The following is a 144179-nucleotide window of genomic DNA, read 5'->3' as shown; positions in this document are numbered from 1 at the left end:
AGATACGGGCTGCTACGTTGGGGTCCGTTGCGCTGGCGGGAGGGTTCCGTCTGAGGGAGGTGGTGAGCTGGCCGGCGGTGATCTTGCTCCAGCTCCTGTGGGGAACCTGTTGCGGGTGGTGGTGGGTTGTGGTTCTCCTGAAGCTGAAGTGGACGCAGCTGTGGTCAGTCCACGGGAGTCCGGTGGAGTGGCTGAAGGAGATGTACTTGCTGGAGGAGAAGACTGGGTCAAGTGTGTGGCCGGCGTAGTGGGTGGGGGTGTTGACCAGTTGCTTGAGTCCGAGGTTGGCGAAGTTGTCCAGCAGGGTGGTGGTGTTGCTGTCATTGTTGTTCTCCAGGTGGAAGTTGAGGTCCCCTAGGAGGATGTAGTCTGAGGAGGCGAGGGCGTGCGGGCTGATGAAGTCTGCGATGTCTCCACTGAATTGTGTGCGTGGTCCTGGGGGTCTGTAGATGAGGGTGCCTCTGAGGGTGGTCTTTGGGTCGGTGTGTATCTGGAAGTGGAGCATGACTCATTTAATCAACATATAAGCAAAGACTGGATTCTAATCCTACTAAAACTTCACAACATACCAGATTTTAAAACAGTTATCTGTCAGCAAATACATCATGTTACCAAATGATTCTCTCACACTGATCCCAAATACACACTAACTCACAGTGTGATTCTAGACAAGCACCACTATCCCTATGAGTTTACCAAAACTCATTCACTACAGTGCAAGTGGTAAGGGAACTGCACACAATCTACATATTTCACGACTGCAATTTACTGTCAATGCCTAACTCATTTAATGAAAGCATAAGCCATAACTGTCTTCTAATGCTACTAAAACTTGTCAACCTGACTGGTTTTAAAACAGTTATCTGTCAGCAAATACACGATGTTACCAAATGCTTCTCTCACAGTGGTTCCCAAATGCACACACACTCACTGTGTGATTCTAGACAAACAACACTATCCCTTGCACTATATCAAAACACATTTCTTCATCTAGAAGTAGTACTACATTTTAGTATAGAAACATAACATAACTCATTTCACAAATTCATAAACAATGACTGGTTTCTAATTCTACCAAAATATAAAAACTGCACAGTTATCTGTCTACAAACACATGAAAAACACAAATGCCAATCACAGAATGGTTTCTACATGCACACACATTGTAGAGAAAAAAAGTACTCCCTACTTTAGCAGGAAAAATACATTAGTCTGATTAAAATCAAAATAGTCTACATACATCCCCTCACAATTAAATAACTCATCTTTCAAGTTCTTTTGTAGATTAAGGAGTATATCAATCACTCACCATATTTTCTTTTACAGAATCTCTGCACTGTGCACCTCTCAGCAAAAGCAAAGAATGAAAAAGTTTCCCTTTCATTTTCCACACATATACATGTAAACATCAAATCACAATCCTTCGCACATAAACTCAAAAGCAAACACACATTTCTATTGGTTAAACATTTCAACCCTTTCCAACTGAAATACATTTCAACCCTTCCCCCAATCTGCCTTCTGCCTGTTACCATATAAACAGGTCATGGAACACTGCACTGAGCTCACAGGTCACAAGTTCAGCACACAATGTTCCTACACAAGACAGGAAGTGTGCTTGACTTTTCAACATATCAGCTTATCATATATAATGTTCCTTACAATCTGTTTTTGTTAACCAATAACAATCATACCTTTAAAAAACAAAAATATACACCCTACCTTTCAGTGTAGAAAGTTGTTATACAACCAATGATTTCTTGTCGTTTTTCAAAAAACGTTGCCGTGGATCCGCGCACCCACCGCGAGAGAATCCGTGCATCCAACGAGATAGGATGCGCGCAACGTGCGCGCATTTCGCCACTTTTTTTTTTTAAAAAGGGGGGCCACAGGGGGTCCTTCTGGGACTCTGTAAGCAGATCTAGAGGGTCAGAGTATTTCCACTCTGCCCCCTTTATATCTTTTACGCACTTATTCCCCTTCCATCTTCAGCCTCGCTTCTACAGAAGCAGAAAATAGCCGCCAACAGTTCCTGGTTTCGAATGTAGCGAGACGCTCGACAGCCAATTAGCATTCAGCGCGCGATCGGGAGGGTGTGCGCTCCGTTCGGGGAGGGTGCGCTTACGGTGCGAGTACGGTCCGCGGATCCTCCGCGGCCATAGATGTCACTAACTTTTTTACCCTCATTTTCTCAGGAACTACTGAACATATTCACACCAAATATGCAAAAGGTACGAGTCCGAACTGAGGACTACCTCTTTGCCAACTTTGGTGTCATTCCGTTCAGCGGTTCGGGCTGTAGCTGCGACAACAGATCCTATGGGAAATTGCATGGGGAAAACGTCTTTTGGGACCCCCCTTTTTCTCGGCCCCCGCTTCATGGATCACCGCAAAACTTTCAGGGTAGGAGCGGGGCGGAGCTGGCCAAAAGTTTGGAGAATTTCGCGGAGATTCGTCGATCAGCGCCAAAGATATTCCCAATAGAATGTTGCGGATTTCCTATGGAAAATAGGTCCTAACTATAACTATCTACTGGCGACCGCCAGTAGATAATACATATATACATATGTATATATATGAAAGCCAAAGTCCTGGAACAATCCTTAATAGGATCCAACAAGCAGGTACGGACCACGACGTGGAGAGTAAATTCTTTTATTGAGTTTGCAGGTTAAAGTGCGTAGTGCATAACAATCTCACGCAAGTGCTCAGCCTGACGCGTTTCGACTACACACTGAAGAAATCTAAGTTTAAAGTAACATTATAGTTAGCTATAGTAATATGATCTTCCCTTATGTTAAAACAGCCCAGAAGTACACTGAAAAACCCAAATGCTAGAGTGACATTATAGTTAGGTATTGTAATAAGATCTGAGCTTATGATAAAGAAAAAAAACTACCAACTCACTGAAAGAAACAAAGGCTAAAGTGGGTTATTCCTATGTAAGGTTGTACGATATTAACTTTACATTAACAAAACCTTAGAAAATCACGGAATAAAACCCTGAAATACAGCAGTTATATGTAAATGGCCTAGGAATAACTTCTGCTATGATGCACTTTTTATGACCTCACATATTACATCACTGATGACATCTGAAATCTATGGCAGTACAAGTTATACTCATGTCAGTTAGGTATTACTGGTGAATATCAGTGTTTTTTATTTTTAAACATAATGGTTTTTATTATTAGAAGACATACTCATAATTCCACTTTAACCTTTGTGTTTGTTTAGTGAATATACATATTACTGTTGTTTAATTCTTGCTATATACTGTTTGGGTGTGCTATTCTATCACTGACTGAGTATTCATTGGGTTCACATGCTTGGTAATTTTAGTAATTCATTTCCTGTTTCAAGTCATGGCAACAATTCAGAACATCAAGAGTTGGGAGACTAAATGTAGATCTTTGCCCCTCCTTCGAGGTACCATGTTCCCTAGCTATAGATATTTAATTTATTTAATTTTGAAAGTTTTGTATAGCGCGAACAAGACCCTTACGGGTATCAGAGCGCATTACAGGGCAGATATAGGTAACATACAGTGCGCTTTACAGGTCCTATATAGGTAGAATATACATGCATAGAAATAAAAATACTATAGGTCAAATAAATAGATTAGTGGTAGCTATTACAAAATGGCAGGTTACTAAAGGAATGTATGGAACAGTTCAAGTAAATTTAGCCAAGAGAATCCATTTCACTTCTTTTTTGAATGATGCCGTGGATGGGTTCAGTCTTGTTTCTGGGGGCAGGGCATTCCAGATCCTAGGAGACATTCCTGAGAAGGTACGGTTATATGTTTTCTTCTTGGTAAAACGTGGAGGTTTCAGTAAAAGATTGTGCGAGCTTCTAGTGCTTCTGTTCCCACCTGAGAGGATCAATTTCTCTGCAAAGTATCTTGGGGTTTTGTGATGTAATGCCTTGTGTGTCATACAGGCAATTTTCATGTGGATTCTGGCCTCAAAAGGAAGCCAGTTGAGTGCACAAAGGTCAGGGGAGCTATGACTGTTTTTTTGGAGCCTGTGATGAGTCTCGCTGCTGCATTAATTGACGCTCTAAAAGAGGGGCTATCGATGCTCTGGGCAGGCCGCAGAGAGTGACACTCCTGTATTCCACTTTGGGGGTTATAAGAGGCTGAACTGCCTATTTAAAGTAATTTGCGGGTATGAAGGGTTTCAGACTTCTTAAGGTGTTCATGTGAAAATTTGCTCCTTTAGTTGCAGCGCTGATGTGCTTCTTCATATTTAGCTTATAGTCAAGAGTAATTCCTAGTGATTTAGCAGAATCAATGATGAGGGGTTGACCATCGAGTGCTGTTAGATGCTTCATCCATTCTCGGATGATGGTTGATTGGTTGGGTGGGGCGATTAAGAGGAATTCTGTTTTTAGGGTGTTCAGTTTTAAGTGGTTATTGGCCAGCCAGGTCTGCGTTTTTTGTAGCGTTGAGTTGAGGGACTTGATGTCTTCAAGAGAGTGGACCTTGATATAGAGTTGCGTGTCGTCTGCGTACATGTGGTAGTGGATATTTGCGGAGTTGAGAAGATTGGTGAGTGGTTGCATAAACAGATTGAAGAGTGTCGGGGAGAGGGAGGAACCCTGGGGCACTCCTAAAATGACTGGGCTGGGATTGGATAAGGATCGATTGATCTTGAGTCTTTGTGTTCGGTTTTGTAGGAAAGAAGTAAACCAGTTTAAAACCGTTCCAAATAGACCCATTCTATGTTGCAGGAGGTCTAGAAGGTTGTCATGTTTGACGGTGTCGAAAGCTGAGGATAGGTCAAGCAAGATGAGTAGGCAGGCTTTGCTCTGATCCAATATTTTTAGTGCGTCATTAATTATGGGTGTCATGGCTGATTCGGTACTGTGTCCTGATTGGAATTGATCGAGCAGGTTGAAGTGGTCTATGTGGTTGCTGAGCTGCATGTGCACACATTTTTCGAGTAGTTTGGCCAGGGTGGGGATGTTGGATATTGGGCAATAGTTGTTCAAGTCTAATGGGTCCGCTGAAGGTTTCTTTAAGATGGGGGAAACCTGACCAGCTTTGAGGATGTCTGGAATCATTCCTTGCATCTGGGAAGTGTTTATGATCCTGGTCCATAGGGGAACTAGCATTGGAATGAAGTCTTATAAGTAGCATTCTGGGAGTGGGTCTGTGAAGTGGTTGGAGGGGTTCAAAGCCGTGAGTGTCGTTAGGATATTTTCTTCGCTGTAGAAGTTGAAGTTGGAGGCGTTGTTTTTGAGGTCTAGCTTAGCGCTACCACTGGGCTGTGTCCCGAACGGAGTCAGTGAGGAGATTGTGGGTGAGTCGGAATGAGATAGAGGCACATTAAGTAGGTCTCTCTTTGTATTTTCTGTTTTTTTGTGAAAAAGGAAGCAAATTCCTCACAATTGGGGAGTGTTTCTGGATTAATGTGGGGGGAGTGGAAGACACCATTTGATTGTGATTTAATTATTTTGAATAGTGTTTTGGGACGATTTTTGGCTTGATCTAATTGTTATCAAAATAGAGATGAGAGGGACTCCTTGTACCAACCAGGGGAATAGGGCACTACTATCAAGTAGAAAGAAAATTCCCTTGGTGGAATATTGAGTTTAAGGATTGAATTATTGTATTCCGGACACAAACTAAAGCCCATGTGTTAGAACATGCACAATATTAAATTAAACCATAACAGTTTTAAAATGAATAAAAGAATATTTTATTAAAACAACAATTTAAAAAAAAATGTCATAAATCATCTGTAATCCTATCACAAATACATATATCGACAACATAAATAAATCACATTCACTTGGTGGTGACCTATTTCATTAAAGAATTAATACAAAGTAATAATACAGGATTATGCTTTTGGAAAATACCACAACAGTAACACCTATGCCTAGCTTCTATGCTTACACATACAATTAACAGAGAGACAAAAACAGACAGTTTATTCTGTCATTGGATAACACATCCGTTTTTTAAAATTTCAGAAGCTCTTCTTAAGTACAATCTATCCATTATGTATCTGTTAGATACAGCGTCGACGTGTTTCGATGGTGTTATCTAATAATCCATCTTTATCAAGACCCAAAATAACGTCTCTCTTGCTGTAGGCACTGGTTGGTTGCCTTTGTGAATCACTCCTGTTAATAGATACAGTATGTCAGTTTACATTAATGGCGAAGAACATCAGCTATCAAACTTAGCCAATCTCTATTATGGTCTGCTTTCAGTTATATATGTATAATACACTGCCTCCATATAGCTAAAGATAGATTTGATTTTATTTTGTTTGATTATTTCATCATATCGAATGACAACATATGTATTTGTTTTATTCTCCCCTAGTGCAATTATATCTCCATACATTCTTCACTGATATCCTATTATGTTCTATAAAATGGGCTACAGGTAATGAATAGCTCATATTTTTTTATATATCAAACCTCATATCCTAATCAAAAAATGAAAACAAAGGATTACCTTATATCATGTCATAAGGTCCACAATTCTGTTAATTTTATGAATTTGTCCTTATCATTTGGTCAATTGGATCTGAAAAGGTAATTGTTGATATATCAGCGTTTCTCTCCCTACATATTGATATTTCTCACATACAATAAATTCTAATGAAATGACCTGATCCTTACCTCAATAAAAACATTAGTAGTCGCCATAAGTTAAAAGCCCAATTATTCGTCTTCGTACCCAATCATGCGGTTACAACCTAACGGTAAAGGGCAATTATTAGTCCTAGTTATTTTTACTAGTTTAATATAACATTTTTGATATATTTTAGAATATTACAAAGAGGAGATTTTCGTAATTCAACCTAATTTGTCTCAAAAAGTTTTGACTGGTTCGAATGTTAAATCGTTACACCAGCTCACATTAGGTTATAAATGCATGTGGATTTTTTTCTTTATTCCTGTATCTTCCTCCATTTATCTACATGCTTATGTCTAAATCTGTACATGAGATACTGTCATCAGTCTAGTTTTATTACCAAAGGTATTAGTTATTATTTAGGAACATACAAATAAGAATGAAAAATGCCTATCATGTCATTAAAAAGACAATTGACTTGCCGTTGTTGTTTATCCCTTGTATATTTTATGAATGATGGATTTCCCTCAAAACCAGATGTATACAGCTTCTTTGGTCGCCGACTGCCTGGGAGGACAACAAAATCGAAAAACCCACCCATCATTAGTAATTACTGTTGGGGGTAGAGTTATAGCTTAAAACGAGACCCGTATTAGAAAAAGCTTCCCTACGATCCATACCGTATAAAAGTTCCTGCGTGGAAGAAAGAAAGTTCCTCACGTCCACCGGATCGTCCGATACAAAAGTGCCCTCTCCTTACCTGTTTAAATATACCTAGGTCCATCACCTGATAGGCCAATTCTTGGATTGATTAACTCTTCTCAGCTGTGCGTTGCATTTCATGCGCGCCAAACCCATTGACCCAGGAAGTATTTTGGTCCATACCTCAAAAACGGCAATGGGCGTCTTCCCTACGGAAAACTGGAAACACTACAACTCGACCACGGAATTGTTTTAGGTCCGTATGTCTAGATCAGCCACGAAGGCATTACGCGTACTGCCTACAATGAACCGGAAGCACTTGGGCTTCTAATCTAGGTAATCCTTTGCTCTACCATGAGTGCCCCGGAAGTTAACACTCAAAGACAAAAAATCAAATTTTTCTCTTTCCATCGCAGTAATAAAGAAACAATAACGATCTTATATAATAATTGGTCCAGAACTTATTTTGTTATATTCATTCCTTTATAGCTCTTAGGATTTCTTTTAATAAATATTATATTTTGCAGCAGTGTACTTCATTTTTGCCTCAAACTTAATTTACAAGGGAGGTCCATATATGTATTTATAATACAGGGCACCTCTCACTGAAAAGTTAATTAATCTTTCTTTTAATGTTCTTAGTTAACTTGTTGTTATTAATTTACCACAGGTTTCATCCAGACTTCCCCGATGTTCATGCCCTTATCTATAGTGTTTAAGTAACACTTACCCTACCATCAGTGCCCCGGACGTTGACACTCCAAAACAAAAGATCTACTCTTTCCGTCGCTGGGATAAAGAAACTATAACAATCTTTACGTAATAGTTGAAACAGTACTTATTTTGTTATGTTCATTCCTTTATATCTCCTAGGATTTCTTTTGATAGATATTATATTTTTACTGCAGTATACTTCGTTTTTGCCTCAAACTTAATTAGAACAGGGAGGGTTACAGATACCTATTTATTATACAGGACACCTCTCACAGAAAAAATTGATTAATTTTTCTTTTAATGTTCTCAGTTAACTAATTGTTATTAGTTTGCCACAAGTTACATCCAGTCTTCCCGGATGTTCATGTCCTTATCTATAGTGATTAGGTAACACATATACCATTGCTCCCTCATTTTTCTAATTGCATCCAGATTGCCTCCTCTCCTACTTACGGTTACTTTCTCCAATATAAACCACTTGAACTGATTCCATTGATGGCTTTCTTTGGAGTAGTGGCCTGTCATAGGTGCGTTTTCCTTCCTATTTTTCAATGCTGACCTATGTTTCAGAAGTCTAATACGCAATTCCCTGCTTGTCTCGCCCACATAGCCTAGGCCAAACGGGCAGATAAGTAGGTATATTATGTTTTGACAGTTGTTTAATGTCTTAGCAACCAGAGTTTTTCCATTGAATTTAAGGTTCTTTGCCTAAATGCAATTCGGACAAATAGAACAAGTGCAACATGTGTAATTTCCTATAGCTCTTTGATTTTTCAAGGTGGTTTGGATATTACTGTCCGTTTTTTTATAAGTTTCACCAAGGCATTTCTTATGGTTTTATTACTCCTAAATGAAAAGAGAGGTTTGGATAATGGTGTCAGCAGTCCATTATTCAGAATCTTCCAATTACGATTTATTATGTTTTTAATTTTATTGCTCAAGCCTGAGTATTGACTAACAAAGACAATTTTATCCAGGGTTTTATTCTTTTTCTCTTTATTGATATTAAGAAGATGGTCCCTGTCATAGAACCTTGCACGCTTAAAAGAATGCCTGATTAGTCTTTTAGGATAACCTCTATCTTTTAATTTCTTTTCCATTACTTCAGCATGATGGTTAAAGTCAGTAAGACTTGTACAATTACGATGCAACCTTAAAAACTCTCCAAAGGGAATATTATCCTTTTGCGATTTGGGATGATTACTGTCGCATTTTAAAAGAGTATTATTGTCAGTTGGTTTTGAGACAAGCTCCACCTGTAGCTGGCCTTGCATATCTTTTAATTTTATGTCCAAAAAGTCAACACTCGTGTCACTAAAGCTGGCTGTGAATCTCAAATTTTCATCACCCATATTGAGCCATTCTAAGAACTGCATCAGTTGATCACTGGCACCGTTCCAGATGAAAATATTATGTTATGTTATGTTAAATTGATTTATTATGCGCACAGCTACTCCAGCGAAGGAGCGTCCCGGCGCACAGACAAGGAGGAACACAACACAACAGAAACAGGGACGCCTAAAATAGACAACTAAAACAGAAAGGTCTTGATAGCTCTTCGGAAAGAAAGCAGATCGTCTAACTGACGGATTTCAACTGGGAGGGTGTTCCAAATTAGTGCAGCTTTCACGCTGAAGGAACGACCCCCCATCCGACAGAGTCTAAATCTATAAACCGGTGCCAGTGAGAGGCATTTTCAAAAAACGGTGCCATCTCGTTGTAAATGTGTTTATGTTTGAAATGACTCACATAGAGGCAGGCCAGACTAGGGGCACAGGTCGCCCCCATGCTGGTCCCTTTAGTTTGTTTATGAAGTTCGTCTTTAAATAGAAAGATGTTGTTCTTCAAGACCATCCTGATGCAACTCAAAATAAACTGAGAGTGACCACCATTCAAATTCTCTTCCTCCAAAATAGACGACATCACTTGTATAGTATCATCTTGGGGGATGTTTGTATATAATGCTTCGATATCCAGGGTGACCAGAAGCTGGGTCACCCTGTCGAAGCTCAGTCCTTCAAAGATCGAAATGGTGTGGGCTGTGTCTTTCAAATAAGATTTTTGTTTTTGGACAATTGGTCTTAGGAAAAAATCAGCATACTTACTAAGTGGCTCCAAGAGTGAGCCCACACTGCTCACTATTCGTCTCATTGGTGGATTAACTAGGTCTTTGTGTATTTTTGAAAAACCATAAATTTCGGGTATAACGGGACTATTATTGAAGAGAAACTTGTATTCATTCTCACATATCCAATCTTCCTCTCTACCTATATATTTTTTTTTTAATTCTTTTTATTAGCATTTTCAACAACAAGACAAACACAACGCACTGCAGCATAAGTATAAAATGAGAATGACAGCACAGCTCCCCACCAAAACAACAGTAGCAATATTGCACCAAGGTGCCATCTCGTCATGTCACAGTAAGTCCCGCACGGTCCTCCCACCCTCGCCCACATCCAGTCCGCATTGTTCCCACAGCACAGTCGATGACCCCGGCACTTCAGCATGCAACTGGTCTCCGGCTCCCCCCCGGCCCCCAGCAATATGAAGCACTTCTTCACAGCTCTCGAATCGTAGTGTGAGTCAACCAGTGTATGAATGGTTCCCATATGTCCTTTGGCCGCGAGCGTGCTGGTAAGAGCTCCCCGTATAGCGCGAGTTGCGTCTGGCAGTGTACCACGCTTTTAATCCACTCCCTTATGTGAGGCGATGTGCCAGCTCCCCAGTGCAGCGCAACCTGTCGTTTGGCGAGCAGGATTAGCAGTGCCGGCAGTTTTCGGTGTTTAGGCTTGACCATGTGTAGAATCCCTAGCAATGTAGTCTGTGGAGTGCAGGGGATTTGCAGGTCAGTAATTGTATTCACCAGCTCCACCACCCTTACCCAGAATGAGGCCAATGCGGGACATTCCCACGCCATATGTAAAAACGTGGCTCCCCGCGCGTCGCAGCGCCAGCAGTTGTCTGCGTCTCGCAAGCCCATGCGATGTAACCGACTAGGCGTGCTGTAGACCATGTGTATGTATTTAAAATGTATCAGTCGGAGACGATAATTAGGGGAAAGGGTCTCAAGCTGTCTACAGCACATATCCCAGTGGTCATCAGAGAGTACGGTGCCCAATTCCGCATCCCATAGGCAGCGCGCCGCCGGAACCACAATCGGACTAGCGCTTTGCGTGCAACTGTATAATCGGGACACAAGTTTACGTTCCGATTCCACTTTGAGGACATTCTCTAGGGCCAGTAAGTCCGGTGGCGGCGCCGGAAATGTGGGAAATAGCTTCTGACATGTGTGCCTCAGCTGATAGTAGAGCAATGTGTCAAGCATCGTTGGTGTCTCTGAGTCACACAATTGCTCCAAAGTGATGAAAGTGTCCCCCGGGAAGAGGTCCCCCCCGTCCGAAGGCCGCGTGATGTCGCACGTTCCCCAGTTTTCATGTGCTGCAGCGGGGGCCACATGGGGTTCCCACGCAGTGGCACCGATCCGGCATAGAGATGGTCCAGTTTTGCTCGTCGACGGAGCCCATCCCAGGCCCACTTAAGTGCGTGTACAGTATCAATGTCTGTACATCTCCTCTTGTGCGGTGCATATAGGGCCGTGCTGAGCGGCAGCGGGGCAGCCCTATCCATCTCTATGGCCACATGTGGCTGGAAGGGCGTAGGGTGCACCCAATAGTGCAAGAACTGTGTTTGTGCGCGGTAAGCATATAGCGTGAAATCCGGCGCCGCCAGACCACCCTGCCTCTGCGGGAGAGTGAGGGTCTCCCAGGCCACTCTCGGCTGCCCGCCACCCCACGCCAATTCTATCATCCGCGAGCGCACTTGGTTCAGGAAATGCGCAGTCAGAGGCATCGGGATATTAACGAATAAATACAGAAGCTTAGGTAGGATCACCATTTTTGCCACCGCTATGCGCCCTGCCAGTGAAAGGGGCAAGTGTTTCCAGCGGCCAACCTTGTCCTCTATCCACGCAAGGGCACGCCCATAGTTTTCCGTCCACAGCTCCTGCATGTCTGTACTGATCCATATCCCCAGATATCTCACAGGGCCAGTCGCCCATTTCAACGGGCAGTCCGGAGTGAATCGGGACGTTCCAGTCGTCAGGGGCAAAATGACCGACTTCTCCCAGTTTATAGTCACCCCGGACAGTCGGCCATAGGTCAGCAACTCTCCTGTCATGGGGGAGAGATTTACATGAGGATCGACCATATATAGTGTTATGTCGTCCGCGTACATAGAAACGGTCAGAGCTCGGGAAGAGAACCCAATGCCTCTAGCCGCATGATGCTGCCTAATACGGGCCGCCAATGGCTCGGTAGCAATCGCAAACAGCAGGGGCGACAGGGGGCAGCCCTGCCTAGTGCCCCTGCTAATGGCAAAGGGTTCAGATATAAGTCCGTTCACTCGTACTCGGGCAGTGATGGTAGTGTAGAGTAGTTTAATATAACGAATAAAGGCCTCACTCACCCCCATGCGCTGAAGTAACGGAAACAGGAAACCCCACTCCAAAGAGTCGAACGCTTTCGTGGCGTCCAGTAGCACCACTGCGGCCTTCACGTGCGGGGCCAAATAGTACAATACCCCAAAGAGGGTTCGAAGGTTATGAGATGTGGAGCTGCCCGGCACAAAGCCTGATTGATCTGGGCGTATCATGAGGGGCAGTACTGGCTGTAGTCGCGACGCGAGCATTTTGGCGAAGATTTTCGCATCAGTGTTGATTAGGGATAATGGCCTATATGAGTCGCACTTCTGGGCATCTTTATCCGGCTTTAAAAGTGCGATTACGACGGCCTCTCTCATTGACGCTGGGAGCATACCCGCCTCAACCGACTCCGCATAGACGGCCAGCAGCCTGGGGGCCAGGAGGTTAGCGTACTCCTTATAGAACTGCGCCGGCAGGCCATCCGGCCCTGGCGCCTTTCCGGTCGCCAAGGAGCCTACGGCGTCCTTTACATCCTCCACTTCAAAGGGTCGATCAAAATACCCCTTTTGGTGCGCAGTGAACCAGATCAGCTGCACCGTGTCTAGGTAATTAGACAAGTCCTCCAGTGGGGGACCTCCCTTTGATCGGTACAAGTCTTTATAAAATGTCCTAAATGTGTCCAGAATTTCCAGAGGAGTGTAGACAGGTTGACCATGCGCCGTCTCGATTGATGAGATGTAAGAGGAAGCCCTTTGCGAACGTAACAGATTGGCGAGCGTTTTGCCCGGGCGATCTCCCTCACCATAGCGGCGGGCCGATACATGTTTAGTTAGAAATTTGAGTTCCCTATTCGCCTCAGTTTGGTACGCCGTAAGGGTAGTGCGCGTATCCGCCAGCGTTGCCGCCGAGGGGTCAGAGCAGTACTGCACCTCCAGGGCATGTAGGCGATCCTCCAGCCCCTTTAGTGTGCTTCGTATGGTCTTCAGCACTCTGACTTGTCCCGCAATGCAATGGCCTCTTATAACCACCTTGAAGGCGTCCCACAGGGTGCCCGCAGATGATACCGAGTTCGTGTTAAGATCGAAATAGTCGAGGATGTGCTGATGTATTTCTTCTCGAAATACCTGATCCAACAAGGCCTGCGGCGGCAATCGCCATGCGAAGGGAGTGACGTATGGCTGGGGGACTCGCAGCAGCAGCTCAACAGGGGAATGGTCGGAGAGGGTGCGCGCTCTGTGTGAAACTTCTGTTACCCAGGCATGGACATGCGGGGCCAGCAGCCAAAAATCTAGTCTGGACCAGGCCTTCCTGTGTGGGGTGAAGCAAGTGCCCTCTCGCGACGCGGGGTGCAGTATTCGCCACGAGTCCAGCAAATTGTAGTCTTCCATAAGACCCCGGAGAGTGTCCGCCGCATGTGGGTGATGCGTGCGAGCGGCCCCTTCTCTATCTAGTTCCAACGAAAGGACCACATTAAAATCTCCGCCCCAAATATACGCCCCCACGCCCATGGATTGCGCCTTAAGCCACACTTGCCGGAAGAACCCTGGGTCATCAGAGTTGGGGCCATAAGTGTTGATGAGTATAACCTGCTGGTTAAATAATTTCCCCAACAGTACCATGTATCTCCCCTCGGTGTCTGCGTGCGCCCTCAGTGTCTGCCAGGGCAGGCCCCTCCGAATCAAAATGGCCACTCCCCGGGCATAGCTGGAATAGCCGGAAGTGTGCACCTCGCCCCATCTGGTATGCCTAAGCCGCTCCCCGGCTCCCTGCAATAGGTGGGTCTCCTGTAGGAAACAAATGTCTATATGGTGTCTGGCCAAGTGTGCCTGAGTCAGTCGGACCTTGCAGTGGTCATTTAGACCGCGAATATTCCATGTAAGGCAGCGCAGCGCGGTCAGAGATGTGTATGTGTATGTGCCCTACGCAGCGGTGTGTCTGGTCGCGGCACAAGAGGTGGGGCGTGCGGTGAAAGCCGTAGCGGATAATATCTAGTTTCCAATGACCATGCAGGCATGAGGGACCAACGCCGCTCCATCAGTAAATCGTAGAAACGAATGCTGCAGTATATCGACACAAACCAACAAAAAACATACCCTCCCACCTCCCACTCCAACCCCCCAATCAGGTTGAGATTCAGCGCCCCCCCTCAAACAAACCCAACAAAGACTTTCCTGTGACGGTAGCATGGGAATCATCCCGGTGAGGGCGTGGGGTCCCCGGCACACTCCCCCGTCTGTAAGTGACAGGGTGGCCGAACATTTCCGCCTTCTACATTTCACAATCAGTCTAGGGCCATCAGGACATGCCCCGCGTAGCATCCACCATAATCGTAGCTCACGGCCACAAAAGCGACATCAGTGTCCGTCCCACGGCCAGTACGGCGTATGCTGAACCTAGAACCCGCAGGGCGGCAGGCAGCACTGTGATCAGCCATAGTTCTTGGATCCGCACACTTAACTACTCAATATTGCTCAGCTGGCCAGACGGGGGGGTTCCCCGGCCATCGCTCAGCTCCCGATGGGATCGTTCAGTCTGTCGTGCAAATTTTAGCGCCTCCTTCGCCTCCGTGAAAATCACCGGCTTCCCTTTGATTTGAACCCTTAGCTTGGTGGGGTACATCATGGCATACTTGGCCCCCACTTTTTGGAAGATCTTTTTGGCTGGCAGGAACTCACGCCGTGCAGTCTGCACAGCCTGCGTAAAGTCAGGGTATAAGGAGATAGCCATGTTTTGGAAGGTTAATTCGCCTTTTTCACGGGATAACCTCAAGATCGTGTCTCTGTCTCTGTAATTCAGAACTCGGGCCAGAATCGGGCGAGGCGGCGCTCCCGGCACTGGGCGCGGGCCCAGCGTCCGATCAGAAACATGGCCGACAGGTCAGCTCCAAACAACTCACGAAACATACCCTCCACAAAGTGTTCCATATTACTAATATTGGTGGATTCCGCAATTCCAATAATGCGTATGTTATTTCTACGGGAGCGGGCTTCCAAATCCTCGTTGCGCCCACGTATTACTTCCAGTACCTTATCCATGCGCAACAATTGTTCTCGAGTGTCGCTGTGCCCCTCCTCGCATTCCGCAATCCGCGTCTCCGCTGCCGCCAGTCGCTCCTCGTGTTGATCAACTCTGTGGGACATGCCGTCAATACGTTGTGCCATGGAGTCCAATTTAGTGTCTATGTCTTTGAGGCAGCCCTTGAGGTCGCGGAACATGCTCCTGACGTCGTCTTCTGGCGTGGGCTCCAGCTGTGTCTCAGGGACCACTGTCTGAGACATGCGGGTCCTCTCAGCGCTCCGGGCTGCGCGCCGTTCAAAATGCAGTTTCAGCTGCTTTGCATCCGACTTCCCCATGACGGTTTAGGGGAGACACCTCTGGGGGGTACCAATTGGCCACCAATTGGCCACGTCGGTGGGTCGCCCTTGCTCTGGTCAATGTGGCTGGCACGTGGCCGATCTCTCGCCCCGCCCCACAGCCCCTCGCCGTGTAGATAATCTCGTGCAAGCCCCTCAAGCCCAGCGAGTCACCAGAACGTGCTATCTGTAGGCCTATGGTGGCGTCCTCGCCGCAGCGCCAGCGCAGTATCAGGATAGGCACTCTGGGCTGGGCAATCTAATCTGGCAACGCATTCAACGCGCAGTAGCACCAGTTCGCAATCGTCCGTTTCACAGGCTATGAGCAGTTGCAGCCAGATAATCAGGCGCTGTAGATATGCAGGTCTGTGCACTCCTCCAGGCATCCGCAGTCGTCGCCCCCCATGATGGCGTGCATTGCAGCAAGTACAGATCGTCAGGGCGCTCTCCCTCACTCTCAGGGCCTCTGCAGCACGCAGCGCACTTCACCATGCGCCTCACCTTCGTCAACGCCGGCCTGCAGGCTGACGGCCAGTCGGATGATCTGCATCAGCAGCCCCGCCACACACGGCGAGCCAGTCTCGCTCCCGCGCCCCGTCTGGGCTGCGCAGCTCCGCGCATCGGGTCGCAGGCCCGCGACCGGGGACTCAAGTATCTCCTCTGCCCGCCCAGCGAGGCGTGCGCAGGCCGCCAACGCAGCGAGGGCCCCAGCGTCCGATCGCCGCCGCCGATTTCAGTCGCGGTGGCCGCCTCCGGTGCCGCGGCGTGTAGGCATTCCCCTCTGCAGATTTATTTTGTAGATACGAAGACTTTAGGCGGATTGGTGTCCGGATTGTGTGTTCGGCCGGCGGAGCCCCTTTACTCGGCGGCCATCTTGCGGCTCGGCTCGGCCACGCCCCCCTCTCTACCTATATTTAGGAGTTGTGCTACTTCCTTCTTAAGAACATCAATCACAGAATAAGGGACACGTGTATAATGATCTGTCGCATTTAATAGAGACCTCATCCTATTTTCATAATCCAAAGTGTCTAAAATAACAACCCCACCGCCCTTGTCGGCGGGTTTAATAGTAATTAGGTCACATTCTTGCAATGATTTAAGGGCTTTTCTCTGGTTAGGTAAAAGATTATTTATTTATTTATTTATATTCTTGTATAGCGCAGGAACTCAACCCCCGAGAGGGTATCTCCACGCTTATGATTACCAGAGAGCCAAGATCTTATATTAATCAAAGAGATAGAGGGGGAGGAACCTAACAGGCGACAAATAGGAACGTTTTCAAAGACTTTTTAAAGAATTGAAAATTAGTAATATTTTTGAGAGCAGGGGACTGTGAGTTCCAAATGATAGGACCTTTGTAGGACAGGGCACGCCCTCCCTGCTTGGCTTTTTTTATCCTTGGGACCTGAAGTAGTTGCTGACTGCTAGAGCGCAGGGTACGGCTGGGTGTGTAAGATTTGAATAGCTCTTTTAAATATTTAGGTCCATAGCCAAACAGACAACTGTGAATAATACAGCAGATTTTAAATTTTACACGCTGTTTAATTGGCAGCCAGTGAAGTTTTGTCAAGAGGGGAATTGATGGAGACCTTGGCTGGGCGTTGAGGACTAGTCTCGCAGCCGTATTCTGGACCACTTGTAGTCTCTGTAGCTGTTCTTCATTTGCCGCGACCAGCAGGCCGTTACAGTAGTCGAGTCTATTTATAACCAAGGCTTGGACAAGAGTCTTCCTATAAGAATCTGATAAAAATGGGAAGACTCGTCGTAGCAGTCCAATGGTCTGAAAGCAAGAGCCTGCTACTTGGTTTGTGTGCTCTTTAAACAGAAGGGATTTGTCTAGGCGCACACCAAGATTTTTGACAGTCTGTTTAGGGGTTGGGGTTGGTCCTAAATCCGGGGGCCACCATTCCGGAGACCACAAAAGTGTGGCCTCCCCAAACAGCATTACCTCGGTCTTGCCTACGTTACACTGGAGGCGATTAACGGCCATCCAGTGAGATATTGCCCTCATTCCGTCCGCAAAGGATTTTTGTATTGCGGGCGTCAAGATTTTAAAGGGGAACAAAAGCTGAGTGTCGTCAGTATACGACACAGGAGTGAATCCATGAGATCTTACAATATCCGCCAAGGGGGCTACATACACGTTAAACAGTGTAGGGCTTAGGCATGAGCCCTGTGGTACTCCCTTGGTGAGCTCCCTTGAGATAGAATGGTGGGAGCCCAATCTTACCTCTTGTTGGCGGTCTGAAAGAAAGCTTTCCAACCAAGAAAGAGCCACACCCTCTATACCCCTCTCCCTTAGACGATCGAGAAGTATCTCATGAGACACAGTGTCGAAGGCAGTGGATAAATCTAACAGCACTAGAATCATTGAATTTCCTCCATCCAGTGACATCTTGATGTTATCAGTCACTGAAAGGAGGGCAGATTCAGTGCTGTGATTGGGCCTGAATCCAGATTGAGAGAAATCTAGGCCCTCCGTTGCCTCGATGTATTTGGACAAATGAGTGTTTACGTGTCTCTCTGTCATCTTGCTGAGAAGGGGTAGGAGGGAAATGGGTCGGAGATTGGAGAGGTCAGTCCATGGAATTGCTGCATTCTTTCGGATTGGGTTCACTACTGCTTTTTTCCATTCTGTGGGTACAGATCCTTCCCTAAGAGAATGGTTAATCAATGTTTGAATGTGGGGCCCGAACAGAGGTTGCAAGGAGGCAGTTATTTTAGCTGATAAGAAGTCATCTGGAGAACCAGATTTTATATGGCTCATAAGGGAAGTGAGGTCAGAGTCATCCACTGCTGGAAATGTCGTAAGTGTGGTTTGATTACGTGTGGGCAGAATAGAGAGGGAAGAGGGGTTATTACTATTTTGAGTGGCAGCCAATAGAATTTTATCGAATATCAAATTAATTTTATTTTCAAAGAACAGGGAGATTTCGTCGCATAGTTGTTGAGAGAAGTCATCAGGGCTTTTGCATGCAGTGGGTTTTACGAATTCCTGAAGAATTTTAAATAATTCCTTGGATCGGTTTCCCGCTTCTGCAAGTTGTTGGGAGATACAATTTTTCCGAGCAAGTTTAATGTTTTTGTGATATTTAGTCTGAGCCTCATGATGTGCTTTCTTATTTTCTTCAGTTCGTGTTTTCCTCCACTTTTTTTCCAACCTCCTACATTTTTGTTTTTCTGTTCTAAGCTCCTCAGTATACCATGTTTCCTGTTTGGTGGCAGGGTATTGTTTGTGTAATTTTAGAGGTGCTATTTTATCAATTGCTTCCCTGAGAGAATTATTAAATTTGGTTAACATGGTCTCTATGCTATCTGTCTCTATGGAAGTGGGCTGCTTCCATTCCTTTTGTAATTCCTCTACGGTGACTTTATGCCATTGTCGGCGCCAGATAGGTGGTAGGGAGTTTTTATTGGATGGCTTATCCACCTTGGGTATTAAAAATTCCACCATGAAATGGTCGGACCAAATTATTTGAACCGGGGAGAAGCATTGTATTTTGGGGAAATTGGTGAATACCAGGTCAAGAAGGTGACCACCTATGTGGGTGGGCTCGTGATTTTGCAAAGTCAGACCGAGGGAGGATAATTCAGAAACCAAGGAGATTGTTTTGGTTAAATGAGGTTTCTAGACTATTCTTAATCTCTATCTCCAACTTTTTCAAACAGCTCTACATTTTTGTCTGACTCAAATTCGGACTAAAAATGGATTTAGGTTTAAAACCTGTAACATTATGAGCTGGTTCATAGATCCTGTCTGAAAAAAAATTATTTAATCTAATTTTTCTGAAAAAAACTCCTCATATCCTTTTCTAATTCAAATGTATTCAGAGGAGCAGTTAGTGCAAAACTAAACCCTTTTTTTAAAACCTCTTGTTCATCATTTGTCACTATCCTATTAGAGAGATTGATAATAGGGATCTCTTCTACCTCCAGTATCTCTGGTTCCTGGTCTTCGGGTAATCTTGGGCTTGATAGTTTTGAAGTGGATGGTTCCTCATTTGCTCTTCCCTTGTGTAATTCCGATAGTTCCTTTGCCCTCGATTCAGGCGCCCACCTAAAAAAGGCTCATGTTCAAAATTGGCGGCTCACCTGCCTGGCTGTTCATTTATTTGTTCTTCCTAGCTACTAGAGCCGAGGATTCAGAGAAAGTAATTCTCTTGTTTCCCCATCTTGAATAAACTGGTCTTTGGTATTGTGGTTTGTCCCACCTCTGTTCCCTCTTGGTGTTATAATACTCTTTATTAAGGAATGGATACACTAATTCAGCGCTAAACTTTTCTATATCCTTTTTGAGCTTAATAGTTTTTTTGTTAATAAGGTTTTCCCGATAACCATTGGTTTCTAATTCTAACTTTTCTAATTTCTTTTTGGCGTCCTCCAGAGCTGTATTTTGTTTTAACGCTATTTCCAAATCCTCTATTTGTTTCCGCTCAATAATCATAACTTCTTGTGCAGTTTCTATAATAAGAATAAGCCAATCCCTACTGCAGCGGTTGGCTATGTGTGTCCAAACTTCAAAATATTTTTGGTTTTCAATAAAGAGGCCAGGTTCATTTCTAATACGTAATCCTATGGGTATAACTCCAACTTTTAAGTATTCTATAAAAAAATCGGCATGGAGTTCCGTCCTAATTAGTTTCTTTTTGATATTAAGGATTTTCATTATTTGCTCATGGATTCTATTATTAATCATAGATTTGCTGCCACCTCGTGGATTTTGGTTAATCAGTCTATTAAATTGATCCACGGTGAAACCGAATGTTTTAAAATTATCCATCTCTTTCACCGGGAAGGATGTTTCAATGGTGGACTGGACTAAGTCCAAATCCTCCTCTCCAACCCAAAAGGGCTGTGCTGTAAATATCAAAATAGAGATGAGAGGGACCCCTTGTACCAACCAGGGGAATAGGGTACTACTAACAAATAGGTGTCCGGAATACAATAATTCAATCCTTAAACTCAATATTCCACCAAGGGAATTTTCTTTCTACTTGATCTAATTGTTTACTGATGAAGTCCGATTTTGATCGTTTAATTCTTCTGAAATAGGCGTTTCTTGTGCTTCTCAGTAATTTGAGGTGGTAAGGGGATGGTGAGGCTCTCCATTGTCGTTTGATTGCTCTTAGTGATCTTCTGTCTTCATTTAGCCTGCCATCATACCAGGGTTGTGTGTCTTTTTCTATCGTGACTCTTTTCAATTGTAGGGGAGCTAGTTTGTCTAATAACATGTTCATGGAGTCGAAGTAGTGATTAGTCAGATCATGTACATCATTTAATCCATCCGCTACTTAGCGAGACAGGATTGACTTTTTTTAGGTTCCTCTTCCAGATTTTCGTTCTCGTGGGCTGAACAGAGAGTGGTTTAACTTCTACCTTGATATGAAAAGTGATGATGTGGTGGTGAGACCAGTCGCAGGGGAGAATTGATTCCAGCTGGATGTAGTCTGCTTTGGAGATTACAAGATCGAGGGTTGAACATTTTACATGAGTGGGGCTGTCACAAATTTGGGACATGTTCAGGTCGGATAGGAACGTTTTTAAGCTGTTGACCTCTGGGTCATCCCAGTGGAGGTTAAAATCCCCCAAAAATATCTGAATGATCTGTTGCCCAGCACTTGTGGATAGGATATCCATTACGTGTTCAATGAAGGTAGAGTTATTTCCTGGAGGATGGTAGAGCAAATTGGTTTGTTATTGTTAGTGACATCTAGACATAGGTATTCAAAAGAAGCAAGAGCCGGGGCGATTGCGTGTTTCACATTGAGGTTACTCTGATGTATGCAGGCAATACCCCCGCCTGGCCTGTCAATTCTATCTAATCTTGTGATGTGATAGTTTGATGGAACTAGTATGTCTAGGATAGGCGTGGATGATTCATTTAGTCAAGTTTCAGTTAAAATTAAGAGGTCAGGCTCGTTGGCTAGTATGAGGTCAGATATATCAGTGGCATGTCGTACTGCCGACCTACAGTTAAGTAGGATACATTTTAGCCAGACCTTGGTAGGAGAAGATTTAGTTTCAGGTAATAAGGGTACTCTCTTGAGGTTGTTTCCAACAATGCCTCTGGGTATGTGTCTTGAAACTCTAGATGCATTGGGAGGGATGGATTGGGTTAAGGACAATTTGTGTGTGTTGTCCGTTTGTGCACCATTAGGTGGTGGGGTCTGGAGATCATAAGATTGGAGTAGGGAAGTTAGATCTTTACAAGATAGGGTATTTTTTCTCCTGATCGGAGGGGATGAAGCATTGGGGTAAGGAACTGTTTTCCATCTAGGGTGCTTCTGTATCAAGGAACGTTGGAGTTGTTGATGAGATGGTTTCGCGTGTGACTTGGGGTGTTGCAGGATCATATCATGAAGGGGTTGGATGTCTTCTTTAATTTGTTGTAGAGATAGTAATATCTCATCTAGTCTGGGGTCAGGTGTGGGGGTTATCGTGTTCGTAGCCAGTGCTGTATTAAGATGAGGACGAGTTGATAATTGTGTGGTGTCCAAGAGCGAGAGGAGATCCGGACCGTTGAATGGCAGATTTTCGGTGTGGTCGCCGGTGGAAAGGTGGAGAGTTGTGCAGGGGCACGAGGGGGCAGTGGTGTGTGTTATAGGAGGGTCGGTGCGAATCTTAGCGAGGGTGGAGGGAGCGGATAGGAAATAGGAACGTGTGTTGAATGGGTGTGAGAGTGTAGGGGGTGACTGGAGCTGAGCTAGTGAAGAAGTTTGAGGGGATGAGGAGGGAAGTGGGTATGATAAGATTCGTAGTGGGATTCGTAGCAAGGGTAGAGGGAGTGGGTGGGGGTGCAGGCTGATCCGATGTAGGGGTGCAAGGTGTGAATGGCTCAAAGTTTATAATGGAATTGCGGGGGGCGGAGAGGGTGGTGGGGACAATGAGATATCTAGTAAGGCTGGAGGGAGAGGGTGGGAGCAAGGGTTGAGAGGATGTTAGGGTGTGGGCGATTGGAGCCAAATCCGTTAGTTGAATTGCTGGGGATGGAGAGGGCATTGGGGAGAGATGTGTTCTGAGGGGGGTGAGAGAGGGTGTGAGGGAAGGCTGGCAGCACAGTGATATGAGTGTGAAGAGTGATAGGCATGGTAGTGGTTATGGGGTTGCTGGGCGAGGAGTAGGACATGTGGGCACGTGTGTGATTCAATGGTGTGTCAACTGGGTCTGGGGTGGGTGTATCTTCGTTATACGATATAGAGGGATCCATTTTCGATGGTGCATTAGGTAGGGAGTCAGGCAGAGAGCTGGGGGAGTGGGTTGAAGGGGAGGTGCAATTGGGTCTTCCCGCCAGCTCTTTGATGATCGGGAAAATGTTGTCCCGAAGATTCAGGTTATGGTCTGATGCTTGCATGAGGATGATACCATTGTGATATATCGTAACAGTGGCTGCCGCTTTGAAGAATGGGGAGGGAATGATGGATAACGTAAGACCATGTGCTGAATTCTTAGTGGATGCAATTGTGAATAGGCTGAGGAAGGCTTTCCGCCATTAGGCTCGTCTTTTAGAGAAGAAGATTGTCATTTGTTATATGTCCTTTGATGTTTGAAAAGTAGGGGTCCGAGATTGGGGTTTCTGGGTTTGATTTTAATAGACTGTGTTTGAAGCCTTTGGCTGCTTTTTTATAAGGTTAGGGGGATATTTAATGGAGTAAGTGCGGAAGTCCTGTGAGCTCCATATTGTAGGTGAGGTCCCTTGATAGGATGATACTGCTGAGAAGCCAGGCCCACATGCTCACTATATAGCTTTAAGGTACGTATACATGAAGTTAAACATTATAAATTCATACTTTTCTATATATCCTTAGTTCACAATAGTTTGGTGACAATATTTTATATGACAAGGAGGAAAGTCTTCATAGTTTGGTGACAATATTTTATATGACAAGGAGGAAAGTCTTCTTAGATAATATGTTTGATTTACATGAACAACAACTAATAAATAATTGATCCCAGGCAATGGAGGATTCCAAGCTCTCCCTCAAGTGAGAATTGTCTTGTGAATAGGAGCGATAGTAGCCCTTGCAGCTCACTCCGCACATCACCAGAGCAACAGTAAGAAACAACCCAGGGAAAATGAATGAATAGGGGAAATCACAACACAGCAGTACAGTTAAGCTATAAAGAACTTTAAGGTCCAAGCCAAGTAAGTTAAAAAAAAAACGTTTGATAACACAATGCAAGTTACTCACTAGGTAAACCTGAGTTTATATGAAGTAACAGCGATACTGTAAAAATTGACAAAAATAATCAAAGAATGTGCAGATCGAATTAAATCAGCAGGATAAACGATGCTGTCATTAGAGTTCTGCTGAGCTGAAATCATATTGGCTTGAGGGCGCGAGTACATATAATGCAGCATTGGAGGCTTGCTTCCAAGAAATTAAATGGCCAATTTGAGTGCATCCAGTCACTTGGTGGTTTGAGGTTTTTGTGTCTATGAATCAAAGCAGCTCATGCTATGAAACTCGAAGGAAGTTTTTGACACTGTGGGTAAGACCCCAGAAGGTTGGTTTGAGGAAGTGGGGTCAATCCTGGGATCTGTTGTCTCATGGTCTGGAGCTCCAGGTGTTACTCTGTGGAATTGTCCAGTGGGTGATGGTACATCCTAAAGCAATATTTTGATATTCATTCAGCTGGCTTGATTCCCATCGAACCCTGGAAGGCGAACAAATCATTTGGAGAACGGATGCAAGAAAGGGTGAAAGAGTGGATAGGAGGATGTAAGGTTAAGCAGAAGTTTGAAAGGATGGACGAGTGAAAAGATGGCTTGATCAATGTGTGAATGGAATGGTGGTTGGACCAAATAGATGGCAGGATGGAAAGGTGAACGGGTGGATGAGATGGGTGAAAGGATGGATGAATGTATGTGTAAATTAATGGATAGATGGAATGGCAGAAAGGTGAAGGGATTTTTGGATAGGTGAAGGTAAGAGAGAAGAGAACTATTCTAGGAAGGATCAGACTTCTTTACTTTGCTCACTCTATGTCACTCTGTGATTCTATGTCACTCTATTTCATTAGTAAATTTAGAAGAGTCCAGCTACATATGAACACCAGATTAGTGAGCCTGTGATATCTGTGTAAAGTATCCAATGCAGTTGCATTTGATTATCTACAGTGGGTCTGCTTGTCTGATGGCTTTGAATTGCATCATTAAGAGAAGAACCAGGAACATCTGACAATGGGTCAGTCTGAGACAGATTCTGTAGACTCACCCAATGGCCATACACCAAGCAAGCCCCATTGAGGAATACTCAGTTCATAAAGATATTCTGTAGGCCCAGTAGTAAGTCAGTAAGAAATGGAAACAAAAAATACAGCAATTCCCACCCCATTGTGGGCAGAATCATGTTCCCTGAGAGACAATTTGGGACTCTGTACCTTAATGAAAGTTTGACCCAAGCTGCAATCATAAATATGTTACAAGGAGGATAGGTCCAAAGAACAAAGTTTCACAAGTCTGACCTCCTGTGGAGTGGCAGCAGAGAGATCTTTAACCAAAAGGAGGTGAATTAACAAAGAGTCTGTGGGCCCGATTCACAGAACTAACTTAAGACAAAATCCTAAACTTACTACCATTTTTGTATTCACAGAAGGCACTTACTCATTTTGGTATTCACAGAAGACACTTACTCACTTATGTATTCACAGAAGTTAGGAGTCCTAACTTTAGGACTCCTAAATGCCTTCTGTGAATACCGAAAGCCTTAAAATTAGGATTTTTCTCAGTTTAGGAGTCCTAAAGTTAGGACTCCTAACTATACTACTACTAAACAGAGAAAAATCCTAATTTTAAGGCTTTCGGTATTCACAGAAGGCATTTAGGAGTCCTAAAGTTAGGAGTCCTAACTTAACTACTACTCAATTGAGAAAAATCCTAATTTTAAGGCTTTTGGTATTCACAGAAGGCATTTAGGAGGCCTAAAGTTAGGAGTCCTAACTATACTACTACTAAACTGAGAAAAATCCTAATTTTAAGGCTTTCGGTATTCACAGAAGGCATTTAGGAGTCCTAAAGTTAGGAGTCCTAACTTTACTACTACTTAATTGAGAAACATCCTAATTTTAAGACTTTCAGTATTCACAGAAGGCATTTAGGAGTCCTAAAGTTAGGAGTCCTAACTATACTACTACTAAACTGAGAAAAATCCTAATTTTAAGACTTTCGGTATTCACAGAAGGCATTTAGGAGTCCTAAAGTTAGGACTCCTAACTTCTGTGAAAACCGAAATGAGTAAGTGCCTTCTGTGAATACCAAAATGAGTAAGTGCCTTCTGTGAATACCAAAATGGTAGTAAGTGTAGGATTCTGTCTTAAGTTAGTTCTGTGAATCAGGCCCTAGGAGTCCAGGGGGATACATTCCCATCAACTGTGCGACATGGTTTAAATTATTAATAATATACAGACTATGCTTACTAATGTGATATAGATTTCCTCAAATCAACTGAAAAAGACAGTTAAGAAAGAAAGGGGCACATTTACAAGGGCTTAGCGGCACAGGAACAACACTTTCTGAGACAATCCTGTGACTTTAAGTCCCTCACTTTATTTGCAAGGCAGGGTTAAGCCACTTAACATAGCTTAACCTTGCTTTGTAAATAAGGCAACCTTTCACGATACACTTCGCATGAAAGGGGTGGGCAATGGGAGTCGCAGTTGGCGTTCCGCCGCAACACCCATTGATTTTGACGCTGCCTTTAGGCGTAAATAGGAGGATAGGAGACAGCACCAAATTTAAGACCAGGGAAAACCTGGTCTCACCTTGGCGAAAAGAGGAGAAATGGTTCATTTATCCTGGTTTTTGCTGTTTCTATGTGCGCTGCATTGTGCAGCACACATAGAAATTACAATCGGCATTCTGGATTGTTTATGTGCAGGAAGGGACAACTTCCTGCACATACACAATCATTCCCCCGAACACAGGGCCCCTTGCACCATAGTGCAAGAGGGCCTGCATTGGCGCTAGGCAGCTACGTTTAGCGCTAGCACCAGGGGAAATGCAGGGTTGTGCCTCATTCTTGTGAATATGGTGCATCCCTGCATTTTCAGAATGGCAGAGCGTGGCATTAGCAATTTCTGCTTACCGCCAAACTTTGCCATTCTGTTGTAAATATGCCCCAAAATATTAACACACATGCTCTTTCCCAATGACTTAAAAGGTATCAGGAGAAACCCAATACGCTAATCCCTGAATGTTCAACCATGAAAGAGTGTACCATTGAATGGAGGAAGGGAACTTGATTCAAGTGATGCAAAAAATAGCTCGAGACACAGATACTCACTCATCAAAGTTGCCTTGGAAGCCATGATGCCTCAAAGCAACGTGAAATGGAGACAACACATTGAGGCTCCCACTAAGAGACAAGAAAAAAAGACAGAATTAAAACTGAAACAAGGCTTTGATCGGTATCTGCTCGTGGACAACATGTCTTACAAGTTATACGGGTGTATAGGAAAGTAACAGACAGCAGTAAATATCATGGGCCCAAGAACCTACAAGGTGGGACATGGAGTGTCCTAGGCTGATCCCAATGTTGTAAGAAGGAGTCATCAATCAAAGTTTAAACCCACAAACCTTGGAAAACATTTCATGTGCCACTAGAGACAAGCCAATGCATGGAAGGCGGGAGTGGCATCCAAAACTGAGCAGCACATGATTGCCAGTCATCTATATGCAGTGCTTAATTTGAGCAGGTGGTTTAGGGTGCTCGTCACCGGCACTTAATGGTCAACACCAGCACTTATGACAGTCTGTCACATAGTGGCGCTGTCTATCTAATTTATAGATTAGGACAACAACAGTTGTTTATTTATTCAATGTATATTACAAATGGCGAATTTCTGTCGCCCAAGTCATTCTTATAGCTTTGGCGACCTGGAATAGTCTGAATTGTCACACTTGAATTAGTGTGGTAGTTAGTAGTTATGTTGGTACTTTCATTGGCATTGCTGTTAGGATTGACAGGGGATGCAAGCTGCAGCGCCCTACAAATTAAGCACACTCATTATGTTTGGTTCTTTACTGAAGTGACTATGTATTTATTAAGAAAAAGCGCATTATTTGTATCATCTTGTAGCAGACAAAATATTATGTACAGAAGCTAACCCCCAATGGAAAGACAAAATAAATACGCAAAAAGAAAGAGTGGGAAAGATAAAAAGCTGAATGAAATACTGATAAATTATAAGAGAAAAGTAAACAAAATGTGCTAGCATAGAGTACAGTAAATTGTCAACCCACCACAGAAGCCAGTCAGTAATTGCATTCTCTGCAGTACGTGGTTGAGATCTCAAACTGGAGTAGGGGACAAAAACATCCAGCAAATTTATATTTAAAACCCCTGCCCAACTCTCCGATGCTGCTGAGTGGCGTTCAAAGAAGGACACTGCCGCCTCTTGGTTACATCCTGGGCTCTGATGTCACTCCTGCAGAGTGCACCTGAGGGCGCTGCATTGGAGTGGAGGAGAACAAATGGAGTGTGCTATTGACAGTCAACTACTCACTCCCTAGAGCTCCCGCCTGCGTTCACATAAAGGTTGAGGAGCTAGCAAGCTTTTATGCTGTGGTCTCAGAAAAATCCTCTCAGCATGATTGTTTTGGAGCAGAGGGAGAAAAGGACAAAAATGTCTTAGCTCAGCTGCCTGCTCTTTGACTAGAAAAGGGTAGATTTAATGTGGACTCAGAAGGTACAGAGGTACTGCAAGTTCTGTTCCAACCAGGTGCGGCTCCTCCTTTATGGCGGAGGAGCACCGCCCCATTACTTTCTCGCAGTGTGAGAAGCAGAAAATAAAATGGATATGAGAATAAAAGGAGAAAGCAGAAGGCAGGGGTATGTATGCCTGGTTGGGGGCGGGCGGGCGGGCAGGTCGGGGAGGAGTGGCTTCACTACTCTTAGTACCCTGACTGTTTGGATGGCCCTGGGGCGGACCAAAGCAGTCATGCGCACTCTACATTTTCTCTATATAGGCTGCATGCAGCCTACCTAGAGAAAATCAGTATTCATCAATGGGTATACCCAGTACCGTGCAGAACCTGGGGACTATTGCGTTAGACGTACAGCGATTCTGCCACAGCACACTTATCTAAATCAAAATTTCTTCTTTGAAGAAATTTTGATTTAGATAAGTGTGTTGTGGCAGAACCACTGCACTTCTACCTAGAGAAAATGGCCACCCTACAGGTGCCTGGCTGAGTTCTGTCCGGGACTCCGCACCAATCACAATGTTGCCATTGCAGCATTGCAATTGGCTTACAGGAGGGGAGGGAGCATGCCTAATCCTGTTCAGGAGCAGGAAAACGGGACCCGGCCCAGGAGCAGAGGCAGCGCAGGGCCGGTCAGGTAAGTTTTATTTTACCCCCCCCCCCCGCAGTAACCTCAGCGCGATAACCCCCTTCATGACCTTCCCACCCACGAGAATTGCGAGCCGGCACTGGCTCCAACCATTTCTTTGACTCAGACTGCTAGGGCCGCTGTGTAGCCGAAGAAGCATGGCAGTCCCCTGCATGTGTTCAAAAGTCCTTCAGTATTTTTGTCAGGCATCAAATGCACTCACGGGACAGCCAGTGTGAAGGGTCAGAAATCTATTTGCACAGTGTCCCACTTTCAATCTGATCCTGATTTTAATAGTCTGTCAGAGTGCGATCTATTCTGCTGCAAGACATCTATGTCACAAGCCTCTTAACCATTGCTCTAAATCATGGGTACTGGCAAACATTTTCCCATAGGCTAAAATATTTTGACCTGTCTGCACTGATGCCAGCAGGGTGGCGGTGGATGGTTTGGGGGCATAGGCGTTGCGGTAAGGTGGATGTTGGGAAGTTAAGCATATACATTTAATTGCTGAATTGCACAATATGAAAACGGAAAACCTGGGATGAATCCCGGCTTCCCCACTTAACCAAATTGTGTGATCCTAGACAATTTTTTTATGTCACTTTCCCTCATTTTTCTCCATTATTACATATAAAGGGACCTCAAAATACATGAGCTCAGGATGTGCTCTTTACAAAACCTTCTCCTGTGTTTGATTTAATAAACTGTGTTGTTCATACATAATAGGAACCCAGCATATAACCAACTTGCATCTAAGTTCACTATTGAACTTGCTGTCAGGGTGGGGGACAAAAATTATTTTTCTAAAATCCCAGTGCCTCTCTTGATCAAGAGACCGCTGTGAAAATCATGGGGGCTGCACGCGCCCCCCGGCCGTACTTTGAGTACCACTGCTAAAATAATTAGTGCATGTTGCTCACCATCAGGGTGCAGAATCAGTTGGGGTACTGGGGACCACGCAAGTAGTACACCTTTTATCAGAGTCAGTACTCTCACCATGATTGGTCCATGATTCTACTCCCGGCTGGTGGCAGCTGATTACAGTAATGGAGTTAGAGTAATAATATAGTTAGATGACAATTTCAGTGACAATGCAACATTTTAAACTACAGAAAACACTGACATACAGTTATAGTTATCTAAAGTAACTATAACTTGTGCCTTGAGGTAAGTTCGCTCTCCCTCCATGCACAGTCTTCCTTATCAATGATGTTATTTCAAATATTGCAGTGATATTATCATCAATGATGTCATAGAAGATGCCATGAGTGATGTAATATGTAGGGTAATTAGCAGTACATGCTGGGGGCATGACTTCGGTTACTTTGGAGCATGAGGCATGATGAGCATGTTTGGCTGTAGACCTGGCCTGTGGCTAGGCCCTGGATCCAACCCCAGTTAGCAGTCAACCCCATGTCTAACCCATTGGCACATCCCCTCGACCCAAGTAACTTTTGGCACTGGGGGCCCCATGTCCCTGGGCCTTTTTTTTCAAAGGGGACAGGGCACACAGCCCCCGAAGCCACTTCAGGCCCCGGGGACCCCATGCCTCTGGACCAAAAGATATTTGCTGGTGGGTAGTGGCCTGTCTACCCAAGCCACAAGATGTCTGGCTGACCCCATCGCCTGTGACCTTTAAGGGGAGGGTGGCGTACAGCCCCTCTCAGGGCCGGACTGGCCATAGCGGGCACCAGGCAATCCCCGGTGGGCCGCATGGGTGGGTGCCGGTTATGGGCCCCTGGGGGCCATTTTTATTACAGGGCCGTTTTTGCATAGCTGCAAAATCGGCCCTGTAACAAAATCGGCCGAAAACCGGCCCTAGCAAAGAGATCGGTGGCACCCCCAGCCCTCCGGGGGTAGGGGGTGTGGGGGGGGGCAGCTGAGCACTTTGCCAGGACCGGTTTGGGTTCCCAGTCCGGCCCTGGCCACTCTCCCCAACAAAGTAGTGGCTCCGGGAACACTATCCCATTGGGCCAAATCATATATCTTGAGGGAGGGGGCATACAATTACTCCCCGCAAGCCTTATTAGGCCTCGGAGAACCCATCCCTGGGGGCGGAACTCCTTATAAAAACAGGTGGGGTCTGTGCGACACCCCACCCGAGCCTATACAGTTCCTAGGGACCCCATCTCCCATGGCTGCACTTAACTAAGGGCCATATGTATCATTTCAAATTGAGATCGCAAATGCCGAATTTTACAGAATTTCGGCATTTGCAATCGCAATTGGGCTCAGTGGTATGTATGAAAGAAAAACTGCCTCGCAAAATAAGGAACCGCAAAATTTGCGATTCCCTATTTTGCGATTGCATTTAAGGAATCGCAAATTGCTATTCCTTAAATGCAATGTAAGAAGCACAGAAAAAGTGCAATTTAGCCGTAAGGAATCGCAAATTACCACCAACTTCAAGTTAGTGGTAATTTGCGATTTCTTTGAAAAATGCAATTTTTTGCATTTTTCAAAGTGCCATGTGGTGCACATACATGCCCTTAGGGCATGTATGTGTGCCACATGTGCACACAGGCACATTTCAGGGGTGCAGCAGGGTATCCTTTTGACACCCTGGCACCCTTGAAACAGCATTCTCAATTTGCGATTCTCTAATTGAGAATGTCTTCTCATTCATTCCTATGGGCCTCTAGGCCCATAGGAATGAATGGGGAGGTATTCCTTCATTTCGCAATTCACTATTAAGGAATATGTAGGGTTCGCAAAATTATTTGCAGATCCCACATACACAGCATTTTGCGATTCTCAAATAGCGATACGCAAAAAAACGCAAATTGAGAATCGCAAAATCAGAGTTTGATACATATGGCCCCCAATCAGGAAAGGGGGCATGTGCCTCCCCCACCTTGAGCCTAAAGTGGCCACAGGAACCCCTGTTACTTTATGTTATGTTATGTTTATTTGATTAGAACACTTATCACCTGAGAGGGTATCCAGGCGCTTATGCTTTTGTAGAGGTCTTCAGATTCTTGCTGAACTCAATAAGTGAAGATGAGGCTCTGATGTGGGAGGTTGTTTCATGCCTTTGGTATGATGTACGAGGAAAAGCAACCTCCAGTTTTGCTTTTGGGGAGGAGGGGTATGTGTGCGAGTGAGAGTGAGACAGAGGGTAGGCGTTTGGTGGGTTGGTGAAAGTGTATGCGGCTGTTCAGGTATTTTGCTCCTGTGTTGCGTAGGGCTTTGCATTTGTCTGTGAGAAATCTGAATTTGCTATGCTTGTGAATGGGGAGCCAGTGAAGCTTCCTGAGGTGTGGTGTAATGTTGGTGCAGCTTGAGAGGTCGAGTATGAGTCCTGGAGCTGCATTCTGGATGGGCTGGAGTCTGTATAGGAGTTGTTTGGGGATGCCTGCATAGAGAGTGTTGCAGTAGTCCAGCCTGCTTGTGATAAGTGCTTGTGTGAAGGTTCGTCTGGTGTTCTGAGGCAACAATTTGTAGATCTTGCGCAGTACACGTAGGATGTGGAAGCAGGAGGTGCGTTGACTTGAGCTGTCATATTGAGCTTGTCATCTAGGGTGATGCATAGATTTCTTGCATGGTCTGTGGGAGTTGGTCCTAGCTCTGATGGCCATCAGGTGGTATCCCGTTGGGGAGGTCTTGCTGCTGAAGACCAGTACTTCCATCTTGTCAGAATTGAGCTTCAGGTAGGTGGCTCATATCCAGTCAGCTAATATGGTCATGCAGTTAGTGGCGTTGGTTTTGGTGGTGCTTGTCTTGTCCGTCAGGGAGAAGATGAGTTGAGTGTCATCAGTCTAGGAGATGACAGTGATGTCTTACGATCGGACGATGTTGGCGTGTGGTGTCATGTATATGGTGAATAGAGTGGGGCTGAGATGCGACACCTGTGGGACACCGAGTATCAGTTTCTTGGTCTCCAATGTGAAGGGTGGCAGCCTGACCCTTTGTGTACTTCCTGTGAGGGAGGAACAGATCCATTTGAGAGTGGATCTTTGTATGTCAATCTCATGGAGTCTTCTACTGAGGGTGTTGTGGGAGACAGTGTTGCAGGTCACTGGGTGGTTGAGAAGGATGAGGGCTGCTATATCTTCTTTGTCCAGGATGTTTCGAATGTCATCGGTGGCCACGATGAGTGCTGTTTCGGTGCGGCGGATCTTTCTAAATCCTGATTGTGTGTTGTCTAGAAAATAGAAAATTTTGATGTGAGTTGGGAGTTGCTTGATAATGGCCTTCTAAATCACTTTGGCTGGACGGGGGAGCAGAGAGATGAGTTGGAAGTTGCTCAATTGATTCAGGTCGTTGGGGGCTTCTTGAGGACTGCGTTGATGTCTGCAAGTTTCCATTCATCTGGGAAAGTTGTAGACATGATGGAAGTGTTGATGATATGGGTCAGGTTGGTGATATTTGGCGGTGTTCTCAGGTTATAGATGTGGTAGGGGAATGCATCTGTTGGGGCCTCCTGAGTGGATGGTACGCATGAGTTCTGCTGTGTCATTTATAGAGAGGGTTGTCCATTCCGTCAGGTGGCTGTATAGATTGGTGGTTGGTATGTTAGCGATGAGTTCTGTGGGAATGAGTTGATGTGCAAAGTTGCTGTAGATGTTTGCGATTTTGCTGTGTGGGAAGTTGGATAGGTTGTCGCAGAGTTGTTGGGAGGCAGCAATGTTGAAAGTGGCTAGGGGGAGGTGAAATCCTTGATGATCAATAAGATTGCCTTGAAGCTATTAGACAACACTGTCTATTAGTGCTTTTTTCTTGGTGTCTCTAATTTTCTGGTGATAGTGTCTGGGTGCAGCCTTGTATACAGTGCTGTAGGAGGTGTCATGGCTGGCTCTACAATTCCTTTCTGCCTGTTTACAGTGTTGTTTGGTGTCTCAAAGGTCTTCTGTGTACCAGCTGGACTGCTTGTTTGATCTGCTTTTGATGAGTTTTCAAGGTTGTCTTTGGGGCAAGGCTGATCAGTGCTGAGTGGTGCTGAGCCACTCTGCCTCCATGATTTTGCTTCCGCTGAAGCTTGGAGGGTTGAACCTCGTAGCGGTTTTGACCTGAGATGTGTTGATTGGGAAGTGGATGCTGGAGTGGTTGGTCCATGTGAGCTGTGTGGTGGAGTTGTATTTGATGCTGTTACTTTGGTGAAGGTGGGGTCCAGTGTGTGTCCTGTGGTGTGTGTTGCTTCGGTGACAAGCTGGGTGAGATCAATGTTGCTCAAGCTTTCGAGGAGTGCTGTTGAGCATGGGTCATTTCTGTCTTCCCGGTGAATGTTAAGGTAAGGAAGAAGACTTTATGTTCTGGAGTTGATGGTGAGCAGAGCAGACAAAGTCAGAGATGAGGTCCATTCCGAGAGAATTTTTCGGAGCTGTGCAGCTTGAATTGTAGGTATTCCATAAATGCGGTTGGTAGTGTTTTCTGTGAATGTTGTGCATTTTATGGATTCCTTGTAGATGATAGTGAGTACTCCTCCAAACTTGTGAAGGCTGTTCTCTCGAGCAATCTGGGATTGCTGTAGCGATGTTGGGAGCTGATGAGGGGTTGAGCCAGGTCTATGTGATAAAGAGGATGTTGTGTGCATCATGCATACAAGTGGAAGTTGATGTGTGGATTTGCTATTGTGTATGGTGTAGGAAGGGAGTTTAGGTGATCTCCGGGCCTCTTTTTTTGGGTGGGGGTTGGTAACCTGGTTCACACGTGGGCACCCACCAAATAGCAAGCAGGGGGGCATAGGGAGAGCCCACGTTCCTGCGGACAGGGAAGGCAAGTCTGCTCCCACCGGGCAGGAGCTTTAAAAATGCTTCAGCCGGGTGGAAGCGGACAAATGTTTCCCTGTTTGTACTAGTGCAGGCAGGGAAGCTACTATGTCCCGGGGTGGCCTTCCAAGGGCCACAATTATTGAGCTAGCTCCTGGGGATGGGGTCACCGGAGCTTTAATAGGCTGAGGCAGGGAAAGCACTACACCCCCTCCGGAAAAGGAATATATTCTGCTGCCATCCAGGGCCTGGCACCTCCTACCTCCCCCAGAGAGAGGTATTTTAAAAGTAGCTACAATTTCCTGCAAAATGTTAAAAATATTTTTTTGGGCCCCAGGCGGAGTCCCTCTGGGATTTCACCACCAGGCCTATGGTATAAAGGTATCCCTGCCCCCTTAAGTCTTTTCAACTTTTTTTTGGCAGTCAGAACTGAGTAGTGAGTCCTAAGATGGCTGCCACCACATTCTTGTCACCGTGGTGTCAGCCATTACGATCTCAGCATGAAGTTGTGAATGTTATTTTCTACCTGCAAATTGTCTCACTTTTCAACATCAAGTTTGCCACTATAAAATTGACTCCAAGTACACTCAACCAGATGCATCTCCGAATGCAATACTTTGCTGGAAGACAACTGGCTTACCCTCTTCCTCACAGAGACATTGTTGACATTGCTCAAGCAATACCTGACGGCTACTCTATCTTCCACCTAGATCGCAATACTTGTAGAGGTGGTGGTATTGCTACTATTGATCAGTGAGCTTTCATCTGCCCAATGGGGAAATTTGAGTGGCTGGAGGCAGCGGTGGGCCTCTTTTTTTCCTTCAAGCTATCCCATAAAGCATCATTCTCAGGAGCACTGATATATTGCCCGCCCACCCGCCCGCTTATGGTGGAAAGTTCAGAGAACTACTTGAAAAGATAGCCATCCCTTTCCTGCTTCTATTTTCAAACTTTACTATTCTAGGAGACTTTAATTTTCCTACAAGGATGCATCCAACCTGCTGGAAGTGACAGAGGAAATCACTCTTGAGCAGAGGGTGGCTGTCCCTACTCATAAAGGGCCAAACTGTGCTAAATCTCGATATTCCCCACCCACCAGCAGACCCGGCAGTAAGAAAGCACCATGGTTCACCGACGAACTCAAGAGCTCCAAGAAGAACTGCCGAGCCCTCGAGAGAACCTGGCGCATAGACCCAACATCTGACAACATGACCGCCCTCAAACTCGCCACTCGAAAACACCACCAACTGATCCACGCCACCAAGAAAACCGCATTCAAGGAACGACTGGACAACAACGCACACAACAGCAAGGAACTCTTCAACATCGTTAGAGAGCTCTCCAACCCTAACGCCGGAAACAACGACATCACCCCTTCACAAGACCTCTGCAACTCCCTCGCCGCCTACTTCCACAACAAGATCGCGGACATACACAACAGCTTCAGCACACTGCCGACGAACCCCACGACCACAACGGCACCCCCCACCACCATCCTCCACGCCTGGAACCCGATCAACACCGAGGAAACGCAACGCACAATGAACTCCATCCACTCCGGATCTCCAACCGACCCCTGCCCCCACCACATCTACAACAAGGCCGACGCCGTCATCGCACCCCACCTGCGAGACATCATCAACTCCTCCTTCGACACCGCCACCTTCCCGGAGAGCTGGAAGCACGCCAAACTCAGCGCTCTATTGAAGAAACCATCAGCAGACCCCACCGACCTCAAAAACTACCGCCCCATCTCGCTCCTCCCGTTTCCGGCCAAAGTCATCGAGAAGACCGTCAACAAGCAGCTGGCCGCCTTCCTCGAGACGAACGGATCCCTCGACCCCACGCAGTCTGGCTTCCGGGCCAACCACAGCACCGAGACCGCCCTCGTCGCAGCCACCGACGACATCCGAGCCCTGCTCGACAACGGGGAGACTGCGGCCCTCATCCTCCTGGACCTCTCCGCGGCATTTGACACTGTCTGCCACCGCACCCTAGTGCAGCGCCTCAGGAACGTCGGAATCCAAGAGAAGGCGCTAGAATGGATCATCTCCTTCCTCGCCGGAAAGACACAGAGAGTCCGCCTCCCCCCGTTCAGATCAGAAGCCACCGAAGTCATCTGCGGCGTCCCTCAAGGCTCCTCGCTCAGCGCCACACTCTTCAATGCCTACATGAGCCCCCTCGCGGCCATCGCACGCCAACACAACCTCAACATCATCTCGTACGCCGACGACACCCAGCTGATCCTCTCCCTCACCAACGACCCCGCCACCGCCAGAGCCAACCTACACGAAGGGATGAAAGATGTAGCCGAGTGGATGAAGAACAGCCGCCTGAAGCTGAACGCAGATAAGACGGAAGTCCTCATCCTGGGATCTTCACCCTCCGCCTGGGACGACTCCTGGTGGCCCCCTGCCCTGGGCAGCGCACCCAAACCTACGGGCCACGCACGCAACCTGGGCTTCATCCTGGACTCCTCCCTCAACATGACCAGACAAGTCAACGCCGTCTCCTCGTCGTGCTTCAACATGCTGTGCATGCTACGTAAGATCTTCAGGTGGATCCCCACCGAGACCAGGAAGACGGTCACCCAGGCCCTCGTCACCAGCCATCTGGACTACGGCAACTCCCTCTACGCCGGAACGACCGCCAAACTCCAGAAGAGACTCCAGAGGATCCAGAACGCCTCAGCAAGACTCATCCTCGACATCCCCCAACACAGCCACATCTCTGGACACCTGAGAGACCTGCACTGGCTCCCGGTCAACAAGAGAATAACGTTCCGACTCCTCGCCCACACACACAAAGCCCTGCACAACCAAGGCCCGAGATACCTCAACAGCCGCCTCAGCTTCTACACTCCCACACGCCAGCTCCGCTCGACCAACCGCGCCCTCGCCGCCGTCCACCGCATCCGAAGAGCCACCATGGGAGGAAGATCCTTCTCCTACCTGGCCGCCAAGACATGGAACTCCCTCCCGACCCACCTCCGCCAGACGGAAGACCACCTCGCCTTCAGGAAGCTGCTCAAGACCTGGCTGTTCGAGCAGTAGTGAACCTCCCCCCCCCCTAGCGCCTTGAGACCCTCCGGGTGAGTAGCGCGCTATAGAAATGTTTTGATTGATTGATTGATTGATTTATATTCACAAAATGCATTTAGGAGTAGTAAAGTTAGGAATCCTAACTTTACTACTCCTAAATACCCTTTGTGAATACCGAAAGTAGTTAAGTTAGGATTTTGTCTCAGTTAAACTTAAGTTTTGGTTCTTAAGTTAACCACAACTTAAGTTTAACTTAAACAATATACTAACTTTACGACTTTCGGTATTCACAAAATCATTTAGGAGTAGGAAAGTTAGGATTCCTAACGTTACTACTCCTAAATGCCTTTTGTTAATACCGAAAGTCATGAAGTTAGGGTTTCGTCTCAGATTACTTTTGTGAATTGGGCCCAATATATCCATTCTTTTCTATATATGCTTAGTTCACAATATTTTATAGGACAATATATTTGTACATGATATTCTGACAAACAACTCTAAGGAGCAAAGACTTCTGATCATATGCTTCTTTTCCATACGCAACAACTAAAAAAAATGTATACCAGACACTGGACGGTTCCCAGCTCTTCTTCAAATGAGAATTTTCTTGTGAAGTGGAGTGATAGTAGCCCTTGCAGCTCACTCTGTACATCATCACACAACAGTAAGAAACAACCCAGGGACTATGAATGAAAAGAGAAAATCACAAAACAGCAGTGCAGTTAAGCTTTAAAGAACTTAAAGGTCCAAGCCAAGTAAGTTGAAAAAATAACCATTTAATAACATAAATGTGAGTCACTCCCTACGAAAAGTTGGGTTTGTATGAAGTAAAAGAGATACTGTAAAAATTGACAAAAATAATCAAAGAATTAATCATTGGCCAAGAACAGCCCAAATGCCACTTTGAATGTGCAGATCAAATTAAATCTGCAGGATGAACAATGCTGTGAACACAAGAAGGTAGTGGTGGTAATAGATGTTGCACCTCAAAGTTACTCAAAGTGTAGGCTTTAAACAGTAAAACAATCATTACATAAAGAAAAATCAGGTTGGTGCCACTTGGGGCGAAAACACCCCCCTACATAAGGTGTATATAACACAAAACACCACAGTATCTTGTCATATGTTTTCAAGGAACACCCTGGCACTCACAATATCACAGGTATCATTAGAAACAGTAATCTGTCAATCTGACCCCAAGACTAATAGATGAAGAGAGATTCCTCATGGGACAGGAAACATAACAAATGTAGTCATCTATTCCTTTAATGATTTACTTTTTGTATGTCAGCAACGTATTATGTTAAATACAAAAACACAAGGGGTAGGACATATGAATCATGCTTCTCATAATCCTAAGAAATTTCGTCCATGATGTTATGATGGTCCAGTCCTTGTTTTAAAGAACAAACAAAAGACAGCCACTGGGGGTCGCGTAACTTGTTAGCATGGAGGAGTCTTGTTTGTTATCGGAACAATGCTGTTGTTAGAGTTATGCTGGGCTGAAATATTGGCTTGAGGGCGCAAGTACATACAATGCAGCATTGGAGGCTTGCCTCCAAGAAATCAAATAGCCAATTCGAGGGCATCCAGTCACTTGACGGGTTGAGGTTTTTGTGACTATGAGCCAAAGCAGCTCAAGTTATGAAACTTGGAGGAAGCTGTTTACTCTGTGGGTAAAACCACAGAAGGTTGAAGGTTGGTTCAATGATGTGGGGTCAATCCTGGGATCAATTGTCTCAAGGTCTGGAGCTCCAGGTGAATTGTCCAACAGGTGATGGTACATCTTAAACCAAGCGACATTGAGCTGGCGTGATTCTCATCAAACCTTAGAGTTGGAAAACATAATTTGGCGAAAGGATGCATGAATGGGTGAAAGGATGGATAGAGGGATGTAAGGTTAAGTATTGGCAAAAAGATGCGAGAAAGGGTCAAAGGATGGCTAGGGGGATGTAAGGTTAAGAATTTGTGAAAGGATGCTAGAAAGGGTGAAAGGATGGATAGGGGGATGTAAGGTTAATCATTTGTGAAAGGATGCGAGAAAGGCTGAAAGGATGGATAGTGGATAGTCATAGGATGGAAGAGTGAAAGGATGACTTGATCGATGTGCGAACGGAATGGTGGTTGAATTGAATAGATCGCAGGATGGAAAGGTGAAGAGGTGGAAGGGATGGGAAAAAGAATGGATGAATAGATGTATAAATTAATGGACAGATAGAATGCCCGCGGAAGCAAGAATAATGAAAGGATTGATGGAAAGCCTGAAAGGTGAAATAATTTATGGATGGGTGGATGTAAGAGAACTATTGGAAGGATCAGGAATCTTTGCTTTGCTCATTCTATGTCATTAGAAGTTTGGTTCAAAGTCCTGGGGGGTGTATTTCGATTTTCTGGTGACTCACTTACTCATAACTGTGCCTCAGAGGAGGCAGTGAAAAGTTCAATAAGGTCAAGATCATTTTAGAAGAGTCAGTTACGTATGAACAACAAGGGCCCCATTATACATGCAGCACATTTTCCTTCATTGCTTTAAAAAGGTACGCCCGGAGCAATGAAGGCAAATACGTTGCATTATGTGGAATGTGCTGCCCCCACGGCAGCCACAAACTCGTTCTGCCCTGGGGGCAGCGCATTTATTTGAAATACGGAGCAGCTGCTTTGAAGCTGCTCCGTGTTTCATTGTGCAGGCGGCAACCCGCCTGCACTTTTAAAGGGGAATAGAGATCCCCTTGCAGGCAGGTGCAGTCAGTGAATGCATGTCTGCAAGGGGATGTTTGGGGGGTCCATAGGACCCCCCACCAGAGGGCTTCTTTCAGGAGGCGCACTGACAGTGCACCACCTTTCAGGTGCAAATTGTCCATGTCCCTCCTGAGGGCTTCATTGCCACTGCTCCCGCGTTGTTAATATGGCGAGGGCACAGAGGCAAAGGGATTCCCTCATTTGCATTGGGCACACTCCATGCAAATGAGGGAACACCACCTCGAAAATAGTGCTGGCACTTTATGTGCACCAGCACTTTTGGTATTAAAGAAGGAGCCTCACAATCATTTGCAGCCCCTTCTGCAATACCAAGTGCCCCTGGGGCATGCAAAGTTGGCGCAAATGCCAGTTGTGCCCCCGGGGCACTTTATGTAGTATGCTGCCCGATCAGTGAGCCTGCGATATCTGTGTAAAGTAACCAATCCAATTGCATTTGACGACCTACAGCTGGTCTGCACATCTGGGGACTTTGAAAGGAATCAAACAGAGAAGAACCAGGAACATCTGACAGTGGGTCAGTCTGAGACAGATTCTGCAGCCTCACTCAATGACCAGCATCAGTTTAATATTGGCCATCCACCAAGCAAGCCCTACTGATGTTAGAATTAAAAATCTTATTGTCCTTTTGCTCATACTTCATTCTGTACTTAGTTAGCATTCATGGCACCGTTTTATTAGTCGCTGCCATTTTGTTCTATGATCAAAACTAAGCTTCTGCGTCATACTGCTTACCTCAGCAGAAAACTGCCTTGATGCATCTTTAGTTTCTTCAAGGTCGAGATCCACTGCACTAATGAATGTAATCTCTATTACGGCATACCTTTGCTGTTAGATAGGCTCGTTCCTACCTTCCAGAATGGTGGGCACGGGCAGAGTAACCTTGAAGCAGAGATAGCCTGAACCCGATCTCAGGACCGTAGCTCATCCTTCTGTGCCTCCTTTGTTTGCTAGTGCCTGGACTGGAATTTTCCAGCCTGGGCGTGTTCTTAGGGAATTGGAAATGTATAATATCCGATGTTATGTTGGGGGGAGTCAATCCCTTGTCAGCAATCTCGTGAGGCTGGTCAGACTGGGCTCCGCTGCAGCGCAATACTAATAAATAACTTTGGTTTATATTCTCTACTGTCTGACCGACTCTTCATTTGTTTGGAAGGCCAAGAGGTGGTTGAGAGTGACCCTGCACGATAGAGCCTAGTACTCGCAGCTGCCCGCCTGTCTGACCGGGCGGTGCCTCGTCCAGTAGTCAGGCCTGCTGGGGTCCTGAAAGGCAAAAACCCTTGGATCTGACCGTTGAACCGAAGAGTCGGCAGTGGAGAATAGATTTGTTCGACCTGTGTGCACTAGGTGAGTTTGCTTTGGTTTTTTGTGAATATGGCACCATTTTGAGTGATCCTTGGTGTGGTCTGAGGACCACTTTTGGTTTGTGTTCGGTAGGTCTGTGGACCAATTTTGGACACAAGGTGTCTGCGGACAATTTGCCAGGCAAAATAGTGGATTTGGCTTACTTTTGAAAATGCCTGGGATTTGACCAGTTTTTGGTTTTGTGGTGTCGGCTCTGATTTGCCTTCTTGGTGTAGTCTGAGGAGAGACTTTTGGTTCTTCTTTGCTTGATACGGTCTGAGGACCGACCTTTAGACAGATATTTGTGAATTATTCGTCTGGCACGGATAGTGACCTAAGGCCATATGTATCAAGCCTTTTTCCCATTTGCAAATGGGCAGATTCTCAGAATCAGCCGTTTGCGAATTGGAAAAAGCCTTTTTGGATGTATCATCCCAAAAGGTCATCGCAAAATAGAGAATTGCAAAATTTGCGATTCTCTATTTTGTGAATGCAATTAAGGAATTGCAAATTGCGATTCCTTAAATGCAATTCTGGAAGCACCAGAAATTTGATATTTGGCCTTAAGGAATTGCAAATTACTACCAACTTCAAGTTGGTGGTAATTTGCGATTTTCTTTAAAAAAGCACTTTTTTGATTTCCCATTGGGCGTGTATGTGCGCAAAATGTGCACACATGCATATTTCAGGGGTGCAACAGGGTGTCCTTTTGGCACCCTTGCAACCCTGAAATTGCATTCTCAATTTGTGATTCTCTAATTGGTAAATTGAGAATGTCTTCCCATTCATTCCTATGGGCCTCCTAGCCCATAGGAATGAAGGGGAAGGTATTCCTTATTTGCGACTCTCAATTTGCGATTCGCAAATAAGGAATATGTATGATTCGCAAACTTTGTAGCAAATCCTACATATATTGCATTTTGCGATTCTCTAATTGCTATTCGCTAAAAATCGCAACTTGTGAATCGCAAAACTCTTTTTTGATACATATGGCCCCTACTCCCCTCTTAAGATGCCTTGTGTGAGCAAATTGTGTTGTTTGGGGTAACGTTGTTGTTCTGCTGATGCTTGATTGGAGGAGAGGCAACCTGCGCCTCCGGAAGGCACCCCAAACTTTGACATGTACGTCAAGCATGGCCTTGGCCCTATTATGTTTAGTACACTGTGGCACAAATATACAAGGGACAATGCCGAGTTGCAGTGGCTGCTAACAGGCACCTTTGATGAACAAAAACTGAATTTCCTGGAGGATAAAATATAGGCAGTCAATGTTTGATTATCTCCAGGTATGGCAAAAGGAAGCTAAGCAAAGACGAATGAGAGCAGAACAAGAGGCACGAAGAGGAAAGATGCAGACAGTAACCCAGAAAGCAGTAGCGTACGATAGAGAAAAGATAGAGAAGGGTATAGAGTGTGCTGATAGAAAGTTTAGGTTGCAATGTGATAAATCCTTTGTTGCCCGAGAAGGAGGTGATACATTTGTGGAGGATCTATGAGATACTCGACCCCCACCTCCATATGCTCCGCAGAGAATATATCCTGCTGTCCCACAGCCCCAGTCTTCTCCCTCTGGTTCTCCTGCTATTGACCTGGCTGCCTCGGCTACAGCTCCTCCTGCTTCTTCTTCGGCTTCACCTTTCGTGCCTGCAGGGACTGCAGGTCTCTCTGTTACCCCTATTGTTCCAACTTCTTTACTCTCTCCATCCCGTACACCTACAACACAGTCATTAATGACTCTGGTGCTCAAGCCTCGACTATGGTACCCTCCCCACATCTCCTCTCCCCGACCTTGTTGAGCATTAGGACACTGGTGCGTGAACTGGATGACGAGGACTGACCGACTGCAAGGGAACGAATGGTGAGGGTGTTGATTCGGTCTGATGTGGGGGATCCAGAGAAAAAGATGTTAGCTAACCAGTCTGCCCAGTGGGCCTAGAGTCTGATTTACAATGTGGAAGATGTGTGGAGCATGTTGAAAGAGTATGTCCCGTTTGTATAGCAGCATGCCCTCAAACATATGTCGGCTACTCTGATTGGGTTGTGGGAACAGTGTTTTCAATGGTGTTGCAACCCAAATTATTTATGACACCTGGGACCCTGTGTATGCTGCTGACATGGCACTAATGACGTTTTTAGTAATGTTGCAACGTTGATTGGATACTGAGGCTGGTTTTACCAGAAGACCCGACAACAGTATCCCAGTTTCTGATGAGGGAAGTACAGCCCTGTCCAGCCAAAATAATGTTTAGGAGGCTTTCCAGGTATACCGGTTGTGAGCCCCATTTCCAAGCCACTTACCTTAACTATTGGTCCCTTTACTGTAGATTTGCCCTTTCTATTGACATCCAGTTGTGGAGAAAATTTGATGGCCTTAGATTTGTTAAAGAGGTTGCACGCAACCATTTCTTGTTCCCCAGATGGTGTCTATATGACAATAGGACCCAATGTAGTGAGTTCCAAGCAGTGTTTGTCCAAAGATGAACCTCTTCCCACTGAGTTTAAAGATGTGCCAACTGCTTTATGGGCTATAGGTGATACGGATGTAGGGCTGTTGCAGATACCTCCAGTTTCTATCAGGGTCAAGGACAACGCTGTTCTCCCTCATGTTCCTCAGTACAAAATACCGCAAGCAGGGGAGCGAGCTCTATTGCAGATTATACAGGATTTGATTTAGTCAGGGGTTGTTGAAGAGATGACAACAAATGTGTGTAATAGCCCTATCCTTCCCATTCTTAAGAGGACACCCTCGGGTTCCTCTGATGATCATCCAGATGCTTTGTGATTGATTTGCGTGAAGTTAATAGAATCGTGGTCCCTCAGTTCCCAGATGTCCCCGACATCACTGGCCTTCTGACTATGATTTCTTCCTCTGCTAAATTCTTTTCGGTCATTGATTTGAAAAATGTATTATTTAGCATTCCAATCCATCCAGATAGTAGGCATCTGTTTGGATCTGCCCTTGCTGGCAGAAGCTTTAGATTCTGTCGGGCTCCTCAGGGCTATACTGAAAGTCCTAGTATATATAGTCAAGCTTTAAAAGGCCAATTGGATTCCCTCACACTCCCCCAGGTAATGTATTACTGCAGTATGTGGACGATCTCTTGATCGCTTCTGACACTGAAGACGGTTGCAAAGATGCAACGGTTAAATTGTTGCTACATGTGGCCTATCACGGACTTAAAGTGTCCCTTTTAAAATTCCAATATTATCGACAGGAGGTCACCTACTTAGGTAGGTCACCTACTGCCGAAGGAGGGAAGGAGACTAACACCTACACGCTTTAGTGCTTTTGTCAAAATTCCCATCCCTAAGACTCAGCGGGATGTGCGTGCTTTCATTGGCATTATTTCGTACTGTCGGCACTGGATCACTAACTGTTAATAACAAAACCGCTGCTGCAGCTAACCACTAACAATGTGCATGAACCCTTGCCTTGGACACCTGAATGTCATCAAGCTTTTGAGCAATTAAAGGTCGCACTTTGCTCTGCGCCTGTGCTTGGTACCCCTGACTACCAGAAGCTGTTTGTGTTGTATGTACACAAGACAGCTGGTTGTGTGCTTTCTGTCTTAACACAAGCCTTTGGAGGTAAGTAGAAGCCGGGTGCTAATTTTTCTGCTTTGCTCGACGTCGCAAGTGCCCTCACGAGCTGTTAAGAGCGATCATGGCCGTGGCTGTCTGAATCCGACAATCGGTAGGGCTCATCCGTGATACCGATCTCACAGTTATGGTACCTCATGTTGTGGATACACTTTTGCAAAAAGAACAATTGATGGAAAGAATGCAGAACAGTGTCATACGTTCACCCCAGTACAAAGATCTGAGCCTAAATCCATTGTTTTTTTGCTCACCATGCCATTCCAGTTTGCACCCAGCTCTTTGCAAATCAGTCTTGACACTGCGCCCAATGGGAACAGTCTTGCCCGAACTGCCAGGCCAGGTCCTCCCTGGACTGGAAACAAGCATCCTAGGACCGGTTTTGGGGTTTCACCCCTCGTCAGCCAGGATAGGGATAGCTTGACTCCAGTGGCATGGTGAGCACGGGACCCGCGTCTGGGCATACCTGTCCCACTCGGGGTGACAAAGGCAAAAAGAACAATTGATGGAAAGAATGCAGAACAATGTCATACATTTACCCCAGTACAGAGATCTGGACCGAAATCCATTGTTTTTTAGGTCTCGTCTAGGCAGCGCTTGCGCTGTCGCGAGAGACATGCAGTATATTATAGCATGGAAGCTTTGTTTAAGCTCCCGCCCTCTCTCCGCCCATCTTTTGCATTGGCTTAGGTCCTAAATGCAGCCTTCCCATTGAGTTTAGACTTGTTAGTCCCTCCTACTGACGGCCATCTTGTCAATTGTATCCTTCCATGGCTATCGTCCCCTTTACTGTAAACACAATTTTGTTCCATGGCTCACCCCCTCCCCTTTCACAGGCCATGACTTCTCGAAACACCTTCCACCGCCCCCTCCTCCCATTTTTGCCTTTTTGCCCGCCCGTACTCCCTTTTAAAATGCAATAGGACTCGCGTAAATGCGAATTCTATTGCATTGCAAATGCTTGTTTTTAAAGTAGTGCGTATTAACATGCGCACCATGCCTGGATTTCCCGCATTGTTTGGAGTCCTGGCGGGAGCCCACCCCGCATGTTCATGCTGTTAGGAATCCAGCGGGAGCCTACCACGCATTGCCGATGCCCCGGTGAAACCACCGCCGAGAGCCTTGAAAAACGGAAGTAAGGCGGACTGCCTGACCAATTGCGGAGCTACCCTCAGGAAGTGTTACTGAGGGTGCCCAAGTCAGCCTGGCAGAGGGCGGGAGCCTACACTGTCTCCACAAGTAGCAGCGTGAGGCCAAAGCATGTGAAGGCAGAAGAGCGGTAGATTTTACTACTAGAGGGAGGGCAGCCGCTGTCTCGGTGGGGGGGTTGGGAGCTATGCTCTCTGTCAACCAGTATGTAGAGAAGATGTGCGGCCGCTGACTCACCCGGGAAGATGAAACACTCTGCTTTTGTGTTTTTATGTATTTATAGCGCCTCAAAAGATCCGAAAGCGGTTTTGAGGCAATCAGTAGGAGTTCTGCCAAGTGCCTTCACAAAATGTGACTCGCACCAGCCAGTTTTTACACATGGGAGTCCTGTATGCAATCAATGTGACCTTTGCTTGGTGCATGTAGGTTAAAGCACGGCGGTTTTAAGTGAGGATTTTGCCGATTAGACTACGCCCTGGGAAGCTGGCTTTCTGCAGTGCAGCAAGAGCAGTGGCACTTGGGCCCAGGGGTGTGAAGGGCCCGAGTCACCCCTGTTAGTAGCATTTTTTGTTTTACCATAAAACCAGGGGATGGGGAGGCAATTCTACCGTTTATATTATGGCCCGTGGCGCCCCTTACACACGCTGGATGTAGTCCCGAGGCTCGGACACCCCTCTGGGCAGGGTGCCTGCTGACTGACAGATTTAGAGCCCAGAGTTCAGTGGAGCAGCCAGAGGGCATGGGTGAAAAGTGTTATTTTGAAAAGTGTTACATTTCAAAGAAAGATCCAACAATGGCTATAAATATTTTTTTATTCAAAGCCCAATGTGGCTTTAAATATGCTCAGAAAAGTAAAATTGTGTAATTTTGCTGCTAAACCCCATAAAGTGAGCTTTTGCAAGGACGAGGGCGCAACCTCCCCACCCACAGGGGCTAGGAGGCAAGTGCTTTACATTAACTCAAAATATCATATTTACACCCCTTCAGCCATCCTTAGCTCCGCTGTAAGTTTTTTATTTTAGGCAATTTAATGTATAGCTGTTCTTGCATTGTTATTAGACAATAAACATATTGCCAGGGTGCACAACCTTAAACAGCCTATTCTGAAAACCCTAGGGCACCCAAGTGCAAAGCACAGAAGCAACAATAACTGCATTGTCATATCTGCCCCTTCCACATCCGCCTTACAACAAACCTGCGCTCCTTCATGAACACCATCGCTCATGCTCCAACGCCAACAGATCATGTCCACATTCCACAGTTCGAAGCAAGCCCCCCGCGGCAGCTCGTGACAGCGCCCTGAGCTTTAGGGAGCGCGTGAGGCTGCAGGGAGGGAGTCACGGGTCTGCAACCTTCCCAGCTCACTGACAGCAGAGGAACGTAGACCGATGCAATTAACTCACAACTCGAAACATTCTCTTAACATCTGGTGGCCCTCAGTTTCTAAGAAGTGATTCTAATGGCAAACGTGGATGGACACGCAGTTGTTGCACAACATAGCATGTAATGAGTGCCCCCGTGTATATCCGTCCTGAGACCTATTTAAGGTTAGATGATGAGACAACATCTCCTAACGCGTGGTAATCGCTTTCCTCTGGGAGAGGGGGTGGCAACCGACACCAACTTAATGACAATACCATGAAAGAATGTGCAGCAGATATCAACTTTAGAGTATTGACACCTGAGAGTAATCTCAAACCTTCGAGTACTATCAGCTGACAACAATGTTATTATGGCAGCACCCTGGGCACGTGGACATCTAACACCATGTTAGTGAGATCACCGTGAGCAGGCAGGCCAGCTGCTACTGGCAGCTTACCGACAGACCCTTGGATTGACTCATAATATTACAACAGCCTACTGGCACTATTAAATGTAAAAATGTAAATTTGATACTTGTATAGCGCACTACTCACCCGCAAGGGTCTCAAGGCGCTTGTACGAATACCGCTGTGGAACCCATTCTGGCTTTCCCTGTGAGGAGTCCACTCCTGGGCACCCCCAAGGTGGAGGCCAGGCATCCTTAGCATTGTGGGGGCCGTTGTGGAGATTAAGCAAGCTATTGCCCAGAGTTGCAGAGTGGGACTCCGTGATTGGAATAGGCACCGAGGCAAGAATTATCAGGTCTGTGGAATTTTTGAGCCCAAGACCCACCGAGGCGGGGAATTGAACCTTGGTCCCAGGCTAGACCTCTGCATCAGGGTCTGCCACTCTAATCATTGAGCCACACTTCTCCACTATTGGCACCACAGGAGAGCAGGTGTCACAACCACTCAATAGCGTTCACATTCCCCCCCCGACCTAGAAAGTTTCAGCATGCAGTAGAGTTAAAGGGGTGTTGGGGATCAGTCTGGAAAGGGTTTAAGATACCAGTCTGCTACTAAGGTCACAGCTCCTACTTTGTTATAATAGAGTGGCCATCTTCCATGACAATGCCCAATTTAAACCTGTGCATTAGTTTTGGTTTGATAGTCCCTGGCGCTAAATATGGCATCTATATGATTGTGTCATTTTCTTCGATGTGATGAGTACATGCCCGGCCTCCTCTAGCACTGAACGTAAAGTGTGTACAGAAGTATTTTTTTCTCATGAATGGCATCAAAATGCCAATGGTAGGCACATAGAGCTTTCAGATTTCATCCAATAAAGCACGCAGGCGAGGGCGCAGCAGCTAGAACAGGCCTGTCCAGTGGAGGTCTAGGGGGCTAGATCTAAAACAGACTGTCGGGATTTCCGCATAACATAAATGTACCTACCACTAATTTGAATGGAACTCATTTAAAGGGATTAGCCTGAAATTCCGCTATGGTTCTCGCCCTGTGGTGCGCGCCATTGACCTTGAAGATGGTGGATGTTTCTCATTTATTAGAAAACGATGGGGCATATTATCAAGCAGGGCGTTTAAATTATCGCCGCTTTAGCGGCAGAAAACTGCCGCTAAAGCGGCGATAATGGGCTTGATAATATGCCGCAGAGAATTCCAATAGAAGCCCATGTTCACACCAGAACATGGGCTTCTATGGGAATTCCCAAGCTAAAGCGGCAATAATTTTAACGCAGTTTCTTGATAATATGCCCCCTATGAGGTGTAATCTCACAGAGAGACTTGCGTTGCAAAAACTTTTACTTTTGCCGTGTTTCTAAAATATGATTGTCTCAAGAGGTAGACGTCCACTGTACCCTACAAGAGAGTTCTCTTTGGTAACTGATGGTTTACAGCTCTAACTTTATCAACCTCTCAGCTATTGAGCTTGGGGCCTGTTCCGCATTCTTAGCCTCGTTCATTCTGCATGGGTGGGGCTTCTTTGCTGCCACAGTGCCAACATCCAGAAAAGTAGCATCGCTGCTTGTATCACTCCTACAGTTCACAGTTCGTCTTTTTATTTTTCTTTATAAGTATTGTTTGATAGTAACAGCTCTCCACGTTTTCTTTGGCATGGAGGTAGACCACTGCTCTCCAGCCAACTTCCGCATACTTCAATTTTAATATAGTGACTTTGCACCATTAACTCTACTTGCTGATTTGCGACCTGATTCGAGTGAATCGCTAAATATGTTCCATTTCCCAGCATGCATCTCAACTGCATTTTCGACAAGCTCTCGTGTCTGTCATGTTTCATGTTGCCAACTTTCCTGCCTCATCTAGTCTTTCTGCCGCTCATTATTTTATTTTCCCTTCTGTTTTGCCATTTATGCAGCTCGTTCCTCCAGATACCATATATGACCATATATGATGGGGAATTTCCATTTTATCTCTCACTAGTACTCTTATACTTTGCAGTTTTGTTTAATTATTGGGCCGCTGCCAGTTACTCTACCTGCACCCTTCCATAACTCGTTGCCCCTGGACATTGCTCCGGTGGTCTGTGCCCCCCGTGTCAGCATGCTGCACCGCAAACGTAACGGTTTGGTTCTAAGGTAGCCCGAAAAAAGAGCGCTGCAGCATTTACTCACATTTATCTCAGAAACATGATTTGCGTAAGCACCACCGACGCGATGAAAGCCGATAGGGCATCCTGTCGTGAGGTACAATAATTCATGCTAAGTGGTATTAAGGTCTCCTGTGTCCAACTTTCCACACACTCCCTGTCACCCATACTACCTACCTCCTCCATGTCCTTCTGCCTACACAGAGATTGGTCCATAGAAAGTGCCTTCCACGCGCACACGTAAATAATAATATTTTTTTCAAATCTTGTATTTTAAGTGATATGACCACAGAAGGCCCTGATTCTATATTAAAAACACAGCTTTGGACTATACATTTCCCCCTAAAAGGCAATATTTCTCTCCATGTGTTCCCATACCTGGAGTGTCACGCAGTTTGGTGCTCTCTTTCCCTCCTTATTAAAGAACAGTCGAGACCGATGCATTGCAAATGCTTGTTTGCTCACCATGCCGTTCGGGTTTGGACCCAGCCCTATGCAAATCAGTCTTGACCCTGGGTCCAGTGGGAACAGTCCAGCCTGAACTGCCAGGCCAGGTTCTCCCTGGATTGGAAACAAGCATCCTAGAACTGGTTTCGGGGTTTCACTCCTCATCAGCCAGGATAGATTGACTTCAGTGGCATGGAGAGCACGGGACCCACGTCTGGGCATACCCGTCCTAATCTGGGTGACAAATGCAAAAAGAACAATTGATGGAAAGAATGCAGAACAATGTCATGCATTCACCCCAGTACAGAGATCTGGGCCTAAGTCCATCATTTTTTTGCTCACCATGCCATTCCAGTTTGGACCCAGCCTAATGGAAATCAGTCTTGACCCTGTGCCCAATGGGAACAGTCCAGCCCGAACTGCCAGGCCAGGCCAGGATGCACATTTGAACAGAACAAAGACACAGCACCTCACCAGTGCACGTCTGACTGGTTATGAATTGACCCTTTTCGCGCCACACGTCACCATCAAAAGATGTGCCACCCTGAACCCAGCCACGTTACTACCCCTCCCTTCTGAAAGCGAGGAAATAGTAGTACATGATTGTGTTTTTTTGGACTGAGGAGGAGGCAATGGGAAAGGTAGACCTGACTGATGTTTCCCTATCTTAGCCCCAAGGGGAGCTATATGTCAATGGCTGTTGTTTCAAATTACTGGATGGCACAACAAATGCGGCATATGCCATAACTACCCTACACACAGTAGTCAAGACACACAAGTTCCATATCAATCGGCCCATGCTGCAGAGTTAGTTGGCCTTCTTCGTGCTTGTGAGTTGAGTGAGGGACTGACTGTCAATATTTATACTGACATTCAGTACGCCTTTGGAGTTGCCCACAATTTTGGGCGGTATTGCGTGGAGAGAGGATTCCTGACTTCACACGGTTAAAGATCCAGAATAACACATTGATACTCAGGCTTTTGTCAGCTCTGACACTTCCCAAGAAGTTAGCAATAGTGAAGTGCAGCGCCCACAAGGCAATTACTGATGATGTGGAGAGGGGACACACATTTGCAGATTAAACAGCTAAGGAGACAGCTCGGACAAAAATGAAAATAAAAAATTTGTGGCAGGACCTGCTAGATGGGTACCTGAACTTACTATGTTTGAGGATACACTGGATAGTGTCAAAGAAATACAAAGTGAGGCAACCATTGAGGAGTTAGCCATGAGGCAGGAAAGAGCAGCACGTTTAGACAAAGATGGGTGCTGGACGGATAAGTCAGGAAAGCAAAGGTGGATACTACCGGATGCCTATGTCCTCCCTGTAGTCACTATGGCACATGGGCACATGGGCCAGCTCACATTAGCACCAAGGGCATATGCAAGCTACTAGACCCCATGAGGCAGAATGATAACATCCCAAAAATGGCTGTTCATTTGGTTAAATGTTGGATGGTGTGCATGATGTACAATCCTGGAAAAGGAACTCCTACACCCCCTGGCAATTTCGCACATCCTTCTTACCCTTTTGAGGTCCTCCAGATGCACTATATTGAAATGGAGCGGGTCAACAATTCGAAATATGTGTTAGTGGTTGTTTGTGCATTCAATAAATGGGTTGAGGCATACCCCACTAAGGAGAATATGAGCTTGGCGATGCCGAAAGCCCTCCTAAAGGAGTTCTTTCCCCGCTTCGGTTTGCCTCATTTGATTTGGAGTGACAATGGCAGCCACTTCAATTCAAAAGTCATCCAATTGCTGTGTGATGGGTTACACATTAGGCAGAAGTTTCACACTGCACACCACCCCCAGTCAGCAGGCTTGGTTAAGAAATACACTGGTACTTTTAAACTGAAACTGGCAAAAATTCAGGAAAGCACAGGATTGAAGTGGCCAGGTGCTTTACTGTTAGCTCTTCTGTCAACTAGAGCTACGGCCCACTCTAGAACAGGATTGTCCCCATATGAAGTCGTGTTCGGCCGCCCAGCAAACGTTTGGGGCGTCCCGTGACCAAAACATTTTTCAGACATTGAGTAGCCTCTGTTAGTAGATTATCTTTATGAATTGGCAAAACATTTGTGTTCTATTCATCAACAGATACAAGAGACGTTACCACCGCAAACAGTGGGGCCCGGGCATACCATCAGACCTGGCGACTTTGTCCTTGTGCAGCACTTCCAGAGATGGGGGAGCCTGGAGCCTCGTTAGAAGGGGCCTCTGCAGGTACTTCTTAACACCAGGAGTGCTGTTAAAGTGACCGGTCAGAAGAACTGGACTCACAACAATCAGTGCCGCAAGGTGCCGCTACCTCTTCCCTATGACCAGTGGATGATCGATGGCATAGGTGACCATGAGACGGAGAGAGTTCCACGCTTCTTCCCTTTTTCGGATGCCCGACATGTTGGTGCAAACAGAGGAGGAGAATGATGCAGTATTTAATGAGGGGGTCCCCCCAGAAGTAAGGGCTGTTCAGGATCCTACTCCACCTGACTCACACGTGCTTGAGCCTCAGTCTCTTGGCGCCTCTGAATTTGAGCCCCTGCTCACTGAACACTCTGTGGCCGGAGTGGCTAGGTACAATTTATGTCCCTGACGGAGGGACAGTGCACCAAAGGAAAAGTCAGATTAGTAGGGATGGACTGCACAGATGAAGAATAGGGTGTATGTATCCTGTCCACGGTGCCAACGATAGCTTAGGGAAAGGGAGATTGGTGCATTGTCCAAGACACTGAACGGGATAAGCTGAGGGTGTCTTCCCGGAAGGGGCGTGCCCTATCCTGGATGATGTGGGATTTCTTCAACGGGCTCTGATCGCGCTGCCCCACCGTAGATGAACAATAGGAGTCTGCCAGCGAGGCTCAGAAGGATGCTGGAAGCTCTTTTCCCATCCTACTATTTCCTTGTCATTGACACCATTGCATTGCATTTTCCTCTTTTGATCACTATGTATCCCTTTGGCCGCCCAATTGTTGAGGAGGAACAGCTTTTTGCAGCACCACGTTTGGAGAGGGATGGGGTTTGTTGGCCCAGTTGTTCGAGAAAGAGTAAAATAGTGTTTATGCTAATTGTCCTGATTTCTCTCATAGCAATGCTTTGAATAATGTGGTTTCTAGAAGAAAAACATCCTGTGCATTCCTTGATTGGTACAACAACCTGCTCCCCCTGAACATATGTTTGTAACTTTAGCACCTCACAAAGGGCAGCAACGAAAGTCTTATAAGGATAATGAGTTTATACAAATGTTACACCAGACACATAATGTGTCTAACGTGACAAACTGTTGGGTGTGTGGATTACTTCACTCTGTGACCAATAAAATGAGAACTTATTGTCCATGCCATTGTCCTATATTAGTAGTTGTGAGGGGTGGTTTGCATTGCTTGGTATGGTACGTCCACCTCCCCCAGTTAAAACATTAGAAAGAAAGGGTATTGGTCCCCGCACCATGATACAAAACGTACGTTTCCAGCATAGAGCACCTCCTGGTGCTCCTACAGTTCAAGAGCCATTCGTGGATTGTTCTTAAGTTCTTGCATGCATGCAAACAAAGGGGTGAGAATGGAACATGGTCTTGTACGGAAATAGATGATTTCCTGGGGTTCAACACATCAGAATATTTCCTGTCCTTCCAGGCTCGTAATGTTACTGAGGCTAAGCCAAATGCCCCTGTTAGTGGTTAACACCACAGCTACTTTCTGTGTCCAGGGGAGTGGGAAGATAGAGGTAGCGGAGAGCAGGTGCAACACAACATATAAGCTGAGAGTGACAGATAGTCCACCCCTGGACCACCCCCTAATGTCTACTTCATTTGTGAATCCCAGGGTTATGTTTGGCTCCCTGAGGGATGGTCTGGTAGGTGTTATCTCTCTTACCTCTTACCCCCCGTATATATATATATATATCTCTGCCCAATTACCATAAAGACCATCGATTGCAACGTAGGAGCACATACCTGTCCCGAGTCAGGAGGGTTATTAACACAGAAGATGTAGATCAGACAGACAGCACTCTGCAGCATTTCACCGATGACATGAAAGGCATTATACCCTTTTGGGGCCCTATGTCCAATAGCCTAAATATTCGTAGACTCACTAGGGTGGTAGAAGGAGTGATAAATACAACTGCTAGTATTCTGACTAATATTACAGCTGAGCTCCAGGCTACAAGACTCGTTGCCATTCAAAACAGGATGGTGCTAGACGCCATCCTTGCTGATAGGTGTGGGGCCTGCAGCTTCATCGGAAATAGTTGCTATGTATACATACCGGACCATGCTACGAAAGTATATGCTGCTATACAGAAGCTCCATAGGCTTGCCTCTGACATACACCAGAAGTATGGCACATGGTCTCTCACGGGGTGGTTTTGGGGCCTATTTGCATCTCTGGGCTGGAAGATTATCATTTTCCTGGTTGCCATGTCTGGTATAATTTTAACATGTTGTCTGTGCATACACTGCCTTGCTACCTGTTGTGCCTGCTGTGTACAAATGTTGACACCTCACCCCCAAACACTCAGAACATGCCTCTAAGAACAAGGCCATGATGATGCAAGACATCCAGGATATTATGTGCATTGACAAGAGCATTTTTTAATATTAATGATGTATGCTAGCCTTGTAATGTGTTGATCACATACCGCATAGAGCTTTAGCTTTGCTGGTAGTCAAATAAGTTAGCAAAAGTTGCCTATGCTCGAACATTCTTCCTTCCTTTAGAATTGTAAGGCCCTTACCTGATGGCAATAATAACATTTAGCAATGAATGCTAAAAGGAGGGTCTGTTAGAAGTGAAAATGTTATTGTCCTATTGCTCATACTTCGTTCTGTATTAAGTTAGCATTCATGGCACCATTTTTTTTGTAGTTGCCATTTTGTTCTATGGTCGAAACTAAGCTTCTGCCTCATACTGCTTGCATCAGCAGAAAACTGCCTCGATGCATCTTTAGTTTCTTCAGGCCGAGTTCCACTGCACTAATGAATGTACTGTCTGTTATGGCATACCTTTGCTGTTAGATAGGCTCGTTCCCACCTTCCAGAATAGCAGGCACGGGCAGAGTAACCTTGAAGCAGAGATAGCCTGTACCCGGTCTCAGGACTGTAGCTTATCTTTCTGTGCTTCCTTTGTTTGCTAGTGCCTGGACTGGAATTTTCCATCCTGGGTGTGTTCTTAGGGAATTGGAAATGTATAATATCTGATGTTCTATTGGGGGCAGTCAGTCCCTTGGCAGCCATCTCGTGAGGCTGGTCAGACTGGGCTCCGCTGCAGCGCAATACTAATAAATAACTTTGGTTTATATTCTCTACTGTCTGACCGACTCTTCATTTGTTTGGAAGGCCGAGAGGTGGTCGCGAGTGACCCGGATGACCCTATTCGGGTAACTTCCTTCACTGAGGAATAGTCAGTTCACAAAGATATTCTGTATCTCCTGTGGCAAACCAGTAAGAAATGGAAACACAAAACCCAGCAATTCCTATCCCACTGTGGGTAATATCATGTTCCCTGAGAGACAATTTGGGTCTCTGTGCCTTAAGGAAAGTTTGACTCAAGATCCAATCATAAATATGTTACAAGTTAGAAAGGTCCACAGAACAACAGAGAGATCTGAAACCAAAAAGGGGTGAATAAACAAACAGTTTGTGAGTGGAGGGGGACACATTCTCATCAACTGTGCAACATGGTTAAAATTATTAATAATATACATTTATGATGACTTTTTAGGTCTCGCTGAGCCCTGCGTATGCGCTGGCTCGGAGAGACATTTTGGAGGTGAGTTTTCAAAGTGCTGCTGGCTGGCCTAGCGCTTGCGTTCACGCGAGCGTGCACGCGCGAACCGCTAGACTTCAGCAGCACTTTGAAAACTCGTGCTTTAGCGCGTCATCGCGATCGCGATCACTTTCACTTTCAGAGCGTTCGTCATGACTTTAGCTTTTACGGCCGCGCGGCGTTACTTTTACTGCCGCGCGGCCAATGCTTTCGCTTTTCTCTCTCCTTTCCGTTGCTCTCCCGCTTGCTGTTTCTGCCCCCCTTCTGTTTGTCTCTCCCGCTTGCTGTTTCTGCCCCCCTTCTGTTTGTCTTTCCCTGTTGTTTCTCCTTTTGCTCCCCCACTTCTGTTCCTCTGCCTTTCCCTCTACTCCACCCCCGTTTTTTTCTGTTGCAGTTTTTATGTGGCGCGACCTCAACTTGAAGGTATTGGAGCGCTTTACCTAAGCACCGGTTTAATTACGCAAGGACACATTCAATTTTGGTAGGAAGGGGGAGATTAAGTGATTTGCCCAGAATCACAGGCTGATGAGCCGACGCCGAGACTCAAATCTGTATGCCCAGTTCCAAAACCAGCTGTTCTGTCGTTACGCCACATCTTCGCTCACCTTATCTCTTCTTTCAACGCCCCACAGTCTGCTGTTTCCCTATCCTATGTAAATAAATTCCGAGACCTCGTTTCCACTGCTGTTCCTCTCTTTCCTCTTACTGTAGTTTCCCTGCTGTCCCATCCCTCCGCTCCGCCTAGCTCTGCTGTTTCTGACACCCACTCTTTGCTGCTTCTCGACCCATCCTCTCTGTTGATTTGCCCTGTCCTGCTGTTGCTCTTCCTTTTGCGCCCGTCACCTGCTCTGTCTCTCCTCTGGTGTTACCCTTTAATGTTCAATATATCTTTCACTCTTCCTCCATCTGCTGCCCCCACACTTTTCTCTTTCTCTCTCCCTTCTGTTTATATCTCTCTGCCCTGATGACTCTCCCTGCTGTTATTATTTATCGCTCCTATTAGTGTTTCAGTCTCTTCCCTCCCCCAGAATTCTCTGTCTGTTTTTGTGTTCGATTTCCTATAGTTGATTCTCACTCCTCCTCCTTGCTGTTTCTCTTTCCCATGCTGTTGTTATGTTCGCCCGGATGCTCTTTATCTTTCTTTCGTCATTCCTCCCACCCCTCCTTTCAGTGGGCTTCCTCACTCCTCATTACTAACTATTTTCCACCCGCTCCTCTGTACAGCTAGCCCACCCATTGCTAAAGTCCATCTACCTCTCCCCACTGTCCACTCATCCCTCTTTGCTTTCCACAGATTTCACTTCTATCTACCCATCTCTATATTCTTTTTTTGTGCTCAATCTGATGGTCTTGGAGCGCTTGTTTAAATGAGGTGAGCTAAAAAGCTACGACCATAAGGTAAACCTTATCTAGTGCCCCATATTTTGTCTTATTTTCCTGCTTCCTTTGGTTTAATTTTCGGCTCGCTTACTTGAACCGTAATTTGAACAGTTGTCACTTTTGGTCATCGTACGTTTCTTTTGTTGAGGACACAAATGCGCAGTGCCGGAATATGTGTGTGTAACCTTTGGACGCTATCCAAACCAAACATGGAGCCAGCACGCCAGGCAGCTTGTAATGATGTGAACCACATCTGTCTGCAATATAATGATTTCCTTGGAGGTGATAACCGACTGTCGTTGATGCAGCAGTGTTTTGCTATCACACCAGGCTGATTTTGTTGTTTTGCATTATTTCTGATGGCGACAAATGATCCGAGTATTTAATCTCCGCTGCTGACCGCCCTTCCCTTTGCCAACTATGTACGAAGAATGACCCAGCTACGTATTTGTGAATCAGTGTACCCTCTCTATCACCCCGAAACATGCTGCAGGACTTTACATCCATGTTCTTCATTTATGTTCACAGACTACCTCCCTTCAAATGTGTTCCGTAGTTCTTCAGTTATCAAATCGTGTTTTTAATAAACAGTAATTTCACGGGTGAGACAGCAGGAGAAATGAGCAGAGGTTCAGAGGCACAAGGAGCTGTAGGAAAGCAACACACTCTTGGAATTCATGGTCCGAATACACATTGACCGCTTGGTTGGGTGATGCATTTCACTATAGCCTTATAGCCCGCCGTTGCGGGCTATACCGGCTATTAAAGGCCCGCTGCAGCGTTAAAGGCCCGAGCCGAAGGCGAGGGACTTTAACAAAAGCAGCGGGACTTTAATAGCGGTATAGCCCTGCTACGAAGGGCTATAAGGCTATTAGAACATTCTGCCACTAGAGGGCAGAATGTTCTAACAAATTAAACAAAGGCTTCTCGAAGCTCGAGGAGATTTAAATCCCCTCGAGCTTCGAGAGGCTTTTGTAAAACATTGGAATGTTGCTCTGCGGGCCTTTACCGGCCCGTAGAAGCACAGAGCACTCCATTGTCTACAATGGAGTGCTCCACATTCCAATGTTCTAATACAGAGTAATGCCAGAGTGGATTCTGTTCACAGAAAGGACTTTGTCTCCATTTTCTTCATTTTTGCCAAGTGCTCCAAGGCCCCTTAAAAAGCCAACTCAGTTTAAGAACAACAAATTACTTCTTTTAAAATGGGGAGCTTCCACTTAGGTTTAGTTAAACCTGCCCCGCATTTTGGAGAGACCACAGGGTCCGAACGTAATGCAGTACATGCCTTGACATTGTTTTCAGGACCATCTCGTTCAGTAGGGTCCTCTGATTAGCTATGGATTTGCATCGCTGGCATAAGACACCGCTCTGCTGAGCACCTGCATGGTACTTGACCACACTAGGCCAGAAAACCTGTGCCCAGATCCTTAAATACGTAGATACAACTTGCTGTATCCTGTAAAAGGTCGACGCCAGGGACGTTTCAAAGTGGTTGGCTTGAGTAAAGCATAACAATAACATCTAATAGAAGCCTTTTTTATTATAGGTTTCAGCAGTGTATTAACCACAAATAAAATCAAATACATCCCTGCACTGGAATCACATATGTATATTACATCTCATGTACATCAAGCGTCTATATGTTAGGTTGATTTCGTAGGACATTGTGGCGGGCCTCACTATAAGTACAGTATGTGTATGAGTCACAGCTGCCGGGACCTAGAAGGCAAGCTCTTTTTTGTGGAAGCATATAACTTCCGCTCAATCAAAACACATATTCAGGCGCCCAACATGTCGGCAGAGCCAGCCCCTTTCTAGTGATGTTCACAATTGTCTGGCGACAGCTGCTCTTTCAAGTCAGACCATAGAAACATCATCACAATGAAAGTATATGGATCGACACGATTTGATCCTTCTATCTGTAGGTTTCAAACTTACAGGTTTAGCTGCTCTTCATCTACCAAGGAGATCTTGTGTGTCTTTTCCCTTCTCGTAGATGGTATGTGCCGGCAGGATTGACATTTTTAAACAAATTATGAATTTCCAATGTGTCTACATTCCCGTTGTGAGGCCTTGCTATTGTGTGTGGTTGACCTGTTGTCTACTAACCCTAACCAGACAACCCCGTGTCCTCCATTTGGCAGACATCTGTTTACTACCTTTCCTCGGTTTCTTTTACACTTGTGAATTCACACCATAAAAACGTGTCACCAGGTTGGTTCACCCCTCCTATAACCCTGAACTTTAACTCTTGAGAGGAAAAACGCGATGGGAGGGGTTGTGCTATCTCACACGATGAAGCCCACTTTTATGCACGGCACACTAAATTGTGGGTAATCGTCGTTGGTCATAAACTGAAATTTAGAGAGGTTGACTGCACTTTGGAACAAGCATTGCCATAGCCAATAGGTCGCGCCTTAAGGACCTTATAAGTGTTTAGCCATGCAACAGTTGATGTTGTTGCACGAAGGATATTGTGCTGCATAACTAAATACTTATAAGGTCCCAAAGGCGAGACCTATTGGCTATGCCAATGCTTGTTTGTTTTTGTTTTGCAGAGTTGTATGTAGCGCGAACTTGACCAGAATCGGGTATTGGAGAGCTTTACATAGCACCAGTTACGTTACATGAGGAAAACACATTCATTTTTTTGTTAGGCATGGGGAGATTAAGTGATTTGCCCAGAATCACAGGATGTTCAGCGTCATTGCCAAGACTCAAACCCAGTTCCCCAGATTCGTGGTCGACTGCCCTAGCTGTTAGGCCAACAAAGATTTCCTCAAATCAACAGAAAGGGACAGCTAAGAAACAACATATTAACACACAAGCTAGACCCAGACATGGTCGTCCCGGTGACTTAAAATGTTTCAGGAGAAAACCAATAAACTAATGCCTGAATCTTCACCCATGAAAGAATATTGGGCCCAATTCACAAAAGTAATTGGAGACATATTCCTAACTTCATGAATTTCGGTATTCACAAAAGGCATTTATGAGTAGTAAAGTTAGGAATCCTAACTTTACTACTCCTAAATGCATTTTGTGAATACCAAAAGTCGTAAAGTTAGGATTTTGTCTCAGTTAAACTAAAGTTTCTGTTAATTTAAGACCAAAACTTAAGTTTAACTGAGACAAAATCCTAACTTTACTACTTTCAGTATTCACAAAGGGCATTTAGGAGCAGCAAAGTTAGGATTCCTAACTTTACTACTCCTAAATACATTTTTTTAATACCGAAAGTAGTAAAGTTAGGATTTTGTCTCAGATTACTTTTGTGAATCGGGCCCGTAGTATTGAATGGGGGATAGGAGCTTGATCCAACCATGCAAAAAATAGGATTTCGAGACACAAATATTCAGTCATTTAAGTTGTCTTGGAAGCCATGATGCCTCAAAGCAATGTGGAATGGGGAGAGCATATTGAAGCTGCCACTACGAGACAAGAAAGAAAGAATTAAAACTGAAACAAATCTTTAATGAGTGTCTGCTTATGGATCTCACAAGTTAGATGGGTGTATAAGAAGGCAACAGATGGCAGTCAATATCATGGGCCCAAGAACCTACAAGGTGGGAAATGGAGTGTGCTAGGCTGATCCCAATGTTTTAAAAAAGAGTCATCAATCAAAGTTTAATCCCATAAACTCTGCAAAACTTTTTATGTGCCACCAGAGACAAGCCAACGTATGGAAGTCAGGACTGGCATCCAAAACTGAGCAGCACATGATTGAAAATGATCTATATGCAGTGCTTAATTGTGGGCCGGTGTTTTAGGGTGCTTAGCACCGGTACTTAATGGTCAACACCAGCACTTACGGCAGTCTGTCACAGTGTGGTTGTACCAGTGTGTTAGTTAGTAGTTATGTTGGTACTTTTCATTGGCAGCGCTGGCAGGGTTAACAGGGAATGAAAGCTGCAGTGCCCTCCTAACGAGGGCCTTGGCACTTATTTTTTTATATATAAATTAAGCACGCTCACTATGTTTGGTTCTTTACTGAAGTGGCAATGTATTTATTCAGAGAAAGTGCATCATTTGTAACATCTTTGTAGTGGACAAAATAATTTTTGCCAGAAGCTAACCCTCAAATTGAATCACAAAATAAATACAGAAAAAGAGAGTGCGATAGATAAAAAGATGAATACAATTCTGATGAATTATAAGAGAAAAGTAAACAAAATATGCTAGCATAGAGTACAGCAAATTGTCAACCAACCACAGGAAGCCAGAAGGCATTCTCGGCAGTACGTGGCTGAGATCTCAACCTGGAGCAGGGACAAACACATCCAGCAAATGTGTATTTAAAAATCCCGACCGACTCTCCGATGCTGCTGGGCGGCGTTCAAAGGACACTGCCGCCTCTTGCTTAGACCGTGGGCTCTGATGTCACTCCCGGCAGAGGGCGCCTGAGGGCGCTGCATCGGAGTGGAGGAGAGCAAACCTGGAGTTTGCTATAGACAGCCAACTACTCACTCCCTAGAGCTCCCACCTGCCTTCACATACGGGTTGAGGCGCTAGCAAGCTTTTACGCTGTGGTCTCTGAAAAATCCTCTCAGCACGATTGGCTTGGAGCAGAGGGAGAAAAGGAGGAAACTTCTTAGCTCAGCTGCCTGCTCTTTGGTACTTTGAAGAGCCTAGAAAGGTGTAGATCTCATGTGGACTCGAAAGGTACGGATGTACTGCAAGTTCTGATCCAAAGTCCAACCATTTCTTTGACTGCTAGTGCTGCTGTGTAGCGGAAAAAGCATAGCAGTCGCAGTCCCCAGCTTGTGTTTAAGAGTCCTTCAGTATTTTTGTCTGGCATCAAACACACTCGCAGGACAGCCTGTGTGAAGGGTCAACAGTCTATTGGCACAGTGTCCCACTATCAATCTGCTTTTATCATTCTGGCAGAGTGAGATCTTCTCTGCTGCAAGACATCTATGCCACAAATCTTGGGTACTGGCAAACATGTCAGGGCTGCACTGACGCCGGCAGAGCGGCGGGGAGGGTTTGGGGGTATGGGAAGTTGGTGGTAAAGTGGGTGTAGGGTAGTTAAGCATATACATCTAGTGGCTGAATAATGTGAAACTAGAAAACCTGGGATTCATCCTGGCTTCTCCAATTTACCAAATTTTGTGATCCTAGACAACTTTTTTATGTCACTTTCCCTCATTTTTCATCATTTTCACATGTGAGGGGACCTCGAAATACATGAATTCAGGATGTGTACAGTACAAAAGCTTCTCCTGTGTTTGATTTGATAAACTGTGTTGTTCATGTATAATAGGAACCCAGCACATAACCAACTTGCATCTTAGTTCACTATTGGCATTGCTGTCAGGGTGGGGGAAAAATTAATGGGGCATATGTACAAGCCCCTATCGCCACCACAGCCTCACTTTTACCAATGTTGTGGTGGTGATAGGGGCTTCGCCTTATTTACAAGGCAGCATTAGGCCACTTAATGTGGATTAACACTGCCTTGTAAATAATGCCGCCTTTCACGCTATGCTTAGCGTGAAAGGGGCATAAGGGGTGGGCAGTGGGTGTTGCGGTGGGCATTCCACCACAACATCTATTGTTTTTGACGCTGCCCCCTATGTACAAGGGTGGCGTACATAGGAGGCAGCGCCAAAATTAAGACCAGTTAAAACCTGTTCTTAAGTTGGCAAAACGAGGTGAAATGCATTATTTCTCCTCGTTTTTACTTTTTCCATGTGTGCTGCCTTGTGCAGCACACATGGAAAAAGTCAAATGCCATGGATTGTTTATGTACAGGAAGGTGTCCCTTTCTGTACATAAAGAATCCTTTAAAATAATGCCATTTTGTCATTTTCATGTGTGCTGCACGAAGCAGCACACATGACAGTGACAAAATGGCATTTTAGTATTGTTTATGTGCAGGAAGGGACACCTCCCTACACATAAACAATCCTCCCCTGCAGGCAGACACCCTTGCCCTCTGGTGCAAGGGTGCCTGCATTGGCACTAAGTTGCTAAACTTAGCGCCATCGCAGGGGGAAACGCAAGGCTGCACCATATTCTTGTACGTATGGTGCAGCCTTGCGTTTCTGAAGTGGCGGAGAGAGGCGTTACACCAGGAAAGCTAACGCCTCTGTCCGCCACTTCCTTGTACATATCCCCTGATGTTTCTAAATTCATGCTTTCACCATTTTAAAACTACTTCTCACTGCACTGATAATCTGATGCACAAAGGTGAAACAATTCTGGAAATACATGTTTTGAATTCTGAAGCGACTCTATCACATTTCTACACTTTTGCTGCAAGAGGTCTTCAGAAATGAAGGTGATCCTAAGGGTTGCAGGACACCCGAGTTACTCCCTTTCTTTAATTTTAACCGTCAAACAAATGCATGCCAGTTAATTTAAACTTTTTTAATAATAGTGCTGAGTCGAGTAAACAGCAGCCCAGTGCCGCTGTTGATCATGAGACCGCATGTGAAGGTCAGTGGGGCTGCAAGCGGCCCCCGGGCCGTACTTTGAGTACCACTGCTCTAAATGATTAGTGCGTGTTGCTGACGATCAGGGTGCTAGAATCCATTGGGGTAATGAGGACCGCCCAAAGTAGTACTCCTACTATCATAGCCATTACTCTTCCCATGACTGGTCCATGATTCTACTCCTGGTTGGTGGCAGCTGATTACAGTAGTGGAGCTAAAGTAATAATATAGTTAGGTGAGAATTTCAGTGTCAACGCAACATTTTAAACCAAAAAAACACTCAGATTCACCAGCTATGGTTATCTCAAGTAACTATAACTCGTGCCTTAAGGTAACTATGGCACTTTCTCCCGCCATGCACAGTCTTCTCATCAATGATGTTATTTCAAATGTTGCGGTGATATTATCAATGATGTCATTGAAGATGTCATGAGTGATGCAATGTGTGGGGTAATTAGCAGTGCATGGCTATGGAATGAGTTCAGTTACCTTAGTGCATGCGGCATGGTGATGGCTGCAGGACTTAGCCTGTGGCCAGGCCCTGGGTCCAACCCCCATGGGTAGCCCACCCGATGTCCAACCCATTGGCGCAGTCCCTCAAACCAAGTCTGATTTTTATATGGGGCAGGGCACACAGCCCTCTCCCCAAGTCACTTCAGGCCCCGGGGACCGCATGCCCCGGGTCCAAAATATATCTGTGAAGGTGGGTGGCCTGCTTTCCCGAGCCGCAGTTGGCTGGGGACCCCCATTGCCTGTGGCCTTTAAGGGAAGGGGGTGCATGGCCCTTTCTCCCTGACACAGTAGGAGCACTGAGGACCCTATCCACGGGGGCGGAAACATATATGTTCCTCTCCCCAAGCCTTATAGGCCTCTGGGACCTCAACCCCAGGGGCCGAATTCCTTAGAAAAGGGGATGGGGTTGTGAGGCAACCACCACCTGCCTTAATAAGGCCCAGGCACCCCATCCAATAGGGCTGCACTTAACTAAATTAGGAGAGGAACGCGTGCCCCACTTCCTGAGCCTAAAGTAGCCAGAGGGACCCCATGTTATTTTATTTTATGTTGATTTGTATAGCTCACTAATCACCCAAAAGGGTATCCAGGCACTTGGGCTTGTCATGTGTATAGGTCTTCAGCTTCCAGAGGAACTCAGTAAGTGAGGAGGAGGCTCTGATGTGTTGAGGGAGGTCACTCCATGTCTTGGGTACGATGTAGGAGAATAAGTAACTTTCAGTTTTGTTTTTGTGGGTGCGGGGCATGTGTGCGAGTGAGAGTGACACAGAGCATAGGTGGTTAGTGGGCTGATGAAAGTGTATGCGTTGTTCAGGTATTCTGTGACTGTGCAGGTCTTTGCATTTGTGTGTGAGAAGTCTAAATTAGCTGTGTTTGTGAATGGGGATCCAGTGAAGGTTCTCTAGGTGCGTTGTGTTGTGGGTGCAAAGTGGAAGGTTGAGTATGAGTCTTGTGGCTGCGTTTTGAATTGCCTGGAGTCTGTGTAGGAGTTGTTTGGAGATTTCGGCCTTGAGACTGTTGCTGGAGTCCAGCCTGCTGGTGACGAGTGCTTCTGTGACAGTCCATCCCATTTGAAGATCTTTAACAGCATGCATCGGATGTGGAAGCAGGAGGTGCACGCTGCGTTGACATGAGCTGTCATATTGAGCTTGTCATCTAGGATGATGCCTAGATTTCTTGCATGTTCTGTAGGTGTTGGTCCTAGCTCCGAGTGCCACTAGGTGGAATCCCATGTGGAGGTCTTGTTGCTGAAGACCAGTACTAATGTCTTGTTGGAGTTTAGCTTCAGGTCGTTGGTTTGCATCTAGCCTTCTACCATGGTCATGTAATTGGTGACGTTGGTTCTGGGGGTGTTCATCTTGTCTGTCAGGGAGAGGATGAGTGGAGTGTCATTGGTGTAGAAGATGATGGTGAGATGATGTTGGCGAGTTGTATCATGTGTATTTTGAAAAGAGTGCGGCTGAGGTACGATTTCTGTGGGACACTTCATATGATTTCTTGGTGTCCGAAGTGAAGGATGTCAGCCTGACCCCTTGGGTGCATCTCAGGAGGAAGGAACAGATCCTTTTGGAGTGGATACTTGTATGCCCATAACTTGTAGTGTGTAGATGAGAGAGTTGTGGGATACAGTGCTAAAGGCTGTGGAGAGGTTGAGCAGGATATTTGGAATGTCATCGGTGGCCATGATGAGTGCTGTTTCGGTGCTGTGGTTCTTTCAGAATACTGATTGGGTGTTGTCTAGAAGATGGTAACGTTCAAGGTGGGTTAGGAGCTGCTTGTTAATGGCCTTCTCAATCACTTTGACTGGATAGGGAGCAGGGAGATAGGTCGGAAGTTGGTCAGTTGATTCAGGTCAGCTGTGGGCTTCTTGGGGAGGGCTTTCATTTCTGCAAGTTTCCATTATTTCGGGAAAGTGGCGGACATGACAGAGGTGTTGATAATATGGGTCAGGGTGGTGATGATTGGCGATGTTCCCAGGTTTTAGATGTGGGAGGGGCATGCGTCCGCTGGGGCCCCTGAATGGATGGTCTGCATGACAGCTGCTTTTTTGTTTATGGTGAGGGTTGTCCGTTCCATAAGGTGGCTGTATCGGTTGGCGGTGGGTAGGTTAGCAATGAGTTCTTTGTTGCTAGGATGGTGTGCGAAGTTGCTCTAGATGTTTTGCGATTTTGCTGTGGAGGAAGTTTAATAGGTTTTCTCAGAGTTGTAGGGAGGCACCAATGTTGTTGACAGTGACTGAGGGAGAGGTGAACTCTTTGACGATTGATAAAATCTCATTGCAGGTGTTGGAGCTTGCTTCAACATGGTCTATTAGTGCTTTTTTCTTGGTGTCTCTAATTTGCTAGTGATAGTGTCTGAGTGATGCCTTGTATGTAGTTCTGTCGGTGGTGTCGTGGCTGGCTCTCCATTTCCTTTCTAGCTGTTCAAAGTGTCGGTTGGTGTCTCAGAGGTCTTCTGTGCACAAGCTGGCCTGCTTATTTGGTCTACTATGCTTGTTGCGATGGATGGGTCCAAGGGAGTCCACACAGTTCTTGATCCAGTTGCTGAAGTTGTTCATGTCCTTTTCAAGGTTGTCTGTGGGTTAGGCTGATCAGTCCTGAGGGTGGCAAGCCAGTCCCCTTCTGTGATTTCGCTCCAGCTGCAGCTTGGAGTGCTGAACATGATAGGGGTGTTGACTTGTGGTGTGTTGATTTGGAAGGAGATGATGGGGTGGTCGGTCAATGTGCACTGTGTGGTGGAGTTGTATATGATGCTGTCGCTTTTGGTGACAATGTGGTCCAGTGTCTGTCCTGAAGTGTGTGTTGCTTCTGTGTGGAGCTGGGTCAGTTTGAGTTTGCTCAAGCTTTCGAGGAGTGTTGTGGAGCAGGGGTCAATTCAGTCTTCCAGCAGAACGGTGAGGTCACCACGGAGAATGTAGGCTCTGGACTTGATGGTTAGCGGAGCGGAAAAAGTTAGTGATGATGTTGATAAATGTGACTTGGGGTACGGGTGGTTGGTAGATGTGGGTTACATTCAGGGCAACATTTTCAGAGATGTGCAGCTTGAAGTGCAGGTGTTCCATGAATGGGGTGGGGTAGCGTTCTTTGTGAATGTTGTGCATTTGATGGATTCCTTATATGTTAAATTGAGTGCTCCTCCAGTCTTGTGAAGGTGGTCCTGTTGAGTCATCTTGCAGCCCACTCGGATTTCTGTAGCCATGGTGGGAGCGGATGAGGGGTTGAGCCAGGTCGCTATGATGAAGAGGATGTTTTGTTTGTTGCTGCTCAGAAGGTCCCATATTTCAGTTGTCTCTTTGCTGAGTTATCATGCGATTGTAAGCACACATACGATTTGGAGTTGATGTGCCGTTTTGCTATTGTCTGTGGTGTAGGGTGGGTGTGTAGTCATTGTAGGTGCTTGTGCACCCCTGATCCCCCAGGGCCTGTTTTTTTGTTTTTTGTGGGTGTGTACCCTGGTACCCACGCAAGCACCAACCAAACAGCAAGCTGGGGGCCATGGCAAGAGTCTGTGCTCCTGTGGACAGGGAAGGCATGTAAGCTTCCTACTGGCAGGAGCTTTAAAAAATGCTCCAGTCGGGTGAAAGCACACATATGTTTTCCTGGCCACGCCAGTGCAGGCAGGAAAACAACCATGTATGGGGTTGTGCTTCTGAGGGGCACAATAATTGAGCCAGCCCATAGGGATGGGGTTCCAGGGGCTTAACAGGCTTAGGGAAGGGGAGTACTGCCCATCCCCTCCTCAAAAAGAATACTTTGTGCTGACCTACATGACCTGGCACACCCCCCAGGGGAGAAGTTTTTAAAGTTATTTAAGTGCAGCTCAAATTCACTGCAAAATTAAAAAACAATTTTTAGAGGCACCAGGCGGGGTCCCTCTGGGATCCCACCACCAGGCCTAGGGGATTAGGATATTCCTACCCTGTCCCCTTATGTCTTTATGTAACTTTCTTTTTTAGGACTCAGGACTGAGTCCCAAGTCCTAACATGGCTGCTACCACATCCTTGTTGATGTGGTGGCAGCCATTCAGATCTCAGCATGAAGGGGGGGGAAGCACTTGTGAATGGTATTTTCTACCTGTAAATTGTCTCACTTTTCAATGTCAAGTTTGCCACTATAACATCGACTCCAAGTAAAGTTAACCAGATGCATCTCAGAATGCAATATGTTGGTGGAAGACAACTGGCTTGCCCTCTTCCTCACATAGAAATTGTTAGTGCATTCCTCTGGACCTGATGTTGCTCAAGAAATGCTTAACGGCTGCTCTATTTTCCACCTAGATTGCAATACTCGTAAGGTAGTGGGATCGTTATTATTTATCATTCAGCTTTGTTCTGCTCAATGTGGAAATTTGAGGGGCTGAGTCAGCAGTGGTCCATTTTTGTTCTTCAAGCTATCCCAAAGTGCCTCATTCTCAGGAGCACTTATATACCACCTGCCCACTTATGGTGGAAAGTTCGGAGAAACACTTTCGAAGATAGCCATTCCTTTCCTGTTTACATTTTCAGACTTTGCTATTCTAGGAGACTTTAATGTGCAGGCTGTGCAGGCTGATGATCCTTCCTACAAGGATGCATCCAACATGCTGGAGGTGAGGGAGGAAATCACTCTTCAGCAGAGAGTGGTTGGGCCTATTCTGAAAGGGGGGGCACACACTAGGTTTAATCTCTAACTATGCTGAGTTATAGCTTGACACCCCTAGTGCCATTACCTGGTCAGATCAAGCTTTGGTACATTTTTCAGTTACGTTATCATCAGGTGCCTTGCAGAAAGATTCAAGCCTCTTACATGTTTTGAATTCTGAAGCGACTCTATCACATTTATACACTTTTGCTGCAATAGGTCTTCAGAAATGAAGGTGATCCTAATGGTTGCAGGACACCCGAGTTACTCCCTTTCTTTAATTTTAACCATCAAACAAATGCTTGCCAGTTAATTTAAACTTTTTTAATAATAGTGCTGAGTCGAGTAAACAGCAGCCCAGTGCCGCTGTTGATCATGAGACCGCATGTGAAGGTCAGTGGGGCTGCATGCGGCCCCTGGGCCGTACTTTGAGTACCACTGCTCTAAATGATTAGTGCATGTTGCTGACGATCAGGATGCTAGAATCCATTGGGGTAATGAGGACCGCCCAAAGTAGTACTCCTACTATCATAGTCATTACTCTTCCCATGACTGGTCCATGATTCTACTCCTGGTTGGTGGAAGCTGATTACAGTAGAGGAGCGAAAGTAATAATATAGTTAGGTGAGAATTTCAGTGTCAACGCAACATTTTAAACCAAAAAAACCACTCAGATTCACCAGCTATGGTTATCTCGAGTAACTATAACTCATGCCTCAAGGTAACTATGGCACTTGCTCCCGCCATGCACAGTCTTCTCATCAATGATGTTATTTCACATGTTGCGGTGATATTATCAATGATGTCATTGAAGATGTCATGAGTGATGCAATGTGTGGGGTAATTAGCAGTACATGGCTATGGAATGAGTTCAGTTACCTTAGAGCATGCGGCATGGTGTTGGCTGCAGGACTTAGCCTGTGACCAGGCTCTGGGTCCAACCCCCATGGGTAGCCCACCCCATGTCCAACCCATTGGCGCAGTCCCTCAAACCAAGTCTGATTTTTAAATGGGACAGGGCACACAGCCCTCTCCCCAAATCACTTCAGGCCCCAGGGACCACATGCCCCGGGGCCAAAATATATCTGTGAAGGTGGGTGGCCTGCTTTCCCGAGCCACAGTTGGCTGGGGACCCCATTGCCTGTGGCCTTTAAGGAAAGGGGGTGCATGGCCCCTCTCCCTGACACAGTAGGAGCACTGAAGACCCTATACCCTGAGGCGAAAACATATATGTTAACGGGAGGGGGTACCCAGTTCCTCTCCCCAAGCCTTATAGGCCTCTGGGACCTCAACCCCAGGGGCCGAATTCCTTAGAAAAGGGGATGGGGATGTGAGGCAACCACTACCAGCCTTAATAAGGCCCAGGCACCCCATCCAATAGGGCTGCACTTAACTAAATTAGGAGAGGAACGCGTGCCCCACTTCCTGAGCCTAAAGTAGCCAGAGGGACCCCATGTTATTTTATTTGATGTTGATTTGTATAGCTCACTAATCACCCAAAAGGGTATCCAGGCACTTGGGCTTGTGTATAGGTCTTCAGCTTCCAGAGGAACTCAGTAAGTGAGGAGGAGGCTCTGATGTGTTGAGGGAGGTCACTCCATGTCTCGGGTACGACGTAGGAGAATAAGTAACTTTCAGTTTTGCTTTTGTGGGTGCGGGGCATGTGTGCGAGTGAGAGTGACACAGAGCATAGGTGGTTAGTGGGCTGATGAAAGTGTATGCGTTGTTCTGGTATTCTGTTACTGTGCAGGTCTTTGCATTTGTGTGTGAGAAGTCTAAATTAGCTGTGTTTGTGAATGGGGATCCAGTGAAGGTTCCCTAGGTGTGTTGTGTTGTGGGTGAAAATTGGAAGGTTGAGTATGAGTCTTGTGGCTGCGTTTTGAATTGCCTGGAGTCTGTGTAGGAGTTGTTTGGAGATTTCGGCCTTGAGACTGTTGCTGGAGTCCAGCCTGCTGGTGACGAGTGCTTCTGTGACAGTCCATCCCATTTGAAGATCTTTAACAGCATGCATCGGATGTGGAAGCAGGAGGTGCACGCTGCGTTGACATGAGCTGTCATATTGAGCTTGTCATCTAGGATGATGCCTAGATTTCTTGCATGTTCTGTAGGTGTTGGTCCTAGCTCCGAGTGCCACTAGGTGGAATCCCATGTGGAGGTCTTGTTGCTGAAGACCAGTACTAATGTCTTGTTGGAGTTTAGCTTCAGGTCGTTGGTTTGCATCTAGCCTTCTACCATGGTCATGTAATTGGTGACGTTGGTTCTGGGGGTGTTCATCTTGTCTGTCAGGGAGAGGATGAGTGGAGTGTCATTGGTGTAGAAGATGATGGTGAGATGATGTTGGCGAGTTGTATCATGTGTATTTTGAAAAGAGTGCGGCTGAGGTACGATTTCTGTGGGACACTTCATATGATTTCTTGGTGTCCGAAGTGAAGGATGTCAGCCTGACCCCTTGGGTGCATCTCAGGAGGAAGGAACAGATCCTTTTGGAGTGGATACTTGTATGCCCATAACTTGTAGTGTGTAGATGAGAGAGTTGTGGGATACAGTGCTAAAGGCTGTGGAGAGGTTGAGCAGGATATTTCGAATGTCATCGGTGGCCATGATGAGGGCTGTTTCGGTGCTGTGGTTCTTTCAGAATACGGGTTGGGTGTTGTCTAGAAGATGGTAACGTTCAAGGTGGGTTAGGAGCTGCTTGTTAATGGCCTTCTCAATCACTTTGACTGGATAGGGAGCAGGGAGATAGGTTGGAAGTTGGTCAGTTGATTCAGGTCAGCTGTGGGCTTCTTGAGGAGGGCTTTCATTTCTGCAAGTTTCCATTATTTCGGGAAAGTGGCGGACATGACGGAGGTGTTGATAATATGGGTCAGGGTGGTGCTGATTGGCGATGTTCCCAGGTTTTAGATGTGGGAGGGGCATGCGTCCGCTGGGGCCCCTGAGTGGATGGTATGCATGACTGCTGCTTTTTCGTTTATGGTGAGGGTTGTCCGTTCCATCAGGTGGCTGTATCGGTTGGCGGTGGGTAGGTTAGCAATGAGTTCTTTGTTGCTGGGATGGTGTGCGAAGTTGCTGTGGATGATTTGCGATTTTGCTGTGGAGGAAGTTGAATAGGTTTTCTCAGAGTTGTAGGGAGGCACCAATGTTGTTGACAGTGGCTGAGGGAGAGGTGAAATCTTTGACGATTGATAACATCTCATTGCAGGTGTTGGAGCTTGCTTCAACATGGTCTATTAGTGCTTTTTTCTTGGTGTCTCTAATTTGCTAGTGATAGTGTCTGAGTGATGTCTTGTATGTAGTTCTGTCGGTGGTGTCGTGGCTGGCTCTCCATTTCCTTTCTAGCTGTTCAAAGTGTCGGTTGGTGTCTCAGAGGTCTTCTGTGCACAAGCTGGCCTGCTTATTTGGTCTACTATGCTTGTTGCGATGGATGGGTCCAAGGGAGTCCACACAGTTCTTGATCCAGTTGCTGAAGTTGTTGATGTCCTTTTCAAGGTTGTCTGTGGGTTAGGCTGATCAGTCCTGAGGTTGGTAAGCCAGTCCCCTTCTGTGATTTTGCTCCAGCTGCAGCTTGGAGTGCTGAACATGATAGGGGTGTTGACTTGTGGTATGTTGATTTGGAAGGAGATGATGGGGTGGTCGGTCAATGTGCACTGTGTGGTGGAGTTGTATATGATGCTGCCGCTTTTGGTGACAATGGGGTAAAGTGTGTGTCGTGTAGTGTGTGTTGCTTCTGTGGGGAGCTGGGTCAGTTTGAGGTTGCTCAAGCTTTCGAGGAGTGTTGTGGAGCAGGGGTCAATTCAGTCTTCCAGCTGAACGGTGAGGTCACCACGGAGAATGTAGGCTCTGGACTTGATGGTTAGCGGAGCGGAAAAAGTTAGTGATGATGTTGATAAATGTGACTTGGGGTACGGGTGGTTGGTAGATGTGGGTTACATTCAGGGCAACATTTTCAGAGATGTGCAGCTTGAAGTGCAGGTGTTCCATGAATGGGGTGGGGTAGCGTTCTATGTGAATGTTGTGCATTTGATGGATTCCTTGTATGTTAAACTGAGTGCTCCTCCAGTCTTGTGAAGGTGGTCCTGTTGAGTCATCTTGCAGCCCACTCGGATTTCTGTAGCGATGTTGGGAGCGGATGAGGGGTTGAGCCAGGTCTCTATGATGAAGAGGACGTTTTGTTTGTTGCTGCTCAGAAGGTCCCATATTTCAGTTGTGTCTTTGCTTAGTTATAATGCGATTGTAAGCACACATACGATTTGGAGTTGATGTGCGGTTTTGCTATTGTCTGTGGTGTAGGGTGGGAGTGTAGTCATTGTAGGTGCTTGTGCACCCCTGATCCCCCAGGGCCTGTTTTGTTGTTTTTTGTGGGTGTGTACCCTGGTACCCACGCAAGCACCAACCAAATAGCAAGCTGGGGGCCATGGCAAGAGTCTGTGCTCCTGTGGACAGGGAAGGCATGTAAGCTTCCTACTGGCAAGAGCTTTAAAAAATGCTCCAGTCGGGTGAAAGCACACATATGTTTTCCTGGCCACGCCAGTGCAGGCAGGAAAACAACTATGTACGGGGTTGTGCTTCTGAGGGGCACAATAATTGACCAGCCCATGGGGATGGGGTCCCAGGTGCTTAACAGGCTTAGGGAAGGGGAGTACAGCCCATCCCCTCCTCAAAAAGAATACTTTGTGCTGACCTACATGCCCTGGCACACCCCCAGGGGAGAAGTTTTTCAAGTTATTCAAGTGCAGCTCAAATTCACTGCAAAATTAAAAAACAATTTTTCCCACCACCAGGCCTAGGGGATTAGGATATTCCTACCCTGTCCCCTTATGTCTTTTTGTAACTTTCTTTTTTAGGACTCAGGACTGAGTCCCAAGTCCTAACATGGCTGCTACCACATCCTTGTTGATGTGGTGGCAGCCATTCAGATCTCAGCATGAAGGGGGGGGGGGGGGGAGCACTTGTGAATGGTATTTTCTACCTGTAAATTGTCTCACTTTTCAATGTCAAGTTTGCCACTATAACATCGACTCCAAGTAAAGTTAACCAGATGCATCTCAGAATGCAATATGTTGGTGGAAGACAACTGGATTGCCCTCTTCCTCACATAGAAATTGTAAGTGCAGTCCTCTGGACCTGATGTTGCTCAAGAAATGCCTAACGGCTACTCTATTTTCCACCTAGATTGCAATACTCGTAAGGTAGTGGGATCGTTATTATTTATCATTCAGCTTTGTCCTGCTCAATGTGGAAATTTGAGGGGCTGAGTCAGCAGTGGTCCATTTTTGTTCTTCAAGCTAACCCAAAGTGCCTCATTCTCAGGAGCACTTATATACCACCTGCCTGCTTATGGTGGAAAGTTCGCAGAAACACTTTCGAAGATAGCCATTCCTTTCCTGTTTACATTTTCAGACTTTGCTATTCTAGGAGACTTTAATGTGCAGGCTGGGCAGGCTGATGATCCTTCCTGCAAGGATGCATCCAACATGCTGGAGGTGATGGAGGAAATCACTCTTCAGCAGAGAGTGGTTGGGCCTATTCTGAAATGTGGGGCACACACTAGGTTTAATCTCTAACTATGCTGAGTTATAGGTTGACACCCCTAGTCCCATTACCTGGTCAGATCAAGCTTTGGTACCTTTTTCAGTTACGTTATCATCAGGTGCCTTGCAGAAAGATTCAAGCTTCTTACCCGTACACGATCATGACATGACATAAAATCACTGTGATTACATTTGGTGAAGGCTTTAGATTGCAGGGGGTTAAACCCTACAGCTGATCTGGACACCAATGTTCCCTCATGCAACACTTCCCTATCACTTAACATAGATGAACTGGCTCAGTTGAGAAAGAGCTATACAAAAAGACAACATACATCTGTTTTTTGTTTTACTCCCCCACTAAGAAAGAAAAGAGGCTATGTAAAAGGCTAGAAATGAAGTGGAGAAAGTCTTATAATGAGGAGGCTAAGAAGGTCTAAATAGGTGCTCGAAAAGTATCTCAAATAAAGATCAGACTTTCACGAATTGAATATTTAGCTAGCTAATAGATAAACCTAGGAATAAAGCCAAGGACATCCTTACGGTAGTCCAATCTTTTCTATGGCCTACTGCCAGTCAACAGAAATTTGCCACCTCTCAAGCTTTATGTGATAACCTCTCTGACTACTTCCAAAAAAGTTGTCAGATATTTATCTCTTCTTCAGAAATCAAAGGATGGGTGATTCTGTAAGTGCGGGCACAGGCAGAATGAGCATTTTAAATGGCTCGGTCTTGTTTGAATTTAAGAACGTCTCTCTAGTGGAGTCCGAACTAGCAATCCAAACAGCCACATCCAGTACCCCTTTGGATCTTTGTCCTCCTTGTGTATTAAAATTCGTGGCCTCTCTGTTAATCCAGAAATAGATCAGCTCTTTAATCAGTCACTCGATACTGGGACCTTCCCTTCTGATTGAAAAAAGCGCAAGGCCTTCCACTTCTAATAAAACTTAATGCTGATCCTGCTCAGCTGATACTTTTTAGACCAATCTCTTTGCTTCCAGTAGTAGGTAAAATGATGACAATGCTGATAAATAAACACATTTCTGTATTTTTTTTTGTTTTTTTGTTTTTTCAATGAATGATGTTCTTGATCCCTCTCAATCGGTTTTCCACTCTGAACACAGTAAGGAGACCACCCTCCTTGAGGTCTCAAAGTTTGCCAAAATCAACCCGGATCACAGTAAGTCGGTGTTGGACCTGTCAGCCTTCAGGTGGTCTTGCCCCAAACATTTTGCCATTACATATATATTTGCTGAACCGCGTTTGCTGGCCTTAGGACTGCGCACACTTTACCGCTGCTAACTAGTGCTAAAGTGCTAGTGCTCCCACCATAGAACAGGAAGAAATGGCTTACACCCGACTGGCATATTTAATTTACTTGAAAGTACCTTGTAAATTGGCACTGTTTAGGGCCTGTAAATTAAATGCTAGTAGTGATCCGAAATTATGCAGTGAGCAGTGACCCAGAAACAAACACTGGGTTGAACAGATCAGATATCGGCATCACACACACCACATTGAATGCGAGTGCGGCTAGTTCCAACCATGCCAGAGGTTTAATCAAGTGAAAGGTATTAGTTCCTTTTTTGTTGAGTCATCCATGAAGTTTGCAAAACTGGCTTTTAGATGAGATAATCCCCCACTCCGGGGATCGGTTTTTCCGTGAAGTGACGGTTTCAAAATACTAAAGTCTTTTCCGTCTGTTTTGTATTGTAGTGAATTGATACACATGGCCTAGAGGTCTAGAATGGGCGCCACTACTGGAAGGGATTTCTCATTTTAAGTGAGTGAATATTTGGATTCCAGTCGTGTAACCGTTTAGAACAACAAAAATAGGTTGCGGTCCTGAGTTTGTCTTTCGTTGTCGTGTTTTATAGATTTTTCAAAGTGGTGAAGCAGTTGACATTTTTTGAAGGCTGGAAAGAAAAATAATCTGAGGAGACTAATCATTGATAAAATAGGTAAATAGAGTATGGTTGATGTATGTGAGGTATGGTGCAAGTAAGTATGTGGATGTTACTTAATAAATATTTATTTTATTATTTTTTCAGCTCTAAGAGTGTTTTGAGTCCTGAGGAGAACCCTGTGAGATATGAAATAGGGTTCAAAATGTGTTGACTGTTGTGTTTCCAAACAAGTGTGTCTTTTGGAAGCATTTATCATGGAGGCTCACAATATGAATGTATATATGGTGTAATTAAGAAGCAACATATTGAGCCCTACTGGTACACTGTTTGGATTGTGCCCTTGCATAGGCTTTCAAAAACAAGGCGCTATAACGCCAGCTTAAAGGGCATTGTTTTAAGTTTGAATACTAAAAAGAATAGATCCAGAAATTACTGAACCAGAGCTAATATGTATATTGTACTATGTGTTCAGATGTAACGTAATGTCAAAACATTGTTGTGGGGTTTTGTGTATAATGAATGTCATGTAATACAGTTAATGTAAGTTGTGTCTCTATGTGATGTTCTGTTCTGTTACACTGAGGTTTACAAGTTCGACCAAGTAATATGAAATATCAAAGATTTAAATCAAAATAAAAAACGTATGATCATGTTGAGAGTTGATGAATTAGTATCAGTACTGGCATGCAAGCTGTTGTGTGAGTAGTGAGCCTGCAGCACTGATTGTGCCATCCACTTAAGTAGCCCTTCAAACATGTCTCAGTTTTGACAGTGCATTCTGTGTGTGCATGGCATACCTCTCCAACAGGATAACATTGGAGGTACCTTATTGCATTTAATAAGCCGTAACCTCTAACTGGGAACAGGTAGCCTGTTCATGTTTGGCGTCTTTAAATTTGTACTGAAACGTCTCTCTTATGGTGAAGTCAGAGTTTAAATTATCCTTTTTTTTAAATTGCAACTTCAAAAATGCTGCTTTCAGGAAGTTAGCATTTTCCTTTCTTAGACATTCAGTGCCTGCAGCATTGTACTAGTCCACATGACTGGGTGTAGATGACAGTTGGGCTTTGTGTATTTGTCCTAGATAGCCATACACAATAGACAGCTTAGGTGTACCTGAAAAAGCCCTCACACGCAGGATGGGAGGGCTATTCCCACTCCAATGTAAGCATAAACATGTAATGTATTGCATTTAGGAAGTGTTATAAAAAATAATTCTAACTCCTAATCATTTTTAACAAACTTTTTAAATACATATTACCACAGAATTATTACAACTGGTTTAAAATAAAAATATATAAAGAAATGAAAACAAATGCGAATAAATAAAAATAATGATAGAAAATGAATCAAAACAACAAAAAAACAAAATAGATACATTTAAAATAAGTACACTTCCATCCCTACTAACCAAAAACACAAATCCCCTGAAATAACTAATTAATGAAATGCATTTGGCAGTTTGTTGTTAAATACACAGTAATAAATTAACAATGAATTAAAATACATCAAATAAATCCTATCAGAAACTACTTAAACAATTGACATAATTAACTAATAACTTAAACGCTTAAATAACATAAAAATAAAATTCCAAAATTAAATTATAAATTAAATAACTTTCTGCCCTATTCCCCTACAAACGCAACAAACTGTTTCTAAGCTATAAATTAGGAATTAAAATAAACTCAAATAAGATATACATTACAAATCACAAATATGCTTAAACAATTAAAATAATAATCAAGCAATGAGATAGCTTACATTTTTACTTATGAAGTCCATATATAATTGCCATAAATACATTTTTATAATTTAAATAACCAAGGGCCATATGTAAGTAAAACGTGTTTTGCGATTCTCAAATTGCGATTTTTAAGGAATCGCAATTAGAGAATCGCAAAACGCAATGTAGGTAGGAATAGCAAAATATTTTGGGAATCCCACATATTCCTTATTTGCGAATCGCAAATTGAGATTCACAAATAAGGAATACCTTGCCATTCATTCCTATGGGCTAGAATGCCCATAGGAATGAATGGGAAGACATTCTCAATTTGAGATTCTCAATTAGAGAATCGCAAATTGAAAATGAAATTTCAAGGTTGCAAGGGTGTCAATAGGACACCCTTTTGCACCCCTGAAATAAACGTGTGCACATGTGGCGCACATACATGCGCTAAGGGCATGTATGTGCGCCACATGGCACTTTGAAAAATACAAAAAAGTGCATTTTCAAAGAAATCGCAAATTACCACCAACATGAAGTTGGTGGTAATTTGCGATTCCTTAAGCCAAAATCGCACAACTTGGGTGCTTCCTACATTGCATTTAAGGAATCGCAATTTGGGATTCCTTAAATGCATTTGCAAAATAATGAATCGCAAATTTTGAGATTCCTTATTTTGCGTGTGGGTTGTTGTTTGCTACATAGCACACTGCCCAAATTGCGATCACAAACACTGAAATTCTGCGAATTTCAGCATTTGCAATCGCAATTTGGCTTCCTACATATGGCCCTATATTTTTGACACAATGTTTAAGTAACACAATGTTTCTGATTGAATATTTCTGTCCTACACCCATGCTGGTATCTCCAAGGTGTGTATGTAACCATTAAAGTTGTAGGTCGCTATGTAAGTGTAGTATTTGCCTGAGTTAGCTGTTTCATTGGTTATTCTGCATGTCCCACAGCACTGTTCTTTCGATTTCCCTTTTCCCATGTCGTACTTTGCAATTTGGGACCGCGTAGGAGACAGGGCCCTACCCCTGTCTATTCCGGTATTAGCGAGCCGCGAATGGTCAATGCGGTATGTACAAGTGCTTTGTATAACGTTTTAGCTATAAATGCACTGTGTATATGATATTAACACTGTGTATACAATATGATACAGTAACTTCGTGGGTTCCATCTTAGAGCGGTGGCCATCTTATGGTTGCCCTCACATAGGCTACATATTACAAGCAAATACGGGCCTTTAGAGCACATGTGCCTTCCTTTGACTTCTCTGTGACCTGGGCAGCTTGGCTCCGCTGCCCCAGGTCAGTCCGGTCTCACGAGTTCCCCGTCCCCTGGCCACCTGTGATTAGCATCAGGGCTTGACACACCATAAAGCCTCTTCATCCCACGCGAGCCTCCAGCTAATCTCTTTCACACCTGACTGTTCCTGCTTTATGGCTTGTTTTCCAAACAGGAGATGCTCGTGTTTATTGGGGCCTGTTGATATCTGATGTGGGTTCTGAGCCTCGCTGGGTAAATAATTGTGGGCTGGCTTAACTGGAATGTGGGATGGTCATCATGACTCTGCCTTTTCGTTTGTAATGTATACATTTATATGGCCATATCATAAAACAAGGAATGTGTGCCTGAAGCATGATATTTTGTATTTAAGGAGAAGCCCGTTTCTGTAATTTTAAGCAGTCTCCTGAGAACATACACGCTGTTGTACTTCTAGGATATCTGTAATTGGTCTGCAGCCAATAAACTGATCTTTTGACTTCACCCAGAAGACTCTGTGTTTCTGTAGGTCTGAAACAGGAAGAACCCGAAGTCATAGGGTGTGTTCCCCTGCACCGCTGGGCTTAAAATTCCCAGTACTTCAGTTGGCGCCCAACGTGGGGCGATTTCAGTGGTACCGGTCCAAGCCAGAGGTTCGTGAGGAGCTTCGTGTGGAAATTCTGGAGGAAGGCCGCCACTTCATCGACCCCTGCATGTCGACGTGGTCTGAAAGTCTTTTCTGCGAGGTTCTCCGCGTCCCGACAGCTACGAAGGACTGCTGCCCTGATTAATCGCCCTGTTTTGGACCCTTGACGATTTTGGTAGAGCGAAACAATCGAGAGAGTCTTCTGGTGACGCCATTGATCATCGATATTCAGTTAAGTATAAGTAGAGCGTCTCCCAGTTTGAATTTGGTATCCTTCGGGATCATTTCGATTTGGAGCTTGCAAGTCCCAAAGCCAGAGGACTCGTGTATTCACGAGACTATCATAATTGATAATCCTTTGACGTTTGAAACTAGACTAGTGAGCGAAGATGCCTGGTTCTAGTGTATTTGGTAATTGGTTTTGTTTGAGTTGTAGAAGGGATTTCCAGTTGGAGGATTCATGTCCGGTTCCTCCAATTGGAACTCCAACTTATGAGCTTTATGTAAAACATGGCGTGGGCCCCATTGCATATAATGAAGTATGGATCCGATACACCAGAAAGGACGGTGTTTTAAAATGGCCCCAAAATGGTAGTTTCGATACAGATATCTTAGATAATTTGGAAGTGAAATTGTTTAAAAAGAAAGCCCGCCCGGCGATGTTTGATTGTTTCCGCCTATGGCGAAAGGAAGCCAAACAGAAGGAAATTAAGCTAGCGAAAAGGAATAAGAGAGAAAGAGGTATGTCAGTGATGCAAGCGGCTGTGCAATTTAAAGATAATGAGGAGGAACAAATGAATGAGCAATTGCACAGACAGCGCAAACTAGGGATTGATAAGTGTTACCCTGTTTTGTCACCCCTTGTGCAACATGAAGCAAAAGAGAATGAGAAAGATTCCCTAATGTCCCATTTGCTAAGTTCGCCACCCCCGTATGCGCAAAATGCCACAGCACCTCCACAGCTTGTAAATGTGCAGCCTCCAGTAAATATACCGCAAGTCTTCCCACAACCGCCAGCTCCTCCTCAGCTGGCTGCTATCCCTGCAGTGCAGCCCTCTCAAGGGCCGCCAGTTTTGCTACCTGTTGCCCCTGCGCTTCCTGCGACTTTGCCTAGCACGCCAGCGGCCTCCTCTGGCGCTCCATCTTGCACTACCCCGGTACCTGTAACTGAATCCGTTTTTCTTCCCTCTGTCTATCCCCCCGTTTTCGCCTCAACTTCTCCTTCAGCACGACAACGACCAGCTAATGTAGTTACTAGTTTAATGTTGCCTCTCTTTCGCCATCCAGTGCGACTCCTGGTTTACAGCGTAAGCAATTGCGTAGTCAGCTGCCTGGTCCCGACGAGAAAGAGGTGTTAGATCATCTGGCGCGTAGGTGGATTGGTTTCCCTTAACTCTATAATGTGGAATCAGTTGTTAACGTTTTTCACCAATGGGATGCCCCGAAACAGAGGTATGTCTTTGATAAAATGTGTGAATTCCTCTGTGAGGAATTGGAGGATAATGGTTCAAACCCAAACCCACAGGAATTGTGTCGAGTGCGATTTGATTTTGAAACAGGTACAATTGTGGGTCCCAATGTAGATAAAGCAGTTGCGACTTTATTGTCCCTCAGAAATGGTGATTGTCAGCAATCATTGTTCGAACAGGAATTCCCTGTGGGGAAAAAGGGAAAAGCGCGACAAAACCCTATGAGAGAAGTCCCTCCGGTATGGAAGGAAGCTGTTGCAGCTGATGCCGCTAATGGTATTGCTGCTATGCCAGCTCATTTTCAGCGTGTTTGGGTGCATGTCCCTTGGAAGCGATCTGAAGTAATAGCGCTCAAGCAGACATTGCCTGACCCCCGTAAAAACCCTACAGGATATTACAAGGAGTTATCACAAACTGCCGAATCATGTGTAATGAATCTGGCTGACATAGATATGTTATTTGGGAATGTTGTTCCACAGCCTTTATGGGGATCCATCCGTAATACGGATCATGCGGCAGAACTAGGGGGTACATGGGCTAATATCGTTGCTGCAGACGCTAGACAAGTTGGTGGAGCTGTGGTAAATATTTTAATTACCGGTACTATTTTTGATACGGAAAATTATTAAGAATAACTCAGTAAAATGAGAGGCAGAATCCGTGGTATTAGAGGTTCTAAAAGGGCTTTATTCTTTATACAATTCGAGAATTGTAGGCATCATGTTCCATCACCACGGGGGTTCAGGAAGTGAAAGGCGCTACATTATTGACAAGTAAGCAGTTTTATAGAAAATACATTACAGTGAAACAGATGTAAGAGGCGTAACAGCTGATAATACAGATAAAAGGTGCATACGTAACCAATAGAGGCGGATAGATGGGCGTAATTTAATAAACGTCATCATATGTGATGTCACAAGTGGGTGGATCCATAAGAGAATCCTGCAATGTCAGCAGAAATAGTTGGCAGAGATGCGCGTGCAGCCGCATGACGTGTGTTTGACGTGCAACTAGGGGGTGAAGGGGACTTGACATTTAGCTCTACATGTGGAGACAGAAGTCTGGGGGGTCAAGTCAACCTAATCCCGAATCATATCTAACATCCTATGTTTAAAGAACTATGTTATCCAAAAGGAAAGGTTTCTCGGGCGGAATCTATTCTATACTGACTGCTTAGTGCGTGTACAAGCGTCTAAGTGTCTACATGAGATTCGAGGGCAGAAATCTTCCATAGTAACAGGGGCCATGAATTACTTGCACGAGGACAGCAAGGCCGGGCTCTTCGCTCGGTAGCTGGAAGAATGTTTACCTAAACTACTAGACAGGAATGCATTGGATGAGGAGCGGAGCAGATAATCTTGAAGGTGAAATACAGTTTTTGGCAGGCAGACAGGCCGAAGTCAGGCACCGTTAGCCGCGCAGGGAGTAGGACAAAGTTCATGGATACAGATGCAGGCTCAGGCCGGAGTTTTCAGAGACAAGAGGCAGGAAAAGACTTGATGACAGGATTCAGGGCCTACTCGCCTGAACTGTAAAACGGGGAAAGTGAATCACATAAAGTCGGTGGCCTTTCATACTTAGGAATGGAGTATCTGACCCATTCATGGCAGATCTGAAAGAGGACATGTTGACGGTGGACGCACATGTATTTGCGTCTTCATAACTGGAACTGGAGGGAACATACATGTACTTGTAGCATATACATGGAGCCGTTGGGGTCTTCGATAGGGGACATAACTGATCACAAAATTCATATTTCCTCATTCCCTCCTTGTCCCCTACGAACCCTCAGGAGATATCAATCTTCATCAATCCGTCGATCTGTTCATACAACATCATTTGTTCTTCTTTCTTCATCCGGTATTGTGAACGAAAACTTGGATGTGGAATACACGATGTGGCACACAGGCCACAAATCGCTGGCCCACATTGTAGACATAAGCAGCAACTGAATAGTATGAGAAAGCCAATACCTAGGAAGGATAGTATTCTCCATCCCCAGGCCGACAACACGCCCCAGAACCAACCGGACCAAGTCCAGGTGCCTGGACTCTGGTGTATCTGGCTTACAATCTTATGAAGGCGAGTTATGGCTTTATATACTGACGGCGAATTTTCTGGTATGAAAATGCAGCAACTTGATCCGATGACCCTACAAGCTCCGCCCCTATCGGCCAGGATGACGTCAAGGACAAGACGATTTTGAAGAACAACAATCCGCATCGCAGACTGCTCCTCTGTTAAGTTGCCTAAGGCGGAAATAGTTTCATTTACTACGGCTTCAAGGGTCCTTGTTAATCTACGTATCAGCTTACTATTGGTGACTGTACCTATATAGGGAAAGAGACCTTTATTAAAATCTGTATATTTTTCCCATGCCGTCTCAGTGTAATCGACGATTGGGAGATCTCTCCGTTCTCTAGTGTGTACTAAATGGGTATTCCTATGATAATCAGGAGGAGCTAAAAAAACAGGGGGCAGAAGGAATGCTATGTAACAGGTACCATCCCAATCTAGAGGTAAGCGTGTATATGCGGTCTGGCCACATATAAAGTAGGAATGGCGAGAAGCTCTAAATGTGGACTTGCCTTGATCACTGAATTTTATTACAGTGGTGCATTTACTATGGCCCATATGTATTGAACCATTCTTTCTCACACATAATTCCCCTTTTACTGGGAATACTGACATGGCGGGCAAGATTGGTGTAGCTTCGGATTCAACGTTCAGGATCATGAGGTTAAGTGTAAAATTACCTAATCCATATACTTCATTTTCTAGATCAGTTCCTGTTCTTTTGGGAAGTCCCTCCTTGTTAGGGTAGCAGACTTTGAGCAAAACTAGGTTCAGGTTTCCCCATACCCAATTGTCTTGATAAACTACCGAGTTTGAATCTAAGGAATTAATTAAACTAAACCATGCTCCACAGGAGCCATTGTGTGTGAACGGATATGGAAAGAGAGGCAGAACTCCCTTATAATTCTGATAGGGAGGAAGTCGGCCACATATCCAACAATTTGTAGCATTGCTGGTCTGATGGGAATGATGTAACATACTAATGAATGTGTTGTTGCGCAGCGCAAATCTATAGGACAATTCAAGCGGAGGTAATTCGCTAAAAGAATGTTCTGCAGTTACATTGTGAGCATGCTTAAGAATAGGGTAATACATGTGCAATAGTATGCTGACAATGATGATCAGAAAACTTAAGAAAAACAAAATTAATAACGTTACTGTGCAATGACTACGCAGTGATTTACAATACGCATGTCTTTTCAACTGTATCTTCCGATTTCTTTCTCTATTCAGGTCTAGAGGATACATGTCAGGGACAAATTCAACCGCTTCACCTTAGAGAGGACTTAAACAATCAAATTGTCTGACTTATTAGACCTTAATTTTAGTTTATAGAGTTCAGAGTTTGTTAATTCAGTCTTTTCAACCAAAGGGAGTTTTGAATCAGTCTGTGAGGGAATGCAGGGCGTAACGTTTACATCAGATGGTAGTCCATGAAATTTCTTGATATGACTCGAGTGTAACCATCCTTTGCGACCTTCAACCTTCACGGCTGTCCTTGTTGTGAGTAGCACGAGTTGCGGCGATTTCCACCTAGGATCCAGCTGAGTCTTTCGGTCAAAATTCCTAACAAAAACCAAGTCGCCAGGAACCACGTCATGGGGCTTCACCTCAGTATTATCGGGAAAAGCTGCGGCTACCTGTGAACGACAAGATTGTAGTGCAGACATCAAGGAAGCCAGGTAATCTGTCAGCATATTACAGTCAACATCAGTGATTTTACGAGGTATAGGCGTCCCCCACATATTTGGTGGTCTACCGAAGATCACCTCGTACGGGGATAGCCCTGTTCGAGAATGTGCTACCATTCGCATGTAAAAGAGTGCAACTGGTAAGGCTACTATCCAATCGACTCCTTTTTCTCTACATATTTTGGACAATCTAATTTTCAGAGTTTGATTATGGCGTTCCACGAGACCTGCTGCCTCGGGATGTCGGACACAGTGAAATTTCCATTGATAGCCTAACAAAAGGGAAACGTGTTTCATTAATTCTGATGAGAATGGCTGGCCGTTATCTGAGTAGACAACACGTGGCAAACCATACCGTGGGAAGAATTCTCGAACTAATTGTTTGGCAGTAGTCGGGGCAGTGTAATCTGAAACCGGGTATGCTTCTGTCCAACGGGAAAGAGCGCATACAACTACGAGGACATATTTGAATCCTCGACAACGTTCCATCTGGATATAATCCATCTGGAGGACTTCAAAAGGGTGATCAGGAGGTTGAAATCCACCCTGTTCTACGGGAATGCTTTTACCTGGATTAAACTGACAACATATCATACAGGTACGGACTTTTTGTTTAGCTGCGGCTCGTAAATGTTTGTTGAACCAAATGTGTTGAATACTGTCTAGCATAGCTTTTTCTCCTAGGTGTGCTGGACTATGTATTGTGTTAATGATAACTTGAACCATTGAATCGGGGAGAAACCATATAGATTTTTCCTTCGTCATCCATCCTTGATCTGTTCGGATCCCTCCTAATTCAGTCCATTTCTTTATTTCATCTGGTGTAGCATGTGTCTGTATGTCAATTACATCAAGAGCGGGATCCTTAACTGTCATGCAACATGTTGGTGTCGGAACTATTGTCTTTGTCGTGTCAGTTGTATGAGTCTGATTCTGAGCAGTCTGTTTGGCTGTTCTGTCGGCTAAATCATTACCCTGAGAAATGATATCGGTAACTTTCGTATGAGCTTTGCATTTCATAATCGATATTGCAGTAGGTAGATGAATCGCGTCTAATAGGGCTTGAATGAGGGATCCGTGTTGGATGTGCCACAGCACGCCGAAGTCATGGACGACTCCAAATGCATAACGTGAATCTGTGTATATGTTAACTTTCTTATTTGTGGCTTGAATACAGGCTTGTGTCAGAGCGATGAGCTCTGCTGCTTGAGCTGACAAAGTGTTAATACAATTTGTTTCAATAACTTCAGTGTCTGTTGTGACTGCATAAGCGGCTACTAACTCTCCTATACTTGTTCTCATGCATGAACCATCTACATACAACGTCAGGTCTGGATCTGACAATGGGACATCTGTCAGGTCTTGTCTGGGTTTCGTCATGATAGAAATAACTTTACTACAATCATGTGTTAGTGGGTCTGTTCCACCTACTGGTAACAGTGTGGCAGGATTTAACGTATTACAACGTCTGATTTCTATGTGTGGCTGAAACAATGTTAATTCGTAACCCGTGAGTCTCGCTATAGTCAAGTGTTGTGTTTGTGTTCGGTTCAAGAGAACCTCTACTGCGTGTGGTACTTGTACTGTCAATTGATGTCCTAATACTATAGAATCGCTTTGTCTGATTGCTAAAGCTGTCGCTGCCACTGATTTCAGGCACGCAGGAAGAGCTTGAGCTACGGGATCTAATGTGCTAGAAAAGTAAGCACACGGTTTGTGTGATCCTGCTTGTTCCTGTGTGAGTACTGACAAGGCAGTACCTTCGCGTTCCGTAACGAAGAGTGTAAACTGTTTACTGTAACATGGTGTTGCTAAGACAGGTGCTTGGCATAAAGCTTTCTTTAAGCTTTCAAAGGCGTGTGTATGTTCTTGAGTCCAAGGGAGGACAGTCGATGTGGCTGCCTCCTGTGTTGTCAACTGGATGAGTGGTTTTGCTAGAAATGCATATTGAGGGATCCACTGTCTACAGTATGAAGTGAGGCCTATAAAAGCCCGCACCTCCTTTTGTGTCTTGGGTGGTGACATGTTAGCAATTAACTGGATGCGGTCGGGTGTAAGCTGCCTTCCCTCCTTGGACAGCGAGTGCCCAAGGTAAACAACTCGCTGGACACAGAATTGCAGCTTAGAAGGGGACACCTTGTGCCCCTTTTTGGCCAGAAATTGTAAAACCGTCAGTGATGCTTTTTCACATTCAGGTTCACTTCGAGCGGTGATCAGCAGATCATCGACATATTGAAGCAAGGCTGTGTTAACTGGCATGTGGATACTGTCAAGTTCTCGTTTCAGTGCTTGGCTATAGATGCTGGGGCTTTCTGTAAATCCTTGAGGTGCGCGTGTGAATTTAAAACTTCGTCCATTCAAACTGAATCCGAACAAGTATTGGCTTTCCGGATCTATCGGGACGCTGAAAAAAGCATTCTTGAGATCAATTACAGTAAAGAACGTTGCTTTGGAGTCAATGGCTGTCAGTAATGAAGAGATGTCTGGGACCACAGGGTATTGTGGTACAATGCATTTATTTAATTCGCGCAGATCAATAATTAATCGATATACTGGCGGGGCTTTTGGATCAGTTCGTTTAAGAATCGGAATTATCGGGGAATTACATACATTGGAGTTGGTTTCCACAACCACTCCTTGAGAAATAAGCTCGTCAATGATTTGCAGTAAAGCCACCACAGCATCTGGAGGTAACCTGTATTGTCGTATTCGTGGTAATACTACTCCTGTTTTAAGTGTGACTCGGTATGGTGTAATGTTCATGCAACCAACATCAGTGGGGCCTTGTGCCCATAAGTGTGTAGGTAAATTCTGCAGTCGGTGATCCATGTCTCGGGACACATAGTGTCCTTTGAAATCACGTAAAAATAATCTTACTCCTTCCGGAGAACAACATATTATAGCTCCTAGAGCTTTCAATGTTTTTATACCTAACAGGTTTTCTGGACATGATTTAGTAAGCAATAAATCTGTAGTTCGTGTCAAGGGACCAATCGTAAGTGGAAGGGGTTGTGATACTTCATTAATGATAGGTTTTCCTGAAAAACCAAGGGAAATATTCTGTGAGCCTGAGAGGGGTGCCCCTGGAACTTCACTGCGTCTTATAGTTGTTCTGCTTGCCCCTGTATCAAGTAAAAACTTTCTGTCTTCTCCTAATAGTTCACTATGTACATAAGGTCCCTCTTGGTCTACAGGTACCTCGATAAGGGGTAAGCCAACTTCCTTCTCTAGGCTATGTCATGTGTATCGCTGATAATCGGGATAGTCATATTGTGCATACTGGTACATCTGTTGTGTCGTTGCTTGTGTGGCAGCAATAGGCTGCGCTTGTGAAGTTGCTACGGTCTGTTGTGTAGCTGCTTGTTGCGGAGCTGGTCTAGATTGCGCATGCTGAGGGAGTTGTTGTTGATTCTGATCCTGTCTAGGTGGACGTGGTCTTTCCTTTGTTATACCTGTGGCGATATTGTGTTTTAAGACTGAACAATCGTGTATATAATGACCTGGCTGCTTACAATAGTTGCATGTCCCTTTCACAGGAACTGCTGAATCACTGGACTGTGTCATACCCTTTTTATGACCGCCAACTGGAACTGACTGGGCAACAAGCATTTTCATTTTTGTGTCTTTCATACGTCTTTGTTCATGGTCTTGTTCCTCTCTAATTCTATTGTGGTGATATTGTAACATCTGTAACATTTGTGACGGGGTGTTACCTTGCCAGGTACTCTCGAATTTCAATACTCTATTCTTAACTTGGGGCAGAGAATTTTCAACTAATTTTGTCACAAACAGATGTGGATATGATTCGCTACTTGCTTTTAGGCCACTATTTATACCAAAACATTTTTTGAATCGAGAATAGAAATCACTAGTGTCTTCATCTTGCTTTTGTTTACAGGCTGAGATTGCACCCCAGTCTTCCTTTTTCGTACTTAATAAACGTGGCAGTACTTGTACTAGTAAACCTGGTAACACTTTAGTCTTGTCCCCAAGCCCTGAACCTGGGGCTCGGGCCTTCTCTTCTGTTTCTAATGCTGTCCAATCTATCTTTTGGTCTCCCACCTCCCAATCTTTTTCTTTGAGTTTTTCGTAAATGCCAGCAGGCATTAATACTTTCAATATTTTCATAATGTCGGGGTAGGTATATTCTCCCATGAGTAACATGTCTTTGATCTCACGGTGGAAACCCGCTGGATCCTTGTCATGACTGGGTACCACTTTCTTCATTTCTAATAGTTCTATTTTAGATATGGGTGTGTATACAAATACACGTTTAAACTCATTGTCATCACCTTTTATTGGGTGCACTTCACGTAAGGGATTCTGTCTATCCATATAATACGTCGTTCTTTCCTTGGTGGGCAGTGAGACATGTTCTGGACATACGAAAAGATTATACTGGTTTCTGTATTCTAGTATTTCTCTAATTAAATCAGTACCTGAACCTCTCCATTTATTCGTGAGTAATTCAGTCAATATATCAGGTAAAGGACCAGGATCGGAGTGTTGGCTTTTATATAATATAAGGAGATGTTGGATCATGTATATACCAGCTAGACGCTGTTCATCTGGGGTAACGTTCAAAAACGTGCGAGCTAGTGCATCATCACTGTATTTTCCAGGACTGTCAGCCCATAGTACGGCTGATCTGGCTAATTCTTGTTCGTCCATTGAATCAAGTATATGATATCCCCTTCGTTCTCGGAGTAAGTTGTCGGCGGCTTGGAACAAGTGTTCGGGAGGTCTTATATTTATTATAGGTGTTTGGAAATTTCTATTATTTTCTGGACGTATCGGACGTACCGAATCATTAAAGCATCTAGTGTTATTAGAAAATCTTCCTCTACCTACATAAGCCATCGTGTCCACGTGTCCTGTTGGCATTCCTGATTCTTCCCCCTCCTCTCTGTTTAGTTCATGCTCGTCTACCTCTAATCTTTCTTCGTGTATTCGTTCTATTTCTTTGCGGATCTTTCGGTACATAGCTACTATACATAACTGTCTATCATGTCTTCCTTCTGATATATTCTGTCCCCAAGTGACAAGTTTTTGCATTTCTTCCGGATTTACCCCAGGCCGGTCTTGATTTCTGATTACACAGTTTATAAGGAAACGTAACAGTTGCCCCTGTACCTCTGCTTTCTGGTACTCCATGGCTCTGCTAATACTTTCAGGACCTCGCCCTGCCTGGACAAAGTGATATATATTTTCTAAATGTGTAGTCATTCCTGGTAGCTTCGTTAAATATATTGCAGCTCGTCGGATACGTAATGACGACAGCAGCATTTCGTCCCGTTTACCGGGCACAGGATCATATCCACAATCTACTAGAAGTTCCTTAAGCATGTCGGGAGTTGCTAATTTGGGCGTACGTTGGTGTGCTAATTCTCTAAGCGAAAGTTTATTTCCTCTAGGTGGTGTAGAAAAAATGTCTGTCGTACCTCCTGTAGCACCATCTGAGGTGCTGGGCGTAAAAGGATTTGTTGGATGTAAGACAGAAACCGTAGATGCGGGAAAAACGGTAGAAACAGATGTGGATGTCGGAACATGTGTCAGAGTTTGTTGTTGCGGAGGTACAGGCGGATGATCTTGGCGTTGTGTACCATCGGTAAGCGGTGTGGGTGGTATGGCATTAGCATACTCGGGAGCTACGTCATCTAAGTAGGAGGAAAGGAAAACATCTTCTGCGGTTTTGGGATGCCCTTTGGGATGTACTTTTATCGGAAACAATGGAGGTGGCAAATCTTTTGGTATTTCCGGGGTAGCCTTAGGTAACCCCTCGGTCAGAAGAGGATACATACCATTCATAAGGGCGTTTCTTTGTCTATCTGCTTGTTCTGATTTTACTCGGGTACCTTCCTCAATTAAGAGATTTTCTTGGACTTTATTTTTATTCCCCTTACTTTTCACTTCCTGTCTGAGTACTTTTTCTGTACGTCTATATGATTCTTTACGCCATAATTCAATGGCATCTTTCTGTGATTGTCTAGCTTTCTTTTTCCATAATTCTTCTTCTACTCTCATGATGCAATCTGCATCCCAGGTCCCCGCTGCGGGCCACCTCTGACTTTCTGGTAATTCCTTGGTGTAATCCACCCATAAATCAAGAAATAATACGGCGTCTAGGCCATGTTTATGATACATGAAATACCCTGGAGTGTCCCTAGGAGGAATGGGAACAGCTTCTTCGAGTACCCCTTTTCTAGTTTTGATCTGTCTTAATTTCGAGAAGAGCGGCATTTTGAGAACTGGTTATTTAATATGAAACACACTTAATACGATAAACACAATAATGAACAGTCATTCATACCACAATCTTCAAAACATATTAAAACATTTAACATTTAACATTTAACATTTGACGAACAATAATGATTAGAAGAAAACCAGTTACCGGCATAATACTTAATACTAGGTAATACTGAATTATATACGAGACATACTGGATATACTGCTAAACAGTACAGATACACTGCTAAAACAGTGCAGACCGGATCTGTGTACCCAAACCCGTCTTGACCGGCACGACTTATGTGCACGTCTAAACGCCTCCCCGGCAACGGTACTCACCGGGTAGCTCGGAACGGAAGGCCTCGGAACTAAACTGGACTGGACTGGACCGGACTCGACTCGACGCGGAACTTCGGAACTTCGGAACTTCGGAACCTGGTGGGCCTCTGTATACCTCGGATCTTGCTCTCTCTGCTAGGCTCTGGTCGGGATACTTCGCACTTCTCACCGCCTCGTCTGGGTGTTGATCGCAGCCTCAGTCGCCCCCGCTTGGCCGGAGGGAGATACAGGAAATCCTGCAGGTACGCGTTTTTGTCCGTTCAGCTGTGGCAGGAGACCGGGCCTGCAACGCACCTCCGGCGCGTGAGATGAGAAAGTGTCCCTGTTCGGGCGCCAATTTATGTGGTAAATATTTTAATTACCGGTACTATTTTTGATACGGAAAATTATTAAGAATAACTCAGTAAAATGAGAGGCAGAATCCGTGGTATTAGAGGTTCTAAAAGGGCTTTATTCTTTATACAATTCGAGAATTGTAGGCATCATGTTCCATCACCACGGGGGTTCAGGAAGTGAAAGGCGCTACATTATTGACAAGTAAGCAGTTTTATAGAAAATACATTACAGTGAAACAGATGTAAGAGGCGTAACAGCTGATAATACAGATAAAAGGTGCATACGTAACCAATAGAGGCGGATAGATGGGCGTAATTTAATAAACGTCATCATATGTGATGTCACAAGTGGGTGGATCCATAAGAGAATCCTGCAATGTCAGCAGAAATAGTTGGCAGAGATGCGCGTGCAGCCGCATGACGTGTGTTTGACGTGCAACTAGGGGGTGAAGGGGACTTGACATTTAGCTCTACATGTGGAGACAGAAGTCTGGGGGGTCAAGTCAACCTAATCCCGAATCATATCTAACATCCTATGTTTAAAGAACTATGTTATCCAAAAGGAAAGGTTTCTCGGGCGGAATCTATTCTATACTGACTGCTTAGTGCGTGTACAAGCGTCTAAGTGTCTACATGAGATGCGAGGGCAGAAATCTTCCATAGTAACAGGGGCCATGAATTACTTGCACGAGGACAGCAAGGCCGGGCTCTTCGCTCGGTAGCTGGAAGAATGTTTACCTAAACTACTAGACAGGAATGCATTGGATGACGAGCGGAGCAGATAATCTTGAAGGTGAAATACAGTTTTTGGCAGGCAGACAGGCCGAAGTCAGGCACCGTTAGCCGCGCAGGGAGTAGGACAAAGTTCATGGATACAGATGCAGGCTCAGGCCGGAGTTTTCAGAGACAAGAGGCAGGAAAAGACTTGATGACAGGATTCAGGGCCTACTCGCCTGAACTGTAAAACGGGGAAAGTGAATCACATAAAGTCGGTGGCCTTTCATACTTAGGAATGGAGTATCTGACCCATTCATGGCAGATCTGAAAGAGGACATGTTGACGGTGGACGCACATGTATTTGCGTCTTCATAACTGGAACTGGAGGGAACATACATGTACTTGTAGCATATACATGGAGCCGTTGGGGTCTTCGATAGGGGACATAACTGATCACAAAATTCATATTTCCTCAGAGCGAAGCCTGACCCTTTAGTAGCAGACCTCTCTGGTAGAATTATTACATACATGAAAACTATAATGCCTGCGATGCGCGTAAATTGGGATAAACTATCCGCATGTAAGCAGAAGAAAGATGAGACAGTGTCCGATTTCTTTACCAGGTTTGAAGAAACATTTATCGACCACAGTGGTCAGGACATGAGTACTGAAGGTGGCCAACGGTTATTTGTGGATAAATTTGTACAGAATCTACTTCCCGAGTTGTGTAAGAAATTAAAAGATTCAGAAAGTTCTTGGGCTGTTTCCTCTTCAGCGCAAATACTGGCTACTGCACAGTATTATGAAAATAGAGACAAAGATGAGAAGGATAGAATAGATAAGAAAACGAAAGAACTGAATTATAGGCAAACCAAAGGTATCTATCAGCAACCCCAACAGTTTCAGAATAATCAGCAAATGAATGGGTATTATCAACCACGCATCCCTGTAGGTCCCAACCAATGTTCATATTGCAAAGAGGAAGGTCATTTTAAATATAGTTGCCCTAAATTTATGCAGCGTAACAGTAATGCGCATGGCGCAAGAGGTAGAGGTGGTCAGCAAGCTCCTAGAGGCAGAGGGCGTGGAAATGTTCCCCAGAACGCGCGTCCTCTTCCGCCTCAAAATACCATAAATAGCTTTGATCAGCAAGCCAACGCGACTGGTAATACAGCTCAGTACTACAATAATGATTGTTATGCAGAAGACGACAATGTAGAAGATTATGATTACTAGGACAGCCGTAGACAGAGAGAGGGAGTTGTTTCAGTGCCAGTGGATCAGAGCGGACCTTATGTTAAAGTAACTACAGCAAATGTAACGGATCCCTTTCTGCTGGATACTTTGTGCTGCAAAGAGTTCAATCATGCATTCAAAACTCCCTGGCGCGCCTTTGTCTGGCGAAATGAATGTTTCAGTAGGTTTTTCTGGCGCCCCAGTTAGGAACCCGATTTCTAGTCCTATGTCACTTTCTGTTGGTCCTTGTGAGCTAAAAGCACCCCTCATCCTAACGACAGGTTGTGGTGAAAATCTATTAGGATTGGATCTGTTAAAAAGATTGCATGCAACACTATATTGTTCCCCCTCAGGAGTACAACTTACATTAGGCAAGAAAGTGATTTTCCCGATGTATTTGTCTAAAAATGCAATGCCACCTGAATTGTCATCCCTTCCGGATGTCCTTTGGGCTACTGGTCCCAATGATGTGGGTCTCCTGGAAATACCGCCATATGTGGTAACTTTAAAAGCCAATGTCAGATTCCCACGCATTCCCCAGTACAAGATCTCCAATGAAGGTCAGAAAGCTTTGTTAGCAATTGTCAGCGATTTGGTTAAAAAGGGTGTAATTGAAGAGACAAGAGGCAACGTTTGCAATAGTCCTGTTTTACCTGTCTTAAAACGAACGGACCCTTCACAGCCACCTGTTTACAGATTTGTGATTGATCTTAGAGAGGTTAATAAGATTGTTGTGCCACAGTTTCCAGTTGTCCCCGATATAACTGCCTTGTTAACTATGATTCCAGCCTCCGCTGCATGGTTCTCAGTGACCGATCTGAAGAATGCTTTCTTTAGCATCCCAATTGCAGAGGAGAGTAGAGACATTTTTGGCTTCAGTTTAGGAGGTCGCAGCTTTCGCTTTAAACGCGCTCCCCAGGGCTATTGTGAAAGTCCATCAATATATAGTCAGGCTTTAAAAGCGCAGCTTGATGCACTGGTTTTACCCAGTGGCGCTATCCTTATTCAGTACGTTGACGATTTGCTAATCGCCGCGGATACTGAAAAGATTTGCAAAGAAGCTACATTGTCATTGTTGCGTCATTTGTCTGCCTTCCATCACAAAGTGTCTCTCTCAAAGCTGCAATATTGTCGACAAGAAGTGACCTACTTAGGTCATCTCTTATCGAAGGAGGGAAGGAAACTGACCCCAGAGAGAATTCAAGCCATTGCACAATTAAGAGTGCCAAGAACACAGAGAGAAGTGCGTGCTTTCTTGGGCATTACTTCATACTGTAGGCATTGGATTCCCAATTTTTCCTTGTTGGCAAAACCTTTGTTAGCATTAACATGCAAAGACACACCGAATCCTATCCCATGGTCTGAAGAGTGTCAGAAAAGTTTTTGGGAATTGCGCAATGCATTGTGTTCAGCTCCTGTGTTGGGTACCCCTGACTACAGCAAGCCTTTTACATTGTATGTTCACGAAAAGAACGGTTGCGCATTATCAGTGTTAACACAGCCTTTTGGCGACAGACCGCGTCCATGCGCATATTTTTCATCAACCTTGGACCCGGTAGCGAGGGCATTGCCAAGTTGTCTGAGAGCTACAGCCGCCGCAGCTATGTCTATTCGACAATCTGCTGGACTAGTAATGGATAATACATTGATTGTTATGGTACCACATGCTGTGGACACATTGTTAAACAGGACCAAGACACAGCACTTAACTAGTGCGCGATTATCCGGATATGAGCTGACACTGTTAGCAAATCATATACACATAAAGAGATGCAACACGTTGAATCCAGCTATACTATTACCAATCCCAGCAGACCTAGATGAGATTGAGCAACATGATTGTCTGTTCAGAACAGAAGAAGAGACGAAAGGGAGAGTAGATCTTAAAGATACTCCCCTGACTAAGTGTGATGGTACCTTATGGGTGGATGGTTCGTGTTTCAAACTTCCAAATGGTGATACGACTGCTGCATATGCTATCACTACTTTGCACACGATTGTTGAAACTGCACGTGTGCCACAAAATTCGGCTCAAGCAGCAGAATTGATTGCCCTTACAAGAGCATGCGTGTTGTCTGAAGGAATGAAAGTGAACATATATACGGATAGCCAGTACGCCTTTGGCGTGGCTCATAGTTTTGGGCGATTGTGGAAAGAACGTGGGTTCCTGACTTTGCATGGAGCTAAGATTCAGAATGGCAAGTTGGTGAATGATCTTCTTGAGTCACTGACCCTACCGTTGCAAGTTGCGATTATGAAATGCAGTGCGCACAAGAAAATCACTGATGATGTTGGTCGTGGTAATGCGTTTGCTGATGAAGTCGCGAAAGAAACAGCAAAAGATGTGAAGACTCGAATGTATGTTGCAGGCCCTGCCAGATGGGTTGGTGATGTTGGAATGTGTGAAAACACAATAGAGATTGTGAAGTCCCTTCAAGCTGAAGCCACAGAGAAAGAGTTGAGCAAGTGGAGAGAAAGTACGGGTACGTTGGATGAGAATGGTTGTTGGATTGATTTGTCAGAACATAGGCGATTGTTGTTACCTGATGCGTATGTGCTTCCAGTGGTTACTATGGCACATGGAATGGCACATATCAGTATGAAAGGAATCTGTAAGTTGTTGGCTCCAGTATGGCAGAATGCTGGAATTCCCAAGTGTGCAGAGAATGTGGTCAAGAATTGTATGGTATGCTTGAAATACAACCCTGGTAGGGGAACCCCAACTCCAGCTGGTCATTTTGCGCCTCCATCATATCCATTTGAATTTTTGCAGCTAGATTTTATCCACATGGAAAGGTGCAACAACCTGAAATATGTATTGGTGGTTGTTTGCGCTTTTTCAAAATGGATAGAAGCGTATCCCCTAAAAGACAACACTGCTCTATCCACAGCCAAAGCCCTCGTGAAGGAATTTTTCCCTAGGTTTGGAATGCCAAGAATGGTGTGGAGTGATTATGGGAGTGAATTTGTGGGTCAAGTGATGAAGAATGTGTGTGAGGGATTAGGGATCAAGCAGAAGTTCCACGCTGCAAATCACCCCCAATCAGCTGGATTAGTAGAGCGCTACAATGGCGCTCTAAAACTCAAGCTGGCCAAAATCCAGGCGAGCTCCGGTCTTAAATGGCCTGACGCTCTGCCTCTAGCACTCCTGTCCACCAGAATGACTGTGCATTCACGAGTGGGACTTAGCCCATATGAAACAATTTTGGCCGCCCGGCCAATGTATGGGGTGTGCCAAGACCGACGAAATTCAGCGAAATCGAACATCCAGTACTACTCGATTACTTGTATGAATTGACGGCTAAATTGCGTGTTTTACACCAACAGGTGCATGATACTCTCCCCCAGGCCTCTGAGGCTCCAGGACACCCTATCGACCCTGGCACGTGGGTTCTGGTGAAGAATTTCCAGCGCAAAAGCAACGATGAGCCCCGTTGGATTGGCCCTCATCTCGTACTTCTGTCGACAAGATCAGCTGTTCGAGTAAAGGGGAAAAAGAACTGGATCCACGGCGCCCACATCAAAAGGATCCCTTTGCCTCTGCTGTATGACCAGTGGGTCCAGGAGGGTATCGCCGACTCTGAAACAGACACTGTACCTCGTTTTGTGCCGTTTAGTGATGCACGCGTAAAAGGCACAACTTCAGCACAACAGAGTGACGATATTTTGCAAGAAGCTGTGCCACCGTCAATTCGATTGGACACTACAGAGCCTGAACTCTTGTTTCAAGATCAGACCTGGCCGTTTTCACTATAACTTAAGACCAAGGCCTATGGACAAATAAATATTCTTTTCCTTACCTTTTTGGTTTTTGATAGCCACAGCTCTCCCATCTGAAGGACTTTCTTGATTTTTGTTTTTCGAACCACCATCCGGGTTCAGCCGCAGGGTCGCGGTGCCAAGACTTTGGGGTACAGGCCGAAGACGTTAGGTCAACGGTTCTGGTTGGTCTAGGGCGTTCCCTGGCCTGACAGGCGTACTCCTTAGCAGAAGATACTCACCCGCCGCGAGCGGCACGATTAGAGGATGGAGTTTTTCAAGATGGAGAGACTCGCTGAGGAAACGAACTTTAAAGCAAGAATGTGTAAAATAATGAAGAGCAAACGTTTTGTATTTTTATGTCTGTTTATATTATGTATTATGGTAGCGTTTAATGTAGGATTTGTATTCTTCTCCTCTCAAGAGCCCATTGCACCCACTGTACAGCCTATACCTCCTCCTACTGTCTCCTCACACTCTTTTCACCCTCTGCCTGAACATGAACAAGCTAGACGATCAGAGTTTGTAAACAACTCATTTATTCAGCTCCTGCACCAGCACCAACTAGTCATGAATACAACCAATTGCTGGGTGTGTGGTTTAATGCCACATACCATTAATAAGGGTATTCCTTCTCTAGTGCTGCCGTTTAGCTATAATGGATCGTCATCGGCATTCCAGACCATGTTTCTCTTTGCATTAGATGCCTACACCCCGCGACAACCGTGTTCCATCAGACCTAGCACCAATAATAAGGCCTTAATGAAAGGAGTTGCCGATATGAGCAGCGATATCGACGCATACTCATCTATACCCAAGGAAGAATTGAGAGCTTATGTAGGGTGGAACGCAACGGGGTATAGTATTAGTCTGGGTGAAAGACAGCGAAAAATTTCATCCCCAATTTGGGTCGTACCCCACATAGGTCGGTTCTGTTTACAAGGTAATGGTCAGAATCCAAGAGCTCAACTGGGGAGAAGTGACTGTACTGAAATGTACACTTTTCCATCGCAGTTTTCCCCTGCGTTTTTGGCTGCAATGACCGAGCATATACATGGTTGCCCCCTGATTTCTCGGGCACATGTTATATTGCAAATCTGCTACCGCCAACATTTACTGCTGCCTCTGACTATCACAAGACCAGAGTTGTGAGAGGCGTGATTAGTAAGGAGGATACTGCCGGTCAGGAAGCGGGAGACTTCTTTTTGGGTTTCCTGCCGTTTTGGGGACCTATGGTCAATAGTAGGAACCTGAGACAACTGACTCGTGTGGTTGAATCCACCGTTAATGTTACGGCTGGTGCCCTTGGTAATTTAACAGCTGAGCTCCAAGCGGATCGCCTCATGACTTTGCAGAACCGCATGGTTCTAGACGTTATACTTGCAGACCGCGGTGGGGTATGTAAGGTTATCCAATCTAGTTGTTGCATTTTCATACCAGATAACGCTCCAACAGTTTATCAAGCCATCTCCAAACTGCATAAAATATCTGAATCCATACACGTGGATAAAGGAGATTGGTCACTGGTGGGGTGGTTCTGGGAACTGATATCTGCCTGGGGTTGGAAAGTTCTGATGGTCATTGGAATGATCTTAGCCATTCTTTTCCTGTTCTGTCTGTGCATACAGTGTGCTCCTGCGATATGTGGCCTCTGTGCTACATTATGTGTAAGGAAACCTGTATCGAGGGACGAGCTAAGTAATAGGATGATGCTACAGCAACATCTCCATGACTTCATGAATATTGACCTAGACTCGGATTGATGTGAGCATAGTTATTGCCTATGTAAGGGCAAAAGGAGGGTCTGTCGTACTTTGCAATTTGGGACCGCGTAGGAGACAGGGCCCTACCCCTGTCTATTCCGGTATTAGCGAGCCGCGAATGGTCAATGCGGTATTTACAAGTGCTTTGTATAACGTTTTAGCTATAAATGCACTGTGTATATGATATTAACACTGTGTATACGATATGATACAGTAACTTCGTGGGTTCCATCTTAGAGCGGTGGCCATCTTATGGTTGCCCTCACATAGGCTACATATTACAAGCAAATACGGGCCTTTAGAGCACATGTGCCTTCCTTTGACTTCTCTGTGACCTGGGCAGCTTGGCTCCGCTGCCCCAGGTCAGTCCGGTCTCACGAGCTCCCCGTCCCCTGGCCACCTGTGATTGGCATCAGGGCTTGACACACCATAAAGCCTCTTCATCCCACGCGAGCCTCCAGCTAATCTCTTTCACACCTGACTGTTCCTGCTTTATGGCTTGTTTTCCAAACAGGAGATGCTCGTGTTTATTGGGGCCTGTTGATATCTGATGTGGGATCTGAGCCTCGCTGGGTAAATAATTGTGGGCTGGCTTAACTGGAATGTGGGATGGTCATCATGACTCTGCCTTTTCGTTTGTAATGTATACATTTATATGGCCATATCATAAAACAAGGAATGTGTGCCTGAAGCATGATATTTTGTGTTTAAGGAGAAGCCTGTTTCTGTAATTTTAAGCAGTCTCCTGAGAACATACACGCTGTTGTACTTCTAGGATATCTGTAATTGGTCTGCAGCCAATAAACTGATCTTTTGACTTCACCCAGAAGACTCTGTGTTTCTGTAGGTCTGAAACAGGAAGAACCCGAAGTCATAGGGTGTGTTCCCCTGCACCGCTGGGCTTAAAATTCCCAGTACTTCACCCACCAGTATTTTCTGTAGAGCCAAGTGCTGTGCCTGGCTTTGAATCATCATCCAGAGGAGAGACAATTGGTTGGAAGTGACTGACACTGAGCCAATTACAGCAGTTCTAGGTAACCAGGTTGCAGAGTGAAGCATTATTGTTAATTTCATACAAGTTATTGAAATTACTAGGAATAATTGCTTAATAATATTACACAGCTTATACATTTTTTTAATAAAAAGAATACCATTGCTTAGGCAATTAATTAATACTAACTTGCAATGGCAGAAGGATCTGTTTCTTTTTTATTTCCAAGAAGGATGCGGTATTTTTTTGCAAGGATTGCTTCTCAGCCTGTAGTATGTTTCTTCATGCAGTGATGTGCCATCCTCTGCCCATACTTTTTTTTTTTTAAACCAATTTTATTTGGTTTTATTACAATGCTTAGTACATAATACAGTGACAAATGACAATATGCATATTCCGGAAGTGATTATGAATAGACATTACACAGCGTATGAGCTGCTGGTTCAAATTTTAAACAAATAAACAGTAACATTAGAACCTTACAGGTCACAACAATGAGTCATGGCCTCCCGGATCAGGTTGTCCATCCAGTTTATGTTGCCACACACAAGTCTCTTACCATACTCCTTACTTGTTAATGCACTGTATGATGTAGCGATCTGTGCATCACACCCCTTCTTCACTCATGACAGTGGGTAGATTGAGGTTCTCTGGGGAGTGGGATCCTAACCCATGCAGGGGAGACCCAAAGACCTTCCAGCCAAAGAGATTTATAAGGCAGAGGTCAAACTGGTGCAGGGGAAAGCAGCAGGGAGACCACTCCTTTCTATTCTACAAGTGATTCTCTGAATGTTTGAAGATCATTGAGTAGACAGTCCCAGCAGGCAGCAATTGGGATTTTCTGTTGCCCACTAACCTCTTCCCTCTGTAGTACTACCGCCTCAGCCTTACCCCACTTAAGCACTGCTGCACACCAACGCAAGGTCAGAAAGCTGTGCCCCATCCAGTTCTTGGCTATGGAATGCCTTGCTATGAGGACAGCCAGGTCAAGAAATCAGGTGGTTGCCACCTGTGGTTTTTTTCATTAGAATGCACCCAGTAACACCGTTTCCATGGTGAGAAACCCCTCATAGCCCATCACCTCCACCATTGCTCCTGCAACCCCCTGCCAAAGTACCCTGGCTGCCAAGCAACTCCAAACATGTGTGATATCTGCATGTGGTGCATGGCATTGGGGATATAGAGGGGCGGACCCAAGCATGTTATGTAGTTTTCCCTCTGGGGCCGGCCAAACCACCATGCGCACTTACCTTTCTCCACCTAGCTGTGTTGTACAGCTGAGTGGAGAAACCAACACAACCTCCCATTATATGTCTGAGTGCCGAACCGAGGCGCTCAGACCAATCCCAGCGCGGCTGATATGCTGGGAGTCTGCCCAGTGTGCAGCCGTTCCTGGACGTCCAGGCGGTGTGGATCAGGAGGAAGGCGGCAGCCGTCGGAGCAGGTAAGTGTAATTTTTTTATATGTTTCTTCTTTTTTTTGTTTGTTTTCTCTCTACCCCACCTCACAACTTCTTAATACAAGCGATTGCTACTGAATGTGAACCCGCAGCCGGCGAGGCTGGAGTACCAATATCATATCAACCCTGTTCCCCCCAGTCCCAGGCATCCGTGGGCTCTGTGAAAAAGTAGCTGGTCTTGTGGCTTATGACTTTGAGCTTGGCTGGGAAGAAAAGAGAGTATCTTAGACCAATTTGTAGGAGCTTCTGATTCACTCCCAGAAAGGAGTTTCTGTGGCACTGCACTGCTGCTGTGTATTCTACAAAGAGGTAAATGCATGCATTTTCATAGAAGATTGGACCAACGGATCATGTTGCCTGTGTGATGGCTTCCTTGTCTCTATAATTTATCACCCTAGCCACCACAGGCCTAGGAGGGGTTCCCATGGGAGGTCTTCAGGCTGAAACCCGATGGGCATGCTCGAGCAGGAAGTAAGGGGAAAGCTTCACTGGTGACACTGTCTTCAGCAGCCAGTCCTCAAAGAATTGTATGGAGTCGGACCCCTCTGCCATGTCAGGGAAGCCCACTATGCAGATGCTATTGCGGCAAGAGCACTCAGTTGAATCCTCCTTTGCGTTTGTGGACTTTAACGGTAAGGGAACGTACTGTGATTTCCAAGTCTATAAGGCCCGGTCTCAGTTCTGGTATGGCATTCTCTGCGTCATTGAGTCTGGACTTAAGCTTCTTCTGACCTCCCCTGAGCAGTCCTGCATCAACGGCAACTGCGTCGACCCGGCCGTGGATCTCCTGTCGCGAGTCTGCGATCGCTTCCAGGATTTTGTTGAGTCTCTCCATCATGAGGGTCTTCTTGATCAGGAGCTGTGTTGAGGCGGTTCGATGGTTCCACGTTCACGTGCCCCACTGGCTGTGGGCCAATGCACCCTTGCCTCCACATGAGGCACGTGGATGCACGCCTTCCTCAGTAGTCAGATGTTAAGTTCCATGTCAGTGAGATGGAGGATCTTGCCACTAAATGGGGTCCCTCACATCAATCCTCGCTGCTCCATGAGATCTGCCAGGTCCCCGGACCTACTCAATAGGATTGTGCCAGGGCAACACATGCAGTCTCTCTTGGGAGCCCACGTGTCTGTGAGCGATCCTTTTTGGTTTCGTGCCTTGCGCTACTCCTCTGTAATGGCGTTGTCCTTCCAACAGCACTGGAGTGTGGTGTAGACCTTCCAGCCGCACCCAGACCTGCCTCACCCCTCTCCCACCTCCGTGGTGGACCGTAAGGGGGCCCTGAGCAATCTGGCCTCTTCCTCATAGCAGAGTATCCTAATCCTCCCTCTTCTCACCTCCTCCCGGTGGGTAGCGAGCAGTGATGAGGGCAAGCAGAGTCAGCTGCAGTGTCCTGGCTGTAAGGCAAAGCCTCACCAGCAAGAGGTTTCTGTCATCCCATGGTGGGGAGGCAGTGGACCCACGTAACCAATATAACAGTCTTTATGGAGAGCAAGGTATTTAGCCCCAGTGGAGGTCCCTCCTAGAGCAGTGCCTGTGGGCCCTGCCTTTCTTCAGTGCTCCAATTATTGAGCTACTCTCAGTATGCACCCAGCTGTTGTTCAGGGAGGTGGGAAAGGAGGGAACCCCCTTCAGCCATCCTTTACGGAGCATCGATACAAGGCAGGGGTCTTAGAGGTATTGAGGGGGCAGGGTGTGTCTCCTTTCTGGCCAGCGATCTCCTGCCCCCAGTCAAGTGTTCTTTGCTCCTCAATCTGGGGGGGGAGGGAATATCTTGTGGGGCACCAGCACCCCAGGCAGCAGTACGTCGAGACACTCATCGACCCTTGATCCCAGGAAGGCGTCGACGTGCAGCTCACCTTCTTTCTCTCGGCGGCCAAGTGGCACGGCTCATCGCAGGAGGGAGGAGGCAGGTATATGGACTTAGACAACAGAGGGCAGGGAGGCAGTGGGTAGGGGTAGCAAACTAACTGCGCAGGTCAGGCAGAAAGGGCAGTGGCAGAACAACGGCCACACAGGGCTGGACATGTGGAAGGGGTACTGTCTTACACCTTTCAGGGACTGCTGTACACTCCGGTGATCCAGTCCAGCAGAAGGCCTTTGACTGGAAGAAGTGTATCACAATTGCCCGGGTGCTCTGAAGGACCGGGAAACAGCATGATTCCGATGGGTTTTCCGCACCAGTAGCGGATAAACTACAAATCCCAGGAGCCTGTGCGTCGCATCGTGCGTGCACAGGAAATGACGACCATTCCCTTTCCCAACGTCTATGAAAACAGGAACACTCAAGGAAGACGCTGCAGATTATTCCTGACAGATTGGCGATTCCCTCCCTGGTTACGGAGTTGGATCCTTTTCAGCGTTTGGGGTGGTAAGGGTGTCGTTGACACCAACTTCACAATTCCTTAGCTGCCTGAGATTCCATACAAGGGGAAAATGGTTTGCTTGATTTGCCGCGTTGGAGTTACTTCCCATAGTTTCTCCGGAGCAAGAGTGGTGCTTGAAGGCGCATTGACAAAGAGCGCATGACATTGGTGTTTGTTTGTTAATGAGGCTTGATTACGGGGGCACTATCGAAAAACGCTTCCCTGCATTTGAAGGCTGTTAACGCTTTTACGAAATGCATACCTGCATATTGAAGGTTGATAATGCTACAGCGATGTGCATATATCTAAATTGATGCTCATAAGTGTGTGATTCAAACACGCCTTACCTTTGGAATGAAATCCTGATTATTATGTTTTATAAAGTACTGGTGTTACATGTTGTGTGTTTTTCGTTCGTCTTTTAGCAAGGGGTCAGTGAGAGGTTGACACTAAGCCTATTCGTTCCTCCCTTGTGAAGCACTCAATTACCAGTGTTGGTGGTTATCAGTTGGCCTACCAATCTATGTGTTGCTGGTTCCGTTGTTGGGTGGTGAGAGAGTATGTATCTAATGCACATTTTCTGTTTACAGTCTAAATTCACAAAGAGGGGTTTAAGCCTATTTCGCTCACAACAAGATTTTATAGCCTACAGAAGGTTTGATGAGAATTAATCGTCCTTCAGAAAAGTGCTGCAAGAATTTGTTAATTTTCTTTACAAGTATATAGAAGGGAGACATTAGTGAGTTCGATATACCACAGAGGATGTTGGCTTATAGTTAATGTATTCTAATATACACCTTTCTATTTCACAGGTCTCCCTCAAAGCTGTTCCCATCCTTTCCTTCCCCCGATTGACCTCCTTGATCTTCTGTGCTATTATAGCAACTCGGAATTGAGGGTGTCAATAGGTGGACCCATTTGAGCAACAAACCAATCCTGAGAGGCCTCCGAGAGACACGTGACATGTATGGTCTAGGCCTAGGCGAAAATTTCCGTTCCGCTCGTGGAAGTTGCGAAGTTTTGGCATTTCCGCGTTCCGCGGAGAATGCGGAGATGTTGAAACTTCTGCGATCCGCTGCAAAAGCGGAAGTATTTTCTTGTTCGCGCTTTAAAAATGCGTTCTCGCATGCGCGGTAGCGACTTACCGGATCCCTGCGTTCGCCGACAAATTTTCCTATCCGTTCGTGTGTGCCACGAGATGTTTTATTGTTGGTAGCCTGTCGCGCTATCCTGAGAGAGTTTGCAATCGCGAACACGTCATTCGATCCAGAACAGGAAATAAGCATCGCGAGCAAGATGGCCGCGCTCATTAGCGACCACATGGGCAAGTTAGAGATATATTTCTTCGCGAGCACGCAAAAACACATCACAAACGGGCGGGAAAAGCAATCTACGCATCTTTGCGAAAGTTCCGCGTGCTCGTGGAGATTTAGAGCAATTTCGCAATTATTTGCATAGGGCAACTACGCAAATTCCGCCCACCCCTAGTACGGTCTTGGACAATGGAGGGTAAGGAGGAGGGAGGGTTAGGGGCAGCAAGTTCGGACGGGGGCACCACAATGAAAAGTGCCACGCCAAACCCTGTGTCCAGTCCCCCTGCCATGCAGTATGAAGGACATCTTACTTTAGGTTACAAAAACCCTAGAAATTCACTGAAAAAATAAAGGTTAAACTGAAATTATAGTTAGGAATTATAAGAATATCTAACTTTACATTAACAAAACCTTAGAAATTTACTGGGAAAAACATAGGTAAAAGGGATTTTATAGTTAAGTGACAATGTCACGTAAAACATACTATTTGAAACTAATAAAACCACTGATATTCACTCTAAAGGGAAAATTACTTGTGCCCTCGTCAGGCACTTCTTTTGTCCTTAAGCGAGAAAGACAGACAGTCAGAGATAGCCAGAGAGAAGTAGAGAAAAATTATTTAAAGGGTCAAAGGTGAGAAAAAAGAGAGTGAGAGATAATTTTATCAGGGGGGATCTTGGCCTTTGCAACTGTCCACATAGCTCATTCCTTAAACATTGCTGGTTGTTTTTTTTGCTCTGGCAGGCTGGAGAATCAGGAAGGTTGCCCAGCCACAGAGAGGTGAGGCAGGAAGCTTGAATGTATCTTACTGCTGTGTGTGGGATGAGAACAACAAGTATCACCCAACATTATTAAGAGCCTTATTAGAAATTCAGGTATTGCTCCATTAAAGTATTATAAATGTGTTTTAGAAGTGCCCTTGCAGTCCTATTAAGAGTCCTCTTAAAGTGGCAGCTGTGCTGCCTCCTTAGAAGTGACAGTACTCATTGACTGTATTATATGTTTTATAAACAACCTAGTGTGCTCCAAAGTTTGGGGAAGGGCATGCTTAGCTTGGTTCACTGCTGACGTCTAGAACATAAGCAGCAGTGAGTGTAGAGGCCGTGCCAACAGCCCCATGAAGGCTCCAAGGATACGCTGGCTCTTACTAGTGATGTGCTGTCGCAAGAGTGCTCAATGAGTTGTGACTTCTGATGACAATCTGCTGTGACCTGCAGGTAAAGTGTTCTAATATAGGCAAAACTAAAGCATCCTTCTGAAATTTGAATATAGAGTACTTTTCAATTGGGTGAAAGTGACACTTCCACAGACAGTGCTTACAAAAATGCACAGTGAAGTGCTATATGAAAGCACTTGGCCACCCTCTTCAAATGCACATTACAGATAAACAAATGAGAGCATCAAGTTCAAACCCAGCAGCAGAGCTTGCATCACTAACAATTGAACCAGGCCAGTTGCACAGCCCCAGGAAGCACAGCTAGTGAGGCACATGGCCTTGCTCCTCGTTCTCTAATTTCTCACTCTCCCTCTTTTATGCATGTGCACACACAAAATTCTTTACTTCTCACCTTTTCACCACCCACTACTTCTCAACCTATTTGTTCACTTTTCGTTGTCTCTATTTTCTTGATCTCTCTTCCACTCACTTATGATACTCCCTTCTCTTGTCGGTCCTTTAACACAATTGTACTTTCCATCCAGCCCTTTTTTTCTAATCTTCGCGTCTTTCTGTGCTTCTTACTCTTTCCATAGCCCTATCTCTGTTTTTTCCTCCCTCCTATCCCATACCTTACCTGCTCTAGCTCTTCATCTACAGGATCCCATCTACCCTCTCTCTGCCCCCTCACTCGTTAAGTTTTCTCTTAGTTCTCCCTCTTTGCCTCCTACTCTGGTACTCTCAAGGTCCATGGGCTCACAGTGACAGCACTGCACCAAGACATGTGCAGAGAGCCTGACGGGGCAGGGACAAGGGCAGCATAAAGCTGTATCCAGCAAGGAGGTGAAATTGGGAAATGGCCAAACACACCTGGGCTCCAGCGAGGCTGCTCAGGATCCCAACCCAAGTATCTCATGTGCTGGCGGGGCAGGGGAGGGGTCAGATGAATGATGCTGCCGGCCTCATACAGTGAGGAATGTGGTGAACATGGCTCTTCACAGCTTTTTTTTTTAATCAAATGCTCCTTTGAAACCTGGTGGAAGGGAAAATGTTTCTCCTGAAACATGCGGATGGGAGGTGTATCTTGCTTGGACTTTAAAACGCAGAATGTTTGGGTGTTTTTAATATTAAATGGTTTGAAAATAAAAAATATATATGTTTTAGCTAAACCAATTCCAATTAAATGATATGGGCCGGAGATGGGTGTGGTGAGAATTTTAAGACAAAAGAGATGTTGGTATACCTCAAAAATGTTTTGTGTATTCTCGCTATCACCACCACGAGGTCTTCTGACGACTCAGAAGGAGGCAAGCCTGTGGTGTGTGAGGAGGTGGGGGAGTGTGGGCGAAGAGAACGCGTGGGAAGGACAAATTGATATGACTGGTGTGATATTATACAAGGGCCGTCACTAGTAGTGCTTTTTCACGCTACCACAGTTTTACGAGCCTGTGAGCAAACACATCATTGGGGTGGTCACGTGGTGCACAAACACACCACTAGGCGTGGTCACGTGGTGTTAAATTATTTTTTTCTTTTTCTTCTAAATTACTTCCTAACCACTGTATGGCCATCTCCGGGAGGCTGGAAACAAGAGTGAAGTGAGTGAATATGCTAGCCAAGAGGTCACAAGCAAGGTGGCAGGGGTCACAGCGGGTGGCCTAGGGGTCGCAATTGTGACCCCTTGACACCCCGAATTGACATCCATGGCAATGCTCCCATCCTGGTAGGGGTGTTTTTTCCAAGCACAGCTGAGAGAAACGATCTATCCCAACAAAGTTGGAAGTCAGTCCCTGGCAAAGACTTCAGCATTCGCTGAAAGTTATCCGCAGGACGGAAAAACAAGACAGGAAGTGCTGCTGGGAGAGTGCTAGTCTGTTGTAACGCGACACTGAGGGTGGGTGGGGTCAGTTAGCATTTCCTGTTTTGTCTCCTGTCCTGTGATTGGATCACTTTCCTCATAAGTAAATAACTGGATGGAAGGCGAGGGACGTAGAGGTATTAACATTTTATTAAATGTCTCTTTGGAGCAACTAGGCTTCGATCAGTCTGACTCTAGTAGTTTACTCAACTCGGAAAGCAGCCTGCGTTGACCACTGAGAGAAGGCTTGTCTTATACTGTCTCCTAACAAGATGGAAGCATGAAAACGAATCTGTCTTCTGTGAATGAATTCAGGTCATTATTAAAGATATAAACAACACAAGATTACAAAAATCAGAGGCCTATATCTCAGCCTTGTGCACTGAAACTTCTTCGTTGTGCTATACCTATTTCCAATCCATAATGATGTTAGTTAATCAAACCTTGTTAAATATAGTTGATTGAGTATGCTACTCTGTTCTAGCGTCATCACTAAACTTAAATTCTAACTTGCACAGCAGGTTTCTAATTTTGAATTTTCTAAACCTTGCAGCATCGCGATCTGACATCTTGCAATCGCCATCTCAAGTGGACGGGTAACCTGACATCTAGCTTTCTAGTCTGACCTTTCACGAAGTTAATCTTTTCCCACTGACTGCCGTCCGCCCAGCTTATCTCTGCCAACAGGCTCCTCTCGAGGGATTCAATTAAACAGTCAGTTCGCCTTTGCTGGTCATATTGCAGATGCTGCTCGTGATAAACTCGCCTCTGTGCTCGGAGTTAGCCTCTTCCTCGCTCCATCACTACTTGTCAATCCCTCTAAAGTCAGATATGCTCGGGCTCTGGAGGTCAAAGGCAGTAGGCCATGACTCATTGCGTCCACTCGCCGACGCCTACAGAGGCAATCTCCTCCCGTCCTACGCGTGCGTTCGATTCCTGCCCCCCTGCTCCTTTGGCGCGCAAATACTTCGGCAGTAATCTTGTAAACTGTTGTTTTATCTGACTGCTTCCTGGACCTAAGCCTTTCCTGGCAGATTTCTATCAATTATATAGTTTTCTCCAGTTATCCTAGTAATTTGACTTTCTACGTGGCCTTAGTTTATCCACTTGCTGGTAACTCATTTACTTTCTCGACAGCAATTACAGAACTTGTCGATTCCAGGCCCGGCGTGTTTGTTAAGTCCCCAATCCATGCAGATTCAACAAATATACTTTGCCCTGGTGCTGCACCACAGCATCCCGGGATCATACACGTGCAGCAGTGGTGTAGAAATGTTTTATTATCTTGCCTTTCTTTGAACTCCCTACTCACATTTACCTTTCCATGACGTCACACTGATCTCGCTAGATTTGCTAATGTTGCTTGTTTCTTAAAGTGTGCGATTTTCTTCCTTGTTTTGCTTCAAGTTTATCAAAGTGCATTGTTTTTCCGAATCAGGGCACTTTCAGGTACTTTGGGCAATAGTGATATTAGAGGAGATGGTTGTGCTATTGCATATCCCATCCTTTACTGTAAAGCAGTGTGGGGTATTTTTAACATTCGGAGATGCCTGTGGACCTCTTTACATAATGGCTGCATAAGGAATAATGTGAGCTACCAGCGACAATAGCATAATGTGGGTACCATATCAGTGAGACCGGGACAGGAGGGCCCATGTTTGTGCTCCTAGATCACTAAGCTATTTCATTTCAGTCAATTTAGGAATTGTCTACTACACCATAGTATCAAATATACTGCTGGATGGCGCACTGCGGCACTCCCAAGTATTGGAACAAATTCAATTTTATTCTCTTCTCCCTAAAAACTGTCAGTCGGAAAATAGAGCCATGTGACTTAATCCTCGAGAACTCCTTTTATTCTTTTGCATGTTTTAGAATCTAGTCGTCAAGCTCTAGGGACCCTGGCCTTTTGGCCTTTGGAGAGTTTGATCATTCTCCAAGGACCTGGTCTCTCAGCTCCTGAAGAATTTAATCATTCTTTAGGGACCGGGTATTGTGTCCCCTGGAGAGAAAGTTGCTGGGTCTTTAGTCTCCAGGAGAGTTCGACCTTGCTCTTATTACCAGGTCATGCGATGCCTGTAAGGTACGGTCATGCTCTAGGGAGCGCTTATTGTAGCTCCTGGAGAGTTTGATAAATTCTGTATGGCCTATGTCGAGTGGTTTCTAGAGAGTTAGATCATACTCAAGGGACTGGGCTTTGTGGCTCCTCCAGAGTTTTACCATGCTCTTGTGACCAGGTCTTGTGGCTCTTGAAGAGTTAGATCATGTTCTAACAAGTTGGTCTTGTGGTTCCTGAGGGGGTTTGGTCATGCTCTGTTGACTGGGTCTTGCGGCTTCTCCAGAGTTTGACCATGCTCTGGTGACTAGGTCTTGCAGCTCCCCCAGAGTTTGATCATGCTCTTGTGACTGTGCCTTGTAGCTCTTGAAGAGTTAGATCATGTTCCAGTAAGTGGGTCTTGTGGTTCTTGGAGAGTTTGGCCATGCTGTGCTGACTGGGTCTTGTGGCTCCTCCAGAGTTTGACCATGCTCTGGTGACTGGGTCTTGTGGCTCCTCCAGAGTTTGACCATGCTCTGGTGACTGGGTCTTGCAGCTCCCCCAGAGTTTGATCATGCTCTGGTGGCTCTTGAAGAGTTGGATCATATTCCAGTAAGCGTGTCTTGTGGTTCCTGGAGAGTTTGCCCATGCTCTGCCTACTGGGTCTTGTTGCTCCTCCATAGTTTGACCATGCTCTGCTGAATGGGTTTTGGGGCTCTTGGAAAGTTTGGTCATGATCTGGTGACTTGGTCTTGTGGCTCCTCCAGAGTTTGACCATGCTCTTGTGACCAGGTCTTGTGGCTCTTGAAGAGTTAGATCATGTTCTAACAAGTTGGTCTTGTGGTTCCTGAGGGGGTTTGGTCATGCTCTGTAAGACTGGGTCTTGCGGCTTCTCCAGAGTTTGACCATGCTCTGGTGACTAGGTCTTGCAGCTCCCCCAGAGTTTGATCATGCTCTTGTGACTGTGCCTTGTAGATCTTGAAGAGTTAGATCATGTTCCAGTAAGTGGGTCTTGTGGTTCTTGGAGAGTTTGGCCATGCTGTGCTGATTGGGTCTTGTGGCTCCTCCAGAGTTTGACCGTGCTCTGGTGACTGGATCTTGCAGCTCCCCCAAAGTTTGATCATGCTCTGGTGACTGGTCTTGTGGCTCTTGAAGAGTTGGATCATATTCCAGTAAGCGTGTCTTGTGGTTCCTGGAGAGTTTGCCCATGCTCTGCCTACTGGGTCTTGTTGCTCCTCCATAGTTTGATCATGATCTGCTGAATGGGTTTTGGGGCTCTTGGAAAGTTTGGTCATGATCTGGTGACTTGGTCCTGTGGCTCCTCCAGAGTTTGACCATGCTCTGGTGACTGGGTCTTGCGGCTCCCCCAGAGTTTGATCATGCTTAAGAGAATGGGAATTATGGCTCCTCCAGTGTCTGACCATGCTCTGGTAACTGGGTCTTGCGGCTCCCCCAGAGTTTGGTCATGCTCTTGTGACCAGGTCTTGCAGCTCCACCAGAGTTTGGTCATGCTCTTGTGACCAGGTCTTGCATCTCCCCCAGAATTTGATCATGCTCTTGTGACCAGGTCTTGTGGCTATTGAATAGTTAGCTCATGTTCCAGTAAGCGGGTCTTGTGGCTCCTCCATAGTTTGGCCATGCTCTTCTGACTGGGTCTTGGGGCTGTTGGAGAATTTGATCTTGCTCTAGGGCCTAGGTCTTGTGGCTCCTGGAGAGTGTGAGCATGCGATCTGGTAAATAGTATATATTCGGGTCTTGGAGACTAGGCCACTTATTTGGCCTTTACAGTGCGATAGAGAGCCGGGTGCTGCTGCTAGAGGCATGTGAACAGATCAATCACTATGCTTGTGCTTAATGGGTATGGAGCAGATGTGCCTCTTTTATGACTTGATGGAGAAGGGTTTAGTTATAGCTATGGCCACTCCTGAAGCAAAATACACTTCATCACTGCAACTGCATGTTTTGCTGTCTTTCTTGCAAAGCGACTAAGAACTATTTTGCTGTGTACTCATACAAACAAAATAAACATAAACATTTGCTGTAGTGTTGCTACGTTAGAATCATTTAAAAGGCTGGGCTTAAAAATAGTTTTGGAAGTTGTTGTCCCAAGAAAGTCTCATGAAGCAGTCTATCTTTTGCTTGAATTGTTGTAAAAATGTTATACATACATTGCTAGGCAACTCGCTTCGCATATCCGGCTTTTATTGTGCTAACGTGTTTTTGACGCCCCATTTAGTGAAGGCCTTTAGCATTAGTCAGTGCAATTGAATGTTTACCAACCAACCATTCTGGAGCCTGTTTTCAATGTACTTAGTGATTTAATGCATTTGTATTGTTTGCTAAAACTATATTAGCTAATCGGTTCTCTGAATTCAAAGCTAGCCCACAGTTCCAGGATTTCGTAAACAACTTTTCACTGTAGGAGGAGACACTTTGAGCTAGAGCCTGCACCTACAGTGATGCTAAAGACAGAAAAAAGTGAAAATACAGATTCTCCTTTACCTTGGTATATCAAAGAAAGCTACATTGGCTTCCCACTGTCCCGATCACACATATGCATGTTGTGAAGCTATGAGTGGGCATTAAAATCTACAAAATCTAGTGCCGGATCAAAATAAACCTTTCATATTACAAATAAGTTATATTGGACATAAGTCAAATTAGAATCTCGCCCTCAATCCAAGGCAGTGATGCTCGGTCAAGGAGCTGTTGGATCACTGTATTGGCTAGTACATCTGAGAGGTGTAAACCTGACAATAGTAGTTCATGAATACTGTATTGGTCCCCTGCTACTCACCACCACCTCTCCACTTTGCTTGATAATACTGGTGAAGGCTGGTCAATGTAGTTAATTTGACAGCAATCAGGGTAGTGTGTGCTCCAGTCGCTCTCTCTTCTCACATCATCTGGTTGCATCAGGCCGTCTAAAGCATCGAATGCACTCTTTTCGCTGCTTCCTCGAACTCTTGCTTGCCTTACTTCATTTTGCCTAACAGTGACCTGTCTGTAGTCTGCTCATAGGCTAATTGTTTTTCTAATGTATTTAATGTAATTTGCAATTTTTGTAGAACCTCATGTTCCCGAGAAATGCAAAAGCTTTAAATATATTTATCCACTGAAAAGAAACATAGGTTTCAGGGATGTTATAGTTAGAAATTAGCATTTAAAAAATCTTAGAAATTCAGTAAAAAACCACAGGTTTCAGGGACGTTATAGTTAGTTAGACATTTCACTCGTACAAAACCAGAGAAATTCGGCCATTATAGTGAGTTGAGCTAACTATAACTCGCGCCCTCGCAATGCACTGCTGATGACATCACATATTATATCACTCATATAATATGACCTATTCTAATGAGACTCCCGTGGCGGATGCCTGACGGAGTAAGTCATATTCACGGTTCCTTTGTATAAATTGTATTTTTGCACTATTTTGCGCGCCGTTTTTTAAATTGTTTTTTAAATTGTATTTTACTGTGCCACTGTTGGTAATTGCGCATTGCTCTTCTCTCCTGAGGCGGAAAGCCTGGAGATCTCTCGCTATACTTTTTTCACTCTGTTGTGTGGGGGACTCAGCCTCTCACCTTTTGGGGGGCAGCTGTGTACCTCGCTGCTACTCGTGGGGCCGTGCTTCTCTTCCCCTGCCTCCCTCTTGCCATGCTTCGGGGCGCACCCCTCTCAGCCGATTTGGAGCGGAGGGATAGACGCACTGGTACGGCGGCCATCTTAGGTGAGGCAGGCCTGCTAGTCGGCGGACTAGGCTTGCTGCCTCACGGGCGGGAAGTATAAAGTTAGCTTCCTTTCTGGGCTCTGGTCAGACCTATTCTAATGAGACTCCCGTGGCGGATGCCTGACGGAGTGAGTCATATTCACGGAGCCTTTGTATAAATTGTATTTTTGCACTATTTTGCGCGCCGTTTTTTATATTGTTTTTTAAATTGTATTTTACTGTGCCACTGTTGGTAATTGCGCTTTGCTCTTCTCTCCTGAGGCGGAAAGCCTGGAGATCTCTCGCTATACTTTTTTCACTCTGTTGTGTGGGGACTCGGCCTCTCACCTTTTGGGGGGCAGCTGTGTACCTCGTTGCTACTCGTGGGGCCGCGCTTCTCTTCCCCTGCCTCCCTCTTGCCGTGCTTCGGGGCGCACCCCTCTCAGCCGATTTGGAGCGGAGGGATAGACGCACTGGTACGGCGGCCATCTTAGGTGAGGCAGGCCTGCTAGTCGGCGGACTAGGCTTACTGCCTCACGGCGGGAAGTATAAAGTTAGATGGGGATGGCTCCGCGCAGCGGACGTGAGCAGCGGATACGCCTTTCCCGTGCCAAAGGAGCACCTAAGGAAAGCCCGTCTGCGCCCGTCAGCGTCCCGGATGCAGACGGATGCGGACGTGTCGGCATTCTCGGGATACAGTACCATGGAGGAATCAAAGTTTACTCTGCTGCACAGCTCTTGGCCCTAAGACCGTTTATGAATAGAGGCTGCAGTATCCATGACCATTCATTTCGGAGTAATTTCCTCTGTACTGGTTGTGGATGATCATTAATGGAAGGCTGAACAGAGACTGGCCCCGCGGAGTCTGGGCACCTTGTCACTCCGACGACGGGGCGGAGTCCATCTGAACGTTTTTTTAGCGGCGCCCTTTTAAACACTCGGTCTGCAAGCAAACATGCTCAGGATCTGTTTAACTTCCTATCTGACTCTAATCCCGCCTGCCTTTTCCTGATGGAAACGTGGTTTGGAGAAGCATCAAGCCCAGATGTAGCGATTGCCCTGCCCTCTAATTACTTTATGCTAAGAAAAGACCGGCGCATTGGCAAAGGAGGGGGAGTAGCTATGGTGATAGATAAACGCTTTGAGTGTTCCATCGTACCTACAGAAGACATTCTTGGGGCAGAAGCATTGGGCTTTTGTCTGACACTTTCACCCGCTCAATCTTGCGCGGGTTTGTTGGTTTACAGACCCCCTGGTCCTATTGGATCATTCTATGAGGAGTTGGACCTAGTGATTTCGGCAATGAGTGTACAATTTAAGCACGTCATTCTCCTGGGCGACTTTAACATTCACTTTGATACAGCGGATGCTGCAGATACCATCAAATTCGTAGACATTACTACTCCTCTGGGCCTGTTACCCTACGTAGTGTCCCCTACTCACAATAAAGGGCATATATTGGATCAGATTTTCTCTACTTCGCCTATTACAGTGGCGCCCCCCTTCCCCGTGTTATGGTCTGACCACCTGCTGGTGACCTTTAATATCCAGTTTAAAACCACTGTGGCTATGAGAGGCAATGGGGGTCAACCCCGGATGTCGCGTGCACTCCATCGTGTAACACCGGAAATGATTGATCAATATCTGCTAAGTCACCCCTGCTCGTCGACGGGTGACTTAGAGGTCAACCTTGTGCGCTTTCAAACTTGGTTCATGCAGTGTTTGGGGGATTTGGCTCCACCTAAGCGGACTTATAAGAAATCTACGCGAGCGTCTGCCCCATGGTTCACGCCTGCACTCAATACCAGTCGAAGGCTCTGTAAGAAAGCCGAAAGAGCATGGCGAGCAAACTATCTGGAACCATTGAGGGAGGCCTATAGGTGTTGCACCAAGGCCTATCACAAGGAAATCTATCTGGCCAAGAAAGCCTACTTTGCTCAAAGAATTGAGGAGGCCACCAACACCAGTAAAGAAATCTTTATGATTGTGAAGGAATTCACATCTCCTGCCTCCATCACGCAGCAGTGCTCCTTCTCGGAATCCTGGGTTTTGCAACTGGCAAGTGTTTTTGCCAATAAGATCAAAAGCATCCAGGCAACTTTTCCATCTGTTGGATTGGGGGAGTGTCTTATTCTGAACCCCTTGCCGTTGTGTCTGACTCGGGACAGCCCAGTTTGACGAGTTTTCCACCTATTGAGCCTCAAGTCTCACTGGAATTTCTTTCCAAAATGAGATCAGGCTCTCCGCTGGATCCCTGCCCCGCTAAGTTTCTTGCCAAAGTGGCTCATATTATTAACCCTATGGTTAATCCAATCTTAAACCGCTCACTGGAGACAGGGATAGTGCCGCTTGCCTGGAAAATGGCAATGGTCCTTCCTCTTCTGAAGAAACCCTCTCTGGACCCTGCCATCCATGCTAATTACCGGCCTATCTCTTTGCTCCCGGCCCTGGCTGAGGTGGCAGAAAAGCATGTACAGTCCGTTCTCTCACATTTTGTTGAGTCACACGGTGTCTTGCACTATACCCAATACGGTTTCCGCGCAAATATGAGCACGGAAACGGCACTGTTGGAGGTGGTGGAGGCCATCAAGGAGGTCCAGGACACCGGTGGGAAGGCACTGCTGGTGCTGCTTGATCTTTTGGCGGCGTTTGACACCGTTCCACACGATCGCCTATTGGTCAGACTCACGGAAATTGGCGTGGGGGAACGGTGTTCAGATGGTTTAAGTCCTTTCTTGCCAATCTGCAACATACAGTCGGGGCTCCTCCGTACTCAGCGGCAGTGCCGCCCCTGGAGGTGGGAGTACCACAAGGGTCGATATTAAGCCCCACTCTTTTTAACATATATATGTCCCCTTTGGCGGCACTGGTTGAGTCTTTTGGCGCCCAGATTGTCTCATACGCTGATGATACTCAGCTTCTTTTCACATGTGGAAAAAATATGGACTTTAACGGTGACCGTATTAAAAGCTGTCTGGGTGAGGTTTTTGCCTGGTTTCAATGTAACCAGTTGAAATGTAACTCTGATAAATCCGAGGTTCTCTTCTTCGGTTGTCCTCCGAACCCCTGTTGGAAGTCCTGGTCGCCGGCAGACATGTTTCCTCCCTCCGCAGTGGCCTCGTTGGCTAGGAATCTCGGTGTTAAGATGGACAATTGTCTTACTCTTAAACCACAGATTATGAGCCTGGTCGGTCAGTGCTTTGGGTTATTGAAAATGTTAAGGAAATTCCTTCCTTTCCTATCTATTGCCCATAGGAAAATTATGGTGCAGGCTATGATAGGATCAAGGTTGGATTATGCCAACATCCTTTATCTAGGTCTTCCGAAGTTCCTTCTCTCACGCTTACAGGTGGTGCAGAACTCTGCCGCTCGGGCTATCTTTGGCCTCGGCCATCGTTCCCATGCTATGGGACTACTGGAGTCTCTTCACTGGTTGCCAATTCAGAAACACATTGAATTCAAGGCTCTCACTATGGCGTTTAAGGCCCTTCATGGCACCGGTGCCCTCTATTTGAGGAAGAGAATTGGCTTTCATCTGCCTTCCAGAGCCCTGCGTTCGGCGTCATTGTCTTTGACCACGGTCCCGGCAATTAGGCGTGCCCGGATTGGTGGGCGGTCTTTTAAATATCTTGCACCCCGGGCCTGGAATGCCCTCCCACTGTCCTTAAGAAAGAGCGAGAGCTTACTGTCATTCAGAAAGAAGCTCAAAACGTGGCTGTTCGGCCAATAAGTCTTGTCTATCTTGCCGGAGCTCTGCGGTTATGGGTCTGATAGCGCCGGGACACTCTGCTTGAGTAGCTGAGCGCTCAATAAAACACCAGATAACATAACATAACATAACTCATGACATGGTCAGTGACATCATTCATGACATCACTGATGACATCTCAAATTACATCACTGATGACATCACAGCAGAATTGGTAAGTTCTCATAGCAGGCCACGCCCTCTTTGCCCACCAGTCTGCAAACACACTCCCTGGCGTGCTCTTGGATGGGGATTAAAGTCCCCTTCGCTGCTGGGGGTTCTTAGCAGCCAACTACCCTACCTGATACCTCCAGTAAGCTGTATACAGTGGAATTGCTGAGCTGTGGACACAGACCACGCCCCCTTTCTCCACCACTCTGCAAACACATCTCCTGGCCCGCTCTTGGTTGCGGGATAAAGTCCCCTTGCCTCCTGAGTGGTGCAGGGAGGGGGCGGGGCCTCCGGCGAGATGCCGGCTTCTGCTTTTTATTATTCTTGTTAGAAGGGGTGCTGTGTATGTTTGAATTTCTCAGGAACTACTGAATGGATTTACACCATTTGAAGCAAAGAGTGCTCTCTGGGTAAAGAGCTACCTCTCCAATTCCATTCAGCAGTTCGGGCTGTAGCCACGACAAAAGTTTCCTTTGGAAATTAATATGGAGAAAATGTGTTTTGGGACCCCCCTTTTTCTTGGTCCCTGCTTTACGAATCTCCCCAAAACTTTCAAGACAGAAGCTGACCGGAGCGCCCCATTCGTTTTGAAAATTTCACGAAGATTCGTCAACCGATGCCAAAGATATTGGCAAAAGAAAAAACACTAGAACTACCTACTGGTGATCGATATTTATATGCTTCCCATGCTACTGCACTACATTTTTCAAGAGCGTACAAAGACATGAACAAAATATTGAAACATGCATCAAATTTCTATGGAGGTTGGCTGTGGCTATTTAGTTTAATAAGTTTTCAGATCAGTTGGTGAAGGATCCATTAATCATCTGTTGTTTAAAAAAGGGAATTCAACATGAACTTCTATTTGTGGGCAATCTATCACTAAAGGATTCGATTAAAATGACAGAGTACTGAATTGCTGGAAGTATCAGCCAAAGAACTGGACAATAGACAGGCAGATAATTTCTTGCCAAATGACCCAAGAATACATTTAACGATATATGGCATACCTGCAGGTAATTCTACTTTGAGAACCCACACTAGAACAACAAGTGTTGACAATCAATGTTGATTACAGAAGAGACCTCGGTGAGAGTCATTTTTAAAACATTTGGGATGACCCCCTAATGGAGCAGGTAAAACAAGATTTTGTATACCTCCTTTAATTTGCATGAAATTAATTACGTAATCATTCTAAAATTAATTTACATAACATGCTGGAAGTGGAAGTGGTACTAATCAATATTTGCACCTTGATAAACATAAATACACGTGGGACTAAGTTGATAATTGCATGGCAAAATTAAATAATTAACAATGGTACGCAAACTAACCTTAGATTGTGATGAAATAGTAAAATTACATGGTTTATATTGCTTCATGATTGTATTGTGGCTTACAGTTATCGTATGGTAAGTATTATCGCTTTAAATGTTGCTGCAGCTAGGAAGATACTAATATATATTGGGATTAGTGTGGGTTTGAACATTAGAACCTTCATTTCTACATATTAATTGCTGTTATGTCTATTTTCGCTTAGTTAATATTCGGGCCTAATAAGCCGCAGTACTCAAGATGGCGTTCTCTGAAGTAGATGCCACCATGTGCACACGATGATTTCTGTGCATGCCCAGATGGCTCTGGAAGTCACAAGGTGAAATGAACTCCTGACATCGTGTTCCCTTCCAAGGTCGATGTGTTGGGGACTTGACCGCAAGCCAGTAGATGAACATATGAGAACCAAGGAAGAGACAAAGAATGAACCTGTCAATAGGACCCTTTTGCCTTGAAAAGATACATTTTCCTGGTCCCCACATGAGAATCGGAAGAACCATTACAAATTGTGAACTTTTGTGCCAAGTCACTATGCAGAACCAGTTTGCACTGGGAAAAGTGCAATGAACTATTGATAACCCCGAACTGTCCAATCAGAACATTTGGTCTGCCCCGAAAGTTGCCATATTTCGTATGAAGTAAGGCAAGGAAGGGTATAATAACCCCTCATCAGTCATTACGGAAGCGTCGTTGTTGGGATATAGTTTGCAGTTGCTGTAGTGGCCATTGCGGTTGCTATTTGTTTTAAACTTAGAAGGAGAGTTCTTGTTGGGTGGTTGAACCTTTTTATTTTCAACCTTTCTATTTTTCCATTAATTTCTATGCTGCCAGTCTGGGTGTGAAATTGATCCATGCTGCGGATTGATGTATGGACATTGCTGAATTGCTGAACTTTATATATTCAGAGTTATTGCGTTATATCCTGTATTCCACCTGATGGTTTGATCCCTTGGTGAGGGTCAGACAGCCTGTCTGAGGGAGTCTTTACCTGAGAAAGCGGATAATTCCTTATTCGATCTGCAGCTATTCGTCGCCTGTTCATTGGTAAATGATTTATTACGTTTTTCCTAAATTTATGCTTGATGAATTTCTAAATGCTTAATTACTCTTTAATAAATGCAAAATTTAAATTATGAGCTGTAGTAATTAAATGCAAGATTAAAGGGATTTATTAATGATTTAGATAAACAAAATTGAAATAACAAGAAACAAGTTTGTGGTTCTTAAAATTAATCACTGAAGCTATCAAATGTTTTCCTATACTTTAATTGTGTTTTAGCTAGTTCTAATTCACCATCAACCAGTCCAACCAGTTGGTACATCGACCAAACAGTGGAGTGCCTTGATGACAAAGTCAGGATTCTGAAAATTGTATAAAGAATGTGTATATAAAGTAGTAAGAATATTAATCCTGATAGATAATAAGAAACCCACATGTCCAGCAGCCCCTTCTCCTGTGTGCAGATCCGAGTGAATTTTGTGTGGATGTGAAGTGTGTTGGTGTTATGGGCCCCACCAATGAATGTATGAATGAACCTTTGTGAATAAGAATCTGCGACATAAGGAGAATATGTAAATTTTGCCCTATGCGCTGGATCAGTACCCCCTCTCTGCCAGATAGAGAGACTTCATCATAAATGTTGGTGAGTTTTCTTCCTCTTGATGATTGGTGGTTAAAGGTTTAGACATTTATGTGTGATTTTATCTGAGAAACAATTCTCATAATTTTAATGTCCTTCCAAGTGGTTTGACTATATCATTGTTCCATTAGCCAGAGAACCTGCACTGTAATAAATATGAATACTGCTTCCTGTATGTTGTCTCGGATTTTATTCACAGTTGACATTTTCCATCAAATAACCATACATGGAATGTTTCACAAGTAGACAGATGTTGAGGCAGCTGACACGTGTTTTGCCCCCCATTGTCCCATTAGCCTGGGACTTTCTCAAGGCTCATAGGTAAAACCGAAAGTCAGCAATAGGTAATCTTTTTTATAAATGTTCCACGAGAATCACTTGCGGCAGTGTGCTAGATAGGCTTTATGCGGTACATGGTTTTCCCTGTCTGTCCATGTCACGTCCCGGGCTAAATCCCTAAAAGTCAGTGCAAATGATATATTCAAACCAATTGGGAGAACGCACTCACCCCCTTTATACCCAGTTTACACACTTTGATATAGAGGCATTGAAGGTCCAAACACCAAGTAGCGACCTACTCTCAACAAAAAGGGTATTGCCCAACATAGAGGGAGGATTGGACCTTGTGAGTCAATACCACAAAGATTTCTAGAATACTCGAAGCAAGTAAAGGAACGCCTTTTAGGTAGGCAGAGGTGAGAATTTAGAAGATGAGAGTATGTGTAAGTATCCTTGTTTTTTCAAGGAACAGTTAGGGAAGATAAAAGGGTTTAAACACAGGGTAAATATAAAGGCTGGTGACATTCCAGGCAAACATAAGTTACATCATGTACTATTTAGTGTCAATGATGACCTTGAAAAGGAATTAGGCAGAGTGTGCCTGATGGAAAGTGGATTATTGGTAGGGGCAAATGTGTATCTGCCACTGGAAATAAGGCACTAACACAGTATCGGGCTCAGAATAGGTCTCAGAAAATTATTCCTATGCTCAACCCTTGTTAGCTTGGCTGCGAGCAGGCAGGCTTAACTTCAAAGACCAATATGTAAAGCATTTGAAAACACCAATTCAGAAAATAATTAGGACACAATGCTCAATAAAAGTCCAACACCAATTTATAAAAATAGGAAATATTTTCATCTTTCAAATGACACCAAAACAGCTAAAATCCAATGTAGGGAACCGGAAATATGAATTTTCAAAGATTTAGCATTTTCTAGCACATAGAAACCTTATAGCTTCTTATCTGGACATTTGGTCGCAATAGACCGGGTCAAAGTAAAAATTTAAGGCCAAACACAATTGAGCCCTGGGCAGCTACCCCTTGTGGTAGGTCCCGGTCAAAGTTTTTACCTTCTGACTTAGAAACTTTTCTGGAGCTTTTTCTCGCGGGGGCCCTCGATGCTCTTCACCAGGCCAGATTCGGTGAGAGTTCACTGGCCTCGGATTTCGCCTAATCCTAGTCAAACTCTGGAAGTAGGCCCTATGGAGCTTTTCAGCGGGATGAACCTGGATGGCAGACCAACTGCGGTTGGAGGCAGGCAGCTTGGCTGACCAGGTTGAGTCGGTCCACTTATAGAGCTTTTTTCCAAAGTTGCTCCAAAGTTCTCCAAACTTCTAGAACTTCTTCCTGAAGTTTCCCAAAGGGTCCCAAAGTGTCTCAAACTCACTCCAAGGGTCTCGAATCTCCAAGATGGTCCTTGAAAGTTGAGGACTTCATTCCCACAATCCACCTGGACAAAACCCTTACAAATCCACTGGTAGTTCTCCAGTTTGAGGATCCTTGGTGGTGATGTTACACGTGAGCTCTGTTAACCTGTAACTTGCAGGGAGTCCACTCTTTAGTCCTTTTACAGCAAGGTTAAGTCAACAAGCCACAGGCTGTAGTTTCAGATGATGTAGAAGGTGCAATCTTCAGAGTGCAGGCCTCAGGAAATGCACATCAAACTTCTCAGCATGGCCCATCTTGCTTTCTTAGGTTTCAGGCAGCAGATCTGAGAGGCTCTGCCCTTCTCAAATACTTATTCCAATTTCTCTGGATCAAGCAGGAGCTCAGTCCTGTCCAAAGGGCTGCAGGGTACCACCCAAAGGTCTGACCACTTCCTGCAGAGTGTGGCATTATTTTTTCCCAGAGTGCACCAATTCTTCCAAATTCCTAAAGGCTGATTTTCCAGCAGGGAGCTGGCTAAACACACCCCTATGATGGCTAATCTCCATAGTCTCTCCCCCTTGCATCTGCTCGTTCCTTCCTTAAGCCTAGCATCTGGCTGGTTTCAAAAGAATAGAGTTGTAATTGACACTGGCGTCTTCCCATTCCCTTGAAGTCCATTGTTTACGACTCCTCCCTGTGCTCTGGCATTCCTGTGCAACATAACACTGCCCTAGCAGCAGAGCTGGTTAACCCCAGGAGCTCTTTATTAATTCTTCAAAGGAGCCTGGCCAATCGAATTAACTCTGACCAATCAGGACAGACCACTGGAAGGTTGAATCTGGGCTTCCAAACAGGAAAGTCTTATAACTTCTTGTCTTTACATTTTAGGAGAAATTCAACAATATCATATTGTTGGATTTATTAATACCATTCTGGGAAGTCTTTGAATGGTATTTTAGACTTTTCCTATCAAGATTTAGTAGTTAGTAACTTATTGCAATGTTAACCTATGTGGCATGGGATTTGCAATGAGAAAAAAGACTTGGCCATTTTTCCAGGACCAGGGCTTATAAAAACATATTTTATAAGTACTCTGCGTATATCTGCAGGACCCCCACCCCTGGAACACCTAGGGGAGACTTTAGCGGTTCTGAGTATGTAAAAATATTGCAGATCCTCCCTCCATAGTGCTCCTAGCATCAAAGTCGATTATGGGTATCAATTTATCACAATGTGGGGAGTGAAATGTGCAATTGCACTTAACCCAGGGCCTATAAAACTCATTTTATAAAGGTACTCCTTATAACTACCTGAGCCCCCACCCATGGGACACCTAGGGTAGACCCTGGGGGTACCTAATATGCCCAAACATTGTAGGTTAATCATTTTTAAGTGCCCCAAACACCAAAGTCCAGTTTGGGCACAATTTACTTTTTAAAAGCAGTCCTGCAACACAAAGCCACCTTTAAACTGACCTCAGGCTTCAGCAGTGCACACATGCAAGTGCAGAACGGGATGCTGGCCTCAACTGCCATGCCCTATTATATACTAGCGACTGATAGGTAGTTTCAATCCCAATCCTCCATCCCTAATATGTACTAAGGCCTCATAGGGTAGGTCATGCCATTCACAGGGGTACCCCAACCCATAGTGTACCCTAGTGTGTGTAGGTGTTTTCACTGTATTCTAAATGTCTTTCAGCATAGCACTGGCCCTAGGCTTGGTTAGGCAAGCCCAGGGTCAATCAGAGTCAGTTACCACCAGTACCAGTCAGAAAAACGTTGAGGGGTGCCCAGGGCACAGGATGACTTTCCAACAGTGCCATCAATGCATAATTGAACCAGTCAAGTCAATTATGTGCCTCTCTCCTTTAAATGCAGCTTCAAATCTCAGTGCAGAGCTAAGACTCCACCCAAGAAGTCTTAATAAAGAGGCTCAGGTTGATTTTCATCCCCTTCTTAAGATTAGCAAGATTCTGATTTTAATGGGATGGGATAAATTGTTTACTAAGCTTGATTTGGCATCAGTGTAGTATCAAGGTGAGCTAGAACCTGATTGCAGACACTACACAGTGTGTGTCACCTGTGGGAACATTCTAATATAGGCCTCCATATTCCAAAGTATAATGAACAATACATTCAAGTCCATTGCAGGAGTAACAGGATTATGTTTTTATCTATGCAACTGACGGTGAAGAGCTTGGCAGCATCTTGGATATGGTGTTGAACAACATGCAAGAGTATGGCACTGTGGTAAAGAAAGAGAAGGGTGAGTTTCTGAAGGAGAGAGTTGAATATCTGCATCACATGCTGTCAAATGATGAGATTGAACCACAACCAGCGTTGATTAAAGCCATTGTGGACTCGCCACCACTTAAGGATGAGGATCGATTGAGGTCCTTTCTTGACCTATGTACATTTCAGGCAAGCATTATATCAGAGGATGCTACATGTACGGTTGGTATGAAAACTATCTTCCCATGAATTAATCATTTTCGGTAGGATCAAGATTGTCAGCATACATTTTAATGGATACGCTCCCTGAAAGGAACTTTTACCACATAATTATTGAACTGTGAAACGTTTAGAATCTAGGTGTATTAATGTACTGTGACCGTTTCTGTTTCTATTCATGTACATTGTTGTAAAGTGCACTGATACCCCTCGGGTCATGTTAGCGCTATATAAACCTTCTAAAATAAAAAATAAAAATAAAGGACAAATGATTGAAGCAGAGGCATTGAATCCTCATGACCGTCTCTTATCTTGTTGCGCAGCAGTTGATGTCAGTATTTATGGTTTAGATGCCATTCTCACCCCCCCTCCAATGTTCATTGTAGTAAAATAATAATGGGGCTCAATATCACACCTTGAGAGATGCTAAATTACACTATTATGTAGTTGATAAAGAGTTATTAGAATGGCCTTCCCAGGTCTTACCCCTTATATCCTCACTCTTGCAGGCTGCTACAGTCTCCAGCTTAGAATCGCTCAGTCCATGGGTTCTTCTTGTCTTTTCCTGCTCTAGCAGCAGCCTCCTGCAAGGTCGGAATCCTGTGCTTCATTTCCCAGAGATAAAGTGGTGGCCTTTAATTGTGTGTTCCCCGTATTACCATGTAATATATTTGATTACAGCAGCTGCTAGTATTTTGAGTAATAAAGTGTAATAAACGTAATATTTGGCACCTTTCCGCTGGTTAAATTTCAGATGTTCTATGCATAAGTTTTTTTAAATACTCATTTCTGCAGTGTAGGGTCGTGTTTCACTATTTCCTGCAGGGGTTTCTGCAGTATTACACTCTGCTTGAATTATTTCGACGGTGTTTGATTGTGTTTGGCTATTCTGCGGACCTCGAGTGTGGTTGAATGATATCCACAGAGCTTAGTTGTGTTTTACCACCAGCTCTGACCCCCAGCTGGGCAGAGAGATTGACAAACACTCCCCTCCCTGCGGTTGGCACTCCAGGGAACAGCCCGTGATTTGCAAGCGCACTACCAACCTCCTTGGGTTTGTCGTTGTTAATAATTCATGGTTTCCACTAACTCTGCTAATGTGTTTGCTCTTGTGGTGATTAGGGCTTGAATGTGAACTTGAGATACAGCAGGCGCTGGTGTTTAATAGGGAAGGGCTTGCCTGCGGGAACACTGCAGACTGATGGCAGGAAAAGCTTCCCGGGCATTGAATCATAGGCATCGCATTTTGGGCAATAAGGACGCCTACTTTATTTGAGTTCGTGTTTTTTGCTTTAAGGATTTGGAAAGTAGAAATATTTCTTTATTTCATTTATTTTGAATGGCGCTGAAATGCAGACGCAGAAAAGGTCTCTGTGTGTGGATTTGACATCCAACAACAGCCGTTGGACGTTGAACCCACACGCTGTCACTGCAACTTTTGTTTTCCTGCTTGTTATGTTTCTTTGAAAATAAATGAAACTTTCTGGGAAAAAAAATATTGGCACGAAGAAATAAATGTAAAAAATAGCCTTAAAACGACCTGTGTCTAATCTTTAAATATGGTCAGGCCATGCCGTCTTACAATAGGCTGGCTTGCTTTACGTGTAAACGTGATGCCAATTCAGTGCATAACCTTTCCCACAATCCAATCTGACTCCTTTTGGGGGCTCAGCTCTACTCCTCCGCGGACAGTGGAGTGTTCCCCTTGGGTTGGCCTTAATAACCAGACGTGTATATGTACTGTATGCGCTGGAAACCACAGTTGCCAATCGTGCTTCGTTTTTATTATCATTTCATTATTTGCTGCTTCTAATTTGCATTTAATTCATTGAAGTCTGGCGTTATTTTTTCAATTGTACCTTAAAATGGCCCTATACCTCTCAAAACCGGGTCCTAAAACTAATGGATACCTCCTGCTGTTGTCTGAAAAGGAAAAGAGCACATCCATCCACACCCCGTCCCCCCTGGTCCCCTGTAGCCACCCACGCCTCTATAGTAGCCACCCCTCACATGTATATTAGGCATCCCACGCCTCTATAGTAGCCACCCCTCACATGTATATTAGACACCCGCACCTTTATAGTAGCCACCCCACACCTCCATAGTAGCCACCCTACACACATATATTGGACACCCCGCACCTCTATAGCAGCCATCCCACATCTCTATAGTAGCCACCCCACACATCTATAGTAGCCACTCTGCACCTCTAATAGTATCCACCGCACCTCTATTAGTAACCACCACACACCTCTAAAAGTAGCCACCCCACTCCTCTACAGTAGCCACCTCACACCTCTATAGTAGCCATCCCACACCTCTATAGTTGGCTTTCACCCACTGACTTCTAAAGTCATCTCTGCAACCATATTTTTCTGTTCTCAGTTTCATTACTCATAGACTGAAATATTTCGCACCTTCAAGACAACCAGTTTACACAGGTGGTATTTTCGTGGAAGAAGGACTTGAGGTGAGGATGACACAGAGAAGTGCCCCGGGAATGTTGCTGGCAAAGCTGGGTGTTGCAGAAGAGCCTGTGGTTATCATGTTTTGCATTTGTAGGACTATGAGTGCACTAGCTTTGTGACTTTGAGGATTGCCCCTTCCCACTGATCCTGACTTCAGGCTTCACTAACCCTTCTTCAATGAATGGCTGCACGGCAAGGGATCGCTGCTTTTTAACCTTTTTTGACATTTTATCCAACTCTGGATGTTTTTAAGTGTATGTTAATGATCTCATGCATGAAGCACAGATAATATTTCGCACATGCTGATACATTGTGTGGCGAGATACCAATGTGGAATGTTGCATCCGGCATTACCATATATCGATTCACAAAACATTGCTTTGTAAGATGCTGTGCATGCACCAGACCAGTGGCGGCTTGCAGAGGTAACGCTGTGGGGCAGTGAGGCGGTGCGGGGCGGGGCTGGGTGGGGGCGTAGTGGAGTCCTACATACGATATCTGCCATAGTATGTCGGATGACACTATCCCCCCCAGCCTCACCCCGCCGCCTCACCGCCCCACTGCGTTGCCTCTGCGAGCCGCCACTGCACCAGACCACTGCTCATGTGCAATTCAAATCAAGACAAGGCATTTTTGTGCGTGCATATATGAGCTGCATTTCTACAGTCAATGCAGTAATAGATTGTCGACTGTTGCCAAATGTCAGGGGCATGCACAAATGTACCCAGTGGAAAGTGTGACCATCACTGACACGCATGCCAAGGAAAACATTCTGAGGGTTGCAGCAAAGTGCGCACTGAGCAACACCTTTCTGCACTCAAAGGTTTGCCTATCCTGCAGCACTGGCCTGTGGGCCATTGTGGGCAAGGCAGAGTTGTTAGTACTGCTAATTAACTGGAGCAATGTTTGGAGGTCCTACTGTTATAATATTTCAGATATCATTAATAAATACAATACTGAGCTTATTATTCTCCTAAAATCACGCTTCCAGTGTCCCGGACCGAAAGAGAGGCTGTTCTTTGAAGGAATGTGCAAATGTACAACACTGAATAATGGTAGTATTTCCCCAATAATTAGTTTCATCACATTTTGATAATGCGCTATTACTGTATTAAATCATCTGAATAGATTTCATGTGACGTGCTACATTAATAATGTTTTTAGGCACTGCAAATAAAGAGGTATGTGTGATATGCATTGATTCCGCATGCCTTTTTTATTCGTGTATTATTGCTTACGAATATTAATGAAAGATATGTTGTGGTGCTACTTGGAAAGTCGAAATCCCATGTTTCACCCTATGGATTCAGTACCTGTCCTGCAGCCTACATTGCGACTGCCTCCATGTAGGGGGTTTGATACAGAGATCTACTTGACTCACTCTCATACACTTTGTAGCTCCATCAGCAGCCTGCGTTGAAAGAACCTATGATAGTAAACTTCACGGTGACTATAGACGTTTGAGGAAATGACATGCTTCACATTGGAGACCAGGGAAGAGTCTCATGGAGACATTTCTCATATGGAAAGCTTACATGTACTCCTACCTCACCCACATCATTCTGTTCCTAGCCAACCAGCATTTCCCCATTTGGGAATTCCAAACGCTCTCTTGAATCCCCCGAGCCGCAGCCATATTACAGAATGGGCTTCAAGGCACATGTCTGGTGCACACCTGACATTTGTGCTTCAGTGCACATTGGCATCATGGCAGGAGCAGTATGGTCCCTCCGGTGGACAGCTTAAAAGAGAACCGCCCTTCTTGCAGAAAGGCATTGCTCACGCAAAGGGAGGCAGCCCAGTTCAGCTGTCACATGTCCCACTACAGAGCATGGAACACGAGGAACCAGATAAAAGTGCGACCTCCCCATGGGAGCAATGTATAGATGTAACACATGATAGATGTTCAATAAATAAAATGCTCAGGCAGTGTTATGACTTGACTATGAAACGTATAAGACTATTATTCACTTTAAATTTAAAGGTTACTAGTGTAGTAGCCCTAAATATAGCCTTTCAGTAAGTTGCTTTTTTGCCTAAATAATATGTGGGGACAAGCTGACCCCTTGGGTTTGCTATAATTGTACACACTCCATTGGCAAGAGGAACCAGTTGAGCATTCAGGCATTCGAGAAAGCAGAGAAGATGCTATGCAGGGCTGCATTAACAATTTAAAAAATGTTGCTTACCTTTATCTTTCCTGACTTTTGCTGCTTGCTATCCCACAGGGGATAGAGCACCCTATGCTGAAATGCCACCAGGGAGGGCAGAACTGTAGGCACCCACAATTTAGCTGACCAGACAAAGGTGGTTTGGGAGGAGGAGTGTCACTGCAATGGAGCATGTGAGAGGATCACCTTATACACCCTGATTCTGGGTTGTGCTATACTATTGAGTTGATAAAGTTTCCCCCAACTGTACTGTTACAATGCAATAAATCCAAGCTATTCATGTGCAATTACACGTTTAGCCCCCTAGAATGGGGAGTTACCACGTGGGAATGGATTTGCTGGACGTAAAATCACCAGGAAGTCCCATCTCAGTGAGTCTAAAGCATAATTTGCCACCTGATATTATCATATAGTAACTATATGATTCTGCCTCAGGGTGGGGTGGACGAGGGAAGAGGGTTGTTGGGGGAGGGAAGGGAAAGGCAATTCTGGCAGAGGTGAAGATTGTATGCTTACCCTTCCAGAAAATTGACAGGAAAATGAGACTTGGCTGTTGCTACAGTCAAAACCTCATATGATTTTTCTGGATTAAATTACTGCCCAGCAAAATCGGGTCTGGTGTTCCCACAGCTGCGGAAATCTGGTGCTGAGAAAATGTCCCACTTGAGATCGGTGGAGCAGAAATCCACATGGTAATTTTGCACAACCTGACTTGTAATAAGGGCCACAGCCTTATTCAGCTCTTCCCTTATGTGACTGGTGTCTTGGTACATTGATAACTTCATCTCTCTTGAAAGAGTGAGATTTCAGTGCGCGTTGGTGATGATCTGTGGGTTCAGCTGGGCTGTGGCAGCAATATCCCACTCTCAGGAAGGACTGCTCTTGCACGCAGATGTCTCATGGCAGCATATAAGGCAGCTTCCTCTCTAAGTAAGTCAGTTTCCCAGCTAAACAGACCAGTTTGCCTCCTTCTTCAGCAACAGGAGCCCTAGGTCCTCAGTCCTTGAGTCTGGTCCCAACTTGACTGGAAAGCAGCTAAGATGGTGTCCATTGTCCGGCCTTTTCACTGCACCGGTGACCAGACCTCAGTGAAGTAAGAATGTGAACTTACCTCCGGGTTCACTGTGCTAGATTCTATCCATAAACAGTGGCGGTTTGTATCAGACCACCTACCACTGGGAGCTGATACAGGGCTTGAAATTTTGGAGGAACCAATCAAGCCAAGTGCATCTTTCTTCTGGTATAGTCTGTCTCCATGGAGACTCACTTCCTGTAAAGTTCACACTGCCTCAGAGTTTAAGGCATCCCATAATGGTACTTGAAATGTGTATCACTCCCCTCTCTCTTCCAGACAGTCCTGCAATTAATCAGGAACTGTTTCTTCGTTACAGATTTTCTTTAGAGGGGTGCAGTTATGAGAAAATTACATGTAATGCGGATCCATCACTTAATGCTTTAATTGAACGTGAAATGCGTCATTGATTTGTGAGCGTGCAAATATCACCTATAGCTTGAGCAGTATTTGAGACAAAAGCTGCTTTGAGCTTCGGATAAAACTGCATTTAAAAAGTGGCACGCAGACATTTAGTGCTAGAGAGGTGAAAACATGCCTTAGCTGACATGCTGCTCAGATGCTTTCAGTCTAATTAATTATGTAAAAAGATGCACAAACAAATTCATGGTTGTTTTAAATGTGTTTAGTTTAGATTTGACCTCCCTTTAGAATGAACATTTAATTTGAAAAATGTGTTTTGAACTTTCAAAGTAGCAAATATATTTGTGCTGAATTAACACGCATTTTAAAATGTAGAAGAAAAGCTGAAATACACAGCAGTGATTTTGTTTGCTTTGGTAAGTGAGCACAAGACCTTGAGATAAGAATGGAATGCTTTTCTCCCTGTTTCTGTCTCTTCATGAAAAGACCTTTCTTATAATTTACTGTGGCTTACTTTTATCAGTATGCACTTGTTTAAACAAAACTTTATTCATTTCATAACTAGAGTGAATCTGCAAAGCACACATTTTTTTCTTGATTATTATAATATGTATTCACAGTTTCCCCCTAAAAAATACCTTTTTGTTGGAGAAAGGCTTTGAAAATGTAATTGTTTCCTCAGCAGGATGTTAGGAGATGAAGTCATTTAGCACAAAATTCAAATGTGTTACAACAAACTCGCCTGATTGATGACGTAATCAGTCATCCCATGGGGTGTTGATGTTTTCTGAAACTTCAATTGCAGTCACATGTTTTGTTAGAAATATATGCTGGTTGCTAGCTGAGGTGTGGGGGTCTTTGCTTATTTTTTAGCAGGGAGCTTGCAGAATCACACAGTTTTTTTCAGTTCTGCAGAGGGAGGAGGGGCCCATGGGCAGCTTCTATGGAATACACAGAGAGGCAGACAGAGATGGACAGCGCAAAGACAGGGAATCAGCTGTGGGAATGGGGCAGATTTAGTTGCTAAAACCCTAAGTTTTATGTTTTGGCTAGCTGGCTCGGTAAATACTTATTTGTCTTTTTCTTATTTCTCTTTAGAGGAGCTTTTTGCCATTATTAATTATTGATTTAGCTCCATGCAAAACTCACTCTTGCATTGTATTTCTTGAACTCTTATGAGTTCTGACTGACATTTATGTCTCATTTTCCATAAAAATAGGGATTCCTTCCTTTATGGAGCGCTTTGTAAGCAACCTATAATATTTACTGATTAATTCTATGTTTTCCAATTTTCAATTCTCTAACCTGATTGATATATGACATGAATACAGGGCTTGAAATTTTGGAGGAACCAATCAAGCCAAGTGCATCTTTCTTCTGGTATAGTCTGTCTCCATGGAGACTCACTTCCTGTAAAGTTCACACTGCCTCAGAGTTTAAGGCATCCCATAATGGTACTTGAAATGTGTATCACTCCCCTCTCTCTTCCAGACAGTCCTGCAATTAATCAGGAACTGTTTCTTCGTTACAGATTTTCTTTAGAGGGGTGCAGTTATGAGAAAATTACATGTAATGCGGATCCATCACTTAATGCTTTAATTGAACGTGAAATGCGTCATTGATTTGTGAGCGTGCAAATATCACCTATAGCTTGAGCAGTATTTGAGACAAAAGCTGCTTTGAGCTTCGGATAAAACTGCATTTAAAAAGTGGCACGCAGACATTTAGTGCTAGAGAGGTGAAAACATGCCTTAGCTGACATGCTGCTCAGATGCTTTCAGTCTAATTAATTATGTAAAAAGATGCACAAACAAATTCATGGTTGTTTTAAATGTGTTTAGTTTAGATTTGACCTCCCTTTAGAATGAACATTTAATTTGAAAAATGTGTTTTGAACTTTCAAAGTAGCAAATATATTTGTGCTGAATTAACACGCATTTTAAAATTTAGAAGAAAAGCTGAAATACACAGCAGTGATTTTGTTTGCTTTGGTAAGTGAGCACAAGACCTTGAGATAAGAATGGAATGCTTTTCTCCCTGTTTCTGTCTCTTCATGAAAAGACCTTTCTTATAATTTACTGTGGCTTACTTTTATCAGTATGCACTTGTTTAAACAAAACTTTATTCATTTCATAACTAGAGTGAATCTGCAAAGCACACATTTTTTTCTTGATTATTATAATATGTATTCACAGTTTCCCCCTAAAAAATACCTTTTTGTTGGAGAAAGGTTTTGAAAATGTAATTGTTTCCTCAGCAGGATGTTAGGAGATGAAGTCATTTAGCACAAAATTCAAATGTGTTACAACAAACTCGCCTGATTGATGACGTAATCAGTCATCCCATGGGGTGTTGATGTTTTCTGAAACTTCAATTGGACGACAGACCAAGTCACATGTTTTGTTAGAAATATATGCTGGTTGCTAGCTGAGGTGTGGGGGTCTTTGCTTATTTTTTAGCAGGAAGCTTGCAGAATCACACAGTTTTTTTCAGTTCTGCAGAGGGAGGAGGGGCCCATGGGCAGCTTCTATAGAATACACAGAGAGGCAGACAGAGATGGACAGCGCAAAGACAGGGAATCAGCTGTGGGAATGGGGCAGATTTAGTTGCTAAAACCCTAAGTTTTATGTTTTGGCTAGCTGGCTCGGTAAATACTTATTTGTCTTTTTCTTATTTCTGTTTAGAGGAGCTTTTTGCCATCATTCATTATTGATTTCGCTCCATGCAAAACTCACTCTTGCATTGTATTTCTTGAACTCTTATGAGTTCTGACTGACATTTATGTCTCATTTTCCATAAAAATAGGGATTCCTTCCTTTATGGAGCGCTTTTAAGCAACCTATAATATTTACTGATTAATTCTATGTTTTCCAATTTTCAATTCTCTAACCTGATTGATATATGACATGAATAAAGAGTCAGAGATCCTTAAATTTTGATTGGAAAATAACTACTCACAACCATCATTATTGCCCTAAATATTTATTTACATTTGATTTTCTCATGTTTATGCAAATTCTCCTTTTGGCCATCACATGGTGGCAAAGGTCCATCGCCTTAAGCGGAAAAACAAGGGGTAATGATGTTTTGCATTAAGAAATTACACTGAAATTTCCACTCCTTCAGTATCAAAAACACAAATGGCAGGAGCAATAGTATTTTGTGTTCGGCCTGTTCACAATATTCCCACGAGTTCATGGTAAAGTTTTGCCATGAACGACAAATAAATACACAATGTGGAGTAATGGCGTAATTTTGGAAATTGTGTGTCACGAACATACAGAAAATTCCCACAATTACCGAAATGCTGCTGGAGTAATTTTGATTTGGCCCAGCCTACTTTTCTTGTTAAAACTGACAACAGGATGTGTGACATGCAAGTAGCCCATCTATTTTTCTGCAGGTGAGGAAAGTGTTCTTGTCCTTGTTCCCAATCTCTGTTAAGGTGTTTCTCTTACGCCACAGTCTCACCTGGATGAAAGCGCTAGATACGGTGAGGGGACAACAAAGCATTGCCACCTATTCCAATAAGGTTTTGATGAACCAGACACACAGCAACCTGTCAGCTATGTTATGTGCGGATACATGGAGAAGAAGGAACACATGTACAGAGAGAGAGAGAGAAAGGGAAACAGTTGTCAAGGGGCCTGAAAGTTAGCACTACACGCATACACAGGAACTCCCATAAGGGGGCACTTCAGACCCTCATATACAAGCAAGCCCTCATCCTGTATGCACTCAGGGCAAAGAGAACTGGCTCAGTAATACCACTGATAGAGAACCCCCATACACAGGTGTGAGGCTACAAGGGCTGCACCCGACGGCTATCAGCTGACAAGGCCAAGTCAGAATGTTGAAATAAAGAACAGGCGGGGCGGGGTTACAGTGCCAGGTACTTTCAGCGCTACACTGCACGCCGGGGAGTGCACATATTGTTGACCATATGACTGTGGACCAATTTGTACTTCACTATGAGGTCTTTTTGAAAAGGGGCCAAAACAGTCCTGTAGGAGCAGTTACAAAAAGTGAACCTGAATGGGTAATTGCACCTGTCCCGTGCGTAGCTGGCTCTTTCCCTTGGTCTGGATCCGGTTTCTAAAAGAAACTCCCTCCTTCATTTGGGACATGAAGTCACCCTCTAGAGTTGGTGTGTTCAGTACTTCATAGTGGAGGACATCAGCCGATTGCCTCTCTTTAACATTGCTGTGTGCATGCATCTAGGAACAATGTCGGCACATGCGCACCACTACCGGGTGCAGTTATATAATGAGGCATAACTGGGTTGTGTGCATCTCTCAAAAGCTTGTGCACTCTGAACCCAGAGCAGTCATTTCCCAAGGGTACCTTCTCTGGACAGAACAGCGGCTAATGTAATGCATGGTAATTCTGGAAAAGTATTTGCGGATCTATAGAGGGCCGGGCACGACCTCTCTCTCCCGCTGGTATTTCTTCCCTGGAAAAGATTGAGCCCATTTTAATTTTGTCAAATTCTACAAATATCCTGGCTGACCCAACTTCACCTTTGCTCCTAAGGAATTTCGGTTGTGCTGAGACTGGTTTGGCAAGTACCTCATGGCTCTCTGAAGCATTAAGGATGTCACACTACACTTGGATTAGTGAAGGTTCCATGGTGGGCAGTTGGATGCTGAACTGCTCTACTGAGAAGTGGGTGGTTTGTTTATGGTGCCTGACTTGCAAAGAAAAAAACAAGACTCATCATGTCTGCACCAGCATTATCCTTGGCACAAACTCGACAATGTTGCTCTTCTGTTTGCCCCTCCCATTTACCACCGGATGAATTACTCCAATTAAGAACGCCTGGTCTCAAGATCCCTGAAAAGAGGAAAAAGTGATCCCTCTCTTTAAAAAGGCAACTTTGATGCAGCAGATCTATCAAATGTTTGGCCAATGTTTGTTTGTTGTTGCTTTGGAGGGGTACTCTTGATTTTCTTTCAGTCAGATAGCCCCCCTCCCCCCAAACACCATATGGTAAGCAGCCTGGTAGGTTTAGGGAACGATGCTCATTGCTTTACTGATAAGGAGGAGGCAAGCCTGATTGTGATGCAGGGCCTGTCTCTGGATTTCAACAGTATGGACTCCTCTGTCCTACTAGACAGGGTGGCGGTTGCCACAGTGGCCCATGTGGAGAGTGTCACCGTTAACTGATGTAAATCCTTTCGTTTACACAAAACCCAAAACGTTTCCTTGACAGAATAGATCTCTGTTTCTTGCAGAAAGTGTCACCCTCCTGTCAATCATTTCTCTCTATTGCATGAATTATTCAATATTTTGGTGGCCTCCTTGTCACCGTCTTTGAGATCTCACAAGTGAGGGGGTGGGCGGAGGCAGTCCTACACAGACGACACTCTGATATTGATATACAATCTGATATTGATGGCTTCCAACTGAACAACATGAAAAATGACATTGTCATTTTTGATACAAATGTAGAAAGAATCTTAAACATCTGTTGTCCATATCTCCCACCCAAATCATTGGGACAAAGGGTATCATGGGCATCTGGAGTTAGGAACTTACCATAGCACCCGAGTGAGATCTGTCACTGGTAGCTTTATCCATTAGCTGGTCAAACGTAGACCCATTTTGCTGCTTTTCTCTGAGTAAATAAAGCCTTCTTGGTGAGGGACAGTGGTTAAGTCAAGGGTAGATTACTGTAACTGCATCTATGCTGATCTGTGAACCAACAAGGAAAAGAGACTGCACAGAAGGCACCTGCTGTCAAGTTTATGAGAGTTCTTGGCAATATTCAGTAGTGTCTAGACATTGAACCATGTTTATACAAAAATAGAAATGTTTCGAGGGATTGGAAGCAGTAATTTAGAGTGCAAGATCTATTACAAGGAGATGTAGGACCAAAAATGTGAGTATGCCTTCTTGATGTCCTCATCGCTCTGATGGCTTCCTAGAGCGCTTTCGCTCACCATGCCTTGATTGCCAGGTTAGCCATATTGGATATGACATGCGAGCCAGGGCTGCTTCCCAGGTCGGGGCTGACAGACTGGACAAAGAAGCTATTGAGATAACATTTTAACTTCCGACTACTGTTGAATCCATCCACAGCGTTCAATGGCTCCTTCATCTTGGGTAAGGCCTTCTCGGGTGAGAGCAAGGCTACTGGATGAAGACAGAGCCAAGGTGCAATCTGTCATTTCAGCAGACTCTGTGTTCTAAGCTCCCTTCCGCTGTGGCTGGGACCTCATGAATCACACATTTTTGAGTCCTTGAAAAAGAAACTACTTACAGAACATATTCCCAAGGTACAATTTGTCTGGGGATTCAAAACTATGAATAGAAGAACTGAGTAATATGTGTAATAGTTTACATGTCTGGGTACCAAAGGAGCGCTCGTCGCTGCCCTCTCAAACTGTTTGTTAAATTGTTAAGTCAAAAAACAACAGATGTCGTTTCTAAAGCATAGTGACAGTTTTATGCGTGTGTCTGATTGCGGATTGTGTTGTATAATGATTAACTCCAACAAAGCCAGCAATATTGCAACTGTGTCAAAGTATTCTTTGGTTCGTATACCTTCCTTTATATTAACCTCCAACTGAAACATGTATCTGCGTTCCTACACAGTAGAACAAGGCGCGCATCTGATTTGCCCTCCTGTTCTTTGGACTCATTCATCTGAAGAATACAAAGAGATATTTCTGTGGGAAGCAACTCCCAGGTAAAGAACAGGCAGTCCTGACTCATCCCTTTAATGACAAATAGCAAACAAAGATCCTGGTACAACACAGAGCAAATGCAATAAGGGAGAACCACATGGCTCATTGCAACATGCTTATTTAATTACATGCACGAATTAAACTTTTGTTTATGATGTATTTTATTCATCTAAAACCTTAATTCTGCATGATGCACTTTGCAGTATGTTGCAGGCTGCCTGTTGTTTATCAAGAAAGGTGATTATCTCACTGCTTTAGGCATTAGTGCCTCTGAGTACTGTTTGTGCTTAGCAATATCAATGAGGGAACTTCCGTTTGACGTCAGTAACATGTCCAGAAATCCTCTTCTAAGCAGGGGCTTTTCTGCCGCTATTACCTCCACTTAACACAGACCCTGCAGGGTACATCACTTGCAGATGTTCTTTGTCATGCTTGTGTCGCTCTCTTGTATTGCAATGTCCTAGTATTTTGTCAAAAACTGCCTGAGAGCAAGATGGTAGTGCAAAGATGCCGCTTAGGCATTTTATTTCATATATTAAGAACTGCGCCAGGCCCAAACATCACAACAACGGAAGTACAAGCCCCCAATATCATGGGTCCAACTCCAGTGGTGCAGCACCAAACGAACTAACAGTGGAGGGACAACCCAGAGAGAGAGTGAGTGAGTGAGTGAGTGTGAGAGTGTGAGAGTGAGAGTGTGTGTGAGAGTGTGAAAGTGTGAGAGAGAGTGTGAGAGTGTGTGAGAGAGAGAGTGTGTGTGTGTGCGTGTGTGTGTGTGTGTGTGTCAGCCATGCTAAGTTCCAGCAAATAAAGAAAAAAAAAATATATAATCAAGGCCACAGTCTGGCGGCCAAAAAGCCTCATTTGGACCTTTATGTGTGAATAAAGAACCTGCATATACCTTTGCTACTAGAGTCTGTGCCCTTGTGTTGCGCCGCTGTGGCTTACATACTTTGGGACTTTGTCTCTTTTTTTGCTAACAGACTCAATAAAGACTTTTTTTAGATATCATGTGTATTTTACATTGATTTCTCCAGTTGGGTGCCATGTGTTTGTATTTACATTTATTTATTAGATATGTATTGGGCTACAAATAATGTGTCTTTTATGTCTATTAATTCAGGAGGAGGGGTCTTATTTGTGTATAGCACTATTTAAGACACACCATTTGTTAGGCACGTCATGTGGTCAAGACCGGGGCGACCTGGTTGAAACGCGTCATGCAGTGGATGTCGTGGTTACAATAAAGCACTGAATCTACGAAGCTGATTGTGGTCCGTACCTGTTCATTCCGCCCGCCCGTGATTGGATTTGGATTTTGGCAGCAGGATTTGTTTGCTCATTGAATCGGGACGAAGTACGGCTGTCTTCATCCATTACAGACCCTCTCCCCGCAAGCAGGCTGTCTGGTGTCAGTCGACATCGCAGAAGCGATTTCTCAAGTAACCCGGAAGGAATTTTTCCCGGACAGCCCCCGTCAGCAATTCAGTTTGAGAGCAGCGCACCGGTGGTTGCCGTAGAGGTCCCGGCTGATCTACAGAGTCGGAGGACGTTGAGGGAGGCAGGTGGGCTTCATTACGGTAAGCCGTACGCGCTCGTGAACGGAGCATTAGTGACGGGTGGAGAGATTAACCCCTTCCCTGCTCATGACGGAACCACTCCGTCATGAGTCACGGGTGCCGTGTGCTCATGACGGAGTGGTTCCGTCATGCTGCGGCCGTTGGCAGCCGCTCCGCCCACGCGGCGCTAATTCCCCGCCTGTGCAGGCGATTAGCGCCGTGGGCGGAGTCATGACGGAACCACTCCGTCATGAGCACAGCTCAACCGTGACTCATGACGGAGTGGTTCCGTCATGAGCACGGCGCCACCGCAGTGCCCCCAAACCCCCCCAGCGCCGCGGCGGAATTCCCGCCGCGGCAAAGGGGTTAAGTTAAGCTTTGATACTACAAGTTAACTGGCATTTTGATTACCAATACTATGCCGGTCATACAAACGGTGCATATCGTTATTGTTATACACTACCATGACATCCACAGCGGACGTGCTAAGAGACAGGGAGGCAGCTGTTGACGCTATGTTCTCAAACTTACCGGATGTTAGTGCAAATCCCAATGATAATGAAACTAACATTGGAATGAGCACAAGAAATGATGCAAAAACACTGCTCAAACAGCTAGAACTTTTACGCAGTGAACTCACCAAGTGGTGGGAACATAAGTCTTTGGAAAAGTATGTGGAAGCAGGCAGGGTGCCTCGAGGTTTAAGAGTGCTCATCGCACCATCATTTGAAAACCCAAATCCATCAATGCTCAAAGAATGGGCTTCAAATAATTTAGAAGTATCCATGAACATGGTGAAAATACTTGTCAAATAAGCTGTCATTGATAGAGCAGATATTCTGAAACAAATATAATCATTAAATGAAAAATTGGAGGCACATGATCAACAAGAGGCGATAAAAAAAGGCAGAGAAGAGATAGACGCCCGCCTTAGAAAACACGAGGAAACAATTAAAACAAGAAAAATATACAAGTTTGCCAGAGATAAACATGACTATGAAACAGGAAGGGTTTTCACATTCTCTCGTAAGTTTGACACTGTCAAAAGAAAAGCTATGACACCTCAAACAGAACATTTGGCTCCAGTAAATAATTTGAATCAAGATGGATCTTTAACAGATCTCAGCTCAGTACCTAGTAGTTCAGAATCTGATGACATTGGTCCAATTAATATGCAATCTTTACCTCCAACTAAATATACACCATCTGAAGAACTCGGTTTTTTAATAGAAGACCGCCGCCAGAAATTGCGGCCAAGACCACTCCAGAAAAAATCAGAAGAAGGAGACATAAATGCCGCAAACAAAGGTGCAAAATCAGGAGGCAACAAGAAAGGCAAGAAAGGCAAAACCTACCAAAGGAGATAAAAGATAGCACTTTATTGACCACACAAACCACAGACAATACAGTCATCAATGTATCTGACATCAATCTGGATACTGCAGAACTACAGCTATTGTTTTTAGGTCTATCTTACTGTCCGAACAATAGGTTCAAATATGCTCAGACACGTATTGATGTTTTCAAATTTATTTGCAAACTAAAACTTAGGAAGTACTTCAAGCTCAATAAAGCTGCTGAATCCGCATCTACTATTGACAATGCCAATCAACCCAGCATGAAACTGCAAGTATCAGACATTTCTGTTCTTAGATCTTTTCATTCTCTCAGTTCAGAACAAGAGGAACTTACAGACAATACACAATCAAACCTCCAGGAAATGGGCATCTCTTGCAGTGGAGCCATAAAGAGTCCGTTCCATCCACCTTCAACCTTTGTCCCTTTGATGCCCAAAGATTGCATTGATACGTTTAATGATATCATAACCAATGAATTGAAAGCGCTCAACAAGAAAATCTATAGCAAGAATAAATTCAAGAAATATTCTGAGATCCAATATTCCACTCTTATGCGCAAACTCAAGAAAGCGGATAATGACATCATAAACACCGCGGACAAAGAGGGTAACATTGTTTTATGGCCTAGACAACAATACATGCAAGAAGCAGAAGGCCACCTAACTGACACAGACTGCTACATTAAAGTAACACATCAAGCAATCATTAAAACCAAAGAATTGGTCCATGGATTCTTGACGCAGTGGAAAAGGGAAGGGTTGCTAAGTAAAAATGAATATACATTTCTGAAAAATGACCATCCAATCACCCCGGTGTTCTATCTGATCCCAAAGATCCAGAAAAAAGAAATCCCGGCACTTGGACGTCCGATAATTTCTGCACAAAATAGCTTGCTAGAGGCAACATCAAAATACGTTGATTTCTTTCTACAAAGCTTTGTGGAAAACTTACCTTCATACATCAAAGACACAGGTCATTTCCTCACCAAACTGCGACAAGTAACGTGGAAACAAGACTATCTTCTAATAGTGATGGATATTTGTTCATTGTACACTACTATCCGACACAGCGATGGACTTACAGCTGTTAAATACTATCTGTATTCCAGAGATATACATTGTTATAAGCATAACACTATGATTTTACAAATGATCGAACTATGTTTGAATAACAATCTGTTCCTATTCAATAGGGAGGTTTATCGCCAACTGCGCAGGGTGGCTATGGGGGCATGCTTCTCTCCCAGCTATGCATGCCTCCATGTTGGCTGGTGGGAGGAGCATGTCCTCAGGCATACTCACGGGCGGCTGTTTGATGAACACGTTATTGAATGGTGGCGTTTCATAGATGACATCTGTGTAGTTTGGCAAGGTACCATCCAATCGGCTGAGAGTTTTGTCAATGCCATCAATATCAATAACTCCAACCTACAATTCACAGCACACATTAGCAATCTTAGTGTACAATTTTTAGATGTTGAAATCTATATTGCTAATGACACAATTTAGACCAAACTGCACAGGAAGGTCATGGCTGGTAATTCTATCCTACATGCCCATAGTCCCCCCCCCCCCCAGACGTCTTATTAGCAGTATTCCCTATGGGGAGTTCCTCAGAATGAAAAGAATTTGCAGCACTGAAGTTGATCGTAAAACCTGTCAGGCTGAGGCATTTCAAAGATTTTTACTGTGAGGGCATACCAGTAAGGCTTTACTCACTGCCCTAACAAAGGCCAATACAAATAACACACTAGTAGTCACAACTGACCATACTGAGCCGGCAACAACAATTGTCAATCCAGGTGAATTGAACACAATAAGATTCATAACTACTTTCAGTGATCAAGAATACCAAATAAGAAAAATCATATTGAACAACTGGCACATTGTTAAAACTGACCTAACTCTTTCACGCATACTTCCTGACTCCCCCTCCATCACATTCCGCAGAGCTCCTTCTATGAGGGATACTCTAGTGAGAACCAGTCCTGAAGTCATGACAGCACCTACCACCTGGCTCTCTCTTAAAATCTCCCTCCTGCCCTACCTGTCTAAGATCCTGGAGGCACATGTCACCATCTGCCTCTCGCAATTCATTGAGGAATCCAA

The sequence above is a fragment of the Triturus cristatus genome, chromosome 2_2 (genome assembly GCF_964204655.1).
Source record: "Triturus cristatus chromosome 2_2, aTriCri1.1, whole genome shotgun sequence".
Taxonomy (NCBI): domain Eukaryota; kingdom Metazoa; phylum Chordata; class Amphibia; order Caudata; family Salamandridae; genus Triturus; species Triturus cristatus.
This window is presented reverse-complemented; position numbering follows the sequence as displayed.